The 135344-nt window shown below is 43.2% G+C and overlaps 11 protein-coding genes across 21 annotated transcripts in view; 5 read left to right on the top strand and 6 right to left on the bottom strand.

Moving 5' to 3' along the window:
* Positions 1 to 226: 226 nt before the first annotated feature.
* On the bottom strand, positions 227 to 5559 carry vmn2r1 (vomeronasal 2, receptor 1). The gene is made up of 15 exons (XM_076142110.1): positions 5354 to 5559; positions 4573 to 4864; positions 4193 to 4435; positions 3862 to 4053; positions 3607 to 3732; positions 3401 to 3438; positions 3254 to 3346; positions 3022 to 3142; positions 2509 to 2736; positions 2234 to 2357; positions 1927 to 2087; positions 1655 to 1850; positions 1232 to 1476; positions 954 to 1153; positions 227 to 539 (listed from the first exon to the last, which is right to left on the bottom strand). Exons 1-15 carry the CDS (start codon positions 5428 to 5430, stop codon positions 227 to 229), a joined length of 2649 nt encoding a protein of 882 aa, XP_075998225.1. The 5' UTR covers positions 5431 to 5559.
* Positions 5560 to 8162: 2603 nt separating this feature from the next.
* gmps (guanine monophosphate synthase) lies at positions 8163 to 19904 on the bottom strand. The gene is made up of 16 exons (XM_076145460.1): positions 19615 to 19904; positions 17626 to 17798; positions 17345 to 17459; positions 16426 to 16523; positions 15746 to 15849; positions 15388 to 15581; positions 14782 to 14947; positions 14242 to 14393; positions 13898 to 14071; positions 13501 to 13606; positions 13077 to 13192; positions 12335 to 12460; positions 10792 to 10907; positions 10578 to 10708; positions 9834 to 10006; positions 8163 to 9730 (listed from the first exon to the last, which is right to left on the bottom strand). Exons 1-16 carry the CDS (start codon positions 19639 to 19641, stop codon positions 9629 to 9631), a joined length of 2073 nt encoding a protein of 690 aa, XP_076001575.1. The 5' UTR covers positions 19642 to 19904; the 3' UTR covers positions 8163 to 9628.
* Positions 19905 to 24977: 5073 nt separating this feature from the next.
* On the top strand, positions 24978 to 31325 carry slc33a1 (solute carrier family 33 member 1). Of its 2 annotated transcripts, none has more exons than XM_076145427.1 (10): positions 24978 to 25064; positions 26172 to 26629; positions 26754 to 26913; positions 27010 to 27205; positions 27340 to 27536; positions 28074 to 28258; positions 28492 to 28609; positions 29038 to 29253; positions 29344 to 30210; positions 30250 to 31325. In XM_076145427.1, exons 2-9 carry the CDS (start codon positions 26214 to 26216, stop codon positions 29509 to 29511), a joined length of 1656 nt encoding a protein of 551 aa, XP_076001542.1. In that variant the 5' UTR covers positions 24978 to 25064; positions 26172 to 26213; the 3' UTR covers positions 29512 to 30210; positions 30250 to 31325. The 2 variants fall into 2 exon arrangements, with proteins under 2 accessions (XP_076001542.1, XP_076001533.1); XM_076145418.1 differs by having other exon boundaries at positions 25004 to 25231.
* Positions 31326 to 31585: 260 nt separating this feature from the next.
* On the bottom strand, positions 31586 to 40003 carry rps6kb1b (ribosomal protein S6 kinase b, polypeptide 1b). 2 transcript variants are annotated; one of them, XM_076145438.1, is made up of 15 exons: positions 39820 to 40003; positions 38765 to 38808; positions 38548 to 38668; positions 38287 to 38355; positions 37042 to 37189; positions 36068 to 36125; positions 35563 to 35663; positions 35289 to 35379; positions 35113 to 35203; positions 34880 to 34987; positions 34716 to 34778; positions 34392 to 34469; positions 34098 to 34205; positions 33558 to 33670; positions 31586 to 33138 (listed from the first exon to the last, which is right to left on the bottom strand). In XM_076145438.1, the coding sequence occupies exons 1-15, from the start codon at positions 39886 to 39888 to the stop codon at positions 32877 to 32879; spliced, it is 1524 nt and encodes a 507-aa protein (XP_076001553.1). In that variant the 5' UTR covers positions 39889 to 40003; the 3' UTR covers positions 31586 to 32876. The 2 variants fall into 2 exon arrangements, with proteins under 2 accessions (XP_076001553.1, XP_076001563.1); XM_076145448.1 differs by lacking the exons at positions 31586 to 33138; positions 33558 to 33670; positions 34098 to 34205 and adding an exon at positions 34310 to 34339.
* A 2219-nt stretch (positions 40004 to 42222) lies between these two features.
* Positions 42223 to 46063, top strand: tubd1 (tubulin, delta 1). The gene is made up of 8 exons (XM_076145364.1): positions 42223 to 42557; positions 42645 to 42792; positions 43154 to 43370; positions 43470 to 43701; positions 43810 to 43974; positions 44068 to 44208; positions 44820 to 45003; positions 45159 to 46063. Exons 1-8 carry the CDS (start codon positions 42407 to 42409, stop codon positions 45262 to 45264), a joined length of 1344 nt encoding a protein of 447 aa, XP_076001479.1. The 5' UTR covers positions 42223 to 42406; the 3' UTR covers positions 45265 to 46063.
* A 198-nt stretch (positions 46064 to 46261) lies between these two features.
* Positions 46262 to 59415, bottom strand: vmp1 (vacuole membrane protein 1). 4 transcript variants are annotated; one of them, XM_076145377.1, is made up of 12 exons: positions 59232 to 59415; positions 58546 to 58653; positions 58044 to 58176; positions 57664 to 57754; positions 57269 to 57379; positions 54239 to 54406; positions 52736 to 52867; positions 51058 to 51138; positions 50725 to 50841; positions 49404 to 49465; positions 47622 to 47721; positions 46262 to 47283 (listed from the first exon to the last, which is right to left on the bottom strand). In XM_076145377.1, exons 2-12 carry the CDS (start codon positions 58622 to 58624, stop codon positions 47140 to 47142), a joined length of 1218 nt encoding a protein of 405 aa, XP_076001492.1. In that variant the 5' UTR covers positions 58625 to 58653; positions 59232 to 59415; the 3' UTR covers positions 46262 to 47139. The 4 variants fall into 4 exon arrangements, with proteins under 4 accessions (XP_076001492.1, XP_076001500.1, XP_076001509.1 ...); XM_076145385.1 differs by having other exon boundaries at positions 59252 to 59415; XM_076145394.1 differs by lacking the exon at positions 59232 to 59415 and adding an exon at positions 59060 to 59213.
* A 321-nt stretch (positions 59416 to 59736) lies between these two features.
* npat (nuclear protein, ataxia-telangiectasia locus) lies at positions 59737 to 68302 on the bottom strand. 2 transcript variants are annotated; one of them, XM_076145342.1, is made up of 17 exons: positions 68085 to 68302; positions 67752 to 67870; positions 67599 to 67659; positions 67419 to 67491; positions 67228 to 67268; positions 66524 to 66760; positions 66199 to 66274; positions 65979 to 66102; positions 65456 to 65547; positions 65233 to 65314; positions 64917 to 65013; positions 64733 to 64834; positions 62930 to 64282; positions 62741 to 62841; positions 62100 to 62187; positions 60675 to 62002; positions 59737 to 60464 (listed from the first exon to the last, which is right to left on the bottom strand). In XM_076145342.1, exons 1-17 carry the CDS (start codon positions 68119 to 68121, stop codon positions 60384 to 60386), a joined length of 4092 nt encoding a protein of 1363 aa, XP_076001457.1. In that variant the 5' UTR covers positions 68122 to 68302; the 3' UTR covers positions 59737 to 60383. The 2 variants fall into 2 exon arrangements, with proteins under 2 accessions (XP_076001457.1, XP_076001467.1); XM_076145352.1 differs by having other exon boundaries at positions 66000 to 66102.
* A 307-nt stretch (positions 68303 to 68609) lies between these two features.
* atm (ATM serine/threonine kinase) lies at positions 68610 to 90773 on the top strand. Of its 3 annotated transcripts, none has more exons than XM_076145299.1 (63): positions 68610 to 68737; positions 68970 to 69092; positions 69278 to 69399; positions 69705 to 69850; positions 69963 to 70127; positions 70215 to 70380; positions 70493 to 70731; positions 70845 to 71014; positions 71129 to 71307; positions 71481 to 71852; positions 72002 to 72205; positions 72308 to 72409; positions 72644 to 72878; positions 72976 to 73107; positions 73281 to 73406; positions 73549 to 73634; positions 73734 to 73915; positions 74000 to 74193; positions 74306 to 74385; positions 74529 to 74684; positions 74881 to 74956; positions 75331 to 75461; positions 75563 to 75680; positions 75806 to 75976; positions 76151 to 76326; positions 76423 to 76666; positions 76834 to 76949; positions 77307 to 77433; positions 77589 to 77788; positions 77894 to 78068; positions 78179 to 78337; positions 78514 to 78646; positions 78844 to 78939; positions 79197 to 79368; positions 79507 to 79648; positions 79743 to 79919; positions 80051 to 80228; positions 80614 to 80719; positions 80843 to 81001; positions 81188 to 81302; positions 81667 to 81755; positions 81956 to 82058; positions 82317 to 82465; positions 82584 to 82688; positions 82783 to 82902; positions 83011 to 83245; positions 83329 to 83499; positions 84013 to 84132; positions 84932 to 85149; positions 85238 to 85445; positions 85566 to 85691; positions 85871 to 86011; positions 86174 to 86312; positions 86539 to 86621; positions 86695 to 86835; positions 87879 to 87995; positions 88126 to 88275; positions 88356 to 88521; positions 88932 to 89018; positions 89211 to 89325; positions 89447 to 89510; positions 89624 to 89766; positions 90108 to 90773. In XM_076145299.1, exons 2-63 carry the CDS (start codon positions 69021 to 69023, stop codon positions 90286 to 90288), a joined length of 9270 nt encoding a protein of 3089 aa, XP_076001414.1. In that variant the 5' UTR covers positions 68610 to 68737; positions 68970 to 69020; the 3' UTR covers positions 90289 to 90773. The 3 variants fall into 3 exon arrangements, with proteins under 3 accessions (XP_076001414.1, XP_076001407.1, XP_076001422.1); XM_076145292.1 differs by having other exon boundaries at positions 73549 to 73638; positions 73729 to 73915; XM_076145307.1 differs by having other exon boundaries at positions 73549 to 73646; positions 73746 to 73915.
* A 311-nt stretch (positions 90774 to 91084) lies between these two features.
* Positions 91085 to 96113, top strand: LOC142994587 (transmembrane protease serine 2-like). The gene is made up of 12 exons (XM_076145332.1): positions 91085 to 91225; positions 91462 to 91603; positions 91994 to 92086; positions 92223 to 92336; positions 92946 to 93075; positions 93173 to 93283; positions 93402 to 93445; positions 93867 to 94029; positions 94139 to 94311; positions 94423 to 94524; positions 95398 to 95540; positions 95952 to 96113. The coding sequence occupies exons 1-12, from the start codon at positions 91214 to 91216 to the stop codon at positions 96111 to 96113; spliced, it is 1389 nt and encodes a 462-aa protein (XP_076001447.1). The 5' UTR covers positions 91085 to 91213.
* Positions 96114 to 96600: 487 nt separating this feature from the next.
* On the bottom strand, positions 96601 to 106698 carry bace2 (beta-secretase 2). Its single transcript, XM_076145319.1, has 9 exons — positions 106154 to 106698; positions 103123 to 103211; positions 102135 to 102351; positions 101006 to 101137; positions 100354 to 100488; positions 100089 to 100190; positions 99698 to 99847; positions 99366 to 99534; positions 96601 to 98375 (listed from the first exon to the last, which is right to left on the bottom strand). The coding sequence occupies exons 1-9, from the start codon at positions 106442 to 106444 to the stop codon at positions 98134 to 98136; spliced, it is 1527 nt and encodes a 508-aa protein (XP_076001434.1). The 5' UTR covers positions 106445 to 106698; the 3' UTR covers positions 96601 to 98133.
* A 25905-nt stretch (positions 106699 to 132603) lies between these two features.
* dscamb (Down syndrome cell adhesion molecule b) overlaps positions 132604 to 135344 on the top strand; it is an 82470-nt gene continuing 79729 nt past the window's right edge. For all 3 annotated transcript variants that reach the window (XM_076142191.1, XM_076142209.1, XM_076142201.1), the window contains exons 1-2: positions 132604 to 132928; positions 133452 to 133598. In XM_076142191.1, coding sequence (XP_075998306.1) covers positions 133496 to 133598 — 103 coding nt within the window. In that variant the 5' untranslated portion in view covers positions 132604 to 132928; positions 133452 to 133495. The remainder of the gene's footprint in view (positions 132929 to 133451; positions 133599 to 135344) is intronic.

The following is a 135344-nucleotide window of genomic DNA, read 5'->3' as shown; positions in this document are numbered from 1 at the left end:
GAGGAAAGACCCTTGACCATAATTTAATTAATTAATTGATTAATTAATTTAATCAATCAAATGAATATAAGCCTAATTTTGTCTGTTAGTTGTGCAAAATGTGATCGTACTGTAAATGTGAATAACAAAACTACAAAAGACTATTAACCTTTATGAGCTGTAATGTTTCCCAATGCAGCAGCTCGTTTTGATATTCAATATTTTGGCTCAGTTAACTGGTTAGTCCTTAATCATCAATGGAGGTGGATGCATTGACCTCAGTTGCAGTTGTGGCAAGTGATGCTGAGCTGCCAGTTAAGGTGCTGTCAGGACCTTTGGAATGTGGTCTCATAATCTCGTCAGTGTTGCGTTCAGGTTTCACCAAAAGAATATAACACTTTGGCAGGAAGATGCAGGTCAGCAGGCCAAAGCTGGAAGCCAGGATGGCAAAGATCTGGACCGCTACCATGAATTTCCCGCGTGTGCTGAGGTAAGCTGGGACGAAGGAGATCCACACGATGAAGAACACCAGCATGCCGAAGGTCATAGACTTAGCCTCACTAGAACAGGAAAGGAGTGTTCTTTAAGATCCTAATGTTTGTGATCGAAGATGACACACACAACATGCACTTTCTGCAGATTTGGAAGTTGAAGCAAAGCGTTTGCTGTCCTCACTAACACATTAGGTCAGTAAAAGGAGAAGCTCCAGTTCTTTGCTTCCATGTGTAAGCACCAAGATGCAGTGAAGACCAGCTCATCTCACATGAGGAGTGAGATGGTAGCTGAGTATCTTCCCACATACTGACCATGTTATGACAATAAGTCACAATTGTTATCTATAGTAACATACAGCAATCCATGGATATTCAATTACATAATCTTTCTATCGTAAAAGCCAATTTCCAAGTTGCTGAAATGATTTCAGGATGGTTTCCTAACATGTCCTTCATGATGTAACCTTGTTTGATAGCTACCTGCAATGGTCCTCCAGTTTGCGGGCTATGAAGGCAAAGATGAAGGCAATCAGAGCTAGCAGGATGTCATAAGCAAAGATACAACAGATGAAGACGACCGAGCCTTCATCACACTCCAGGATGATCTTCACGTTTTGGGCAGCTGTGTTCTTCACAGGGCGTGGAGGGAGGACTATGAGCCACACTGTACATGCTATTGCCTGGGGTGAAGGGAGATGAGATGAGATTACAGATTACAGATTTCAGATGATACATGTTGACATTTGCTTTTGATTTACCTGTATTAAAGTTGCCGCAACAGCTATCACCCTCTGGTGGACACAGGTGATACTGTCAACGTCAGGGTTAGGACAAGCATTGCTGTCGCTGATGGGAGGCGTAGTGTGGTTGGTTACAATCAAATCAGGACCTTCATTGTTGGCTGCAGCTTCAGCGGCAGCCTTTGCAGCTTTAGCGGCTGCTTTAGCTTTGGCTCGGACTGCTTTCATTGCACGAGCTCTCAGCATCAACACTGCTGCCTTACCTGAAGCATTGAAACATATAAATATGTTCATCACAGGCACTTCTTTAACTTTGCAAAAATGATCAGCATGAAGGCAGTTAAAATTCTAAGAGAAGGTCCATTAATATCTTTTGTATGGGGAATTTCAGGGTACATTGAGACGGAGTTAGAGAGGTGCACCTTTCAAAGTTTTACCCACCCATGATGGAGGAAAGGCAGAGAGCAAAGCCCAGAGCCAGGCCAACCTGACTGGTCATGCAGCTCCAAGGTGCCGGCTCTCCCAGGAAAACGATGGAGCAGAGGAAGGTCACCACAAGGGAGAAGAGTAGAGAGAAACTCAACAGGGCATCGTTGACTTGTACCATTGGGGTTCCAAGGTGCATCACAAACACCACCTGGACACATCAGAACACAAATACAATGAGAAAATGACCAGGACCAGCTTTCAGAACCACTGTGTGTGACTCTCACCGCAACAGCGATGGTGATCAGAGCTCCGAAGGCAGAGATGGCAATGAGGGTGATCCCCAGTGGCTCTCCAAAGGCCAGGAACTCGATGATTTTTGGGATACAGGTGTCACGGGCAGGATTGGACCAGTAGTCCTCAGTGCACTCGATACATTCACGAGCATCTGTATGACACATTCAAATGTGCTGTAAAATCATTTGGGTGAGATTATTTGGAGTCCATTCATCAAGGTTAATTCTCAATCAGCAAGTCGGACTCTTAAGGAAGATATCGTTTAATATTAAATGTTAAGTCTAAACGTTTACTGACTAGTTCGGTTGCTGATCTCTCCATCAGCACAAGGAATACAGTCAAAGCAGCAGACTGGCTCTCCCTGTCGGATCCCCTTCCTGGTCCCCGGCTGACAGTTCTCACTGCACACAGACCGAGGAGGCTGCAACACACACACACACACACACACACACACACACACGCGCACACACACACACATAGATACATATACATCCACAAACATACTGGTCTAAGTAGAATCAGAAATATATGACATATTGTCGGAATCCTACATAAATCAAATTGCCACTGACCTCTAGTTCATCATTATTCCAAAAAATTGATGCATTCTGTATGGTCATCCTGGCCTCTTTGGACTCTGTACCATTATATCTTCCCACACTGACATAGGATATTTCCCCTTCGCTATTGAACTGCCAATTAAGGATTTCATAGAGGCCTTCCACGTCCCCTTTAGTAAAGTACATCTCCTCTCCTGTGTGGGGCACTTCGAAACGCACATTCATCAGGTAGTACATCAGCTGGAAGAGAGACATTCTATATCAGAGCAGACCGCACCAGGAAAGAAGGCTAATGCACAACATGGCAGGATGCGGGCAACAGATGTGGCTTTTGAAATCATTTGTGGTGGATTTAACATCATAGCACACAAACAGCTATAAATATATATATAGTCAAACTATACAGCACACTACATTTTGCAACTACATTTTGCAACAGCTATAGTGTATACAGTATGTGCATGCAACACACATGCCGTCAGAAACATTCTTATGTACGCACATGCTTTGCACACACACGCTTACCTGCCACGGCTCAAATTTGTTGATGTCAGCACAGCTGTTCTTGTTGAATGGTCCCTGTCCAACCACACAGTGCTCCAGGTTGTGCAGGGCATAAGCCACAGCGTATACGGCCTTGTACACACTGTCGGGATAAGCCTTCATCATCATCATCATCATCATCGTAATAATTATTAACACTGCAATAGTCTATATTAGAATTGTTATTGGATGTTTCAGTACAAAGTGAACTGACTTGTAAGTAATTCGTAACTGGGAGACGTCAGAGTAAGTGTTGTTGAGCGGCGCCAGAGACTCTTTCCCTGTACACAGTCCATCAGGAACCCCTCTGGCCGCCTTGGACACAGTGTCGTTATTGGCCTTAGCCCGCAGCTTGGCCTGCCTCAGAGCTTTACCATAGTCCAGTGTGCAATTAAACAGCTGAAACAAAGATACAAGCTAGGATGTAGGATTACTTGCTGGAATTGTTGTAAATATCAGGTTTCCTAGATAGTGCATCTTACATAAAGATAGATGGAGACAAACCCAGTTGGCCATCACTACTAATTCAATTACTGTGTGAGGTCAAATAAGCATCATACAACACACCGTCTCCCAAAACTCCTCAGTCAGGGCGTCATCATAGGGGTCCAAGTCCAGTAGATGGCGCTGAAGACCTGGGATGTCAGCTCTCCTCACCCCAAAGCCCAGGGTGCCACCGAGCACTGAGCTCACCTGGACACACATATACACACATACAACATCAACCTCAGGTCAAATGATGGAGCTGCAGCTTAAACAGGCCAAAAAATCTAGCCTTCCTCAATTCCTCAACTGATGACCTTTGACCTGGTCTGGACTCACCCCAGGCTGGTTGATGAGAGCAGAGGTGACCCAGGCCTCGCTGGCAATCCAGGTGCGGTTGGTAACGTTTTGGTGGATCAGCTCAAGGATGAGCGGACTGAGATCTACATCTGATGAGAAGACAATGATGATCTTGGCTGAGGAGTCAATCACTGTACTGACAATACGCTGGATGTCCTCTGGGGAGCTGAACTGGGTGGGATGAAAGGGGGAGGGGTGATGGGATTGGATTTGGAATTCAACTGCAGGATTTGTTATATGATTTTGATTATGAGCGGTGACATTGTTATGTTGCATTGGCAAAAACAATGCAATTAGATTGATTAAGCACCTTAGGGAGGGTTTCAGAGAAAGATATGCAGACTCCAGCCTCCTCCACCTTCTCCTTGAAGTCCTTGATGCCATACTTGCCATAATCGTCATCAGCAGCTATGGTGCCCACCCAGGTCCAGCCAAAGTGCAGCACCAGGTCTGCCATGGCTGCAGCCTGATGCTTGTCATTGGGAATGGTCCTCAGGAAGGTGGGGAACTGGAACTTACTTTGCAAAGCAGAGCATGATGAAAAATAGCTGACCTAAAGGAAAGGAAAGGAAAGGAAAGGAAAGGAAAGGAAAGGAAAGGAAAGGAAAGGAAAGGAAAGGAAATGATCTTCTTAGCTTCTTAGGATGAACTTCTCGTGGACTTTATCTGGATTGCTCACTTGCGACCAACCTGTGGGAAGTGATACAGCCCCAGTATCCGGGCAGTGGCTATGGACAGATCAGAACCCCCAGAACCCACTAGAGCAGCCAGTGGCGCCCCAGAGCCACAGCGGTAGTTAGGTACAGCCTCATCCTGGCCCGTCAGGTAGGTGAGGGTGCCCTCCACAGCTTTGGAGATGGTGAAGCAGGAGTCATAGATGACGTATCCCAGTTCGGTGTTGGGCAGCAGGTCCGTCCTCTTGTTAATCTCTTTGATGGCGAACAGCATGGTTTGGGTCCAACGGAATGTACGGAAATTAAACCTGCAGGGATGCGTGCAGTGGAATTATTATTGTAATTATGCATCAGTTCCCTATGTTCATAATCATTATCACCTTTGTGTTGCTTTTATGTAACTAGGTTATTGTTTTCTCAAGTAGATGATGGCGTATGATTATTTCTCTTTAGATATTATTGCCTAAATTAGTCACAAGAGGCCATTTCACTTTCACATGATCACTTCATGCACCACAGTAAATACAGAATGTCCTTCTCCATAATATTAAAGGCCACTGTGACTAATTGGTCCCAGTGGTGCAGCTCCACTCCATCTTAATTTTAGTAGTTACAATCAAGAGGTAAATAGTTTTTTGCACAAAATGTATACATTTTCCCTCATGTAGGAGACTTAAATAATAAAACTTTTCTTAAACCTAATGTATGAGATTATTTATGGTTAGCGCAACAAAAATTTGCCAATTTCAGTTAATTTCTATTTAAAGCTGACAAAATCAACACACTTGTGAACTCACCCTTCACACCCTGAGGAGACGGGCACCCTTGAAGTGTTGCGTGGGGTGGAAGCAATACTCATGTGAACAGGAAACATTCCTCCAACGACCACCTTCTTCTTTTCTACATCCTTGTAGCCACTCAAGTTGAACTTTGCCTTCAACTTGCAGGTGGACTCTGCTGCAACAGGCTGGTAAATGTGGTAAAAAACACATAATCCAAGCAAAAAGCGATAGATTTCCATGCTATGCAGATGTGGAAAGGGAGATGTGAGAGCGACTTGCTTGTGGCAGATCGCAAAGAAACAACGGAGTGTGACAGGTGCCTTATCTGGTCCCAGGGGAGATGTGCTGAATGAGGTAGCAAGACAACAGATGGAGAAGTGCAGAGATGAAGACCAGACAGAAGACAAGACTAAATGAATTTAACCTATAGAGGAAAATAAAGAAGTAGGAACACCACAGGGGAAAATACTTGATTCAGGTAAAAGTAACATATTTAATTTTCCACTTACACAGAAGTAAACATGTATTAGTGGGACTTGTTCATCATTGTGAGTAGGCAGATTAGTAATAGTGATATTTTATCTGGAGCTGAATGTTGAATCCTGAAAATGTAGAGAAAAAAGTACAATATGTCCCTCTTCAATGCAAAAAACAACACATCTCTCTCTTTCTCTCTCTCTCTCTCTCTCTCTCTCTCTCTCTCTCTCTCTCTCTCTCTCTCCTTCTCACCAAACATCATTACAGTGTCTGCAGGTAAACTGCCACAGGCCAAAAGTTAATTGGCAGCTGCAGGTAGCAACTTGTACAGCCTTTATGCAACATTACTGCGTGGCTACTGTTCCTAGAGCATTGTGTCGTCTCCTGGGTCTGGCTCTGCTTCGTGTTGATGGGTGACTTAACTTGTCTGCTCATGTTTGCAGTCAGCAGGGACACACACACCTGAACCCCAGATACAGAGAGGGAGCCACTGAAAACAAATATATGCATTGTTAGATCATTTTTCAAAGGGAAGTTTTCATGTCAAACAAAAGCATATAGGGGAGATTCATGTTGGATTTACTGGCTTTATGCTTTTGTGTAATGACTGATGATAATTACCTTCGGCGGAGCTATCGGACAAACAAAAGCATGTGTGTTTGCGTGTGATCATGTAGCCCTTGTGATATGTCTGAAACACGAGAGCCTTCTGACTTGTACAGATGAGATCTGTAAGAAATCAATTATACACACAAATCAGTCAGTAATGAAGAGGAAACTGGAAACGGAGCATTTCCTAATCCAGCATGATCCTATGGTGTGTTGATTCCATTGTTATGAACCATCTAATCTTCATAGAGATTACTACAATTGCTCTCGGCATTAAGTCAAGCACACTCACTGTGCATGATGGGAGTGAGATGGGACTTTTGGTACTGGATATGATAACAGCTGGTTCCATCTGGAGGTGCAGACAAAAATATGCAGTTTGGCAACTATAACACATTCCCAATAATGTGTTATTGCATATGACTAACCAATAATGGAACAAAGACATTATCACAATATTGGCTGAACATTATTGGTCAAGACAGGTTATTATTGTTATTTTGTTAATTTTTATTGTCCACCATATTGGGAATGCAAGTTCAACCCTCCCCTCATATTGCCATCTTCCGCACCCCATCTGACTCACGCCAATTTAACACCTCAGAAAAGGAAATGGTCATGGTCACCTCTCTGCTTGCTAGACGCCTTTACGATCCTTTACCCCTCCCTCTATTCCGCAATGGCTGAAGGATACAATGTATTTTCTTAAACTCAAGAAAATCAAGTACACTATGAGGGGCCACACTGATAAGTTCTATCAGAGATGGCAACCATTTCTCTCTTACTTCACAGATCTACAGATCTACAGGCAGTGACTGATTAACAGAACCCTGAACAGTTCCTTTTTATTTTTTCATATTATTTTACATCCCAGGCGGGCCAGGAGGGGGTTGTGTGGATGCGGGGTGGATGTATGTTAGCGGGGTTGGGTTGGGTTTCTGGGTGGGAAGTCCTCTATTTGTTTTTGTTTTTGTTTCTCTCCTCTCTCCTTCTCTTTACCACAGCCTATGATGCGATTTGTACTAGCATACATTGCTGTTTGACATCATCCTGTAAAAACTGTATTTACCCTATGAGGTCATCGCAATTTCAATCTACTTGCATTCTACCTCAGGGTCTACGTACAAACTTTAACAACAATAATAACAATAATACAACCTTCCTTCTCTCTCTCCATCTCTCTCTCTCCTCTTTTTGTATAAAAAATTATCTCCAAAATATCCTATAATTGTATGCGCAATGTCATGTATAATGTTTGCTTCAATAAAAACAAATAGCAGAAAAAGACAGGTTATTATATTAGTGAGCAGGCTATTACATTATTTAAGTGATTGATATTATCGTATTATCAATATTATAGAAGGAACATCATTGTGTGCTAAAGGGTCTCATCCATCGGATAACGGACACAACCTCCTTGAAGGAAGTAAAGGCTTTTCTTAGAAACTCATAAGAAAAGGAATTTTCAACATGTAGATCTTTATTAAAGCTCAGTTTTTCCATTGTACAAATGTCATGGTTGAAGCTGCATGCAGTGGCTCCCTTTGAGGCACATTACTAAGGAGTGAGCATTGTTGAACACAAATCTTAAAAACCCAAATAAGACACAGAATTGCATAACACTGCAGCTAGAAATGTAAATATCCATTAACATCAAGCTGTTGCTTTCAATGGAGATGAAGCTTAAAAATATGCACATATAAAAAGGCAGAACAGAAAGAGACGCACTATTAACCAGTTAAGACAAGGGACAGTTTAATTTGCATGATAAGTATTTGTACGGAGACACAAAGACAATAAAGTCCAATAGAAAGTCTCTAATCAGAACAATAAACTCTTTAAAACTCAGTTAAACCTGAGCACAGTATCCACTGAGAGGACTAAATGACGCGAGTTGAAAATTTTACTGAGTATTTTAACATGACCTTTGACACCACAGAGAGAAACATTTAAAGGTGAAGATTCCACTGGATATTAGTTTGTTTTTTATAATACGTTGAAAAAGCACAAAGGCTTTACGGGTCAAACAGACAAATGTGCAAAAATGTGCCCCTGCACGACAGAAGAGCAGCCAAATGATGACGTGATGACAGCAATTTACACAAAATCAGTTATAAACTCTACTGTACTTATAGATTTTGTTAATAGTCCTCTTGTCGTGGTATTCTTCGTAAAAAGCATACATATTGCAGCATGAGGAGAAACAGTGTTATATTCTCCTTTCTGAAAACAAGAGAGTCCAGGTCAGGTCACATAGGAAAAGAAAAAAAAAACAACAAAAAGTTAACAGGCACATACAAAGTTCATATTGGCCTACGCAGCTCCACGCCAGTTTAAACTGAAGCCATTGCTGCTGTTTGTGATGCATACAGCAACAGTCAACAAATCGAACGTGGGGTGGATCGTCGGGAGCCCAAAAATCGTACATCACAGCAAATTCTACTTTTGGCAAAACAAAAAAAAAAAGCTTAAAAATAGTTGATTGGTCACATAGGTTTTCTGTTCGGTTTTGCTTTGGAACAGGCAACCTTCTTCTTAGCACAGTATACAGGCAGAAAGAGAAAATTAACAGAGGATAGTCCTAGGCTGACAGAGTTCTGACCTACAACAACAAAAAAAATGAGTGATAAAAACAAGAAAAAGCAATCGCCGAAGGTTTTCAACGCCTCCTTTTGCTCTTCCTCCTTTCACATTTTCCATAATGCAACCTGAGGCACAACATCAGTCCTCCTCAAAACCATCGCAGCATCTGGCCGCTTGCCTTTAATGGTAGACGTCACAAAGGGAAGCAGCAAGTCACTTTATCGTAAAGAAATGTTGTACATGGATCAAAAAAGACAAACTGTTAATATATTATCAATAAACACTAACCAAACCCCAACGCCAAAAATATTAAGACCGAGGAGGAGGAGAGGGTGGTGGAGAGGGGAGCAGAGTAGTCGCGCCTTTGCATGTGCGCTGGTCACAGTTACTGTCTGCCTTCTGTGGGAATGTTCCATGAGAGGGAGGAAGGGTACAGGAGGGAGGGAGGAGGGAGACGAGGAGGAAGGATCAGAAATGCAAGACAAAGGAGAGGAGTCCAGCAGCCCTCTCTGCAATTGGCTGAGTGTGTACATGTGTGTGTGTACATGTGTGTGTGTGTGTGTACATGTGTATGTGTACATGTGTACGTGTGTGTCCCATTCGTTGTGACGACGTGTTGTTTTACTCCCACTCTGTGGTGCCGGGAGGCTTGGAGGTCAGATCATACATGACTCTGGAGATTCCTGGGATCTTCTTAATCTCGTTCACCATCTTCAGCACCACCTGGTGGAACAGACGAGCACATTAATCACTTTATCACAGTCCTCTCCTCAGGCGTGAGGCAGCCGAGCCACTGTGGGGCTGACTAAAAACCAAGAAGTTTTACCTCCTCTGGGATATGGTTTCCAGGCATGGCGGGGATCCCGGTCATGAAGTCACTGGTGATGAAGGTGCGAACGACCACGGAGCGCCGGCAGGATGGCTGCTTCTGTAGCGGGTCCCGGTCAAAGTGCAGAGGGGTCAGGATGACCGGCATCTGGCTGATCTTACCAGAGTACCCTAAAAGAGAATCACAGTAAAAGAGAGGAGGCCATGTGAATAAGCAAGCTTACTCAATAGAGAGAATAGTTCAAGCTCAAATCCAACATGTTTATCTGTTACATAATATTACTGCATCACCCACTGATACTCGGGTGGATTGCTAAACAGAGTTGGATGAAGTTAATCTTGCACACGTTCATAATAGCCCTTCATAACTGGAACACACACTACAGCACTAAATGTTTTTAAATCAGGACCTAGTGTGAAAATAAACTGAAATAAAAAGTGAGAGAAAGATTACGAGCACATTAAGTTTGGTAGGTGGCCAGACAATGACTTGATCTTACAAAGGGCTGATTAGTTCTACAGAAACTGAACTACAACTCATAATTGACTTTATGCTTCCAGTTTAAAAATTTCCTCTCACAATATGAAACTATAACAACACATTTGTATTGTCTTACCCTGGATTTTTTATTAGGTTACAGATTTGGATTTGAAGTTCATATTTATCTAAACAAACTAATTCTCAACAGTGCCATGAATTATTGTATTAGCAAAATCAAATCACTCCACCACACACACTTACCAGACTCTCTAAGGATAGAATGAGCTACAAAGTCAGCCTGTCTGAGCGTGCTCAGAACGCCTGTGGTCAGGAAGGTTGGGGTAATGTCTGTCGGCGGCTCCTTCACGTGGGACCCAAACACATACACAACTCTGAAACGGAGAGAGAGGAATAAGTGTGTTTGCCAGTGAGGACAAAGGCAAATCAAAGTTACAAGTAAACATTTAATCATTACCTATTGATGCTATGGCACATGCGAGGGATGAGTCTGGCCAGGAACATGAGAGACTCCCAGTGTGGAGACTCTTTACTTGTGATACCACACACATAACTGTAGGAGCGGCAGTCACCCTGGATGTCAGAGTGAGAAAAAGGTACAGACATATCATGAGCACATGTACACTTGTGTTTAAAATGAGCAAGAGAAGTTTCTAAAAAAAAAAAAATGGAGTCGTGTCTGTTGCGTAAAAATGTCTCGTCCAATAAATTCCAAGAGCAATAAAAGTTGTGTATGTCTACTTTCTGTCCGCCCCTAAGCTTGAGGTTTCAGACTCATTTAAAACTCTGACTTCAAACAGGAAGCAAGAGAACACACCCAGCACAGTCATTGTTGGCTGCAGAGTGGGGTGTGTGGACGGAGAAAGTGGTCAGGACTCTACTGCTTTCCCTGTAAAAGGTTCATCCGTTGTGACTGCATCGATTCAAAACATACGAAACGGAAATCCCAGCAATTGTCATTAGAGGGGTGGCAGGGTAAAGCTTCAATGTGTGGTGAAGGCTTTTCAGTCATGGTGTGCAGATGGAGCCCGTGGCTACAGAGGGAGGGACAAAGGAGTCACAGTTTGAGGCCTCATCTGGATGGGTGTGGACTGTGGTCTACCACTAACCTAAGATTATAACACAAGAAAAGCAAAAGACGCAGAGTGGAGACCAAGTGTTTACATCTGATCCCTCCGATGGTCCAACAAACTGCACCAAATGTCCGCCCACATAGGTTATTTTAAGAACTTCCTCAGGCTGAGTCACTGATGAAGTTTGGTTATTGCATCATCAGCGCTGGTGCTTTAGTCTACGTTTGCATCATGGGTGTTGGTTTAAAAAAATAGAAAACAAGGCCTTGCTGCTTTTGAGAATTTCGCAGTTTCTGTGTCTCCGTCTTCTGAGCTGGGGACATCTTACTCCAGTTCTTGCAGTAAGATGAGTATTTTTGGGAATGTGTGTGGGACACTAAATAAAGCAATGTGCTCCTTGTGAAATAAGCACAGTGTGGGTCTGTTAAGACGTTCACAGCCACAGTCACCAGGAATCTGTCTATATGCACCCACACTATGAAATTACATTCCTAACAAAATAAATATAAGGTCTGGGCAGTTATATTTAGGGTTTTGTCGTTTGTCCTTTCTAAATTTGGAAAGCACTCTAAGCCATCTTATACAGAAAAATATGCAAGTATTTTTATTTCATTTGTCGTAACCTTGGTAAGCGAAACTATTTGAAATTCGTGTTTGTGCAACAACCCAAATTAGACTAATAGCTGATGCACTTATTTGTTTTCTAATTTGTCCTTTTTTCTCATTCATCTTGTTACCTTACTTATTGCACTTCTACTCTAGCTCTAGTTATGCTCTTAGCTGTTGGTTTTAGAAGGAAATGCACTTACGATTTCTAGTGACCTGAAGTTCTTTTATCTACCTTTGTTGAAGTGATGCATGACCGTAATGTAATGTAATGTAGCGACATACCAGCAACCAAGCAACATTCAATTGAAGTGAATTTACCTGAACACCAACAGTCTTTATGGGCAGCAGGAAGGCATTGAGTGAATGAAGGCTGGTGATCTGCATGAGCTTCTCCTCCTCCTCATCTGATATGCAAGACTTGACTCTCTGCAACAACACATGGGGCTGGAGAAGAGACAGAGACAGAGATAGAGACAGAGTTGAAATAAACCTAGGACTTCATATGGCACTGGAAAACAGATATACACAATATAAAGTCATTGATTTGTCTTGAAATGTGGCCAGTCAGCCAGCAGAGGGTGTGTGTTAATGAGCCATGTCAATGTCTTGGTTGTTGTGTGGGCAAAACGCCTACTTCAAGCCCATGTGTCTGCTTAAGCTGCTTAATAAATACCACACAGGGAATTGCTGATGTGTTGGTCCTAAATGGAGTGTACTTATAGATAGAGGGCCTTTATCCAAAGCGCCATACAATGACCTCACATTCACACACAGACGGCAGGGGCATTACACGCAAGGAGCCAACCTGCACATCAGGAGCAGTTTGGGGTGAGAACAGGTTCAGTCGGAGGAGCCTGGACTCAAACCAGGAACCTTTCAATCCCTTGACCATTGCTCTACATCTAGTTATTGGAATGTAATCAAATACTACTGTAGCATAATTGTGTTGGATTGTAAAGTTGTTTCATGGAAGGAATGCAAGGGAAAATGTAGCATATCTCACCGTTCACTGCTAGTCACTTACAATAACACAGTTTGAACCGATATCTGTACCACTGACCTTTTTGACACTAGCAGAGAAGTCTGTAATGATTTTAAGGATGTTGTTCGTTTCAGCAAAGTCCTTGCAGACGTAGGGCTCCTCTGCGCAAATCACTCTGATGGACAAGCCGGGTCCTACGGGCACAGGAGAGGGCGCATTTTAAACAAACATGGACGTCTCTTGTGAAAGCACTGCATTGGCATAGCAGGGGGGAGGAGGTCATGTTGCAGAGGGGAAGAACGGGTCAAAAGACACAAAGAGTTGGCTCTGGCAAGTTTTTGTTTATGTTCCAGTCCAAGGGAATGAGTTACTGTGCGCAAAAGAGAAAGTGAGCAAAAAGGAAAGCAGATGCAGAAGGTGGAAGCCAGTAGCACTTCAAGCAGATCATAGCTGCCACAACAATAGTGTGTGTGTGTGTGTGTGTGCATGCGTGCGTACTAACCAGGGAAAGGATGTCGAGAAACAATCTCTTCTGGCAAGCCCAGCTCTCTGCCCAGTGCTCTCACCTCATCTTTATGGAAATCCTTCAGTGGTTCGATTACTCGTCCCTGGGGGATCACAAAGGAGTGGGATCAGCATTGGAACAGTGAGGGAGAGGAGGGACGTGCTCAGGTGTTGCAAAGCCGCGCAATAATATGTAAAACAACGCAAGAATGAAAAAAAGTAGATAGGAAGGAAAAGAGTGAATCTTCAGCAGCTTGGAATGTAATTTTTCTAGAGGCAAGGCCAATGTTTAGATACTGGCAGTCACCCAAAAGTACACCCATACTGTGAGGCAGCAGCAGCATGTCATTGTGAAGTTAGTGTATGTGTGTAGGCGTGTGTATGTTTGCCAGTACCTCATCTCGGAGTTTGCGGATCAGCTCGGTGTCGTTGTGGTGCGTTTTGATGAGCTCTGCTTTGCCACTGGCGATGTGAGAGGCGCTCTCGATGAGATCGGGCCTCAGGGTGCCTTGGGCCAGGAAAACATCCTCTGGCCTCAGGTTCATTTCTCCAATCACCTCATTTGCCACCTGGGCACAGCAAGCAACACAAACGACAAAGTCAGATGCCTAATCTTAAGTTCAACATTTAAAACAAAAGGCAAGAGTTGACGAAATGATAAATAGATGGACAACAGATTGTCTAACTGAGGGAGACGGGGTGTGGAGTCTATCTGCTGGACAGCAGGAGACAGACTCGCCTTGACAAACGTATCTCCGATGATTTTCCGTTTCTCCTCGGGGTTGGTGGTCATGTTCAAGGTTTTGCTGATGCGCTTTCGTGGCGTCCTGTCCTCGTCAGAGATGGGCAGGGTTGTCGTCCCATTGTAGAAGGTGTGTGCTGCATTCACCACTGGAGAGAGTGAGACGACTAGGTTAAGTTATGACCACAAAAATCTACCTCAAATGGATCACGTCAAAGGCTGTAATACGAGTAACTGCTCAGAGATGAGGGAATAGAATTAACTGCAGGAAAATGACAAAGCAAAAGGAGAAGTAACGATTAGCTCTGCACTGATACAGCCCATTAACTGAGAGATGAATCAATAAATGACTTTATCAATAAGATGAGGAACAACACATATCACAATACTGGCAGACAATATGGAATAACTGACCATCAGCCTTAATATTAGAGCTGATCAATGATTTGTTGAAAGGAAAGGCTCTCACATTACAGCTATTACATTCCAAACTTTAAAATGGAAGGTCCACGCCGTTTCCTCGCCTGTGCACTTTACCTTTGAGTTTGATTCCGAGCTTGGTGAGGGCCTCCTCCACACTCTGGCTCTCCCTCTTCCTCATGAAGCCGTTGTCAATGTGAACCGCGATCACCTGGTCCTGGTTCAGAGCTTTGTTGAGGAGGGCTGTGCACACCGTCGAGTCCACGCCGCCGCTCAGCAGCACCTGAACATGTCACATACACACTCACTTCAGCGGGGGGGGGCGCAGGCCAGGCGTTGGGTTAATTTCATAATTCAAACACAGGCGGCTTCCATTCCTTGAAGTGTTAATCCTACACTTTCATGCCATTTCCTACACTCGTTTTTTGTTCCCCTTCACATTCCCCTGAGATGAAGCCCAGTTTGCAGGAGCTCGGGGAGTAGAACACCTCTTTTCAGCTAGAACATGGTTTAATTTAAGAGTTTAATTGGCTCTACTTAACTCCTCACCGCTGCACTGAAGAGCTGAAGATAGAATTGTAATTCTGTGATTTTCACACTATGCCTCAGACTTTTAATCACATGATGTGCACATGCATGTTAAGTGTGCCAAATGGAACATATTTCCACATTATTACTATTTGTATTCACTTTCCCGCCCTTCTACACAAGCGATGTACTCACCAGCACTTTAGACTTGTCCACTTTTTCTCTTATGTCATTGATGCAGACCTGTTGGCGGTTCTGTACAGTGAAGTTACTGGTGCATCCTGCAATCTCAAACAGGAAATTGCGCAGCATCTCCATACCTCGCTCTGTCAGATCTACTTCTGGGTGGAACTGTGTGCCGTACATCTTCTTCTGTTCGTTAGCGATCCCTGGTCAGGAAAACACAGGTGTGATGGAGTGGAGAAAAGGCTCTTAATTGAACACACCATCTTCAGTCAGGACCAAGACGTGTGGCTGTTCAGGACTCGAGCATCTATGCTAGTTTAAGCGTCTCTTAATAAGGTTCACAAGGTTTGCTGCCATCTTCACTCACCAGCAATGATGTTCCCTGACTGGGCCACCACTTTGAAGCCGTCGGCCACTTTGTCCACACTGTCTCCATGGGTCAGTAGGACCATCTCCTCCTTCTGGAGACCTCTGATAGAATAAACAATATGTTTATTTTGCCATTTAGTGTCACACAATAGTTATGTTGTGTTTTCTGCGTGCTTGAGTAGAGGGTGAAAGACAGGCAGCAATTACAGACGACACGCTTCTATTCTAGACTCTGCAGAGTGGAAAGTCACGCAGGGGAAAATGTGACTCGTGGAATGCTGGTGCAGTTTATGTAGTGAACGCTGCACCGGGGCAAACCAATGAGCAGCAGTTGTGCTTAACACAGCTATGAAGACTAAGCACATAACGTCCTCTGACTTGTCCACCAGTGATTTATTGACTCTTCATTGGTAGAGTGGTAGCCTACAATCTAGCCTGTGCTGAATTTACTCCCTGTGCGGTGTCAGCCCATTCCTAAAAGTAACGACACCAGTACTCCCTGTACCCTGCGATCTCTCAATGTGTTTCTTGCATTTGTAGTCTTGACAAATACCAATTATAAAGTTAAAACGTACAAGGAGATGCAGCACAGGATGATGATAATAATCTGAACCACTGTATTTCAATACATAAGGGGGGTGGGGGGGTCATTTGTTTAACAGGGGGCAAGCATATTACCTGAAGAGGGAGCAAGTGTTGTCCAATCCAATGCTGAACGCTCCATCTTCCCTTACACTCTTTTTGTGTACTGTGCCACCGAAAACTTTATTCATCATCTGTGAACACACGCACACAGGGCAAAGTTAGCATTTTAGGATGATGTCAGAGATACTGGAGCTGTCTGCAGTTGAGAGAAGTGGGCTAATGTATGGTTGTTGGTTTGAATTGCGAGTCCAACTGGGAGAAGTGAATTAATAATGCTCTCTCTCTCTCCCTCCCTCTGCTATTGTCAAAGTGCCCTTGAAGAACGCAATGAAGACCCATCTGCCCCAGGGGAACTGAACAGCAGCCTGGAGAGAAGTGTGCGTACTGGGCAGCTATTCGGTGCAGAATTTGTCTAATGCTTCTTGAACAAAAGGTCTAGAGCAGCCATGGCCAAACCACGGCCCGCGGACCAACTACGGTGGCCACTATAGTGGCCTGGTATGAATTTCTAAAAGAGAATGGAATATTGCCATTTACATAGGCTACATAACAAGCTGATCCTGTAATATCCTTGATTAACCCCTCCCTTCCTTTTTGAAAGGTGTTTTGCTACATTGTTTTCAATCACATTATTGAACTTATTGACCATGAACAGGTTTGAAATAATATTATCGTATTAAATCTAAGATACAGAGATGCCAACTGCAATATATGAGCACATCAATAAACAACTGTGATGTTAAGAGTTAAGATGTAAGGTTTTCAGTGTAACTGGTTGGGACCCTCTGCAGTTAGTTTTGTTTGGCACATTAATCCTTATTGGTTTTTTTATGTGCCCCACAACCCGAAAAGTTTGCCCACAACTGGTCTAGAGTATGAGAGCTAGTCTCCCTAATGACTATACCAGAGTCTCTACAAAAATGTTATTGTGTGTAGGCTTGTGCGTGTATACCTGCATCCCATAGCAGATTCCTAGGACAGGCTTTCCTATAGTGAATATGGCAGGGTCAAACCAGGGGGCATCTTCTGCATACACAGAGGCAGGGCCTCCTGAAATTATGATTGCCCTACAGAGAAGGAAAGCAAGGCCAAATACTTAGGCAAACACATTGCATACAGAAACACAAAATCCACAACTTCAACAAGATTGTAACCATGCAATAACGTTTTTATAACAACAGACCAATACAGAACACAAACATCCATCCACATAAATCGGATTCTTTTTCTTACCTGTAGCCCTGTTCTCTGAGGGCAAATGCAGGGGTCTCCAAAGGGAGGATTTCAGAGCGCACGCAGAGCTCCCGCACCCGTCTGTCAATCACCTTGCCATACTGGGCTCCGGCATCCAATATCGCCACTGCCCCCTCACATGACCCATTCTGCTCTGCACTGCTGATCTCCAGCTGTTAACATACACACACAAAAATACACATTGGTTCATTGTTATGCTTGCAAGCACATCTGAGGTGTGGTGGGGGAGAGATGAGCGGTATGGTGTGTGGTAAGTGATGGTGTAAAGCAAATGGCTCCCAGCTCAGTTCTGAACCGCGCCATGAAATTGCGATTCAATGGGGCCTAACATAATTATGGACATGTGAGTCCATAATGACACAGTGACTCTAATGAAACGTGCTGTAACCATTCAGGCTATCAGTAGAATCACATGAAACCCACAAGGTAATCAAATGGTATTGGCAAAACCCCTTCACAAGCATATGTCACTAATCAAAAGGTATGATGGTCTATGATCCCCACCCCCTAAGTGCGTACACACTGTGGTGGGCTTACTTCTATAAATCGGTGCATCATTCTGTCCATAGGTGTGAGATAAACACACCTCAGTGCAAAAATGAAAGATAGCTCAGACCTCCGATGTAAGAACCAGAGATGAACTTGATGATAGGTAATCATTTAGTTAAAAACAACTTCATATTGGTACTGATGATTTCATAATTTGGTAATGTATAAGGGTGGACAAAGGGGAAGTCAAAGTTGTAAATTTGTTAGTTTGTGTGGCGTCATTGTTGTGAATTTGTTAGCGTTTGTGACGTCACCGCTCAGTAAGTTTCGGAGTCCAGACACTATTGGAAGCGACATGGTTCTCTTGTCTCATCGTTCATGTAGCAGGACTAGACTTGGCCCCAACAACTGCTACATTAAGGGTGAAGAGGAAACAAACGCTTCTACAACTGGCACGTTATTACCGTCTACAAATAACAAAACATGGTAGATAAGGGCGGTATAGTATAGAAACACTTCCCACGTGGCCTGCGGAAGGCACTGCCTAAAACATTAGGCATGGCACCATCTCATTAATTGCATCTAACACATTAAGTGTAAACCGTGATCCCAGTAGATCAATCGAAAAAGCTGGTGTTGTAGTGTGTCCCCAAGCACAACACTGACCAGTTAACAGCGAACTTGGCAATAACGCCAGTAGTCGGATTGTGGTTGTATTTTGCTTACCAACTTGTCAGACCGGTAAACAGAAAATAGTTACTAGCCTAGTGGCGACGTTAGCCAACTGTCAAGTCCATATTACGTTAGCTAAAAAGTGTGTGACATGCACCGGAAGAGTGTAAGCAGCAATGAAACCGGTGCATTTGCCATACGTTGTTTACCATTTTTCTAGCTTAGAAAGAATCTTAAATGAAGGACCAGGAATTGATACTGACGTCATTACAAATTGAAGCTACCTAGGCTATGGCTAACAGGTTACCTACGTAGCATGCTAGCTCTCCGATTGTACACACACACACGCACACACACACACACACACACACACACTAGTAATTAGCCGTAGCTTGTTAGCCGCACGTCCTGCAAGCAGATGGCTCAGTTAGCGAAGCTATGCTAAGACCCACGAGGTACTCAAAGGGGCTACAGAGGATCCACAATAAGAACAAGGTAAAGAGTGTAACAGCAGGAACGGAACATTAACACGCTTTTATTTACTGCCCGGGCTCGGACCATCCTGCCTGGCTATAAAGCTGCTACGAACAACATGTTAGAAGAACACCGCAACAGGCACACACAGTGTACGCATCCGCCTCAGTGATATTGCTGGTAGCTTCACATGCTCCCAACTTTCCCCCGGGGAGGTAACACACAGGCCGGCGGAGAAGACCGCCAGCACCCCCGGCTCCTAACATCGTGTCATACCCGCCACGCTCACACCACCAGTGCCGTCGCAACAGCTGACATTGCCCGCTTACTGACCTTGCTGTCTCCGTTGCACAGAGCCATGGAGGACCGCCGTGTTGTGGAATGAGCACTCCCCTTCGCCTCGGTGTCCCAGCAGGTCTCACAGACAGACACACAGAGAGACACACAGACAGAAAGCTAGCCGCTAGTTAGCTCGTGGCTCAGCACGCCGACTACTGTTTCAGAAGGAGATCGGGTAGTTGAGTGTGTGGATCGGGCTGTCAGCGCCTGTACTCCTTCGCTCTGGGATGAACTTGCACAGTGGGAGCAGATTGTGCATAAATCTATGGGTTTCATGGGTGGAGCGCAAAGTTAGGCCCACAGGGGATGGGCTTGGTCAGCGGGCTTTACTTTGAGTAAACTTAAAATATTTCATGTGGTGGCTTTACTTTTCATAAATTATGAAAATGTCAATAATAGATGTCTGTCAGTGAGTGTGTACAAGCGGATTCCTGGAACCCCCATTCCCAGCCCTGTCTATGCTTTTACATTTATCTATTCATTCATTTGCAAAATGAATAGAAAAGATAAAAAATATTTTTTTAAAGTAATCCTATTAAGCAAAATGGGTTTCCACACATGAAATGATTTAGTTTAGACATACAGCACATCCTCACATTGCAACAGCATAAGTATGTGGATGTACATCAATATCTCATGCAGGTTGAAATTTCAGAGTTGTGAATTTTGCTCAGAAACAAAAAAATACAATTTACAAATTAAACGTATCGGCCACACAAAAATCTTAGATTTCTGTCGGGCAGATCCATCAAGCATGTGAGGACCTGTTCTGTTCTTTACCATATCTCAGTATGTTCAAAGTGTTTAGTTTCTGAGGAATTTCCAGGTATTTCCACAGGCATATTCATATATAAAAATGTTGGGTGATTGTGATTCATGAGTGATTGTGGAGGGGCTGAAAATAATCTATCTATAAAAAAACATTACTTTAAATACTACTAGTGCTTATAATACTACTACTAAGAATGCTTTATAAAAAAATATTATGTATGAGGACAAAGATAAAACCAGAGGCAGGGGAAATTACAACATGTACATGTTACAGACAGGCAAGCATCATATTATCATGTTCTCATGATTAAATCTATGCATCTGAGTGTCTGAAATCAGATATATGACATGGGACAGGTGTAAAACAAAATGTACCAGGGAGTTACGCAACCTGTGGGGAGTTATAGAGGAATCTCACAGCAAAGACACAAATTCCTGGTCGTCAAATAGATGTCAAATTCCACTTGTGCTAGGGAAGATTGCAGTTCTCAGTTGTCTAATCACTTAACAATTTCCCTACTATAATAAAAAGCATATTCCTAATTATGTATCCAAGCGAGAGAGCATAAAGTTCAGATAGAAACATCAGCAGTAGACACTTAAGGGTCACTAGAATATTTTGTGGGGTGAGCACATGGTTAATGAATTGGCTAAAATAGATATAGGGGGTCACTGATGAAAGATAATTACATGTGATAATATCAGTGCTATCCTGTATGAAATGTAATGAGTGATGCTTTACAGTGTACACTAAAATATGAGACACCGAGGCTCTTGCGGAACAAGCTCCTGTTATCACATGCTGATCTGCCCCAAATTTGTCTGTGCGTGGTCACATGCCATCTGTGAGGATAAGCAGCCTCACATGTCACTCAACAAGCACACAGCTGAGCGCGTCGTTATTCATTACCTCCAACTCAGAAGTGGTGGCGTGGAACTTTCCCAAGCATCCTTTCATTGATGAGGATGTTTCAATGCTGTCCCCCTTAAAGGATGAGTAAAAGTTATGTATGGTGTTAAAATTGTTATTTCCTTCGTCTTTTCTTTCTTTTCTTTTTTAATATATTTTTATTGAAGAAAGCATTTGACATGACAATGAGCGTACAGTGATGGGACATTTTGGTGATCGTTATTTTGACACAGAAAGAGCGGGTAGAAAGAGAGAGAGGCAGACAAAAGAAAGATGTTGACTTATTGACGTCGTCCTTTTTAATGTAGATTACAGATGGGGTGAAATCAAGAAAGACAGCAATAAAGAATTCCCGATTCCAATACCCAAATGTGTCTTTTTAAGTCAAGAACTGTCTCATACACATCATAGGAAACAACCTTGTGGGGTTTGAACCAGCAACCTTTGTATCTTAAATAAATATTCTAATAATTACTGCTAGAACATCACCTTCAGTGAAAACGTCCATGCTGCTGGCTGTCTTTCGCCTAGTGAAGGCTGTTTGGAATTGCCGTGAGCGAAAACAGACAGAGGAAGGTAAATGCCAACCCCGTCATTCTTTTGACTCCTGACCTTTGTTAACAGTTACTCCTAAAGCCAGTAGGAACAAAGACCTTCTGCCTGACAAAAATTAAGGGAAGGTCATCATATCTGTCATGGTGCAAATTGTGAAAATTGTTTTTTAAGGGATGTTCTCCAAAACTGAATATTTTTCCTGACAACTTGCATTAAAACTTATTTACGGCTCCCATTAATGCCGGTGATTGGAGGAATCAGTTTGGATGGTGCTGGGGAGTCACTGGAGTCATTCATGTCATTCATGTCCCTATATGGCTAAACTGTGACATCTCGTTAACAAATGTGACATCATTCATGGAGAGTGCTAGGGCGAATCCATTCACACCTCCCACTGCTATAATTTAGTTATGCAAATCAATAAATATAATTGATGTAATGTAAATTAAATTAAAACCATCCTTTGCAAATGCTGGACCCCTGAACAATGTTTGTAAAAAGTTTAGAGGCGAGTCCTTTTGGAGATGTTTGGAGATGAACTCATTCCAAATGTTTCACAACAACAGTACAGCTCTCTTCCAGTTTCTTTCCGGCAAGTCAAACCTAATATAGAAATGTAAATGACACGAAAAGCACCAGATGCAAATGCACAAGGTGCCAAGTTTGGAGGCGAGTGGAAGAAGGGTGCTTGTTGTAACTCTGAACGAACACATGCGTGCACACACATGCGCTCTCCCATTATGGTACTGGACAAAGATAAGATAAAAGATAAGCTAGAATAAAGAGAAATATTCAAGCATGCGTCAATATAGCCAAATAAGATAACAAGACCTTTTTCAGGATCGATACTTCATTACAGTATATCGGTAAGTCATTTTGATTCATGAGAGTAGAGTGATTCAATCAATTAATGTTTGATAGGGCCTGCTTAGTGCAATTAAATGTAATATTGTTAATGTACCAAACTTCATTAATAAATAAATAAATAAATAAAATTAATTATTTTATTATTCAGCCAAATCAAATTACTGCTGTTAAGCTCACTGCTTTACTCTTATTTGTCAGTTGTGGGACTTCAAACTTGTAAAATGTGTTGTTCATTTGGTGCATTTTGTTTGCTCTCTGATTCAGATGCTCTGTTTACCTCAGCTGTCATATGAAGGTAGCAGAACAAGGCATTTGTTTCAAAACATTTTTAATTTGAACTCTGTGAAGGGAAATAAAACTGATGTAATTATGGGTGTGATATTTCCATTGCCTCTGAGGACACTGTCGCCTAATGATGCCCCACAGGGGCTGTTAGCACTCATTCAAGTTTCAAGTTTATTGTCATTTGCACAGTAAAACACAGGGTCATACTGTACATTGAAATTATTTGTGAGGAGCCATCAACAGCAGCATATAGAAATTGAATTTAGTGCAAATTGTGCAATTTGTGCAAAGTACTAAGCATAAAAGAAAATGGAATAAGAGAGCAGACCAGACTAAATAACAACAGAATAAAATATATATATATACATTACCAATAAATAAATCTAAAATGGCATGAGTGCCAATGATAACGGAGTGCAAAGTCACTGATTAAGGAGCCTGATGGCCTGGGGGAAGAAGCTGTTTTTGCCTCTGCTAGTCCGTGCCCGGATGCTCCGGTAGCGTAAGGTAAACAGTCCATGTGATGGGTGGCTGTGGTCTTTGGTGATTTTCTGTGCATTTCTAAGGCATCTTGTGTGATAGATGCCTTGCACAGGGGGGAGGTTGGAGCCAATGATGCGCTCCGCTGTCTTTACCACCCTCTGGAGGGCCTTGAAGTCCTCAGCAGAGCAGCTGCCATACCAAGCAGTAAGGCAGGTAGAGAGGATGCTCTCGACGGTACATCTGTAAAAGTTGGTAGGAGTTTTAGTAGAAAAGCCAAACTTCTTGAGTCTCCTCAGGAAGTACAGGCGCTTCTGGGCAGTTTTCACTGCCGTGACAGAATGTCTAGACCAGTTGAGGTCGTCGCTGATGTGTACACCGAGGAATTTAAAATGGGAAACTCTCTCCACCTAAGCCCCGTTGATGTGAATGTTTGTTGATGATGTGTTGTTTTCCTGGCACCAGGTTGTCAAGGCACTGGCCTCCTCTCTGTAGTCGGTCTCATCGTTGTTGAAGATGAGACCCAGGATGGTGGTGTCATCAGCAAATTTAATGATGACATTAGAGCTCCTTGTGGCCATACAGTCATGTGTGAATATGGCGGGCTCCAGTGCTCAGGGTCAGTTCGGAGAAGGTGAGGTTACCCATTCTCACCACTTGGGGCCTGCCCGTCAGGAAGTCCAGGACCCAGTTGCAAAGGGAGTTGTTATGACCAAGGATCCTGAGCTTGGGGACAAGCTTGGCGGGCACAATTGTGTTGAATGCTGAGCTGTAGTCTATAAAACAGCATTCTCACGTATGTGTCCACCTTATCCAGGTGGGAGAGGGCGGTGTGTACTGTTAGGGCGATGGCGTCGTCAGTTGAATCAATGTGACTTCCGTGGCTTTATTCTTTTGAAAGCTCTCCTCACGTTGGTCGTGGTTAGGGACAGAGTGCAGTCGTCCTGGTCCTCAGCTAGCCTCACTGCAGGGGTGTAGTTGCTCGCCTCAAACCGTGCATAGAAGGTGTTGAACTCATCTGGCAGAGAGGCGGCGGGCGGGGAATCACTGCTATTCCTCCCCTTGTAGCCTTTGATGGAACGTAGTTCATACCACATGCGTCTATGGTCAGGGCTGTCAGACAGCTTGTCCCTGTAGGATCTTTTGGCATCTCTGATGGCCCTCTGAAGGTCGTATCTGGATCTCCTCAAGGCCTCCAGGTCCCCAGAGTTGTAGGCAGACGACCGTGCCAAGAGCTTAGCACAGACTTCGCCATTTACCCAGTGTTTCTGGTTGGGGAAACACCTGACAGTCACATACATTCATTTCCTTAAAGAGATTTTAGGATTTAGTTTAACCTATTGGCTAGCAGTGGGTTAACAATGACCTTCCTCACTTTTTTTTACAGTCTCCCTCTAATATTCAGAATTATAGTTTTTGTCTTTGCAGCAGTGACTGTATGTCTGCCGTTGCCAAGCGGAACTACATTCAGTTTTGTTTTGACACGTCAGCTGTAGGTGCCGGACACAGTTGCACATTGCACCCGCTACACTTCCTGTGTTGTTGTTCGCCGATGTAACCTGACTTAAGCTATACGGTAGTCTTTCTTGCTTTTCTTGCCTTTATCAAAACACCATAGAATCACCACTGTTAAATCAGAGAATAAACGTGATTACGCTCTGATTGTTTTCTTCATTGATTGATTTGTAATCCACATTCTGGTTGATTTTGGCATGCCGCTCATCTCGCTGTCACCATCCCCAGGTATGCATGCTTTGCCTCATGTCTGTTCGTCTTTTAATATTCACGCATTTCCTTCGTGTTTTCTCACAATTAACCCACTCGAAATTATTGCTGCCATTAATTTTTTGAAAGTTTCGATGTATTTCTTTCATTTTAGGATGATGGTTTGTGAGCAGTGACGCTGACATCACAGCTTATTCGTTTTATTAGTAGTTAAGTTATCTGTTGGTACTCATTGTTGTAGTTACTGTTCTGACATACAGTGATGGTGTCTCAAGGAGAGAACCAGTTAATGTGGTGTAGCTCTATGTACTTTAAGCAGAGGTGTAGACAGAATCCTGCTTCTTGTGTTATGGCTCTTACCTCCTGTGGGCTTTGGCACAGTCACCTCTCATGTTGACTTGTTGTCATGTGTGTTTAGTGCCCATTACCTTACACAGACATTGCACATTGCCCCGCCAATCTTTTCTGTATCAGGACACTGGGTACTCACTCAGGTTCACTCAATTTTAGCATATAGTATACACATACACGTACACATGCACAGACAGACTCTTTTATCATACTATAATAATACTCAAAAATTTGAGAATCTATGTAAATGAAATGAAATCATGCAATTGTAGTAAAGGTGCTTGTTGCAAAAAAAACTGCTCTCTTAATTATAGTAGGATACAATCTATTGTCTAAGTTACTAATGTTTTTCTGGATGCTTCAATGCAATACCATGAAATTCCTGTAAGCCTGGTTGTACCAATGGGGCTGAATGATGTGACTGTGAAAGAGTATAACATGTAGCCACAGCACACCTTTATGCAACATACAGAAGGTTGGGGAAGCTGGGGAAAAGTGAAATGGTTCTTGTTATATTACTGATCTCCTTGGCAACCAACTTGGTGAGTTCAGTTTAGCCTCACCCTGTTTGTGGATGTCTTTCAGCCCATTTTGTCTTTCCCTCCAGATTTCCTGAGGGCGCAGCTCTTTTGATGCCCACTGCTCCACCATGGAGTACCCAGAAGTTATCACACACAAGAACGGACGGCAGAGGAAGGTGGCAGGTGCCAACATCCCAAATGAGAACCTGAGAGACATGGACAGAGGAGAGACAAGTCTCTTTGGCCCAGAAGTAGAAGAGGAAGCAGAGGGACTTATTCAAGGGTCTGACTATGAGGACAGTATGCGTCACAGGGCCCGGCTTGGGATCCGTGGCGAGTTGGGGAACGTGTCGCTTCTTCTGTTCCTCTACGTGCTGCAGGGGATTCCTCTGGGACTGGCTGGCAGCATCCCTCTGATCCTGCAGGGGAAAAGTGTCAGCTACAAAGACCAGGCCTTCTTCAGCTTCGTCTTCTGGCCGTTTAGTCTGAAGCTTCTCTGGGCTCCGCTGGTGGACGCTCTCTACTTCAGCAGGTTTGGAAGAAGGTAAGATGAACACCTGGCTACTGTTGTTTTTGTTCATGTTTGAGTTTGGAAACTGAAGGGAGATGAAAGTGAATCCGATTATTGCTGTCAACTAAACTCAATCTTTCCCACTTTATTTGGACAGAAAGTCATGGCTGGTGCCTACTCAGTACCTGCTGGGTCTCTTCATGCTCTACCTTTCTGCTACTGTCAATTCACTGCTGGAGAGTGATACAGGACGAGGGCCGAGCATAGTAACGCTGACAGCAGTCTTCTTCATGCTGGCTTTTCTGGCAGCCACACAGGTTGGCATACATACTCTGCAAAATACACACACATTCTGGATCGTTTACTCCTCTTCTTTTTCCTCTCTGTGTCTAATCCTGCCGTGTCTCCTCCAGGACATAGCTGTGGATGGCTGGGCCTTGACTATGTTGTCCAGAGAGAATGTTGGCTATGCCTCCACATGCAACTCTGTGGGCCAGACAGCTGGATACTTCCTGGGAAATGTGCTCTTCCTGGCTCTGGAATCTGCCAACTTCTGTAACAAATACCTCAGAGCAGAGCCCAAAGACACTGGCATCGTCACCTTATCAGGTATTTCAGCTTTTCCTTTGACGAAGAATGAATATTGAACAAAGTAACAATATGAATAATTCAAATTCAACTTAATTAGCATATTGGCTGCAAAATTAAATCTTATCTCTAAACAATCTGTTCCGTTGTGGCAGACTTCTTGTTTTTTTGGGGCGTGGTGTTCCTCATTTCCACTACGCTGGTGGCCATCTTGAAAAGCGAGAACGAGCGAAAAGGAAAGAGGAGAGTCCAGGAGGAGACAAAGGGCGTCATGGAAACCTACCAATTGCTGTTCTCCATCATCAAGATGCCCACAGTGTTCACCTTCTGTGCCCTGCTTCTCACTGCAAAAGTACCTGACTGTTGTTTCATTACAATCCCAGTAGATGACCTTCAAAACATAACTTCAACATTGTCGTTAATTTTATAGTTGTTTTTAGGATTTAACCATTACCAAATGATTGATGGATAGATAGATAGATAGATAGATAGATAGATAGATAGATAGATAGATAGATAGATAGATAGATAGATAGATAGATAGATAGATAGATAGATAGATAGATAGATAGATAGATAAATATTTTTTTTGGGAAATTGAAGATTGCTGGAGAAATTCATGAAACTACAAAGTCACTGCCGTTTGTACCATAAATCCTGAATTAAAATTAGATTAGATTAAACTCTATTGTCATTGAGCAGAGTACAGGTTCAAGCCAATGAAATGCTCTGCTTTGCAGTGCATCAGGTTTATATCTTTGCTTCGTTCACACAGTTTTTCTAGCCTCCTCCTAGTTTTACCACCATCAAAATCAATGTGCTGTGGGACATTAACGTCCTTTGTCAACTACAATTTCCCCTCTGATGGTCTTTGTGGATGTGTTTGCAGGTGGGCTTCTCCGCTGCAGACGCAGTGACGGGGCTGAAGCTGGTGGAGGCCGGCGTTCCTAAAGAGCAGCTGGCTCTGCTGGCAGTGCCCATGGTGCCTCTGCAGATCCTCCTACCTCTCATTATCAGCAAGTACACTGCAGGGCCCAGACCTCTGGATATCTTTTACAGGGCCTTCCCTTTTAGGTAATCACACGCACACGCACACGCACATGCACACACGCACGCACGCACGCACGCACGCACGCACGCACGCACGCACGCACGCACGCACGCACGCACGCACGCACGCACGCACGCACGCACGCACGCACGCACGCACGCACGCACGCACACATACACACATTCACATGCACAGACGGACTTACGAATAATTGAATGAAGTGTAGGCTAACAGTAACAGTGTTGTGTGTCTGCAGGTTACTCATAGGGTTGGGATACGCTCTGTTGGTGTGGTGGACCCCCAGTGTAAAACAAGATGGGGGGTTCCCTGTCTACTACTACGCCATAGTGCTGCTCAGCTATGCAGTGCATCAGGTTTATATCTTTGCTTCATTCACACTGTTTGTTTTCTCTCTTCTAGTTTTACCATCATTTCAGCAGTTTGGCCCTGTCAGTCAGTCAGCCAGTCAGCCAGTCAGCCAGTCAGCCAGTCAGCCAGTCAGTCAGTCAGTCAGTCAGTCAGTCAGTCAGTCAGTATGTCCCAGGCGATGGCAAGTGTCTGAAATGAGCTAAATATATAAACAAATATCTATCAATCATTGTTTCATCAGTTTATGATTAGATATAAGTTAAAACGTTTGGGACTATGGATATTTTTTATTTGCTTTTTCTTCTCTAATGTCAATCTGTTTTAGATAAAAAAGGTTGAACATGAAGGAAATCTGTAAAACCTTGTCTTTCAGCTTTTATCTGTTCACTGTTGATACTAGTTGAAATGGCTTTTCCCCTGTTTTTCCCCCTAGGTGGCGCTGTACAGCATGTACGTGGCGTGCATGGCCTTCCACGCCAAGGTCAGTGACCCGCTCATCGGTGGGACCTACATGACCCTCCTGAACACCGTCACAAACCTGGGGGGGAACTGGCCCTCCACCATGGCTCTGTGGATGGTGGATCCACTGACGTCTAAGGAGTGTCAGGGAGCTTTGGCACAAAGCTGCGGCTCTGCAGAGGAGGCGGCGGTGAGCGGTGGATGAGTGTGGCCGCCCGCATGTGTGTAATTTGAGAGACGGCGTTGAGCACTAATTCCTGTTTTTGCTTCTCTTTTCTAGCTGTGCGTCACGGAGGGCGGCTTGTGCGTGACCACGTTGGACGGCTACTATGTGGAGTCGGTGGTGTGCGTTGTGATCGGCTTAGCCTGGTGGGTGTGGTTAGGGAAGAAGATGAGGCAGCTGCAGGAACAGAGCCCGGCTTCCTGGAGATGCAGATTGAACCAGTGACACCCTGTAAAGCACCAACGCCACTGACTCATATTCCACACCAAATGGCTGAATGCTGGACACGTCCATGCATATCTGCCACGCTCATCTCCGCTGTATCTCAGACTTTCTCACTTCTGTCACCTTGAACTACGTAAAAACAAAGACGTACGTCGTTGTCATTTGCTGTGGAGGTAAAATGTCCTTCTCACCATAACTCAATGTCTCTTCAACATCTGTTACAGTGGTAGTATCACATTCTCTGCTGCTAAAAACACATAACCAAACCAGAGCTGGGCCAAGTAGCATTTGGAATTATTCTTATTTACCCTGATATTCTATAAGGATACAAAAGGGAAGAGGCGGCCATACTTCTGCAAAAATATGTTCTAATGCCTTTGAAATCAATCCATTCCCCTATTTAAGATCATTCAACCCGTCATTAAGAATATATTTCATTGCTATTTGACTCAGATAACTTAACTTTGTTTTGTCATTTTTGTGCCTTGTTAGATTGTCACAGTTTCTAGACTTTGATGATTTCTTACTACAGTAATTCAAAGCTGCCCATACCTTAGCTGTAGTGCAAGGAAGATGACTTCTAAAGATGCAAGCGTTGAACCCATGACTCCACCATGTGTAACACGCGAATGTAACGTAGTTCGCGAGATGACTCAAAATGTCACGACTTGAATTAGTTTCACTTCCAACATCCAGACAGTGAAGCCGCCGCGCGAGTTCACATTCCTCACCAAGAAGTGAATGAACACTGTGTTTTTACGCACAATCCCATTATTATCAACAGTTTCAATGTTGACGGAATTTGTATTCTCTCGTGTCCGGAATACAAACTGTTTTTCTGACCATGGTAGTTTCAAAGTCACCTACAAGATGGAAACGTAATGCTTTCCAAAAGATCTTTACTTGTGTTAGTGTTGTTCCTCTTATTTCCAAAATTGAGCCTAAGGACCGGAATTGTCCGTGTGTGTTGTATCGCTGTCAAAATCTGATTGGGTACTTCATTCACAGGGCAATGATTAAAAAAGGAACTATATAATTTGATGCATCATTTTTTGTAATACAATGTTTGATTTACTTGGCATTTAAGGTCCAATGTTTGATTTGCTCAGCGTTTAATTAAAGGGACGGGATGTAATATAATTCCAACATTCTGCTCATCGGTGAAATGGCACAGCAGCCCGTTTCATCGCCCACACTTGCTTTTGCCAGGCCCCAGTGGAGTCTGGGTAATATATTCCAATAATTTACAGGCCTGCTTCTATTTGGCCACTCTATGCCAGTATCAACACATACCGGTACTTATTTATTTGTGCGACAATTAATCGCTAATTCCAATATATTACCAGTTAAAAAGCCTGTCAAAATTTTTTTCCAGATCCTTTGGCAGATCATTAACACCAGCTAAAGTGAGGGGCAGCCAGTTTGCGTGTGTTTAGTTTATCTCCTTGGCAGAGAAGCAGTCATCTTGTGCAGCCTGATAGTCTCACTGGCTGTTAAATAGGTGGTATAGCAAGCAGCCTTGATCCTAAGCCAATCAAATAAATAAGCAAAGACCTGGTATATGTATTGAATATTGTACATATGATTGAATTTTACAGTATTTTACCCTAAAGCCAGCATTGAAACTCCCAACAACTCTGTTAAATTCAACATGGAGGCACACAGTCGGGGGCTGGATCAGGGTCTGAACTGGGTTCTGGCTTCATGCACAAACAATGTCAAACATTGGTGGATCATTTTGATTTTGTTATCTAAGAACTTGGCATTGTTGTGACGTTTAATGGCCTGTTCACGTTCATTTGTGCCTGTACATGTTTGTAATAGGGAAAGGCCTAGATCTGACAGCCGTTCTACAATTAATGGGGCACTTCTTCTGTTGTTTTGATTTGTTTGTAGTTTGTGATGCTGATGGTTAATTTCTGCAACATTTTGGGTATTTTGGTGAATATACATTTATTTTAATCCTGTCTGCTAAACTGGTAAATGCTACATAAATATTCATTCCTCATGTTTATCTCACAGTGACCTCATGACAATGTTCACTTTTTTTCTAGTTAGTGAGTTTTTGTTACCAATGTTTGAATCAAACCCCAAATTGCTTTATAAGGATAGAACAGGGTGACAGTACAGTGAGGAAGTGAAATATATTAGCAGCTATGCTGTATGTTCTGATGGGTTATTGATGACATTTAAAGCAACTCTTTTACTCTGTATATAATAAAATATGCACAAAAGTTTGGATTGATGTCTCTGTTGTGTTATGTGAATAAACAGTATGTAGATTATGCTCTTACACAAAACACACCATGCATTCTATGTATTTTTCAGTTTTATTATAATTTGTCTTGTCTTTCGGGAATTCTAAAAGTTCCCTCCTAAACAAGTGAATGTCGCAGAAGGATGCATATGTTGCCCCAACTCCAGACAGTATTCAGATCAACTTACAACACACCACCACCTCCATGATAACATCACTCCAGAGGTCAGATGGGGGTCACGACGCGTGCCAACCACCACTGTGACGGGGGGCTTCATTTAGCCCAACGTCCAGTAGGAAGCCAGAGGGGGGCACAAAGCAGCACCAACTCAGATCGGTTTGATGGTTTGGGGCGAAAAAGGTGAATCACACTGAACTGAAGGATGGAGCCCACACCAAAAAAAGCCATTCCAGAAGTCATCCACAACACACCAACACTGACAGAATATAAAAGTCAAGATCTGTTATTTAGGATCTCCTCAAGTCATTATTGAGTTATTTAAGCATTTGTTGATGCGTCTGTTTTGTGACACATCAGAAGACTTTGTAAAGTCATATTCAGTACCACAACTACGTCTTATCAGCTGCTCCCAATGATATCTTTGATCTTTGTCAAATAAAGAGATTCATAGCTTAGCATTTTAAACAGAACTCTCAACATCTGTCAGTGGAAGCAATTTCCTTACCGGCATTCATTCATGTAGCGCAAAGTACTTTGGACGTTGTCTTGTACAGTAGACTGACTGCATGTTAGTGTAAATCGCTTGCATACAGTAAACCGATGATACATTATCGCCTTTGCTTTCCTGGGATGAGACCGTCATACAAAGGTAGAAGTCCCCCTAAGGAATTTCCAATCCTACGCGTCCAGTTCAGCGACAGGGGTCAAGAATCAGAGGACAAAGGTGATGAGTAGCACTTAACTGCAGCACACTGGAGTCTGAGACCCATGCACACGCTCAAGGTCAAAGGTCACAGCAAATGTTGCGTGCCGATTTTTCAATTCTTGTTGTCTCTAGCATCTGTATCTTTTTGCCTTCTTTCTTAAAAAAAATATCAACAAAGGAAAAAAGAAAAAGAAAAAAGAGTCAAGAAGTGGCTCGGTGGGTCATAGGTTCATACGCAGATGTTCAGGGCGTTTGGCCATGACCGGGTAGGTTTGCTGCTTCATCTGTGCCAGGTTGACCCCGGTGGGCTGACGGATGGGGAGGGGGGCCGAGGCCTCCGAGTTGGTTGATACGTCCATCTGCTCTGGGGTGGACAGTTCCATGGCCTGGTCCTGAGGAGACTGGAGGACACTTGGTCCCCCTCCGCCAGCCAGAAGAAGGGGGCTCCGGGCCCAACAATCCCCACCTGAGAACTTGACTGGGCTGGAGGAATCAAAAGGAAGGAGGAGGAAGGAGGGATTTTAGAACAACGCTCTTCAAAGAATTCAGCCATTGTGTCCAGAGCTGACACTTCTGGATTCCATCTACTAAGATGTCTGGGATTTGGGATTCATGGATCTCTGCCAGACGGCCACTTTCACCACAGACATCAGTCATAAATATTTCACATCATATTTGCTCTCACTTTCGACGCAAAAATCAAAACATACAACACAATAATACATAATTGATCAAATAAATAAAAGAATGTGCTATTTCATCCATAGTGTGGGAGCTTTCTGTGGAGCAGAGAGGCACAATTCTGTTTACACAATTAACAATTCTTTTAAAACCCAGCAGAGGGCAGTCATCCACGTCACAAGACAAGTTTGTGAGGAGTCCGACGAAGCCGCCTCACATACCTGAGCGGTGTCCTCGGGCTGCCCATAATCCGCCGAGGGGAACGGATTTTTGGCTCGAACGAAAACTTTTCTTTGATGTTTTCCAGGACTGAAGGAGCGACGTATGTGAAACCCTACAGGAAGCACAGGAAAAGGTCCGCACAGTCACGTCAGAGCGATGGAGAACCAAGTATTCCTGATTATGATGAAGCAATGTGATCCCCATTTAACTGTTGCAGCTTTAACTCGCATGTCCAAGTTGTGTTATTATTTTAACACCAAGCAACTGTGAGAGAAGACTTGTCATCATGAAAGTGCCTCGAGATTACTTTTGTTGTGATTATGAAGATATGAATAAAAGTGTGATATGTTTTGGTATATGCCATGATCTGTTTGTCTAACACATCTAATCTAAGTAACATATAAAACAAACTAAATAATGAGTTTCGTAATGTGAAAATCTCCACTTTGTTTTCTTTGGCGATAGAGATACTTCAGAAGTTTCACCAGGTTGTCAGACTCAGACGCAATGCAACACATGAAAGCCACAGGAGACATTACCAGGAAGGCTTGATTGGCGCTCTCACTAAGAGTGGAGTCATCCGGGCTGTCGACTGGTGTCTGACTGGTGAACTTTGAGTCAAACTGACTCACGTCTTCGGCTGATTGCTGCAAAGACGGGAGAGGGAAGACAAACACAGGTGAGGCAACACGAGACGGTGTAGACGTGTCAACTAACGAGACGCCGATCTGAAATGGGAGAAGCCCGTCGGCTCGGTTACTCAAATCTAATCGGCTGATTGAATCGTGGCAAGTGGGTAAAAAAGGAGAAGGCCCTGCTCCTCTGCTACTCACCAGAAAAGGCTTGAACGGCGGCTCCACTTTCCGGGCCAGTAAGTCCTCCCAGTTGATGTGTCGAAAGAAGGGATGAGTCTATGGAACAACAGATTGCCATGAACGACTATATATGTATTTGGGGCTCAAATGTCACTTCTCCACTTCAACTTCTTCCAATATGAGAGTGAAAGCGTCAGCAAAAGAGTGTTTAGTTTTTCAAAGGCATATCACCGCCAGGCCTAAAACGTTTCAGCTTCGGGGAGTTGACCTTTGGCGTCTAACAGAGAGGCAGTATATCATGTGTGGAGTGTTCTGTCTATTCCTCCTCCTACATGTTCTCACCTGCACTTCTGTGGCGTCTCCCGCTCCCGCTCCTAGCCGCGACGAGGCGTTTCTCTTCAGCAGCTGCAGGCAAATGTTAAAAGCACAACTTCAGAACAATTCCACATTCATTTCCAAGCACAAGTGCTGGTTGAACCGGAGCGGCGAAAGCAAACAGCGGATACCCGTTTGAGGAGATCTCTGGCTTCTTGTGTGAGGTAGGGCGGGAGGTTGAGCTTGCACTTCAAGATCTTGTCGATGGTCTTTTTTCGGTTTTCCCCGGTGAACGGAGGCTAGGGTGCAAGAACAGAGAAGAGAAAGCTCATTTCAACCATATATCTAGCTGAGGAGTAAACATTAAAAATGTATTATAGCGTGACAAGATCTGAGTGAGAAGCGGCGGTTACGTTCGACTCACCGCTCCTGTGAGCATGTCGTACATCAGAGCGCCCAAACTCCACCAATCCACTGCTCTGTTGTGTCCACTCCTCATCAGGATCTCTGGGGCCCTGTTACCATGGAGTCCAGTGATGAAAACGAGTCAAGACTGAAGAGAATGTGCTGGAAGGAGTAATACTACTACTGAATACTTGCATGTATTCTATGGTTCCGCAGAAAGTGTGGGTGACTGTGCCGTCATGGATCGACTCCTTGCACAGTCCAAAGTCTGTCAGCTTTACATGACCTGAGAGGGGAAGGAGACACAGGCAGACACGTTTAGAATGCTCACGTCACCTTGTAGTGCAGAAACAGAACAATCATAACGCAGAGACAACTGGTGTTTTGTTGAATGATAGTAGTTTTTGGATACGCGCCCGAGAGGTCACATTGTACATATACGCTGACCACATCCTCCTTCTTCCCGCACCTTGGCTGTTGAGCATGATGTTCTCAGGCTTCAGGTCTCTGTAGATGATGCCCTTCTGGTGCAGGTGGCCCAGAGCCATGGAGATCTCAGCCAGGTAGAAACTACACATGGAAATAAAAGAAATCTATTCACAGCATACATCAAATTCATCCCATAAGTGGATAGAATTGTTTTGCCAATTATTTGAAACATATCCCGTTATTATTAACACACACAAATTTCTTTTGCAACTTTTGGTGAGGATTCCTCAAAACCGGGCATGAAAGAGTCTAAATTTTGTTCATTTTTTGCATTATGTAAGAGTTCTGGCAGTACCACGAGTGAACAAATACGGAGAGTAAAACTGGATCAGGTTTTAGTGCTAATATGAGCCAATATGAATCTAACTCTAACATCTTTCCCCCCCACCTGAGCTGCGAATCTGAACGCATCACATTTCCTCATCACATTCATTTAACCCTTTTATTTCCCCCTACCTGGTGATGTCAAAACAAACATTACTGACCAGGCTGTGTCCTCCATGAAGATCCCCTCCCTCTCCAGCTGCATGAAAAGCTCTCCTCCTGCACAGACGACACACACACACGTTAAGCTGTATGATTATGCAGTTAACACACACACACACACACACACACACACACACACACACACACACACACACACACACACACACACACACACACACACACACACACACACACACACACACACACACACACACACACACACACACACACACACACACACACAACACACACAAAATCACACCCTGCACCCCCTAACGTCTGAGATTAGCCCTGCTGAAGTATCACTGAGGAAGTCACTGGATCCCTACCATCTCCAAATATAGTTGAATGTCTCTGACCGCCGTGAGTGTGAGGTGAGCGCAGTGCCCGATTCAACCACTTTCCCCTGTCAGTCTGTGAGTGTCTGACTGTTTCCTTTCTGTTTCTCACTACGAACAAAGTGTGCACTCCACATGCTGCGTTAACACAAATCTACCACTCAGCTCGTCTATGTTTGGAGTTACAGTGACGCTGAAATCGAAAAGGCAAGGCAGCTTTATTTATACAGCACATTTCATACACGAGGGAGACTCAATGTGCTTCATGTGCTAAAGGGCAGAGTGGAACCTCAGGAGACAGAGGAGTGGTGGAAAGAATGGCTGGCCATTCTGCAAAGTCTGTGGTTTGCCACGAATGTGTGTGTGTGTGTGTGTGTGTGTGTGTGTGTGTGTGTGTGTGTGTGTGTGTGACAGGCAGGAAGAAATATAGATGGGAGTGTGTGAATGAAACAGTAAGACAAGAGAGATACTGCAGGGTTGTTGAGTCTGTGTCCTTAAATCATTCAGTCTCTCTACTGTTTAGACTGTAAATGAGAGGGTCAACTAACACGACTGCAATTGCTACGAACACGTATGTATGTGTATGCATCATCGTGTATGTGTGTGTGCGTGTGTGTCCACTGCCTTCTACTGACCGCTCAGATATTCCAGGATGAGGTAGAGCTTTCCTCCCGTCTGGAAGGCGTAGATGAGATCCACGATGAACGGGTGTTTCACCTCTTCCAGAATGTTCCTCTCTGCCTTGGTATGGGCCGTGTCCTTCGCGTTGCGCACAATCATCGCCTGGCGCCCCCGAAGCAAAGAGACACATCTTTATTTACGGGCAGTGACATGAAACAGGCCTCCAACAACAGACACAAAAAACCTGAGGTCCACACCGATCGTTACATTGGTGTTTTCATTTGTGTTCTATAAAGACTACCTGACATCTTGACCCAGCTGAGATGATGGTATAGAGTTTGAACAGAGGCATCTATATCAAATACTTTGGCTTGGATTGTTTGGCATTGATAATATTGGATTCTGAAAGTCTCCGGTCATCCACACTCTCCTGCTGCTGTTTACCTTAGCTAACCTCTGATGCTGGACACCTAAAGAGCAGCACTGTTGCCTCAACTCTTGAGTGTTTGGTGTGACTACATTACAATATTTACTTTAAGCGTTGGAAAAAGGAACTCATCCGCCTTCACCATACGTGTGAAACATATTGAGAGATGTATAAATGATACTATTCAATTATGGCCCGGTTATGAGTTATATTCACGCAGCTTGTTCAGGTCCTTCTCACTCACCAACTGTGCTTATGCTTCCTCTACTGGGCTGCCAAGAAGGTGAGGGTGAGACATAAGGGGTTCAAAACATATTTGAATCCACTGCCATTTCATTTGATGAGCATTCTTAAATTCTACTGGCTGTTATTCCTGTGTGATTATTCAGCATCTACCCCAAAGCCACAGACTATTACCAAGGCAGTATTTTGCAGAAACGCGTGCCACGTAAGAAGCTTGCCTGGGTTAAACCTGGCAGGTCTGCAATGTGTCACCGGGGTCATTTTAGCCAATGGAGCAGAAGCAGTGTGAATATCAAGCAGAATCTAACGGGCTGAGACGGAGTATTTCAAGTGCCAAGGCTGCAGCAGAGCAGTTCAGATGGCAAAGTCCCAGCTAGTGGTGAAATTTTACCCCGCCACCAAGGACGGCCAATATTTGCAGACGGAAGCAACATAGCGCTTTAAATTTGCAATTACAGGCAAGTTACTATGTTTTCGTAGGTAGGAACTCAAATGGGTGAAACGATGCTTGCGCGTGCCTGGACTAGGACATATATCAAGGACATAACGAAGACATAGGAGGAATGTTGCCTGGGGGAATTTTAAATACCTTTTTTAAAACTTTCATGGCAAAGATTTTTCCAGGGGCAGCTCCCATAACTTTTCGGACTTGAAAAACCTGCAAGAATTGAAATGGATTGATGCAATTAATCAACATCATTTGGAACATTATTATTATTATGTCACATTATAGCAAAACCTCATCAACAAATTACATATTATTAGCACATTTTAAACTCATTTTTGTTCAAACATACAATGAAGAGTCAACCTATATACTGTATGAGGCGTTCATGGGTACCATAAGTACCTTTCCATAACCACCTTTCCCCAGCACCCGCAGCAGCTCAAAGCACTCCGGCTTAATGTTTTCTGTCCCTTGATTGACATTGTCCTCCGATATCTCAATCTTCTCGCAGTCGTCCATGTTGCTGCATTAAAACATTCAAGGCATCACATCTAATATTTGAAACACACATCCATAATGTCAATGCACACAAACTCAAAGGCACTTAGTCGGTACTTACAACTCAAACCCACTGCACTGGTCCATGATCTCATTGATTTGAGCCTGGAGGAAAGAGAAGGACAAATCATCAAGTGCGTTTTGTTTTGGGTGATGATGATGATGATGATGATGTTGTTGTTTCCTCTTCTGTTTATTGACGCTTTAGAACATATTAATTATTTTGTCTCTCCTGTGTTGGGTTGAAAACTTTTTTATCATAACATGCACAGATGCATAACAAGTTACCTGCTGTAAAAGTAGCTGTGAATTAATAAATTATGCTTACACAAACCTAAAAGACATTTAAAGATAATTACAGTCTGAGATGTCATCATATTCCTACTAAACATGATATATTAATATAAATGTCAATGGATATATTCTATTGTGAAACACATTTTTTGATCGTTGTGTGTTTTAATTTAACTGTTTACAACCACGGGCGCTATGATGCAATAGTTACCCAATGCGTGTCACAACATGAGCGTCAACGTGGTGCAAAAATATGAACAACATTTAACAATATTGATTTCTTTATACGTCCAATCATTGTAGTATTTTCATGACAACAGTTTATTATTTTGTTATAGGACATCTGAAGTTTAGTCATGTGTGAAGATGCCGTTACACACATGAAAACAGAGTGTAAATTAGCTTTAATGTTATACTGGTGGATTGTGGACACACACACACACACACACACCGCCTTCAGGTCCACAGTCCCACTCTACGACTGTCCTGCCAAAATAAACTGTTGCACTGAGCCACATTTGTCTCTGCAGCACCTGTGGCCACGAAGTGCGGACAGCCCGGGTCCAACATGACAGCGAGAGTTCCGAACCGTGGACACGTTCAAACAAACGCTCCTCAACGGACAAGCATGGCGTTAATAGGGACATAAACAAAAAAGTGACAGCTCTCTCGCAGCTGTCATGCTAACAGCGTTAGCATTTGCGGCTGCTCGTCTAAACGGGCCTGCCAGCTACGGCTGCAGGCTAACAAGCTAGGTGGCTAGTGAGTGTGTAGCATGGCCAAGTGGAGCAACTCCTGCTCTGTTTCGCGTATTTAAAGTACCTCCTCGATCTCATCGTCGGAGACATTCTCTTCCGGCTGATCCAGATCTATGTCAAACACTCCTGCCATGGCAGCGCTTCGCTCCGATCGCTCCGTGTCACGCCGTAAGAATAGCGGGCGTCCCCCACCTCATGGACAAACACACACCGCCGCCATAACCGGCTACTACACTGAGCATGCGCAGTGCGTCGCTCAGCGAAAGAGGCGGTAACCCGAGCTCTTGTTTTAACAAAGAACACAAATAATAGAGGTTCTTCAATGTTATTTATTTCAGACAGTCTCTTATATGTATTTATTCATTTAGAAATCAATGGAATGTTTCGAAGATGTGATTTAGGATAGTTAAACACATGTAGCTATACCTATAAAATGATAAACAAAGATAAGATTTGTGATCCACACGAATGTAAACAAAAGGGTTCAAGCCATTAAAGAATTAGAAGTCAATCATAAGTCAAACTTTTTAATTTTGCTAGAATCAAATTGATATTTTTTGATTGACCCCTTTCTTTTTTTAAAGTTCCTTTTGCTATATAGTAAGCTATTACTTAGTGAGGGAGTTCTGGTCAAGATTTCAGCAAGAAATGTGAAGAAGATGCTGATGATTGCATAGACTTCTCTGTGTGTTTAATATTAAAATTAGGCCATTACATAACATTAATAAATGACTCACTATTACCCCAGGTTAAGTTTGAACAGGAGACAGACTGACCGTGACTTTCACTATCTCAGTCCTTATTGGTGCTTTCACCGTTCTCTGCCTGCCTCTACCATTTTAACCTGCCACGTGTTTTGTGTGTTTCACCTTTGTTTGTTCAAATGCAGCTGCCTTTTTTATCCTCTCTGTGTCTGTGAGTCATTGTATTTGTCAAAACCTGGCTTTGAAGAGAGAACACCAGGCCCAGGTGCTTCCTACTTGAACCGCACTCCGTTCCCAGGTACCTGCTGCATTATAAAAACAAAAGCCATGGGACCATCACACTCCTCTCCATAAGAACCAGCTCTTGAAGGGAATCCCATCACCAAAATATCATCACTATAACCCACAACAATATCCTACCATGAACCCTAAAACAACAATTGGCTGCACTTTACAAAATGTTTGTTTTGAGCCATACAACACATATTTATATTGTAGAAGTCATAATGTCATTAAACAAATATATGTCAATTAAATAAGGCCTACTAAGGTTTAAACATTCCTACTTTCATTTCCTCTTGCTATGCAAATCTTGCTTTGCTATAGATGATGAAATTTTGCTGTGAGTATGAAAAATAATATCATAGATTATGTGTTTCTTGTTACATATTTTAAAATGTTCTATGAAGAAGTCGTTATATTTTAATGGTTGGTTTCCATCGTGTCATACATTGTTATTAATGGGACAATAAGGAGGTGATAGGTCAAGCTTCAGCTTTATTTGTCTCAAAGGGAAATGTGTCTTTGGCATCCAAGGTTGTTATTGTGTAATACACAATATAAGCACATATAAAATATCACATAACACAGACCTAAAACATACAACAGACAGTGGGAAACACGAAATTACAAAGAGAGATGTGCTTGTACAGTGAGGATAAATTACATCTTTATCAAAAGAAAGAGAGAAAGAGAGAGAGAGAGAGAGCATGTGAGAGAGAAAACAAAAACATCAGGAGAGTCAACACATGTAAATAGAAGTGACACAGAAGTCCTGAGTCCTGACTGAGTAGCAGTCAAGGCCACAGTGATCACAAAGTTATTTAGAGGGGTTATTTAGATGATATACCTGAAACATGAAATAAGATAAGATTAACTCTGAAGCACATGAATAAATGCCCTCAGTCACACATAGACACACGTACACACACGTGCGCGCGCACACACACGGTGCAGGTGCAGTTTTATTGGACAGTTGATAGATGATTTTCTTTTCTTCTTTGCCTCAGAATGGACTTTCTGTATTTGAATGTAGTTCAACTATGATTTAAAAGTCTAGACATGGTGCATAAATGTGTGCACCCACAAACACAAAAGCACACACCATAGAGGAGATAGTACAGCACTGAAACCTTATTTAAAGACTTTTTATGCATAAGTTGTAGTTGTGCATAATACACAAGAATGAGTTCACTATTACAAGCTAAATCTACCCTTGATTACCGATTGATGACGGACAATCATGATAGTGAATACCCTCCATGCCATTCTATTTTTATGTATTCTAAAACTGTACTGTACTGTACTCTGCCAGGTACACATGTTTTTTTTTTTTTTTTTTTAAATTAAATGGAACTATTGTGTTATTATCTATTTTACTTATAGGACATTTTGCAGTTTGTAGTATGATGATGATGCAATCACCAACTATTTCATCGTTCTTAAATAAGAGCTTTATTTTGAAAGTTCTGAGCGGAAGTCAACTTCATACCGGTGCCATGGCGCCAGAGTTGAGACGTCGCTCCCAAACATTGGCAAAAACACCGACATCGAACCTTTGTATACTTATGAGACTTTCTTGTAGATGTGGGAGAGTTAAGACACAGATTTAGACTGTCTGCTTTCACAAACTTACGGAATGTAGCGATTTAATATTAAGATCGTACAATGTCCATAGTGACGGTGCAGCTGGGTCAGTGTGGTAACCAGGTGGGCGAGGAGTTGTTTGATATCATGTGCCGCGATGCTCAGGACGGACAGAGGAGATCTTACAACGCAGCCAGCACCGAGAAGTTCTTCCACCAGAACACACACGGAGGTAAGTAAGGCCGCCGTCCCGTTGCTTTACTGCTCTGACATTTTCATGGGTCACATGTCCCTGTCAATGTGTCTTCTCTCGAACCAGAGCTTGAGGCCAGAGCGGTGCTGATCGATATGGAGCCTAAAGTAATAAACCACAGCATGACTAAGGCTGCAAAGTCCGGCAGGTGGAAGTATGGAGACTCGTCCTACTTCTGCCAGAAGCAGGGCTCTGGAAACAACTGGGCCAATGGGTGAGAGAGAGAGAGAGAGAGAGAGAGAGAGGGAGAGAGAGAGAGAGAGAGAGAGAGAGACTTTAGTAAGTTCTGAGGATCAATGTTGTCCCAGTTTCTTCTTTCTAATATTACGTTTGGCTTTATTGATATTGATTGAAAGATATGTGTGTCACTGCCAGATTTGGAATATTGGAATGACTTGGTATGCCCCTTAAATCACCATGCCAACCATTTGCCCAGGGCATCATCATAGGCTGCTAAGTAACAGCCATGGTAACTGACAATTGTGTGTTTGAGTGGATACAAGGCAGGACTTGGCAGGCTCAGAACTTATCAATCACCCCTGCTAATCTGCTTTCTTTCCCTTCATTCCAAACAGGTATTGTGTCCATGGTTCACGGCACAGAGAGGTAGTGGAGGAGCTGGTGAGGCGAGAGGTGGAGCGCTGCGACAGGCTGGCCGGGCTCATGGCCATGATGAGTGTGGCAGGGGGCACGGGGTCAGGGGTCGGCACCTATGTGACCCAGTGTCTCCGAGACGTCTACCCCAATTCCTTCATCCTCAACCACCTCACCTGGCCGTACGGGACCGGAGAGGTACTGTAGGTCAACCACACTCCACACTCCACTGTGCGCAATCAATGGATGTTGTTACAGATCAACTTCAGTTTGTATCCTCTCCATCTTTCCCTGCAGGTGATTGTCCAGAATTACAACTCTTTGCTGACTCTGGCTCATCTCTACCAGCTGTCGGACGCCATCCTGGTGCACGAGAATGACACGGTGCACAGAATCTGCGGTCAGCTGCTCAACATCAAACACATCTCCTTCAGCGACATCAACAGAGTTATCGCACACCAGCTGGGCAGCGTCCTGCAGCCTGCTCTCACTGCGGACTCTCAAGGAGTTTACAGCCGAAATCCTTTGGGTAAGGGGGGGCCAACACACAGGTGTGGCATGATGGGAAAGTGTGCTCACTCTTTCAAATGCCCTAAACTCACTTAAATGGTATTAACTCTCTACATGTGTGTCTCAGGGGAGCTGGTGGGTGCCCTTGCCTGTCACCCAGAGTACAAGCTGCTCAGTGTGTGTACGATCCCTCAGATGTCCAGCTCCTCCTTGGCCTACAGCACCTTCAGCTGGCCAGCTCTGCTCAAACACCTACGGCAGATGCTCATTTCCAACAGCAAGATGGAGGCAGGTAAGCTCCGTCCAAATCTAAATTTCTTCTGTGATTCAGAATGTAACGAACGAGAGGTTCCAGTGTAATGCCTTGTTCTTTGTATGCTTTCAGGTATAGACTGGCAAGTGAGTCCACCTGCTGGCCATTTCAGTGGCTCTGAGCGGCTCAGAGGCCATAAAGGACCTGGCTTTAACACGTCTCTTGCCAACCTGCTTATACTGAGAGGGAAGGATGTTTACAGTGCAGAGACAGGTCAGAGTGCTGCTGGAATTGTATAGGTTGTGTGGAAAATCATGTTGCATACTGTGTTCTGTAAGGAGCCAGTAGTAATCAGCTTATATATATACCTTATATAATACTGAAGACCCCTTATACCTTGTGTAATACTGAGGGTCAGGCTTGCCACAATCCAAACATAAATCGGACAGAAAGTGTGATGTTTAATCTTGCTGAAGTGCCTTTTAGCAAGGCTTTGTCTTCCTTGCTAGAAGGAAGTGGCTGCTTTCTTAACATTAGCTTAACATTAGCTTTGCCCACGTGGTGATTGGTTCTCACACTGTGCCATGTGGGAAACCAGTGATACTTGAAGTGGTGCACAAGACTATAAGAAATCTATGCTTAACTGTAAGGCTTTTAATTTAGATTTTCCATTTTCCCATGTGTTCACTATTTGGAACGTCACAAATGCAAGCCTGCAGCTTTTCAGTGATTTGCCTCAAAGCTGGTGGCTTGTTGGTACTTGTTGGATGTGATTCAAAGTGTTTGGTGTAGCACATATGCGTGGGTTAGTGCTATAATGGTGTTTTATTCTTCATGATTTCATGCTCTGAGATAAGGGGATGTGAACTGTATACTCTCCCCAGGTGCTTTTCACGAGCCGGCACTCTACACCTCCTGGCTCCCACCAGAGGAGGCTTCTCATGTGTGGAAATCTCCGGTGCCCTTTGACAAGTATGAAAAATCTGCAACTCTGGTCAGCAACAGCCAGGCTCTGCTCAAACCCCTGGATAACATGGTGGGAAAAGCCTGGAATATGTTTGCCTCCAGGTGAGTCTGGCACATTGCTTTGGAAAATAATTTGCAGATTGAAGAACCGAGTGTGAGGTAGTGTTAGAATTAATAGTCAATTTAAGAGGTACAGCTTTAACTGCAACTAAATTACTTTCATGATTGGTTTGAAGAGTTTGTTTCAACTGTTTCAGGGCCTACGTCCATCAGTATGTCAAGTTTGGAATGTCGGAGGAAGATTTCCTGGACAGCTTTACGTCTCTGGAACAAGTCATCTCCAGCTACAGTCAACTCGGCTAAGAATGGAGGGAGGAATGAGCCTTATTACTTTTGACTGCCTGTAACCCTTGGGAGTACCACGAGGTGGGACATCAGCGGGGATGAGAAGCAGGCATTATGTATTTAAGAATTCCTCGGTTTGGTGAAAGCTCAGCACAATCACAGTGGTTTATTATGCAGGGACTGAGGAAAAGTCTGCACAAAATGACTATTCAACAGTTGGCTGGACGGGTGCAGCAGGGAGGAAGGCAGAGGAGGGAGCCGCTCAAATGTGTTGTGATTCCATGCCACAATTTGACAGACTGCTGCTTAATGATTGAATACTTGAATAATTGGATTTGGAATGTTAAATAAAGTGCCTTTCCAGCAATTAATGTCTAATACACATGTTTAGCTCAATCAAAGCAAGCAAAAACATGAGAATTCTATTCCATTTCACCATTTTATTTTTTTACTAATCATACAGAATCACAGAATAAGACAAGTCAGCACAAGCGTCACACCCTGTGGATAGCAACAAAAGTATTGAGAATTATATCAGTTTGAAAATGCTGAAGGTCCACAACTTCAGCCAGCTTACAGACTGTTGTTGCCGTACTAGATTAACAGCCAACACCAGTCTGATAAGCTAGCTGACATGATGGGAAAGTGGGGTGAAGATCTAGAGGGACCTCATCCACAAAAGTAGTCAACTGGAATCCGTTAGTAGCCTCGCGCCAGTTGGTAAAATTTGGGCAGAAGTAAATCCAACATTAGGAGTAGTTGGGAGTCCAAGAATGTGTAAGCAAGCTCCAAGTTGAATTAGAAAAGAACAGAAAAAGAAACGCAGACAGATTTAGCTGCACCTCGGATCTAACATTCACATATAAGTGCTGACCTGTTGACTTACCTTACAAGAAGATCAAATCTACAAGAAAAATCATGCGTAAGCTCTTGTCACAGTGGGTTCACTAGAATGGACACAAAACTTTATTTTTTGCATTACAAAGCAAAAAGAAAAAGACACTCAGACTTGGAATTAAGTGCAATGATTTACACACTTTTATGTACGATCTGATCCAAGGTTGAGCCGATAATGTACAGAATAGAAATGGGACTAGGTAGCTGAGAGTACAATGTCACTTTACAAATGATATTACTTTTTTGTTTTGGTTCAAGTTGAAGTTATGCCCCAGACCAGTAGAATACAAATACATGTGCGCATACTGTCCAAAAGATATTAAGATATTTACACAATGTGCAAACCATCAATACCACTCTGTCCTAAGTTGATATTGCTTTTTTCTTTTTTAACGATTAAACAGTTAAGTCGAACAACACAGGAACTTGGTGAAAATGAAACCCTGAAAACAAAAAGCAAAATCCATCCGCAGCAATCATTTTGGCAGCACACTGTACGACAAAGGTATCCAATTTCATCCATTCGAAAATGTTACAAAATTAAATAAAAATCAAGTTAAGTCATGAGCTGTATTCCAGGGAAAGTCAGACCCTCCCATCTTGCATAAGGCATAGCATATGATGGGCACTGCCCCGTTTACACAGCAGCCACCACCGGGCTACTTCTGAGGTCAATGAAAAGGTTAATTTAACATTATAGTAAACTTGTTAAGATCAGCAGGAGAACCAATCGCACTACACGTGCCTACAGAGTGAGATGACAGAGGAACTACAAAACCTGAAGAGGGACGAAACAGGAAACAGCACATACATCCTCAAAAGCACACATACGACAATAGTGCCTGATTTTTTTTTTGAGCTTTCGGCCTCTTTGAGAATGGATGAGAGGTTTGTTGGTAAAGTTGTGAGTGTCTGGGGCTGAGCGGAGGGAGGGCCTCCCAGCAGCAGCAGCACATACACAGTCTGTTCGATGTTTTGTACTGCTTTGTCCAGTCATCACTTGGTTTTCACCTCGGAGTGTCTCTGCTGCTGCAGCCGCTTGGCGTAGCTCTGGGCCATGGAGTTGATGATGGAAATGACAAAGTAGCAGACCATGACCAGCACCACCTTCTCAAACACCCATGACAGCCAGTTCTCACTCTGGAAACCCAAGGCGGAGGAACTATTAACTACCACCACCACATCAGCATACAGCAATTCCTTCTATTCATAGGCAAAAATCTAGACAAGAGCCTTACTGATGCCGACATTGCAATTATATTACAGAAGTACATATTGGGAAAATTGGCATGAAGTTTAACATTTCGCCCTGACGAGGGCCTGAAACTATTCCAAGGTACAGCTTGGTTTAAAGTCTAGTGTATTTGAACAATTCCCAGTTTGGGATCAGTAAAGTATATCTATCCATTCTGAGAAGTAATAGTAAAGCATCTATTTAGTGGAGGTTTTCAGCTAAAGGTGAAAATGGTCTCTCTTACCGCTGGTTTCCCTGCTCCTGCACTGTGCAGCTTGCCTTTCTGTGCTTCAAGGTACTGACTGAAGGGCTTCTGAAGCGATGGTCCGACTCTCGGCACAGACCTGATGTTGTGTTCCCATATGCCACGTAACAAGGCATCAAAGAAAAAGAGGAGAAAAGAGGAGAGAAAAGAGAGGAAGAAACATTAATTCACTTACCCTTCAAGTGTCCTTCCTCAAGCCAATAAATTAAGCTTTTGAATTTGAATTCAATGTCCCTAGATGAAGCTCAGAGGCTTCCCTTTCCCTGAACACTCTCCACCAGCTAAACAGCATCCCTGTAACAGCTGCTGAAGGCCCCAGCCTGCATTGGCCCCCCAGCCTGGAGTTTCCATCTCCTCCACTAGGTACTGTGAACAGGAGCAGGCAGCAGAGAGGAATGAAGCAGAAACCTCCTTTGGCCCTCCTTTTATACCCCTCCGGTGTCTATAGGAGCCTGTGTCAGCCTCTTCAATCGGGAAGTGAGTCGACATGATGTCATCATCTTTACCACCATGCTGCCTTCTGGATGGAAAGACATCTAATCGGGGTGTGCTCATGTCCTTATAAGGTAGGGTGGATTAGCTCCATGGGGGCCAATTATAATGGATACAGTCCTGAAGAAGGTATTACTAACCATTTTGATCAGGTCTTGTCCCACAGACATACTGGTAGTTTAAGTTTAGCCTTTGGAACCAAACTACATGAAGCCATCAATGACCGTCAACTCAAATTATAGTGGAGGACTTTGGACAGGCAAAGTCTTCAGTTCTATTCTCTCCCTGGCCCTGATATAAACCATTTGTTGAGGCTTGGCTAGACTAAGCAAAAAAGAAGACAATTTACTAAACAAACACAGGAGAGGAAGAGGGTAATTGCTGATTTCATATAAACCCGTCTAGACTGAGTCATTTGTGTTATCTCTATCTCTCTCTCTCTCTCTCTCTCTCTCTCTCTCTCTCTCGTTCTTCATGCAAGCACACAATCACAAAAGCATCCTGACTCAGCATCAGCGCAGCATTTAAGTCACGAGTCACCGAGAGACAAGTCATCCACTCTGATCAGAATTTCATGAGGAAGAACCATGAACTCTATTTTAATAAGAAATTCATGAACAGGACACTCCATATGACCATGAGATGAGTCACCAAGTGGACTGCTCTGTCATATGAATGAACATTCAGCAGCCAACAGCTCGAGAAAGACTGTTGATGAAGAATCTAACTGATGAAATTATTATTATAATTAATTGTGTCAAAGTTCATTCCAACCTCGGAAATTCTGTGACTTCACTTATCATATCACACTCTTAATTTTAATATTTGTGTTCACTTGAAATCTTTCAGATGTGACCTTTAAAAGTAGCCAAATCTGTCATTAGGTGAGCAGTCACAATAAGCTTATTGTGTTGAAATCCTAAGATGGCATTTCCTGCTTCAATGGAGCAATTCTGTCTCTGGGAGCTCAGCTAGGGTGAGTCAGAGCAACATGTTCAGATAGGACCCCACATGCCAGGCTCTGACCACCAATGTTGGAGTGATGGATTGCTTGGAGAAAGAAATACCTTTCTGTGGACAAAAGTGAAGAAAACATTCACACCCACGGGGAAAAACTTTCAGACGCAATCACCAATTCCATCTCAAAATGTTCAAATGATCTACCAACCACAAAGCCAGAGGCACCACTATAACTCCACAAAGTACCTAATTAATACATTCTCTCTCTCTCTCTCACACACACTCTCACACTCCTACACACTTACTTACCCAATGAGGGACACCATTTGCTCCACTATGTGCTTGCTGAAGGTTATGATGACAAATAGTTTCTATGGAAAGACAAAAGAAGAGAGATGAACTGGCTACACATACTTTACTATTTCAAGTGACATAACATACATTTATACATTTATTTACAGAGCTATTTAGTCAAACAATTTTCAAATCACTTTATTGGACTTCCTCAAAGCAAATTAAACAATAAAACCCACATCTCTGAAGTGAATCAGAAAGCCGGCAATTAAAGAATGCTCAAGAGGGAGAAAGTGAGACAGGCTTATTCATAGACACAAACATAAAAACACAGCCAGGCCGATGTGTAAAATTAACCATCTTAGCTTGAATGTTGGAATATGTTGCACGTTTTAAGAGGTTCCCTCTGTGTAGGAGAGTGAATTGTGGGCTGTGAGGAGGCTTTGCGTGGGTTAAAAGGTGCCAATGTGGGGGACTAAACCACAACACTCTGCTCTGGTCCTGAGACAGATCAACTTTAAACAGTGTGACGCATGCTCCCCTGGACTAATTCAGACAGGATATGACACGTGATGTCCAAAAGGATCCGGGGGGTGAGAGGGTGCGGGGGTGCGGGGGAACCACTCTTTTATGGTTTGCTCCATTTTCTTCTCTCATATTGACCTTGTTATGTCGACCCGAAGGCTTCCATAACGCCAACCCTGCTACCCGACAAGCCCCTTTGTCTGGTCTCACAGTGAGATCACAGGCTGGTATGGAGAGATGATAGAGTCGAGTTTCTAAAGACACACCGGGCGACTCATCCTCAGACATAGACTGGGGTCATATTAGTCACTTGTGTGGCAGACTCAACAATAGACTTAGTAATTAAGGAGTGTTTTGATCTGGTAAATTGAAAAATGCCAGCTCTTGTTGTAGACTTCTTAAAACGTCTCTTAGCTTTCATCTAAAGCCTCTTCATATGGTCTGGAAGCGTCCAAGAGCTCAAAGGAAAATTAGGAATCTCCAGTGGAATGTACATTTAGGAGTTTCTCAGCTGACTAACTCATGATGTCAACACAAGGTTTGATCTCAATCATCCCACACAGTTTAGTTTGTTTAAAGTGAAACAGTCAGCACTAAACACTCTTTTCCCTAAAACCGCATTTATGAGATTGTGGAAAGAAAAGGCAGGAATGCTTACAGAAAAGCAGGGAGATACTAACAACAGTGAGTCATTTCCAAAGCCAAGATGTTCTTATACCTGGGGAATCAGCGCACTATCTGTAAATTAATCACCGTGGCATCTTGTTGGTACAATCATTTGTGTGTCTTACTATTTGGTTGAGCTTTCTACCTGTATATGCATCTTGATGATGGCTTTCCCAATCAGAGTGGCCCCAAAGAAGGTCCAGAAGGGGACCAGGAAATGACCACAGGTTATCCCAGCCAGGTCAAACAGAGGGTTGGGGATCTGAAACAAACACATCGGAGGAGTTAAATGACTTTCAAAGTAAGGGAAACATATATATTGACTTAGCTAAAAGGCAACAGTTAATGTCCAACAATCTAAATACAAATTGACAGTAACAAATGCTTGCTGAAGATGAGAGGAATGAAAATCATCACCATAACACTCATCTTTGATCATGCCTGTTGTAAATGTGACTATATGTTTAAATCAACTCACTGAAGCACAAGCCAAGATCCCAAAGAATCCCACTTTCTGTACCATATGCTGCACTCCAAGTTTTGCTCTTGTGACAACATCCTGCAAAAACAATGAAAAAAACATTTCACTTTTACCAGATATCAACAGGTACATTTTGATATGAACATCAGTAACATTTTGAGATGAGCTATTATATGTAATCTGTGAAATTCCTGATTGTTCCATCTAGTGATTAAACTCTAGCATCTTCTTATAAGACAGGTTTTTCAAAATCATGCAATCCCCCTGTCATGATTTGCTGCAACATAACCCAGTTCTTCTAGCAGATTCTGTATGTGGGGTTTAACCAAATAGTAGTGATGAGGAATGGGATCTCTGCTATCACGTCAGCGCAATTTTAAGAATGTTTAAATGAATCTGGTGACATTTACAAGTGAAATGTGTTTGGTATGAAAGTGCTGAGGACTGCTAGAATAGCTGTGGTTACATGGTGAAGATTACAGCTGGAGGCAGAAATAGGCAAACTCCAAAAAGCAGCATGTCATGAGGGTTAAATTTGGAAGCAATTCAGGTTTAATTTTAGTCTGGGAGATCTTGCCTTTATTCTATGAACTGACCTACATACAAAGATGCAGCCTTGATGTCTCAAAGTGCACAGTTTCTATTATTGTTTAATAATATTTGTAGAATTCACTGATAATTTTACTCCTATTCTTTTGCTTTCCTGTTAAGTTGTCAGTTTTCTTGTTAGGATATTTGTAATGACTCCTCTAATTGGTGCTGGGCTCTTTTTCATTCAATGATCCCTGTGTTTTACTTCTGTCTGAGGCTACAGTGACACGATGACGAATCATCCTGAGTACATTCTCATGATCAAAGACATGTGATATCTGCTTCCTTTGTCTACTCAGCTGAGAGCCACTGAAGTGAGAATAGAGGATGAAGACAAGACGACAATGTGTACACATTATCTGATTTCTAGACTGCTGACTCAGCATTGGAGCTCAGCGGTTGCTGGTCATGTGAGATCGGATCCTGCCCGAACTGTCTGTCATTCAAATTAGAGGCCGGTGAAAATAGAGAAGGCGGGTGGGTGTATGGGAGTGAGAGCACAAGGCTGCAGGGATGATTAAAGGGGGAGCTGTGCTCAGGGTGACTCACCCCCCCAGCAGGCAGATTTACTGGAAGTGTAAGAAAGGAGGAACTTCACTGAAGTCACATGGCTCTTTGGGACCAATCGCTGGACAATGACACTATGGTCAGTTTGAAGGTGTAGCCAAATTATGAAATCATAACATACCGAGTGAGTGGGAACTGTGTAAATGACTAAATTTGTAAGACACTAAGTACAGGAATATCACTATAGTAGTTTACAGGTGTAGAGTGAAGAGCACTGGGCTACATTTGTCCACAATTTTACTTATTTTAATATTCACCGGCTTACTTTTCTTTTCTGAATGCAGTTGTGGAAATCTTTCAACTTTCAAGAGTGATAAACCTAATAACATTTAAAAGTGACACCTCAAGGAAAGTAGGTGACTGTAGATCATGGATTTGTCCCTCAACTCTACACAAAATTATTCTGTGCATGTAGGTCTTATATGTACATGACTAATGCAAAGAAAGAAACACATCCACAGGGAACTAGAACAGTGGATGCCCCACTGAGGCCTGTGTGCATGTATGCCGCTCTGACCTGAGCAGTCTTGGCCTGTTCCAGCATCTCCTCAAACTCTTCATAGTCTTCATCATCCGGGTCGGCTCCTGACTGACGTGCTGCCCTGGCCATGAAATAAGGAGGAAGCTCCCCAATGGCTGTGCCTGCACCCTAAATACAGAGAAATGCAGGCAAAAGGCAACAGATGATCGTATATTAGGGATGTTCATCATTCGTTCTTCAGTGATGCAGACATTCGATTACATATTCCCCACATGAACAAATGAGCAGGAAGATTTTTTTTAAATCGGTGTCCTGCTGTACAACAGTGATGGTCTTTTATTATTACTAGTACAAAAATACTCAATATTTATCTCTATGTAAATGATCATGCAATTGTAGTGATAAAGGTGCTTGGTGCAAACGAACCGCTCTCCAATTATAGTAGTAGGATCAAATCTACTGTCTAAGTCAGGGTTAGGCTTCCTTTTTATTACATATTGTAATGGATTCACTGTAAGCCTGGTTTTACAAATGTGGCTGAATGTTGTGACTGTGAAAAGGTACAACATGTAGCCACAGCACACCTGTATGCAACATACAGAGGGTTTAATCAAAGTCTGATTTATACTATTTAAAAAAGAAGAAGCATTGAAAAACCTTGAAACGGTTCTGAAATTGTGGTCCATGGGCAATAACACTGACACTAGATAATATGTACATTGTAATGGCTTTACCATAAAAAAAGTAACTGAGATAATACCACATCATTGATATACAAAAAAACTTCTTATTGTATTCCAAAGTTAGTAATAGTAGTAATAGGATCCATCTCCATTTCAGGCAGGCAGAAAGCTAGAGGAAACGCCACACCTCAAAGCTCTACTTGATGAGCTGCATATACCCAGGCTGGGAGATAGAAAGATGAAGTCGCCAGCTGGCAGTACCCCTATGTTGTGCTAGAGAGGCAAACGTTGCTTTCTTGAGTGTTACCGTATCTTTCTATTTATACACACACACAAAATATACTTTTATTTACTGTATACTGCTAAAATTGGCCAGAGACATTGTTCTGATGTCCAACTATTTCATAGGGTGCTTCTACAGTATTTTCTTCTCATTTTTTTGATTTCCATTAAAATTGTACTCCTGAAAAACCTCCTGAAGTGCTGTTGAGCAAGACACTGAACCCCATCTGCTACCGATGTGCAGGTTGGCCCATGCCCCTGCCGTCAGTGTGTGAACGGGTGAATGTGAGGTCATTGTAAAGCACTTTGAATAAAAGCAGTATATAAGTACAGTCCATTTAGTAGTGGGAGACGGGAGCCATGAATGATGTCACACAAATATCAGGGGGAAGATGATATGGGGGGCAGTAACCATTAACAATGATCAGAGTCAAGAGACTGAGCGAGTCGGCATCTACCTTCCTCAGCCTGTGTTTGCTCACAGCAGCTCTACACAGCCTTCTGCTAGCAGCGTGAACGTTTTCATCGAAGGTGAAGGTCACTGAATTTGTCTCTTTACCAAACTGTTACTCACCCACATACAGGCCTCCAGGCGGACCTTTGACATGATGGACCAGAGGGAGATGCTTTCTTCCATCCCACTACCTGGAGGACAGACAATGTGGTCCGGGTAGGGAGGCTCTGGGAAATCTATGGAGCCACACTCGTACGCCGCCAGGGTTACCGATGCTATGTGAGGGCCCTGGGGGAGAGAGAGGAAGAGGAGAGACAGAGAGGGTGAGGGCAAGAAACCACATGGAGGTGGCTCAGATGTGGGACAAGCAACTGTAAAGACACACACAGAACTGAGTCACAGCCTTTCTGACAGGTTGGTATGTCATCATTTATCAGCATACTGACAGCTGCTTAGGCCGAGCCACCTGGCCTCAGTAGCGCCAGGCCCACCTGAAACTATTACACAGCACTTCCATTGTACCTCCTTAGACTGATACAGGCTACACTGACAGTTGATGGACAGCTCGCAATTGGTCTGTGTTGACTGCAACTCCTCTTCCACATTAACTCACTCACATCCCAGTATGCTGAGACACAGGGGGCTTCTTTAGTTCACACAATAAAGGCTTATTTGGTGCCAAGCAGGCCTTTTAGTAAAGAACTAACCATTTCTTCAAGACGTGATGGGTCGGTACCAACAAGTGAAGACTTGCTTATGGAATGTCAAAGTTACTACTTTACCAAACATCGCCAAGTGGCCCCCTGACTCCAATGTCTCCAATGGTTTATACATTACATATGAAATCATTTAACAGAACACTCGACATACTGAAAATCTAAGAAGGAGAAGAAATGTCAGAGATTCCCAAATTGTTCTGAAACTTCCTCTCTTGAGGTGGGAGGAAGGGGGGCCATGTTGCAGATTTACGTAAAGCGTATATCGATACAATTCAGTGGACATCCACATCAAAGCATGGCTCAGACTTGGCACCCGCTCCTCATTCCCAGTTGCACTCTGCCACTGCTGCCAATGTAGAGAAGGGCCAAGTAGGAATGTGAGGAATGAGGAGAAAAGAATGTGTTCAACAGTTGGAGCTCTCCCAATATTCACACCTACACAGAGTCGCCCAATTGCTGTGGCAAGTGAACTCAACTGGGAAATGTTGGTAGGTTCACCAGTTCAGACACCTTGCAGCAGGGGCCACAACAACTATCTATCAGCAGGTCTTTAGTCTTGGTTGAACCGCAGTGATATAAACTGAACCCAGCACTCAGTTCCACAGAAACCATAATGATTACTCATCAGTGAGTGAATCCACTTTCCCATGAGCTGAATGACCTCATTCTCTCCAGTGGGGTATCTATGGATGCTTTGGGCTTGAGGTGAATTCATAGCGTAACTCTGTAGGTGGGCGGTGTGGTTTCTGTGGTTTCCTTCGTGAGAAATCAACAAAGGGATTTTCCTGCTCATGGCTGACATCAACCCTGAGTAAGGGTGAAGAGAGGGGAACCTTTACACCGAGTACAAGAGTTAAAGATGAACAGAAGAAGCATCATAATGTAAAGAAGTCTTGTTCTTTACTTTGGGATTATGCTTCAAGTTCCTTCAAATTTAATGTGTGCTTTTTATTGTCTCAAATTATTTTCTTTTTTAACAAATGTGTGAAAGAAAATGCAGCTGAGGAACCGGAGACAAATGAACAAATATTATGAAATCTTTGAAAGCTTTTTCTACCCCACTCAAGAAACATGTTTGATGGGATTTAATTTAAATATCTAATAAAACACCATCACTCCTTATGTACTTTGTAGCCCTTATTGTGTGTACTTTGCTATCTTGCATGCATTCTTGCACGATTTTTTTGCTCTAAAGATAATTCTTTAGTTTCATTCTCCACCACTGTACTGTAACTGTTGCACAGTTATTTCCCTCGGGGTAATAAACCTTTATCTTACAACCACAAATGAGGCTATTACTGTGCATTTTGGCTAAGCACAGAAAGAATACTAGACAGATCACAGAAAAACTACAACAAATTCTGTGAAGTCTTAATACAAAGAGGTTGGGATCAGCTTTCAAAAACATGGAAAGATCACAATCCATCTTTTCCCTTTATTTCATTCTACACAACAAAACCAAACGTCATCGCTGTAAAGGAGATTGTGCAGAATTGTTACGGCTTTTTTTCTTTTTGCTTAATGCACATTTTTTTATACCACGGTCAAGGGAAATGTCACATCTGTCTGTGATTCAGCCCTAGTCATGTTTCTGGCTCTTTGTCAGGGACAAATGACTACAACCTTGAACAGATGGGGGACAAATAGAAAAATAGTTCATACAAAACAATGGATAGGGGCGATGCCATCCACTAGAAACTGCGAGAACGGCGATAAGCTGTGAGGCCTGCAGTCTGTGTGCGATTACTACAGTTCAGTTGAGTTTCATTTAATTTGTGTTGGTTTACCTTTATGAAAACTCTACATGTCTCACACTTTGTTTTGTAGATACTCACAGCAGGCAACACTGACATTCTTATCATTTTGCAGGCTGACAGTTGAGATATTTCAAAATGTGGGGCAGCTGATACCTCGACTTCCATTCATATGATAATGTTTTTCCAGGCTTGCATTGCACAGAAACCACATGTATGTATTTATAATGAGCACATATTGGCACCTGAATAAATCTGATAAAGATGTAGTGTACTGATCCCCCCTTTCGTTTATTCGTTTATGTTTTATTAGGTAGCTGAGTACTCATGAAGGATGTGTTGGTTTTCTCCTGGTTAGATTCTCTTTCACTACATTTCTTTCTTTTCATTTGTAAATACATCTGCAGTTGTCCTTAGTTGCCCCCAAGAGTTGGCACACTCCCAATTCAATGTCTTGTGTTGCACTCTGCTGGGACAGCAACACATTCCGAGTGGTACAGCCTGACGGGATCATTACTACATGACTGTGGGGACTTTCTCAGGAAATTAAAAAGGTTAAAATGCCCATTGCTTGTGCATGTATGAGCTATTTCTTATAACTAGAAATATATATGTTGCATCTATTGTCTGCGAGTGTGGTCTGTTCTCCACCAACGCATAGCTGAGTGCTCTCTCACCAGATAGAGAAGGAAGGTGTGTAGACCAGTTCCGAGGCCGACAGATGACAGGATCCCAAGTCCAACCCAGTAAGCACACCAGAAAAACCTCTTCTCCAGGTACTGAACATACTGCAGTGACGAAAGGTAAGAACATCACAAAGAAGGGATCAATTAAAATATAATAAGTTAAATAGAGTATATATAAATAAGTTTGATGAACCTTGAACTGTGACAGAACTGTGTGGAGGATTACTTAACAACAGTATCAACTTCATTATCTACCAATAGCCTTCCTCTGTTGAGGTTGTTTAGGTTGATGAACAGTGACTTATCTTTAACCTTTAAACATCCTCAGTTGGAGGAATGATGTTGATTATTAACACAGCTAAGACAACAAATCACCCAAGCCTTACTTTCTGGTGTGATCCCTCGGTGGAGTAGGCAAGGGAGAAGAATGAACACAACACCAAACCTAAGAACACGATGCCTCGTCTCTGCCAAAGCCTGAGAAGATAAACAGGGAGACAAGAGTTAAAAATCAAGATCCAAAACAACTGACAAGACAACCAATATACAGCAATTAAAATAATGGCCGACAAAGAACCCAAGTGATTGGAACTGATTATATCTCAAGGAAACTGCTTGGGTATAAAGTATTTTTCAAGGTATCATAACTTCCAATCATTCACTAGTAATAAGCGATTTGCAAACTGACAAGATAAGCAGGGGGGAAGGGATAACAACAAAAGTTGACAAACAGAGGATAACCAGAAAAACCTGTTCACAGTCTTACTTGTATGTCCATTCCTGTAGCTTGACGAGGGCCTCCAAGAAGAAGTAATGCAACGTGGTGACAGGCCTCCTCCACAACACCAGAGACAGTCGCTCGTCCTTGTCTTTCTGTCTCCTCTCTCGGATAGACGAATCTGTAGGATGTTCACAAGTGCAACCGTCTTGATTCGCTGTAAAACTTAAAACTACATCATGTATTGAATCTGGTTGCCCTGGAAATGCTAAATACATTTCATTTCCTGATGTTATGGGTCTATAAAGCCCTTTGAGACATTGTATGTATAGAAATAAACTCGACTTGACCTGACTTCATTCTCTTGCTGTGTTGTAAGCCAGTTAATTTGAGTACAAAGGGAAGTGATGTTATCAGCTTGAGCACATTTTATAGCTTGTGCACACGTTATACTGCCACACACATCGTTCTGTCTCACTCAGGGATTAAACAACCTTATTGAAAAACGTTAGCGATAAGTGCTCCTCTCTAAAACTTCACCAAAACTAACCTGCAGAGTTGCCATTGTGTTTGTCTTTCGCCACTGCACGCCTCTGTGGCTGCTCGCAGCTCGCTCCATTGGCTGCCATGTCCTTCAGTGTTTAGCAGGCCAGACAATCTAGGGAGGAAAATGAAAGACAACTTACTGCTATGGTTTCAGAATCCTTTCACTTTTCGAATCGTCCTCTAAGGGGCAGGACAGTTGGACAGACCCTGTGGCAATGAGGCCTGATATGGAATCTCCCTCTGCTGCTCTTACACAATAAAACATCAAACTGTCAATGCGACCAATACGCCACCACACCGGCTAGCTGACACTTACATCACATGACCGGCAACAGAAGATACCAAACAAAGATACCGTACACGACAATGTTTACGACTGAACCCTGAAAAAAAATACACATTTAGACAAAACGATTCCGTCCCAAATTCCAAAATACATCAAAACGTGTGTACATAATCTTACACATGCTAACCGGCTAGCTTAAATGCTAAAGTCGAAGCTAACGAGGTTGACTTGCCTGGGAAAGTACCTAAAGCAAAATAAAGGTTGGAAACGCAGCGAACAGTCGTATTATTTTTAAGATGTTTTTCTAAAAAACAGTTCCCGAACAAGAACTGCTGTACTTCTATGAAAACATGACAAATATAGAAAGTAGAACGATGTTTATTAAAATGAAATGACAGTCGTACCTTTTTCCTGTCTTACTCACCCGGAAACAATTTTTTTTGATGTATTCAAAATAAAGGTTTGTTCCGCTGAAGCTGCAATAAAAGTTATCAAATCGTGTTCTTTGTGAACATATTTTGATCAAAGTACTGTTTGTTGGCTGTTTCGAGACTGGTCGCAAGTCGCTTTTCTATCTCAGTAACTCCCACCTCAAAAACCCGGGCTTTTATTTTGAAATTAATATACAAACGTAATTCCGTAAACCACGCTTTATGGTCCAATCAGAGGTTGCCAGATTTGCCAACAACCGTGACTGTAGAGGCAACCCATATTGTTTCCTCAAGTCACAACTACTCACGACGCGGCTAGGTAATGCTGTCACCTAACATAGCAGTGATGTCATCAAGATACATGAAAACTACAGGTATATTCAAAATATTAAGGGTGATCAAGAATGAACCAGATTTTTAACGGAGCAGTGCTCAATAGTAAGTGAGTGAGTGATGAAATAAAAACGCAAACTGACTGTTTCTTTGTTTTATTACACTGTCAGTACAATGGTAAATTTGCAACAAAGCATGACTGAGCACATGTTAACATCATTCACAGAAGATCCAGTCATTCACATTACTTTTTGATCTTTAAAGCAGCCTTTTTCTGAACATAAAATCAAAGCTACATTAAAGAATTCCTTTCAAAGTAATAAAATGAGTTTATAGATTTTTAAATTCCGACCCGCTCTGCAACTTAAACTCAAATCATCAAACTAGAGTCAAATATTGACCAAGATACTCTTTTGAGTCACTGAGATTTGATCTTCCCAAGGTGCACCTATTACATCAAAGTGCTCAAATCAGTTGTAATTGTTCTTGTATAATACAGAACAATCAGCATTTACAACGAGTATCAGTGAACACGGCAGTAAAAAAAGTGCCAAGGCTGTTCCACTGTCGTATCTGAAAAGAATCTTTTTTAGATCCCGGCTAAAAACAGTTAACATCAGCAAAATAAGTGTCCTTACGCTGACACAAAAACCCACATCATATGGGGTCTCAGTCAGTCATAGACGGGATCCACAGGCACTAGTTTTGCAGATGGCTTCATCTATCCCTGCATAGTAACTTCAACAGGTAGTGATGTTGTCCTTTCGTGCTTCTCGGGTACTGTGGCTGGAATCACTCGTCATAGTGAAGTGAAGAGAGGAACTTATCCACGTCCAAGTCATGAGGAAAACAATCCATCAGCTTCTTCCGATCCTGCAGAATGAGTCAGAATGATATGGTGAATCAATGATCACACTTTTACACGATTCATTATTCAAGAAAGATATCTGTTTGAATCTATTCAGAACCCTTTGTGCACTGAATCGTTTATATGTTGCTATATGACCAGTGGGATAGTGTGATCTGAGGCATTTTTGTATGTGAACATGGGAAAAACAAATGCAGTGTTTCCATTGCACTCACCCTGTCCTTCTTTTTGGGAGATTGTTTGACCTCTTTCTTTGCTGGGGGGCTGCCAGTGGGAGAAGAGTGCTTGCGTTTCTTAGAGAGCTTTGAGGCGGTGGGAGACTTTCCTCCTACCCCCTGCTGACGCAAGCTGTCCTTTAGCGGAGTTCCCGTCCTGGCAATGGCAGCTCGTGACAGAATCATGAGTGTGTGGGCGGCCATGTTAATGCTATTTTCACTGCCAGCCTCACTGGATGGGCTGCAGGTGGGGACATCTGGGGTGGAGGGAGGCATTAGACGTTTGGGAGTTCCATCTCCATCTTTACCCTTCCTCTGTCGGGAAGGTGTCCTGTGGCCCTCGGTCAGCTCCTCCTGATTATGGCCAGGCACGGGGATCCGCGGGAGGGGAGGATCTGAACCACCTATGCCAGGCTTTTTGACTGGGGTGGATGGAGAGTTGAGGCCCTGCATGTCCTGCAGCATCTCAGCTGCTTGCTTGGCCAGCGATGTTGTCTTTGAGGCAGGCTTAGTAGATTTGGACTGGGCGATTTTTATTGGCACTGCAACAGCTGGAGGACTTAAGTCTCTCTGTGCCGATGAGGTGGATGTGGACTGCTGTTGCTGCTCTTGAGCGCTCCCCTTTATTTCATTCTCTTTATTAGCCATCACGCTTGGCGTCTCCTGTGAGGAAGTCTTCTTCTCTGGACGTCCCTCATGGGATTTGGTAGGGGCTTTATCTGCAGGCTCCTTCTCTTTCTCCTTTCTACTCCCCGATTTCCCAAAGCAATCAGAGGACAATGTCCTGGAGCCATGGGATTCCATAGCTTTTGTTTCATTACCATCCTTATCAGTGCTGTGTTTCCTGTCAATAGATTTGGATCTCTTTCTTGACTCAGTCTTTTTCAAAGACTCAGTCTGTGAAGCATGAGCCTTGCTTTGAATGTTGAAATTGTTCTTTTTCATTGCATCATCCTGGTGCTGTTGTGGAGGCAAGGATTCCTCTGTGTCTTCTGCAAACTTTGATCCAAACTGGGTATCTTCAGAGCATCTGACAGTCTCCACCCTCCTTTTGGGCTTGTTGCTACCCGGGATAGGCTTTGTCCGTTGGGCTAACTTGGAATTAACCGCCTTAGGCTGGTTGGAAAGTATTGTCGGATTGTTTACTGCTGGAAGTGTGGCGGTGGTACTTGTTTGATCGGTATGCGGTTGATCTTCTCCTGAAGGTTCGAAACATAAAATTCTCCGATGACCGCGGCCCACTGGCACATTTTTTGGGTCCGTCTGCTCAACGGACAAAGGCTGAGCCACTTTGTTATTCACATTTTCTTCGATGTTTACCGTTACACCTGGAATTCCGAAAAATAAGGCAATTTTATCAAATCATTCAGCATAGCAACACTGATGTTACCCAGAGCACAACTGTTTCAAACTGTTACAACTTACCAGTGGTTACAGGCTGCTTGACGGCCACTGTGGGGGCTTGTGACTTGACAGTTTCTGACTGCTGCACTGGGTTTGGTACAGCAACAAACTACAAATACAAATGTTTGTTCACATTATCATTTAAAAGAAATAGAAGTTTAATGTTGCACAGGCTTGACAGACTGCAGTGTGCATTACTCCACAAACACTTAAGGGCTGGAAAGTAGACAGTGAACAACGGTGAAGTATTTCACTCTTCTTTGAGGCTGACTAGTAGCAGATATTTGTCCAGAGAGTGGAACGAAAGCAAAAGCTGGATAAGCCAATCGCGTCATGAGTTATTCTGTGTACTATTTGACACTTTGGCCTGACAGCTGTGCTACAAGAAGTAGTACGGAGTCATTCTCTAGGGAACAACTTATCCAATAACTTGTTCAATGAACACTGGGACAGGTTCTACAGGTTCTATAAGTGTAGAGACACTGGATAGGATGGAGGGACATTTTGTTAAACCCATCCATTTTTCTGTGGACCTTGTGCACTGAAGGGACATTTTCTTTTCACAGAAGTTAAAAAAAAACAAAGAAATATTGTGGCAAATGGGAATCTCAACTAATTTTTCAGTCCAAGTTAATAACTGCAAAGATAAATACTTCAGTTACCTGATTGGACACCATCTGGAGCTTCCCCAGAGGATTCTGCCCCATCACAGATACAGGAATCACCATGGGCTGAACTGGTGACTGCAAGATAAGGGCTGACCCTGAAAGATATTTTATCACACAAGGTTTATCAATGACGAGGCTCAGTTATTCACTACAAAGGCTATCTAAACGTGCTACCCCTCTTACCAGTAGAGTACACTTGAGGGCGAGGTGATATGGCCACACGCTGATTGCCGGCCAGAGGCGGCCCCTTCGTCATACCAGCAGGTGCCAGTGCCTGTCGGGCCTGAGCGTCTGCAGCTGGGGGTTCGGTCACCAAGATGTAACTGGCAGCAGCCCCTTGAAGAGCAGGATTTGCGGCATCCAAGGGTAATTGAATTATGTAGCTTGGCCCGGTTGTCCCTGCTATTGTAGATGTGACTACTGCTCCCGTTTTAGCCTCCGCTACTGGCTGAAGGGCCTCTGAGCTCTGCAAACCGCTCACTGCCTGTGCAATCTCATCCAGGCTGATCTTCGATGTGCCCGGGCACGCGGGGGACTTGGCTGGAGAGGAGAGATAAATCGTGGGGATCGTTTCTCTACTGATGCTGGAAATCGCCTGATTCAAAGCCAAGTCGTTGGAAGGTTGCTCCTCCTGGTTGTCGCTGATGATGATCTTCAAAGAAACTATATTATCAGGATCGGTGACGCCATTATTTGGGGCGCTGTGGCTGCTGCTTAGAGGATCGGGCGCTGGTGGAACTGGGGCAAGGATAGAGGGAGGTCTTTGTGAGGGAGCGATGGGCGGTGCAGCAGTAGAAGCAGATGTTGATGAGGCTGTGGCTGTGGCAGTGGCGGAGGAGGAGGAGGAGATAGGAGCCAGTAATGAGTGAGTAAACAATGTTTGAAGGTGCCCCCCCGTATTTGGAACTGACAATGTAATATGAGGTAGGTCAGCAGTTTGCGTTTGGCTTTTGTCAGTCCTAACTGCTACAGGTGGGATGAAATCAGCTTTAGCGCTCACAGCTCTGGGTGGGTTGGTAGCAGGCTGCACTTTAGCTCTTGGTACTCGTTTAGCCACCTGTATTTTGTCTACATTAGAAACCAACAAGGTTTCTGGTCCAGCATATACATTTCTTAAAACTGACGATGAAATTGTGGTTGACACACTGGGGGGAGCTGAGGTGGGAGTATTGTCCTTTGTCACAGCCCCTGGTGCTTCCTGACTGGGTATGTTACAAGAGGGAGGAGGAGGGGGAGTATTCAACGGTTCATCAATATCCATGGGTGACACAGATGTGCTGATACTTAATACTGAGTAATTTAGTTTTTTGTCCAGTGTAGCTGGTGAGACACCTCTGGGCTCCGCCTGGCTCACCAACAACTTGGCCGAGCTGTTCTCAATTCTGGATGATTTTCCACTGGGGCCGAGAATCGTCTTTCTTAGTGAGATGGGACCGGCGTGCTTCCTGGTCTTCCTCTCTTGTCCAGCTCTCATTTTTCCAATCACCGGTGTTGCCGATGCATCTGAAGCATTAGCATCTGAAATGTTTGGAGTGCCTGCAACATAATATGTAAAGAAGATCGAGTGATTCATACCTCATGTTCGCGCATCCGACTACCCAGATTACACATTAGAAAACTCTGTCCATCACTGTTGAAGTATTCCAATACTTGTTTGTTACAATGGTATACAAGTACAAAATGACAGCATTTAAAAATGCTATAAAACTCATAATTGTTAAATTGTTAAATTATAAAATGATACTTCTGTTGGAGCTAAAAAAATGATTTGTTTTAGGTGATATATGAGAACGCTACAAAATGCCTCAGGTAAGGCAACAGATAAAAGAAAAACAATCACAGATCTACATAATTATTATATTTTAGTTGAACATATTGTTTTTTTAACAATGACAATGATTAAGACACCTAGATCTGTGTGAGAAAGTAATAAGTAATAGGTGACCCTGGTGTTATGATAGAGCCTGCTTGTAAATGAATGAATACCTGAGTCTTCAATCTGAGCAGGCCTGTCTGTGGGTAAAGTTCCAGCTATGTCACCCTCTTCTGGGCCGTCCCCTGGTTCTCCCTCATTTAATCTTGTTTTATCTGTAAAGGCATTGTGAATAATTTCTCTTAGTAACTATTGTGCCTTCAAACATAAAATAAAAAAGAGACACACTGTGCTTACGGTAATCAAAGAGATCAAAGAGAGCCTGAAAGGCCGGGTCAGACTCTGTCTGTTCCAGTATGTCTTGGATGGCATCATCACTCATATGGATCTCCCCCTGCAAAGGAGGGAAATACTGTTACCACACACACACACACACACACACACACACACACACACACACACACACACACACACACACACACACACACACACACACACACACACACACACACACACACACACACACACACACACACACACACACACACACACACACACACACACACACACACACTACAGAAATCGAGTCAATACATGTCTATAGTTTAACAACCTGTAGTCCAAGGATTTCATCTATTGACTGGTCTGGTTCCACTGTATTTGACAATGCCTTTGATGTTTGGGGTACCGGCTCACTGATCGAGATAAAACAGGAAAAAATTTTGTGGCTGTGTTATAACATGCTGACAATCATGCTGCGACGGTGCATACCGAGGACATAATCAAAAACAATTTTGTATCCAGAAAGCCCAATACTTCAGCAGCTTGGCACTTACTTTGCAAGGATTTTGTTGATATTTTCAGCAAGCTTTTCTTGTAACGACCTGTCACCCAATATCCTGTCACGTGCATTTTGTATCACCAGTTGCTGTGGAGAACAACATGTACTGTGAGGTCACAAAGTTACTATGACTTATAAAATAAAATAAAAGGCTTCTTTAAAAGAGAAAGCATGCCATTTCTGTACCCATGAAGTGCAAAACATCACTTAAAACCCCTGCTTTCCTACAACACACAGTAGAAATAAAGAACGCTAGAACAAGCATTCCAAGCCATATTGCGCTTTATGATATTGGACACAACACTATTCTATTTTATTGCATCGATTATTGTATCCAGCATCTGTCCAATTACGTTCTGCTGGGCGTGCACATGACCCCCTCTACTAGTATAACCAAAACATATCAACCAAAGCTGATGTTTGGAGGTAATACAGTGTGGTTTTAAATGTATGCAGCAAACTGTAATGCTCCTGGGATCATGTGACAGATAATGCGCCTTGGCTTCACATCCACTTACAGGGAAGTTCTCATCAACTACCTCTTCAGGCTGTGATTCTGCAGGGAGGCCACTGACTGCTGCGGTGGCTCTGCTCAGGCCAGTATTCTCACTCGGGGCACTGCTCCTCTTCTTGGGTGTATCCCTGAAAACAACACAAGGAGTTTCAGTAATGTGTCCACTACAGGAATGTATTTTACAGTGATATAAAGATAATAATCGGTAACATCCTCCTCCTTACCATTTCCTTCGCCCGGGAGACATTGGGCCTGGGGTTAACCGATGCTCTGTAATGAGTATCTGTACCGGTGAATCTCCTTCAATAAAACACACAGTTGTACACATTATCTAAAAGCAGCAACTGTTTCAGCATAGCCTTGCTCTGGCATTTACCAGCAATGCAGTGTTAGCACAGTGGGGATAGGCCTAACACTGCTGCAAATGTAAAATAAAGTTACCATTAAAAACTCAAAACACATCAAAAGGTCCTCACATCAAACACTGATTATTTCATCATATTCGAGAATTCAAACGTCAAATGCACAATATATGTTTATGCCACTTACTGCAAGTAGTCAGTAACCGGCCACCTTCCTGGAGGAGTGTGCCGCCGGCTGATGCTGGCCTGTTGTGCGTGGCTGTGAAACTCACAGGTGTGGAGTGGCCCAGCATGCTGTGTGGGGTGAGCACAGGGCTGATGATGGTGCTTGTTCCAGGAATTATGGGGCAGGTCACACTGCCAGCTGGAGTCAGGGATAAGGCACGCTGTCTTCGAATGTTTGCCGCCCCGACACGTGACCGCGCTGACACGAATAAAGAATCATAATTTAACACTGTGCAGATATTAACCCAGAGCAAACAGAAAACTTAGATCAATCGAACAGTGTATTTAAATGTATACTCAAATCCCTGACCGTTTCCAAGAATTATGTTCAATCTTAAAAATCACACCAAATCACCACATTTTGGGAACCAACTGAGAGATAAATTTGCAGTTCGGATCATTTTTCCAGTTCAAACAACTTTGAAAGCCCCATTTCGGTTGACTTATTTGATCAATTCAGTGAGTAAGTTCAGCAATTTGAAATAAATACAGACACTAATCTTTGTGAGTGACAGCATTACTCTATTCAAGTTCAATACAAGGAAAACATTGTTACTGAACACATAATCATGCATCTTAATCTCCACCATTTAGTGCACACAAACACTTTTGTCTGCTAACTCAATGAGGCATTGACATATCAAACAAATGTCTTCAAGCACTTACTTCTTTGATATGCCGATAGAGCAGGGGAGTTCTGCAATGACCTAAGGACAATAACATACATTAATGCATTGATATGTGTGATGGAAATCAAAATCAAGGTTAGTGCTGATTACAAAGTTTTCAAAACGCTTAATTTCGGGTTAGGGTTAGGGGTAAACACGCTGTAATTTTGGTGATGACTGGTGAATTACTTGATTTGGTTGAGTGTAAAATCCAGCTTTTTCCATAATGAGGTCATCATGGCAGGCACCTCATGACAGGTCTCTGTTGAGATAATGACGCAAATGTAAACAATGGAAGGATGACACATAAATTAGAGCATATAATAACAAGTGCATTTAGAAATGTAAGATAAGGGCCGATGGCATCACCTTTAGCTTTGGCAGCAACATACTCATTTAGGATGGTGGCAAGGCCTTTCCCAAACACAGACTGCAACAGAGTGTAAAGGAAAACAACTTCAAACACTGGAGATCTTTACCAATTTAATTGTTTGTAAGAGGGTTCTCAAAAGGGGAACGTACAAATACACACGCCGGGACAGTCCCATCCTCGGTGGTGTGTTCAGCATACTCTTTGAGGTTGGGGCTCTCGAGGATGAAGGCTTGGGTGGTGGCGGACATTCCCTCCTCCTGAAGGTACCCTGGACAAGGACATTAGCCCACACTGGGTTAGCTGGCTACAAATGTTACTACAGCAAAGCCCAACCTGATGGCAAATACTTAAAACTACTCCAAGTTAACATCATTTTGTTGTAATCGCCATTTAAAATCAAGCAAACCTTAAGCGCCGCCGCCCTGTTTACATTGAAGCATAGTTACATTGTTGGCTAACGCTTGTAGCTAAAAAGGACTTACCCAAAACAAGCCGAGCTACGTCTGACGGGAGCAACATGGCCGCGTGGAGTTTAGTAAAGGCTGCGGTTATGAATAGTTTTCTATGTCCATGTTCGGTCAAAGTCTCTTAGAGATTCGCCAGGCAGGGACGAAAACCAAAACGTCAACGGTATTATTGTGTATGCGACGTCCCGAGGAGACAGCTGCTCGCACAAAAGGCGGGGAACTCAAGCACACATGACCCGGAAGCTTCAAATCAGTTGACCGCATGGAATGCTGGGAGGTGTAGTCATATTTGGCAACTAGCTTACTTACTTCCCTTTTATCTATATCTTCTTTCTCGTACATGTGATTGTGACGGATAAAAGAGGCGACGTGACTTGGAATATTTAATCATATACACGTCATAGAACCGAGTAGCGACCTTTACAAAAGATTCGGTTAAAAGTAAACGGACTCACTGGGTGTGTGCGCGACCAGGAAGTGATGTAAGCAAGTTTAGCGTCGCTTTGGGGGCGGGAATTTCCTGCGTGGATTGCGTGTGTGCTCTGCTACGTCAAGATGGCAAAGTTGGCAGGAACACTACCAGTACCGTAAAACCCAAAGTATGCAAACAAACAATTTCACTTTCATTTATATGAGCTCCGGAAACGCAGGCCACACTGACACCAGAGGTTGGTGTACTCACTGGATTGTCTGTTTAAGATTGCAGCTATGATAATATAGAAGTGTTGTGTTGCTAAAGTAGCTCGATTTCTAAGTACAAGCTAGATTTACGATCCACTGTTGTTGGATTCATTGGTAGCTTAATCACGCCACGTGTGTTGTTACGGTTGGCTGAATATCACGTAATACACCTGTTTCTTCTGCCAATACGATACCTTCTTCTCCTTATGGGTACACCAGCCTGCGCACTGTAGATGGAATCTGTGTCCTCTTCATACACTGTGAAGCACCATGAGTCTGGCTCTCCACGACCTGCTGGTCTGCTGCAGGGGGCTTGAGAATGACAAAATTACAGAAAGGAAGGTGATCAGATCTGCTCAAATCAATGGAATTTTCTACATTTGTACACCCTGCTTAGAGTTTAACTACTGAGAGTCATCTTTGCTACAGTCGAGTTGCTCCTGTGTTGATTTGGCAGTCAAATACGCAGGGAATTGCCCTGGATTCACTCCTGTATTTGTATTTTGACACTGTTGATGCTCCTGCAGAAAGAAGCAGAGCGTTTTAGACGGCTCCTCCGGACACCAGAGACTGTGCAAGAGTTGGATCGCACCTCAGGGACTAGGGCTCATAAAGGCTCTAATCAACTCACATGGGATGCTGTTTTCAGGTGATCCTAATCTGTTTATTTGTCTTTGTAAATGTGCAATAAAGTCAGTCAGTCTAATTGAGATTGTGAGCAAATTCCTTACAAAGATGCAAGGCAAGAACCTTTTGACACTTAATCAGGGAAATGAGCCATTCTATCTGTTGTAATATATGTATTTGCTGGATTTTGATTCAGTAGTTTGCCAGGGTTTTCATTCTATGTTATGTAGATAAATGTTGCTTTCTCTAGAGCTTTCAGTATATTGTCTACAAGAGGACATGCCGATAATATCAAGCCCTCGACTGTTTTGCCTTCTCCCACGTCAGGTTTCTGCAGCGTTATGTCCAGAAGGAGACAGAAAGCCTGCAGTCAAGTAAATCCCGTGTCACAGCAGCAACGCTGGCCACACGGAAGAAGAAAGTGGCGGAAATGTGCAGCTTGATCAAATACTTTATTCGGTGTGCAAACAAACGTAAGAAGACTCCCCTACCCCTTTGCAGAATCAGCTGTATGTGAATTGCACATAGCCATGTTGACATACCAGTTATAAAACAGTAATACTTTGTTTCTCTTTCTGTCTGCAGGGGGTCCTCGTCTAAAGTGTAGTGAGCTGCTCAAACACGTGCTGGATGTGCTTCAGGGTTCATACAGCTGTTCAGCCTATGGAGAAGACTATAGCAGCCTCCTTGTGAAAGACATCCTCTCTGTCCGCAAATACTGGTGTGACATCACTTCACAGCAGTGGCACGGTTAGTGGACTATTCATAACATAATATGCATGTCATAGTCAGATTCACGCAGCTATTCACCCAATCCTCTTAATTTCTCTTCTGTAGGTCTTTTGGATTTGTACTGTGATTTCTTTAGTTCTTCATCCAAGTCCATAAACCGTGTGTTGGTGAGCAGAGTCATCCGCACAGTGGTTCAGGGCTGCTGCATGCAGACTGATGGATTTCAACACACACTGTTTGGCTTCTTCTCCAAAGTCCTGCTGAATGCAAGGTGACACTCCTTTAATGTTATGCGGTAATTCTGCCCAGCATTGGTTTGGTCGTACCGTGAACATAACACCAAACTAAATTTGTATTTAAACTTTCCATTATGGTCCTGTCAGGCAAGAGAAACACCTGACTGTTTTGGAGCACCTGGTCTCAGCCCTCAACATATTTTTGAGGTCTGCCGCCATGAACTGTCGGGTGAGGGTGTGTCGACTGGGAGAGGAGCTTCTGCCTTCTATACTGTATGTCTGGGCGGAAATGAGGCCCAGTGCCACTCTCAAAGAGGAGATTGTGGAGTTCTTTCACTTGCAGCTTTGTGTCCACCATCCTAAAGGAGCCAGGACACAGGACACTGGTAGATATTGTGTATTGAGGAACATATAGAATGATGCCTGTGTTTAAAGGAATGAACTGAAGGTAAAACATGCAGCAAAGCACTTACAAAGAAGGTGTTTCCCTTTTTTTAAGGTGCTCACGCTGAAGATTGGACCAAGTGGAGAACTCTGCTGCTCAACCTGTACAACGCCTTGGTCAGTGAAATCAGCCATATAGGCAGCAGAGGGAAGTACGTCACGGGAACGCGTCACATCGCCGTCAAAGACAACCTCATCGAGCTCACAGCTGACATCTGTCACCAGGTAAAGACATTGACTTCATCAGTATCATATCAATATTTATGGAGGTAATTTCTCAGTACAGATGAGCTTGTACAAGATCTTAACAGGTTTTGTTTTCTCAATGTTCTCGCTTAGTTGTTCAGTGAGGACAGTGACACCCAGAGCTTGGAGGTGACGCAGGCCCATGTTAGAGCCACCCAGATGAGCAGTCCCACCCAGGGCTCAGCCAGCAAGAGAAGGCGCATAGAACTGGGCTGGGAGGTCCTACGAGACAATTTACAACCTGACTATAAGGACTTTGATGTCATACCATGGTAAGACATTTAATTCAACTCTCTTCATATTTCAGACAAGTTAGTAGAACTTAAGATTTCAGATTAGTGTTGAGTCATTTAAAGTATTTTGTGGTGAAGAAGAATGCAGTACGTTGTATTTTCTGGATTTGTTTCTCTCACAGTAACAATTAAGGATCGCTTTTGTTTTGTAGGCTGCAAATCACCGCTGTGCTCCTCTCTAAGTACCCATCCATGTTGCCCAGTCAGGAGCTGGTCCAGCTAGTGTCAGTGTTGTACCAGCTCCTAGCAGAGCAGCGCAAAGGAGAGAGGGGGGCGTACGTACTCCGTTGCCTAAGGGAAGTAGCCCAATGCCAGGCTCGCTACCCAGAAAAGGCCCAAGGCCATGGGACAGATTTAGAGAGGCTGTGGGGTCGCGTATGGGCGCTGGCACTTCGTGGGGTCAGCTCACCCCAATCAGAGGCCCTCAGCTTGAGCCTGCTGGCCTCTATTGTCCACGGAGGACTGATCAGTGTGGACAGAGAGTTCTGGAGGCTCTTCTCTGGATGGGCATGCAAGCCATCCCAGTGAGTCTGCACCTTTCATCTTTAAGCAACTTTATATTGTGTTTTGAGGAAGTATAACTAACTAAACTAACTATAACTATAACTAACTAACTACCTACCATAACAGCTTACACAGTTTTTCTCCATGTTTCCTTATACTCCATGTACAGGAGTGCTGCGCTCTGTCTAGCCCAGGCCCTGCTGAAGTGTCCTGTTCCTAAGATTGGAACCCTGACCTCAGGTTTGGACTATGCAGGGGTCACAGAGGGATCTAGCTCCTCAAACCCCAAGGAGGCCCTAATAGCTTGGCTGCTGATGTCTGATCAAAGTGATGAGATGGAGGATAGTTCCAGACCTCATCCCATCATTTGCAGGTAAGCACTGTGTTGATTTTCACCTGATAAGGTTGACTGCAGGTAGTTCATTAATGATAAAAACCTTTATATTAATGTGTGTTTTTCTGTTTTTGTATGCAGAGACTTTTCTTACAGTCTAATAGCAAATGTCCTTGTCTCCTTAACGCTGAAAGACACCAGAGCGGGCCTGATGTTTCTGCTGGGTACGCAAGCATTAGAGAGGTGAGGGAAAAGGATCAAGTGTCCTGATCACATGCAAGTAACACACACTTAATTCGTATTAAATTGAAATAGCTTCTCCATGCTTCATTTTTTGTCTTTCCATCATTATTTCTCGCTCCCTCACTTTCATTTAGTTTGAAATTGATTGTTTTTGGTTAGAATTAGGTCATTTTAGAGACTATGCACAGTTTAAGAGGATAGCGATGTAATTTTTTTTGAAATGTTTTTGAAAAGGGCCGCGTCTCTAGAACAAGCATCATCCCATACCAGAGATGACTTGGATGAGATCGCCAGGCTGTACTTGCAGTTCAGCTTCGATGCGCTGTCCACGGAGCTCCGGGGGAAAGACACGACAGTGAAGTCTGCATCAGCTGACAGCCAATTTGTAGCAGTCCCTGCCCTCAGAAAGAAGTCAGAGCAGTCGCTGCTTTGCGTAGCTGACAACCTGCTTAACTGCTACTCTCCTGATGTGAGTGGAAGGTGGGAAGTGTGTGTTCCTGTGTCCTGTCTGTCTGCGGAGTTGTCCCAACAGTCAAATGAGATGTGTTCTCTTCTACCCTCTGCAGTCTCAGTCGACCCCTCCAGAGTGTCTGGTGCGTTGTTTCAGCCTGCTGACTGGTGTTTTAGCAGCGTACATCTCCACTGGCTTTCTGAGTAAAGAGGACGCCTGCCACTCACAGCTCTTTGTTAAAGCCAAGGTATGCAATCAGACTCTTACTGCGATATTAAGTCACCTAGAGGGGAAAGGATTAGTTCTCCATGTATAGACCTACTGGTTCTCCTTGTGTGTTGTCAGTGTTGTGTATTGACACGTGAGAATAATATTGGAATCTGGTTCTATGTCCTGATGTGTTCTTGCTGTGTGTACCAGGCCCTGGCTCAGGACTTAAGTGAGTTTGTCTCCTATGTCAAATTAAAAATGACAGAGGATGGAACCATGACCACACTGAGGTCCGTCATGCAGCTCTGCACACTGTCGGCCAACAGAAAGACCAAGGTGAAACAGTACTGTATATGTACAATCATGCTACAGTATGAGTCACTCCAATCCGTTGAACCACATCTCCCACACTGGTCTTGTTAGAAACCAAAATGCTGTGTAGCCCCCAACTGTTTACTGTTTTAATTTCTTTCTGCAGGATAGTGTTGGTTCCATCTTTTCCAATCTGTTCATAATGATTCTCCCTGCCAGTCTTCTCACTGATCTGGCAGAGATTTGCAAACTGTTGGTAAGTGAGTCACGTTTATTGTTATACCTACCCATCCATGCAACATACAAAGGTCAATTCTCTGAATTCGATGTATTGGTCATCTCTCAGCTGAGCAGTGTATCCAGAAGGGTCAGTGCCGTGGATGAGGAGGATCACGCTGATGATGACTTGGATATGACCAGAACTCAACAAGGGGATGACATCGACCTGTTTGAAGATGACCAAGAGCCTCACAGCAGCACAGCAGCAACCCAAAGACAGAAGGGAGAGAACCCTGACGCTCCCTGTGGGCCGGGTAAGAGGGATATACCATTGAAGTGTCATCACACAGAGGAAAATTAACTTAATGTGTCATTGTTTCATGCCTGTGTCTCCTCAGGTGCCAAAAGTCTGTTAACAGAGGATCATCTGGCCCACCAGGACCTGGCACTGCTTGCTGTCTTGGAGTTCCTGTGTCAGTGTGGTTCTGTCCAGCCCGACCACGGCCTCCTTTTTAAACCACAAGAGGTGCGGCGCCGACTGCTCCTGCTGGTGGAGCAGATAGACTTCAGCAAAGCACTGGATCTCAACATGGTGGGTATCAGCTGCTGTATTGGGTTGTGATAAAAATGGCTTTAGCAGTAAATGCCATTGTATAAATCATTGCCCCTCAGTTCATGAATAATAAAGCTGTTTTGTCTTCCAGTATCTTGTATTGTTGAAGAAGCTTCCTGCCGAGGACTCCCTCTCTCCTGAAGAGTTTGATTCACTGCTTCGTCCCTTAGCGTAAATCAAACCTTCTTTCCTCCACAAATGCATTTTTTCATTTGTGACATCGCAGTTGTCACCTTGTGGTAACATACATTTCCATCTAATAATGTTTTGGTTTGTACAGTAAGATAGTGGTTAATGTGTTGCTGTGTTTACAGGGACCTGTGCTCTCAGTACCGTCAGGACCAAGAGATCTGTGCCGCTGTACTGCTGGGTTTGTTACCCTCCATCAGGAGTCTGGGAAGAACCCAGCACATGCCTGATGAACTGAGACATGTGCAGGGAACGCTGCTGAAAGTGGTATCCGGGTTTTGGTTGGTGCCATTTTACATTTGAACACTTGAATCTTCTAGCCAGTGGTTTTTAACAGAAGATGATGAATTTGGAAATGTGTTTTGTCATTATTGAATTCATTTTGAATTTCTTTTTAAAGGCATACAAACTTTGTCAGATTTTGAAATGTGTCTTTGATTCTCAATCACTCTGTTTATGTACCTTTCTTTGTTGCAGTATCCTCGGCCAGGCAGGGAAGTGTGTGCCAGCTGTGCGAGCTGCTTTAGTTCAATGTCTGGTTGCCTTGTTGGAGGTAAGTACTCGCAAAGGTTCATTTACAATGTGTGAAAGGCTTTATATATATTACAATAAAAGAATTAAAGCAGCACTATGTCATGCTGGAGTCCCCTGGTGTGTAATATTGTTAATACTATATATCCAGACAACATTTATTTTAGTTTCACCTTTGTTTTAGTCCCAAACACTCTTTTTTCTGCATTCTGTACTAATACTTAATAAAGTTCATTCCTTGATTGAATGGTGGTTGGGTGTGGGGCCAGCTTGGGCTTCATGTAGTAGTATTTGTGTTTCAATATCACTCAAATGTTTGTAGGTTGGACAGATTCCACCTATCAACTGGCCTAATAACCTTTAATAAACTACCCCCCACTTCTACTCCCATGTCAGGCCGACCCCTGTTGTAAGTGGGCAGTCTTAAGCTTGAGAGACGAGGACCTGCCTGTCTCTGTCATCCTTCCATCCCACCTCGCAGACACACACCACCAGGTCCGCATGCTTGTAGCTATGTCAGTGGAGAGGTAAGCTTCAGCCACTTGTCAATGCTAACCAAACAGACAGATGTTACAATTATTAAATCGAAATGTATCTGATCCTTGATGTTACTCTCCTGGATGTCCAGGTTGTTTCTGGAGATGGGACCAGATCATCCAGATAAGAGGAAGATGCTGCCACTTAAACACCAGCAGGAGGCTTTTGAAAATGTCTACCTGAAGGCTCAGGAGGGAATGAAGGTCCCTGTAAGATCATGCAGTGTTAGCACAAATCAGACATACTTAAATGTGTTTCCTCTCTAATTGACTATCATTATATTTCCTCAATATAAAAGTGATGAATGTGTGTGGGTGTGTGTGTTTATGTGCAGAGAAGCACCTCTCCAGAGGACAAGGAAGATGAAACCTTCAACCGCAAGGCGACTCTGTTGAAGAGTTTGTCCGTTGTGTTGTGTTGCAGCCCAGTCTGTGAAAAGCAGTCTCTGTTTGCTCTTTTCCAATCCTACAAGGAAAACGATATTGAGGAGCAGCTCATCAAAAAGGTGATGAGCTTGCAGTTTTTGCTTATGTGCGATTACCTACCAGAGCTCTGGGGTGCTGTACTTTAAATGGGGTTGAAAACATTCAGTCTATATTCTGCTGTATATACTCCAGATCATTAACCTGATAATGGAGCAAGTGTGTGTATTTGAACACTTCCCTTTGTTTCTCCACAGATGCTGTGCAGTGTATCCAGAGCTCTTGGCTACAGGAGTGTGAAACCATTTATCACTTCTCACCTGTATTACTTGGTGGCAGAGTGGCTCGGACAGAGACAGTCAGATGACCGCTACACTCTTGGATCTTTCCCCTACAGCCTCCTAAACAATGACACACTCACAGATTTCTATAAGTGAGGAGAGGAACTGGTCTTTCACATGTTATTTTACGAATACCATCATACATCTTTGAGCGTGATTTCATCCTCGTTCCCTCTGTACTCTCCTAGTTCCTCCTACCATGTGTTGATCCCGCACCTGGTCTTCCTGGACGACTTTGCGCAGGTGGAGTCTATCGGCAGACTTCTGGAGAAGGACTGGCGAGAGCTGCTGGCAGACTGCTTCCCCAAGATCATGGTCAACATCCTGCCATACTTTGCCTTGTCCGGCCAGGATGCACAGGTTGCCCAGCGGAGAGAGAAGGCCCACAAGGTGTATGACCTGCTCAAAGACGACAGTTGTCTGGGCAAACAGGTGAGGATAGCCTACACAAGCCACGATCTAAAGAGGTGCTTATATATCCAGTTTCATGCAGCTTTTGTCCTCCAATCATTTTAGAGTGTAATCAGTGTGGAAAACAGTTACCTGAAGAGGACAACAGTAGTAAATGTCCATGACTTCTCTCCTCAACATATCCATAGCGAATCGACAGCCTGACCCACAGTAACCTGGCTGACATTGTGGTGGAGCTGCTGATGACTCTATATGAAGGAGCCGGAACTGAAGGGGACAGAGGCGACCTGAAACGCTTTATAGGGTAAAGATCATTTAAACAGATATTGCTTCTACTCAAGCCAATATAGAGATACAACACACAGTATACACACCTCTTTGTAGTACATCAGATGCATCTGCAATGCTACGACAAATCAAAGCAAGACATCTGTGAATATACTGATCCAGATACATGTATATTATGTATGAAGCTCTACTCTACTCTTCTAAATGTCGAAATTTCAGTATGTCACACACACATGTATGAGGGTTTCTCTGTGATTTGTCCTTCATTTGTATTGTGATTGAGGTGAAGCTTTTGTTTGTCCAGAGTTGTATTAGTTCATTCATTCAAAAGGCATAATTGATTATCTTCTTTCTGTTTGCTATCTACCTATAGGGAACTGGACCCCGCACCAAACCCGCCTTTTTTTAGCTCCTATGTGATTAAAGCTTCTCTGGACTACCTCAGCAAGTGCCACAGTGCCAATCAAAAGCCCTTGGTAGCCATTCTGTCAAAAACCCCAGTAAGATGTTGTCTTTCTATCTTTGTCTTTCATGCTTAACACTGATCAATCAGCAGTTCCTCATTCTGGAAATAGCTTCTACTGCAATAGTCGACTTAACTCTGTCGGTGCTGTTTATGTCCTTGTCACAGTTATTGTCATTGATTTTACTGCAGATTTCCATCCAAAGGATTCTGCTGGCAGTGTGCGAAAGAGCAGCAGAGACGACCAACGGGTATGAACGTCATCGCATCCTCCTGATGTATCACCTCTTTGTCAGCCTGCTGCTCAGGGAGGTGAAGGACGGTCTGGGGGGAGCCTGGGCTTTCGTCCTGAGAGACATCATCTACACGCTCATTCATTTTATCAACAGCAGGTTGGTACACACAATCTACATGTTCACACCCAGACAGTGAATAAAGTAACACATGCTGCCCAGACACCATTTGGAAAATAAGTATTCTTTGTCTCTCGTCCACAGACCAGAGCAGTGTGATGAGGTTTCTAACCGGAGCCTCTCGCTGTGCTGTGACCTGTTGACTGCAGTGTGTCAAGCAGCCTTGCAGTTCTGCGACGATGCTCTAGACTGCCATCTACAGGTCATCATTGGAACACTCACTAGCCAGGTGACTAGCCGGCCTGCCATCTCACAGCAGGTAAGTGTCAGGTAGTCAGGTTCTGAGTTTGCCACTAGTGTTGATTAAACCTGCATTTTATGGATTGTGGGGAACTTCTTCTCTTTCTCCTTTGCATCTGGGGTCTCCAGGTGCTCAGTCTGTTGAGGTTTCTAGTGATAGAGAACAAGCAGAAGCTGAAAGACTCAATCTGCAAGCTGGAACCATTTCCTGACCGCCCTGAATTCAGAGAGCTGAGATCCGTGCAGAACACACTCAAATACAACACCGGGACTTTTACACTGCGACAGGTAATGTCAACACACTCAAACCCATACACAAGACTTGCACTCACTTGCCCACACACACACACACACACACACACACACACACACACACACACACACCTTCATGTAAGAACTAAAATGTGCACAAGTGTATGTGTGTGTGTACATCACTGCCTCTCTCCCATGTTCCCGTTCTACAGGAGATAGTCCATTTTCTATCTGTGACATCCTGTGACTCCTTACCTCTGACCAGACTGGAGGGGCTGAAGGAGCTGACCAGACAGCTGCATGACAACAAAGGACAGATCAGAGAGCTGCTGAAAGAGTGCCATGGTATAATGCGCAATGTACTATAATGGGTATCACTTTTGGAAGTTATGATGTAACCGTATTTATTAAAAGACTTTAATCTGATTTCACAGCACATAAGGTTTCCTTTTTGAAACTTATTCTCTAAAATAGTTGCTCTACAGGAGCTTGAATGTGTGCTGAGCTTCTTCTCACTGCGCTTCTGTCTGTCTTTGTTGCAGCTGACCCCACCCACAGTGTGCTGGTGAAGCTGGTTCTCAGCCTGCTGCAGCTATGTAAGATGGCAGCCAACCACCCTGGAGGAGCAGAAATTCTTGGTAAAATTCCAAGAGCTTTGCACAATGTGTTGGCCAATACCAAAAGAACACATTTGAAAGAATTAAGTGTTTGCAACAAAAAGATATGTGGTCTAGTTCTCTAGCGAGTTGGAGTTCTCTAAAAACTTTGCAACATGAATGGAAATCTAATCTCTGTAAGCTGGTTCTCCATCTAGATTCTATTTTTCATTTCTTTTCATAATAACACTCCTGCATTATGATCTTAAGAGTGATAAAAGCTGTGTGTTTTCCTCCAGAGGCAGCAGGGAGCTGTCTGGGTGAACTGGGCCCTGTAGATTTCTCAACCATCGCCCTGCTCCATGGCAGAGACCTCCTCTACGAGAAGGCTGCGACTCTCTTCACCTCCATCGAGTCACAGTGTCTTTACATCGTCCTCAACTGCATGGACAATTCACTCACTCAATGTCGGTACGATGAATCCTAATAATCAATAGTAGTGACAAGGTTCTGTGTGCATTTGTCTCCAGAGGTTTGCAGATTAAGGCGCTGGAGCTCAAAAACGTAGTGATAGGTGAACTTGTCATATTTGTGGTGTTGCTTTTGCAGAATTGAGGTGAGGCAAGCAGCAGCTCAGTGTGTAAAGAGCATCCTCGCCACTCAGTCTGGAATCGACTTCTGGGAGCAGCACAAGGAGAATCAAGACCCCATGCTGGCCTATCTCAACCCCTTCAGAACGGCTAAGAAGAAGGTAGGTCAAGGATGTGTTTGACTCACAGTCAGACGAAAAACCTCATGAGATCTGAATTCATATGTGTGCATATTCATCTTTTGTCTCTATTTAGGTGCCTGTTGTGAGGGCTCAGGAGAGCTCAGAGGCCAGGGAGAAGCTGGAGAGCCAGGACTTTTGGATTCCCAAAACAGGCGGACACAAGGCCTGGCTGAAGGCCCTGTGCACCGCCCTGCTGGACAGTGGAGGGACGAGGAGTGAGGCTCTGTTGCTGTCACGACCTCTGTGTCTGGTAGGCACCAAGATGTCACCTCACCTTATCCTGCTTTCTGTACCTGCTTATTTCATTCACTCACACTTATTTATTCTGTCCTCATGTTTCCAAGAGGTTTTACTCTGCCTGACTTCCTGTTTCTACTCCAGGTGAGTGCAGACTCGTGTCAGAGATTTCTGCCCCTCATCATCCACTCCATTTTGCTGGAGGACTCAGACGACTCTTGGAGGGAGCTTCTCTCTTCACACATCCAGGACTTCTTCACATTTTGCTCCAGAAGTGCTCAGTCCTCCAGCCGCTCTGCCACACCACTCGACGTTTACTCCGGTAAACTCTAGATAGGACATTTTTTAACAGATTTATTATCCTCTTTACATGTTTGCTCTCCTCCCTTTCATTGGGGCATGGGGCACATCCCTAATATAAACTCGTTTTAAATGTATGTTAAAAGCTGTCATTAATACACAGAGAATAAAAATGTATTTTAATTTTTTTTATCCCCACAACATATTCATGTTCTAGTCATAATCCAAGTCAGATCCATTGAATTATCAAAGCAATGTAGATTATTTTCATGCCAATACTTTTGAATTGTGCCTTTTGATTCCTAAGTTCATTATTTAATCATTTTGATTTGGACATAAAGCGCTCATTACAATCAGAAGTCTGTTGTTGGCTGCGCTTTGTGATTAGCTCCCATTATTCTTTACAGAGTCTGACTCTGCCAACCAGGGCTTGTTCGACAAGGCCTCCCTGCGCACCATGCTGGCAGTGATTGACTACCTAAGACACCAACAGAGACCACTGCAGGCTAACAGGTTTGTAATGTCGTCTTGCTTCATACTTTATTACACAAAACTGTATTTTTTAAACATTTAGTTTTAGATGAACTGCAGGAAATATTTATAACGTATGTCTCTCTGTCTGTTTCTGTGTGACAGCAACATTTGTGGTACTGTGTGTCACTCGAACTTCTGGCTGGACCTGAATTACCTAGAGGTGGCAAAGGCCGCTCAGTCTTGCTCAGCTCACTTCACTGCTCTGCTCTACTCTGAGATCTATGTAGATAAGATCAAAGCCAACACGGAGGAAAGTCGCAGGTATGCAAAGGTTAACTCAGTTTGTTCCAAACTTTTTCTGCAGGGCCCCCCTTTTGTAGATAAAATTATCTTCGCTCCAGTGCTAACACTCAACCATCACAAGAGGCCTCATTAAGTTGAACTCTGGTTGTATGTTCGAAGAGAATACATGATTTTTATTGATCCGTTTCTCTGTCTGTTCTGCAGAGCCAAGGGCCGAGTGTCTCGCAAGATCAATTTTGAAGAGAACAGCCAGAACTTCACCCTCACCATCTCCAGCCTGATTGAAAAGAGTGTGGAGGACACCGGCATCAGCTTGCAGGTCAATATTTAGTGTTTACGTATAAGTATGTTTCTCCATATGCCCGTAGTTATATATAATTCATATAATAAGGTGGTGTAGATGATTTCCCTTTTACCTTTGAACTTGCGTTGCCAGAGCTGGGAAATCTACTGATATTCATTATCTTTAGTCTTTCAATCACTGTGAGATTGGGAGATTTCAATCTTAACTAAAGGAATATTACAGAGCAATTACTCAGGTTCCCCCTTAAATGATCAATGAAATATTTGAGATTGCATCTAAAATGAATGCCTTTATTACCTATGATCCCCAAAAATGTCAGAAAATATTTGTAAAATATACGATCCAGTGTAACTTCTATAAAACTTGTTTACGTGTTCAGGAGCTGCTGATTGAGGTGTATCGCAGCATTGGAGAGCCCGATAGTCTGTATGGCTGTGGAGGTGAGACGATGACCAGTCCACTGACCAGGTAATCAATAGTATCAGACCAGTAACTGCTATCTACGTTACATTGACACCACCACATACAAGTTCAGATTTTTGTGCTCACCTGTTGTACAGATATTAGATATGTATAAGGAAGTATACATACAAGTATACACACATTTCACACATGCATGAATTGTTTTTATGCAAGTCCTTACTTTGGTTTGTCAAATGAATTCATAGGATTCGAACTTACGAACATGAAGCCATGTGGGGGAAGGCTCTGACCTCATACGACCTTCACTCTACCCTGCCTGAAGTTACACGTCAAGTGGGCATTGTGGAGGTAAGGCAGTGAAACCGGCACGGGGTTATATTTTGTACATTATATTAGCACACAGCAGTCAGTAATGGTGATACAGGTGCACTAATAAATGTGATGGAATACCTATAAGTTCCCATCATCTCTGTAAACAAGATACTGGAAAAGTGCTCAAATTAAAGTCTCAGGAATCCGCTTCACCTCCAGAAAATGTCAGATTCAAGAGAGAAAAATGTAAGCGTGTGTAATGTTCCAGTTATCCTTCTGTGTGTCGGCCCACAGGGTTTGCAAAACTTTGGTCTGAGTAGCATCCTCACCACCTACATGAGAGGTCTGGAGAGTGCGGGTGTGGAGTGGGGTGCCGAGCTGAGAGAGCTCCGCTTTCAGGCTGCCTGGAGGAATACGCAGTGGGACTGTGACCTGCTGGAGAGGTGACGAGGCGTAATCAAACCATAGTGATAACTCATGAATATGTGTTACTGAAAAACCTTTACTCCTAACATCTTGTGTTGATTTGTGTTTTTCTTCAAATTTATTTTGCTCAAGCAGGAGTGAGAACTCTAGACTTGGCTACCATGAATCAGTGTTTTGTGCTCTGCAAGCCTTGAGGGACAATGAATTCTACATATTTGATGAAACGTTGAGGCAGGCCAGGTACAGCAGCTCTTCTTGACATGCAGTACAAATCATTTGCTTCATAAAACAAATGCAGTTTGTTGGAATCGAGGGCTTGCGTGTGTTTCCCTAGGGGTGCAGAGGTGGAGGAGCTATGCAGAGGCAGTCTAGAGGCTGTGTCATCGCTCTACCCAGCCCTGAGGAACCTGCAGATCATCAGAGAACTGGAGAGGGTGAAGCAGCTTTTCTCCAGGTGGTAATGTCAATCGAACATACTCATCACAGAGCAGAGGATGCTATAGTCCAGTTCAATGAGCAACATCAGTCCTAACACATGTACATTTCTCACCCTACCTGTCAGACCTTTCCTAGACGCAACTCTTGCAGAGGTGTGCCGACAGTGGCAGCAGCATTCCCAGCTCTTAGCCGACAGTGACTTTGCTTTGGTGGAGCCCATCCTTGCTGTGCGCTCCGTGGTCCAGAATACCCTGATATCCAGCTCTAAAGACCCAGACAGGACAAGTTACCTCAGCTCTGTGCTCACGGACCACCTCATGGAGCTCTGCCGGCTGGCTCGCAAAGCTGGGAACACACAGGTAAGAATCTGCATGTGTGTGTGGTCAGATTTCAGCTGAATGTAATCATAAACAAACTTTGACTTTGGCCACTTTGTGTCCAGCTGGCAGAGCGGGCCGTGTTCCAGATGAAGCAGCACGGTGGCGGAGGTGCGCAGACATCATCCACCGTGTCGTCATGGCAGCTGGAGGAGGCACAGGTGTTTTGGGCCAAGGGAGAGCAAGGTCTGGCCCTGGGCCTGCTGAGACAGATGATACACAAGCTAGAAGAGCAGGTCAGACACATGAACACACAAATCTGTACACCACCTGGGCTCTGTGCTTTAGCAACACTGGCTGCTTCTTCAGCTACCAGCACTGGACTGATTGTTACTCTTTCCTTTCTCAACTCCTCTTCCACTAATCACCCCAGGGTAGGATCAGTAAACACGCAAATTTGATTTAATGAAGTAACCCTTTTTCTTAAAACATATACAGTATATCTCACTTTCTATTTATTTTACTTAGGGTTGTACATTAAGTGACCTATTGCTGCTAGGCTGTTCCACAATGGCATTTTAGATGTGAGGAATTTCTCTAATTTTCTCATTTATTTGTGGACTTAACAGTTTGTATCTACATGTTTATGAGCATTAATGCTTTTGCATCTCTTCTCACAACTCATTTGTATGAATGGCGAAGACCATCATGATGCCCACCCGGGTTCATCGGATCAGTGGCAAAACTCAAAATTCAAAATGTGTTGTTACTTCCTTTAACTTTGTTTTGTTTTCGTCTGTGTTGGCAAGGTGGACTTCAATCCTTCCCTCGCCCCCGTCTATACTGAGGGCCTCAGGCTGTGTGGTAGCTGGCTGGCTGAAACTTGCCTGGAAAGCCCCAGAGTTATCCTGGAGAAATACCTGGAAAGGGTGAGAACCTCCTGAAATCAAGCCAGACCCAGACTTGCATTAAGCTCAGTCCTGGAATATAACTTAGTGGATACATGCATCTCCATTGAACATTTCTTTTGACTTAGACTGGGCTGAATTCCTCTTCCCAGTGTTTTTGTAATGACAGAATCTGCCTCAGGTTTCTGCCTCTGTACCTCGAGCTGTATACTGATAATGTCACACCAGTCTCCGTGCCAGATCTGGTCTTAAAAAGTTTCATATGTCAGACAATGGAACTAATTATTTAGGTTATCACCCAATGTTCTGGCACCTGCACTCACATGTGACTGCAAAACAGGAACTACACATACACACACACACACACACAAGCACACAAGCACACACACACACACACACACACACACACACACACACACACACGCACACACACACACACACACACACACACACACACACATGCACGCACACACACCCCAAAACATACATTAAGAATTTATTTATACCCAGATAAATTAGCACTTGGCCCAAGAACATAAATATTCAACCTGTGCAATTTTATAGTTTGTCCTTGGACTACTGCAAATCAATGTGGACTAAAATCAGTTATTTATGTGTGTATATGTTTGTGTGTGTGTGTGTCTTCACATAACCACCCAGGTGCCTTGATGAGGTCACTCTTTTGTAAATACTGTTAACTGTGTGTTTATTTAACCTGGTATGTGTGTATAAATCGATAATTTCCAGTCATTATGTCAGAAGGCTGCTGTGTATTTTTATATTTTTCATGGAATGATACAGTCTTCTGTTGTCGTCCCAGGCAGTGGAAGTGATTGAAGGTGAATCAGTAGTGCAGGACGCCAGGCTGCAGAGTCGGCGGACCGAGGCCTTCCTGTCTCTGGCCCGTTTCTCTGATGCCCAGTACCAGAGCATCGACAAATACATGAAGTCGTCAGAGTTTGAGAACAAGCAGGCCCTGCTGGAGAAGGCCAAAGAAGAAATGGGCTTAATTAAGGAACGTCAAGTGACCGCCAATAGGTGAGCACGGATTTAGTCTGCTAATGATCTTATGATTTTACAGAACACTTTCAGGAGGATCTTGTGCCTGTAAATGTCTCTCTCGCAGGTATACACTAAAGGTGAAGAAAGAGCTGGAGATGGATGAGCAAGCCCTCTCCAACCTGCAGAAAGACAGGCTGCGCTTCCTGTGTAAGGCTGTGGAGAATTACATTCAGTGTCTGGAGGAGGGAGAAGAGCACGACACGTGGGTGTTCCGCCTAGCGTCACTTTGGCTGAAGAATGCTGATGTTAAGGATGTAAATGATATTATGAAGGTTAGTAGGACACAATTTTGTCTTCATTTGCGTTTAGCGGTTACAAGCATTCATAATATAACTTATAATTTCTTTGAGTTTGAGATGAAAACTGCTTGATAATGTGTTAATGTCTTTCAGAAAGGGGTGAAGCGGATCCCTTCCTACAAGTTCCTCCCTCTCATGTACCAGCTCGCTGCTCGCATGGGAAACAAGATGGCATCAAGCATTTCTGAAGACGCAGGTTTCCATGACGTCCTCAACGATGTAATGCAGCACCGTTTATACACCTTTACAGCAGCAGCTAATACAGAATATTCTTCTTGCATGTACAAAAACCGAAAGTACGCCAAGGTTCCTTTCCTTGAAAGGTTGATGGATTACAAAGCTGCAGTGCAGTGGTAAAGTCTTCTTTTCTGCATCTTTTTTTTCCACTGTCTTCACAGGTGATCCTCCGATCGTGCCTTGAGCACCCCCACCACACCCTCTTCATCATCTTTGCCCTGGTGAATGCAAACAAAGATGAGGATTTTTGCAAGACCCAACTGTCTAAGGGCGCCCAGCAGCAGACATCACAGGTAGACCAGGTGAGATTGACTTTAAATAATGTTTTAAACTATTAAGATCAAGCACTTGATTTATCAAAGTTCCCTATCTATTTGTTTTATCATGATCTAATTGTAGTAACATCCAAACCAGTTTCTCCAGTCCTTCAGTTAATTTTTGCATGTGTAATTGTCTTGTTGCAGGAGCGTTCAGAAGTGGCCCAGAAGATCATTAACGTGATCAGACAGAAGAGATGTGAGATGATCCATGGGATCGAGCGTCTGTGTGACGCCTACATCACTCTGGCTTACATGGACGCCAGCAGGCACAAGACTGAGAAGAGTAAGAAGTCACAGCACTAAATATGCCACTGTACATGTAAATAGCTTGAATAGCTTGAATCTTCAATTGGACATTGCTTGTTTTTCAGTGAACTAAATATTATAAGTTACTACGATATTTAGAGTAATTTATCTTTGATTCCCTTATTGTAGGTGGATCTTTGTCCTTTCTAAATCTCAAACACTCCGCTGATAATTTACTAAGAATTTGTTACTTTCCATTACAGGGGCTCTTCCCATTCCTGCCGATCAGCCCATTATGCAAATCAAAAACCTCGATGAAGTCGTCATTCCCACAATGGAGATCAAGGTAAAGAATATTGGAAATGTGTTTGTAACTCTTGAAATTGTTGAGAAAACATGTCGTTTAAATGTGTTATCAGGTGGATCCATCTGGTCGCTATGACAACCTGGTGACTGTCAGGTCCTTCGTGCCCCAGTATCGCCTGGTCGGAGGAGTCAACCTGCCAAAGATCATCGATTGTGTCGGCTCGGATGGCCAGAGCAGGAGACAGCTGGTCAAGGTGTGTGTGTGTGTGTGTGTGTGTGTGTGTGTGTGTGTGTGTGTGTGTGTGTGTGTGTGTGTGTGTGTGTGTGTGTGTGTGTGTGTGTGTGTGTGTGTGTGTGTGTGTGTGTGTGTGTGTGTGTGTGTGTGTGTGTGTGTGTGTGTGTGTGTGTGTGTATCTTGTGCTTGCATGTGTTACACCCCCTAAAGTATGCCTTTGATGCTCCAGGTAAGAGTGTTTGAGTGTGCGTTACAATCCGTAAAGGTATTTTTTTCTTTGTGTGTGTGTTGACGGTCTAAACACTCAAGCTCAGTTTGAAGTGAACGCTGCTCTCATGTGACCTCGGCTCTTTCTGCGTGGCGGCTTGGCTGTCGGTAATAAGTAATCCTGTGTTTTTGTACTCGGACAAATACAAAGTTTGCTTTAATCTTTGCAAATGAGATTGTTATTCAGAGGACAGAGGACAGTGGGCGTGTGCGTGTTTGTGTGTGTGCACATGTGTGTTTGCGGGAATGCTTACTGCCACTCAAAAGCTAATAATTGACCGTTAGACTATTGAGAGAGTCATAGTGAAATAGCACTTTTTCTGACCTTTAATTATAATCCACTCAACCTACCTGGTCTTTTTTGGTCTCCTTGCTATTGTTATGATAAATGCTCACAGAACTCACAACTACCCAGGTATAAATGCTCATTGTCCAGCTCGCCGACATTAATAACGTTATTTTGATTCAGGAGTTGTGACTCTGTGAATACCTCAACAAACAAAGCAAGAAAAGTGTCTGTTACTTTTAAAAATGAATGAATCTTATTCATGTATCAAAGATGCGCTTACTGAGATCAGATCACAATCTAAACAGAAAAGAGCTGACAAAAATGTTTTTAATGTAAAGATGTAAATGAATCTCCTGACATTAGATGGTATTAGATGCTTCATCCATGTGTCTGGATGCACAGGCGACATTGTAATGCTCTTTCAAAGTGGGCAGTCACGGGTCTTTGGGGTGCTACATGTTGTCATAGTTACCTTCTAGTGACCTGTCCCCCTTTACTGTTCACAGGGTCAGGATGACCTGCGGCAGGATACGGTGATGCAGCAGGTCTTCAGCATGTGCTCCATGCTGCTGCAGCGCAACACCGACACCCGCAAGAGGAAACTCAACATCAGACGATATAAGGTTTCTCACGTTTACATGAGAAGTCAATCGCAGCTGTGTTGTTTTGTTAGGACGTTATTATAAGAAGCTTCAAACAGGACTTACCCTATTTGTCTCGCACTCTGTCTCATGTCCCCCTGCTGTCTGTCAGGTGGTGCCTTTCTCCCAGCGCAGCGGTGTGTTGGAGTGGTGCTCCGGCACGGTGCCCATCGGGGAGTTTCTGGCAGAGGGCAACAAAGGAGCCCACAAACGCTTCCGACCCCAAGATTGGACCAGCCTAGCCTGTCGCAAGAAGATGATGGTCAGTGTTACCTACTGCCTCGTCAGGTTTACCGCACTTCAGGACAGAGCGATTACAGCACATCGCTTTGTCATTTGCAGGAGGCGCAGAAGCTCGGTTTCGACGGGAAGCTGCAGGCCTACAGTGTGGTCTGCAAGAACTTCCAACCCGTCTTCAGGTATTTCTGCATGGAGCGATTCCTGGACCCGGCGGTGTGGATGGAGAAGCGGCTGGCTTACACTCACAGCGTAGCCACCTCATCTATAGGTACACACGTATTACAATGTGGAAAAATCATCTCACCAGGTGTTGCACATGCAAACGGTACAGGTATGCTTTGATACCTGTGGGTCGAAACAAACATTGCACATTTCCCTCTCCTTCCTGCTCCCTTCTTCCTGCTCCCCTGTTGAGACAAAGAAGTGTTCACTTGATAAAGACTCTTGATTCGCTAAACACAGCTGACTCAGGACCACCAGGGTTGAGAACAACTGATCTACACAAAAAAATGGTGAAGTGAAGGAAGGGAAGGAGAGGAAGAACATTTTGTGATGTGTCTAGTATGAGACATAAAAGACAATAATATATTTAATATATACATGTTTTGCTGTGTATTTCATCTGTTCTGTATATATGCAGATATTTCCTCTCAAGTTTCTGCTTTGTTCCCCCCACAGTTGGCTATATCGTGGGTCTGGGCGACAGGCACATCCAGAACATTCTGATCGATGAGCAGACGGCTGAACTGGTGCACATCGATTTAGGTAAACGCCTTTGTGTTTTCTGTAAAAATAGAAAACCAAATAGTCTTCATTGAATCAAAGGTGAGGCCGTGTAAACAGTGACTGAAGAAGGTGAGCAGGCTTAATAATCAACACGGATACTACTCTGGTAACTTTCCAAAGGACCCCAGATTGAATCCAAAAAGAAGTGATCACAATGCATTTGTTCTTTAGGTGTGGCCTTTGAGCAGGGGAAGGTCCTCCCCACCCCAGAGACCGTCCCCTTCAGACTGTCCAGAGACATAGTGGACGGGATGGGAATCACCGGGGTGGAGGGGGTGTTCAGGAGGTGAGGAGGAGATCACACACTCACACTGCTCATAATAACCCTAAAACTATCCTTTTATTTTTATATTTGAGTTGTATAAAATGTGTAAATGAGCTGAGCTGGAATTGTTTTCATTGCTCAGATGCTGTGAAAAGACCATGGAGGTGATGAGAAGCTCTCAGGAAGCTCTGCTCACTATTGTGGAGGTACGGAGTGTACAGAGAACCTTTCTGTCCTCCTGTCATAGCTCTCTCCTCACCTTTAAGCACGACGCCATCGTCCTGCGTTTGTGTCATGAGCCGTTTTGTGTGTTTTGTAGGTTCTGCTGTATGATCCTTTGTTTGACTGGACCATGAACCCTCTGAAGGCCTTCTACCTACAGCGTGATGAGCAGCAGGAGCTAAACGCAACCATCTCCTCCACCCTGGGAGGAGTCGAAATAGATAACCATCGTAAATTTAGGTGCGACAGAGGAGTGTGTGTGTGTGTGTGTGTGTGTGTGTGTGTGTGTGTCCGTTTTTTAAAGTGTTAAACAATCTGGAAAAACAATGGAGGACTTATTCATGCTTAAAATCAAATTATTATCACAGAAGTCCAAAAAGAAACTGGGTTTAAAAGTCAAAACCACTTAAAATAGAGGATTAAAGACATGACATCTCAGGTTTGAGGTTACTGTGGAAACCCAGGAGTAGTCGGATAACGTCACTCTGTGTTGTAAAAAAGGTAAAACACTGAACCACTGCCTTCTACATGATCTCTTCCCTTTTAAAGCTTGTTTTCCTTTTCTCATCTTCCTCCCGCAGTGACAGTCAGAGCTTCAACAAAGTGGCAGAGCGCGTGCTGCTGCGGCTGCAGGAGAAGCTGAAGGGGGTGGAGGAGGGCACGGTGCTCAATGTGGGGGGGCAGGTTAATCTCCTCATCCAGCAGGCCATGGACCCCAACAACCTGAGCAGACTCTTCCATGGCTGGCAGGCGTGGGTGTAGAAACTGCAGGAAGATGGTTCATGTCAAAAAAGTAGAAGAATTGGTGCAGAATTGATCATTATCCTAGCTTTGACCAGTGTCGATACCTTTAACATCCTAAAAGTTCCAATTCTAAGATGATCAAGGAATCACCTCCTGCACTGATTAGCGTGCTATCCACTTTTTGACACAATGATTTCTTTCCACTATTTCACTTTAAATTCACAAATTTCTTTTTTAACATTCTTAAAACTGTGACATCAACCAAAACCTGCAGTAATCTGCAAATTGCAATCAATGTTCCATTTCATCTGCACATAAACTTCCGTTTGTGTGGAGGATTCCTTTTCCCCCTCATGTGAATGTTCTGATCACCACAGCCCTGTTGTGTGTGAGCTGATCAGTTATTGTCGATGGAAAGCTTCCTGCCATGGATATGCCTTATGAATGTACAATGCTTATTAGCATTTAATGTTTTTTACTCTTAATTTTCTGACTGTAAAATATGTTTTTCTATACGACCTGTAAAGCATTGCAGCGAAATCAATGCTTTTTTATTTTTATTTGCCAGTTATTTGCTGCTCTTGTACCTTAATTTTGTATCATTAAATGAATAGAATAAAAATGTGCTTCTTTATTTTAATTACATTTTTCAGTGAAGTCACCAATTGACCTACGTTTCCATTGTGTGTAACACCTCCTTGGGATGTTTAGACAAAGTGATTGTCTTTACTGATGCCACAGGTGAGGTGTGGTCACCTGGATGGCCAATCACACACACAAACTGCTTTGTTCACTGGTGGTGGTGGTGCTGAGAGAGCAGAAAGCTGGGATTTACTCCTCTGGTTGCTTCATACCTACACATCTGCTGGAGCTGCTAAATATTCTACCTGCAAGATCGACATTTCTGATTTATTTTCAGAGGATTGTGATCAAACAAGCAAACATGAACAATCCGGTAAGTATCCAATTTGTATCATAATGTAACAGTATCTGTCATATTGTTATCAATAATCAAGGAAGTGACAGATCCTGATTTGATATTTGCGTCACAATTCCAGTAAATATTTTCAGTTCCACTTCTATATTTGAAGAGTCTGATGTTATCAAGCAAAACATGATGCAAGCGATTCAGTATTATTCTTAAGTCACCAGTTTCTTATGTTCTAATGATTTATGTTTTTCTACCAACAGTATTTGGACTCTCAAGATGGTAAGTGGAAACCTCATCCACTGAGTCCATCTGAGACTCAGCCCCAATATGTTCATCATCTGGTTCCAAAGCCGGACCCCCTGCCCCCACCGGAGATCAGCCACTCCATCCCCAACCACAAGAGTAAGTCAGTCTTTTCATTAGTTTAAAATAAAGTTGAATTAATTAAGTGTTATGCAAAACCTTTGTATAGATTTTGAGTTTGATTGTATAATTAAAAAATTTACATACAGTAAATATATACAGTATTTTTTTCTGTCAATGCGAAAAGAAAATCCAGCTGCAAACTACCCAAACTATCCACGAAAAGGTGTATATGAATATACTGAAAGCTGCTATATATGTAAAACAAAAAATAAATAAATACAATTTAATTTGCAAAATCTTAATGATGCCATTTCAATATTACCTCCTGAAATATTTAGATCCCTAAAAATTAAATGAGCTTTAAAGATGAGTTAATTAGTGGACAAGCTGAGTTGCAATGTGTTTCTAATGTGTGTTGTCCTGCAGCTGTGAAGCAGAGGTGTGTGAAGTTCACTGTGGCTGCTGTGATCAGCCTGCTGCTCCTCCTGCTGGTGGCTGGAGTCCTGCTGGGTTATTACTGTAAGAAAGACACCTCAAGGTTTAATCAGTCCCCTCATCAGTCTTCAGAGTAGTATTATTATTATTATTATTATTGTTATTGTTATTGTTATTGTTATTATCATTGAAACTGAATGAACCTGCATCTGTGTCCCAGTATCGTCTCCCTGCGCTCGTGGGCTGCTGTGTGGCGACGGGAGTTGTGTGTGGGAGTCCCAGTGGTGTGACGGGGTGAAGGACTGTCCTGCAGGCCAGGATGAATCTAACTGTGGTAAGACTTCTCGGTGCTTGTAAGCTCCCCATACAGACTCTTCATCCACCTTTCATTTAAGCATTAATATTTATACACAGTTTACAGCTACATGGGACACACTGATATAAACAGACCTTCTTATTCTCCCACCTTTTCAGAATTGAGTCCAAGGGAACTGGAACCTATCCAGAGTATCTGTCACAGGGCTGAGACATTGAGAAAAACAAACTGATGCCAGTTGTTCTATATCTGCCATTATATTTCTACTTATTATATAAATCATTTGTATAGTTTTTTTTCTTATTTATGATAGTTCCCTTATTTGGATTTGCTTTGTTCATGATCTTTCCCTTAAATAGCCTCCTCTGTATTGATTGAAGTCCTTCTTCACATGATGTCATTCTTTTTAATGGGTCATCCACCTGTTTGCTGGTCACACATTACAGCTGGATGTAAACATTGCTATTTTGAGTATTATGTGCGACAAAAATTAGAATATGTTACACTCAAAATTGCATCGGTTGTATTGTCAGACGCAGCACTGTACAGTTGTCAGTTATTGTCAGTCTGAAATTAAATTGTGGCTCCTCTCACCACATCTGCTCTGTGTTTGCTGTTTGTGTTCAGTGCGCCTGCATGGCTCCAGTTTCCTCCTCCAGATCTACTCCTCACACTCTAAATCCTGGAAGGCTGTTTGCTCTAAAGGATGGACAGACCAGCAGGGGACGGCAAGCTGCCACCTCTTTGGATACAGCAAGTAAGAGGCCCCGGTGTGTATATCCAAACACAGAAGATATGCTCTGTTTGAGTGTAAGTAAAAGTTATATCTCTCATTTTGCTGCTGTGATTGACAGGAGCACATATGTTAAATCAGGCCAACAGACGGTAGAGTCCGGTGGTGGATTCCTAATAGTGAAGTCTGATGCCAAACCTGGAGCACCCATAATGAAACAGCTTGTTGACAGGTCAGTCAGCTGCTTATTAAGCAGCAAACACAAATGGCGAGAATTCATCTTTTTAATCTTAACTATCATAAACCAACATAAACCATCTCTCATGCTAAATATTTGTTTCAATCTGCAGCAATACCTGTCCTAACAACAATGTGGTGACACTGCACTGCATCGGTATGTCAACCTTTAGAAATGTATTATTTCTGAATCATCTTTGCTGATTGTTGTATTAATACACTCAGACTGTAATGTACCATCTTTGGTGCACCACAATATCTTCCCAGCAACAAAACAAAACATAACATAACATAACATAACATAACATAACATAACATAACATAACATAACATAACATAACATAACATAACATAACATTAAACACATCAAATTTGTCACCCTGGACAAAATATTTCCCATATAGACAAAAATGGTCATAGAGAGCTATGTTTTAAGACTCTCATTGTTTATACCTTTTTTAACTTGTAGCGTGTAAGCCAATAGTATGCCTTTACACCTTGTGTGGACAGAACTGTGAGCACCTCTATACCTGCCTGTATTAGTCTTGCATCCTCTCTGATTCTGCTATTTTCCTCAGTCTGTGGGAGTGGGCTGAACTCCAGCAGGGCCCCTGGGAGCCAACTGGCCACCCTAGGGTCTTGGCCCTGGCACGTCAGCCTCCAGGTCAAGGGCTCACACCGCTGTGGAGGGGCCATCATTACCCCCTACTGGATCGTCACTGCAGCACACTGTGTGGTTGGGTAAGTATATATGTATATCTCCCTCTCTGTTTCATTTGGCGTCACAAAGCTGTGGTTTTAGTGTGTTGAGCGCTGATTCTCCTCTTGATTGACCCTCTCATCCCTTCAGGCACTCGGACCCTAAGCAGTGGGCTGTGTACGCTGGAATAGTGGACCCACTGGGCCCTCTGTTCAACCCCGCTCACTCACTGAGCCAAATAGTGGCCCATGAAGGCTACAACACTCTCACTCAGAGGAACGACATTGCTCTGTTGAAGCTCTCCACACCTTTGGACTTCACAGGTTTGTAGTGATGAAAATCATACAGGACTGCTGAGAAAAGTCTAAACCTTTACCATAACAAAAGTATGAAATCCATAAAACCTCCTTACACCAGTGCTATGGTTTGTGTAGCCTCCAGAAATATCGCCCCTGTGTGCCTCCCAAATGTTGGTCTCAACATGACAATTCCCCAGAAATGCTGGATAACACGATTCAGTAGCTCTATAAATGGAGGTAAGACGATTATGGTTACATGCAGCAACATTGAGCAGAAATGTAATCATTTATTTTGGAAAAGCCTATTACAACATAGTCAAACTTTTCAAAACATTTTTCTTTGTTGGATCAGAAGATTAAAATCATCTGTAAAATGTGTTTCATAAGTTGTTATGCTTCAATATTGTAATTTGTACCTTGAAGAATTGAATGTGTGTCTATCCTAAGTTTACAACCCAGCACAGCTGTAACTTATAGCATTGATGATGGCTCTGTTCCATTTAGGTGTGTCAGCGAGCCAGCAAGCACAATAGTAGAATTCTGGCAGAAGCACAGCTAAATGGAATGCAGCCATTGTTAATGTTATTAGTTACAGTTGCGTTTAAAGATTTAAAATGTACAGTGAGAAGGTCTATAATCAGACTGTGAATACCAGACCTGGTACTGCTTCTGCCTCAGTCAATCACTTTGATCAACAGTAAAAATAAACACGTAAGCACAATTAAATTATTTTATTGATTATCTACATTCAATACATACAATTTGAATTCAATTCACAGAAAATCTGAGGTGATTCCTTCTGTTAGAGTTCCTTAAGGCTGATAACCAACTTCTGTGTTTCAAATACAACAGACTGAAGGCTGAAGAAGGGACCTTACTCTCAGTTTGTAGGAATTAGACAAAGACTGTTGGACCCAAATGAAAACAGGTGGAACAGTTTTGCACAAGATATGAAAAGACATAACTTGTAATGAGCTCCACAGCCTCATGGGGCCGCTAGTGTAGAACCCCGAATAGATTGAGAAAAGTAATGGTGGCGTCACTTGAAAGAGATATCAGACTAGAGACACAAGGGTGTGACGGTTCCCCCCTCTCTCTCTCTCTCTCTAGACTCTGGCTCTCCTTACCTGACAGAGGCTCAGGTGTCCCTCGTCGATAGTGCAAACTGCAACAGCTCCCTCGTCTACAATGGCAGGATATCGCAGGACATGCTGTGTGCCAGAGAAATAAAGGCAGGAGTACATACGTGCCATGTAAGATCCACCGCTGACATGCACATGGTCACAGCTTTCCCTCAATGCCTCTGAAATGGGATGCAAACACTGAAACCACCACAAATTTGATTATTTTTAGGTTAATGTATGATCGCTGCAGTCTTAGGATCACATCAAGGATATGAATCCAAAGCCATGTCAGTGTAACGACACACTCTTTTGTCTCTGTTGGAACATATTTTATGTAACATTTCATCATCAAAACTATTTCCGCTCTTAAAGAAGCTGTTATATAATGTAAACCAAGCCTCTACTGTAAACTGTGAGGCAGCAGAGTCCAATAGTCTCATGTTATAACTTATGGACTGTACTGATATATTCAATGGTTTTGGAAAATGTTTGCTGTTTTACATTTTGCCCAAAGAGTCTTATTAAGTGCTTTATTGTCAGGCTGACAGCGGCGGGCCTCTGGTGTCCCAGAAGGACGGCGTCTGGTGGCTCATAGGGGACACTGTTTGGGGAGACGACTGCACTGAACACAACAAGCCAGGTGTCTATGGTGACGTCACCCATTTCCTGAGCTGGATCTATCATCAGATGAGGGTAAGATAACTCTTAACCAAGATCCATCTGACTTATAGTGTACAAACTATGGTTCTATGTTCTATTTACAGATACACCAAGACGACTGATGCTCGGACCACAAATGGAACATTTCTGATGATTTATTTTACAATTTTTTTGTAATTGGAATTCTAACAACAACTGTATCACTGACATCATTTGTTTACATTATTGCTTAACCGCCATCATCATTTATTTGCTAACTAACCTGCTGTGCTCTTTATTCATTTTCTTTTACTTGAGATAAAATGCTTGAAGTAACACTTTATTTCAAATATTTGGATTTATGTATTGTTGTTCCTTTACTTAAGGACTCACTTCTGTGTATTATCTGAAAGTATTTATAAATAAGTGGAGACCTGGTTTTACTGACGTGGTACCATGTGCCAACACAAGATGTCACTCACAAGCCATATCAAACTTGTCCCAACGCAAACTTGCAGAACAATTATTAAGCAAAATCCCAATTTATAACTGATTTGATCACTTCGGTTTTATTTACAACACAAGTACAATTTGGCACAGAAATCATACACCTTTAAAATAACTGAACACTCCAGTACTTTGAAGAAGACTCATCTGTTTTTACAAATGTAGGTTTTAGCAGACAAAACCATTTTTTTCTTGCATATATCAGTGATTTTGACAGTGACAGTAAAGGGAATTAACCTTTTACTCCAAATAGTCTTGAGGAGAAGCTAGTCAACTTTGCAGGTAAGCAACCATACACTCTGATTTCCCATGTCTGTTTCCATCAATTTCAAAAATCCTTTACATTCTAATTTGGTGTTTATTTTGTGTAAATGTGCATTATAAATATTCGCCCCCACAAATCTCATAACTCTGTCTTAACAGCAAATATTTTGGAATTATAGTACAATCACAGTCTAGTGTTAGTCAAATTACAACACAACAAATTGCATACCTATAATTTACTCCCACAGATTGAGAAACATTGCTCTTCAGCTTTATATTACACTTTTGACCGACTTTTTAAAAGCAAAGTGCAATTCAGCAGAATAAGTCTCTAACCACAGATTCGTCCATATATGTATATATACGTATATACTGTGTGTATATGAGAGATGAGACTTTAAGACACTACAGGTACTGTAAAATTGTGCAACCTCTACCAGTGATTTCAGAGGCCTTTTCTCTAACCTTAAACACACGCCGGCATTGCCTCTAACTTCATGGCAGACTGGAATGAGGCACTGGAAACATTCCTTAATTCAATACTCATCACATGACTTAAGCACTTCAGCAAACACATCATCGGTCTGACAGTAACATGGAATCTGTTGTATTCTCTCGTGTTTTTTCCTTTAATGGAGATCTGACATCAGGACATCTTTATCATACAGCACTGTGATTGTTTTTCAGAAAGAACCACACAAACACACACACACTCATGCTGTTGTACAATATTGCTTGTTTTCTTTCAACTGTGTGTACCAGCAATACTTTAGGGAGTAATGTTCTACATTGTCCGGAAAACCCTTTTGAAAGCCCCACAGTGACTGTTCTCAAACTTGATTAGACTGATCACTCCACCTATATTTGATTTCAATAGATATTGATAAAGAGGGCAAAATAAAAGGTCACCAAAACAACACCTTGTAGTGTTCTAGCTGCGTTGCATCAAGGCCTTTGAGGTTACAGTCAGTGGAGAAATCGCACCTCTACTTGTTCAGCTGGTCTCTTCCCAATTGTTACATTCTCTACAACTGGCCAGCTGTCAGAGAGAATGAGAAAGACGCCAACAAACGTCAAATTGAGACTGGACATGTATGCTGCAGAAGTAGTAGTTTTTTTTTTTTTAAATAGTATAGAAATGATTTGAGGGTGGAGAGGCAGAACTGAGAGGCCGGTCTGTCCACACCCGCACCCATGGGTCTGATGAGTCCAGAGTCCTGAGCTGAGCATCTGTGATCGGTGAAGGTTTCTCTCCGCTGCTGTTGCTGGTCTCTGCACGTAGTCCCTTGCCCTCTCGCCCACTCCCCGTTAGTCACTTGATACGGTGGCGCACCAGCGAGGACTCGTCGGTGATCTCCCCGGAGTAGTCTTGCCGCCTGCAGGGCAGGACGAGTAAGAGCAGCAGGATGAGGAGGACCAGGGCGCAGACGGCCATGAGGGCGTAGGAGACAACCCAGAGGACGGGCTCCTTTACAGTCCCGCTGGAGCAGTCCGCTGCCACGTCTGCGGCCGAGAAGGGTCCAGCTATCTCTGAGACCGCCACGCCGCCGTTCACTGCAGCAAAACACGAGAAGAAAGAGTCGCAGGTGTCAGCTCCCATTGGCTGATTGGATATATATTTTTAAAAACCCATTTGTGACCAATACATTTACAACTTACAGATGATTACAAACACTTTGCTTCATTAGGACTAAAGGTGGAATAAGCTATGCAGGTGCTCATACGGGTTGAGAAAGTGACAGAAAATAATAGAGAAAAGCAGGTTTCATCAGGTTAAATCAATTTGCAGTTATTTCAGAGAGGAAGTTCATCTTTTCACGATACGATGAGATTAACACAGTCACACAGAACAGTGAACATCTGTCTGATAGTGAATTGCGGCTATTACTGATGAATCCCCGGAGGCCCGGATATTCATACATATATCGCCTCTGCTTCTCTCCATTTTGTCCCTTTATTAGGTGGAGCTAATGGGGATCACATCTTCCACAGATGGATTAACATGATGTTTAATGGAACAATCACAGATCACTAAGGAGAGTTGTTAGCCATCTGTAAATGTTAGCGCTGTGGCAGGACGGGGGTTAAACACAGTATTAGACGCATGGAGACCACATGGCAAATATGTGTCTGCTTGTCCCTCGGCTCTCGGTCTGGTGTTGCATTCCTGTAACAAAGCCCCTGCCAGAATCAGAGACCTTCTTCATATCGGAGTGTAATCGTCCACGTTTGCTGACTCGTTACAGGAAAACAGGGCCGGTTTATTATCAGGTGTAAACTCAAACTGGTAGCTCCTGAGCTGTATCACTGGAACAATGGGAGGTACAGTGCCTGTCACAAGCCTCTATGTGTCACCTTCAGGGTCCAAGACTGATTACTTAATATGGAACAAAGATGATCTTTGTGCTTTAACATGTAAGTAGGAAGCCCTTTTTCCTGAAGTACTTCATCTATAAGGGCAAAGTTCACAAGATATCAATTAATCATTGTTAGATAAAAAAAGGTTGTGATGTATCCAGAGTGTGTACTTGAATGTACCCTCACCTGCGCAGTTGCTGGGTGCAAAGCCCAGTCTGTGCTGGGCGCGGTCAAATACCACATAGAATCCTTCCATGACAGTAGCACCCATCACCAGACCATTAGCCGACGATGACACCCCGAAACGGAAGCAATCCAGTGTGTCGTCCACGTCCATGATTGGCTGGATGTATAGCTGGAGGAAGACAGGAGTCGACAAAGTGACGAGTGTGTGAGTGAGAAAGGAAGACAAACAGTGTCTCTTAAGGTGTGGCAGTTGAATCAGGGCCTTTAGGCTAATGGGGAACATAGTTGCGTGCACAGACTGCTCATTTGCGTGTGGATGTTTGTCCACGTACCTGGGGGAGGATGGTGATGCGGAAGGACTGGCTGGTGTTTGTGGCCCTTAGGTAGATGGAGAGCTTGGGAAAAAACCTCCATGGACTCTCTCCCTTCATCCAGCACGCGAGCTTGGTCCCGGCCCAAAACCCTGAGGAGAAATCCTGGATCTGGATCAAGGAGACGGCGGGCCAAGACGCAAACACACAGACAAAGTGTGGGTTTAGTATGTACATTCATTCAAAATGCCGCTTCCATATTCAAATCAACCTCTGGTTCTGTTTCAAGTGCAGTGCATAGGTGAAAAACTACAACAGACAAGAACAAAGAACACAAATCCCTCTGTTTCTTGCTATTCTCCCCTGCGTTTCTCTCCTCTGACTATACGTTTCATCATCATGTGCAGCGTACCAGTGAGGAGCGAGTGATGGCTTCAACCACGGCGTTGAAGACGTTGGCAGGAAGACGCAGCAGTGTCGTCCCGCTGTCAACTATGGCTTTATCCATGTTATACTGAAAGAGACGGAACGGGGATTAAGCATTGCGCCGATTCTCTCCTACAACGTGAGGAAATTCCCACTAAAGCAGACAAACTGGATGATATGCTTGATGCTCCAGCGCCGTCTCTGTTACAGTGTCGGTTCCGTGTTGGTATTTAGACGGTTTAGCCATTTACCTCTTTGCAATCCAGGTTGAGATTCTGGTCACCAACTTCCAGCTTCAAAACCTCCAATTGGTAATACCACTCCTCTTTTATGGGGGTGTACCACAGGGACCCCCGATACAGAGTGGGCTCCACCCCTCCCATGATCTACAAAGAAAGGGGGGGAGGAGATTGGGTTTAACTGTAAACACAACAGCACTGTGAAAATCAAATCAAGGGTTAATCCATGTATATTTTGGCAGAGCATGGTTAAATAAACACACACACGCACGCACACACATGAGCAAGCACCCTGTCATAGACTCCATCTGTCTCTATCAATGGGTCACATGACGGAGACGCAGCGAGCGAGCCATGAAGACCCTTCATGTAACAGCAACAGACTTGCTCTCAGCGGGGTGCCATCTTAGCTTAATTAGCTCGGCACTAACTCCACTTGGCTTTGGAGCAGCCCCGTCTCATCCGAGGAGCGTGGCGGCGGTGTGTTTAGTTTGTGCGATTGAAATTTGTGAAGTAGGGACACACAGGGATCAGACTAAATATCTGGGAATATTCCAAACCAAAGCCAGAGAGAAGAAAACTGGATTCAAAGACCTCCTCCTCCTATTACTTCCGACCAAACTGAAGGACATTTTTGGGTTTGAGCCGCCTCCAGATTACTCACGAGGCTGCCGCCCACGGGGTCCGCTGTGTTGCTGGCCGCCAGTCCAGCGCCACACATCTGCAGGGAGAAGATGTCAGGGATTCCCATCTCTCGCACGGCGGTGTTGAAGAAGGGCTCCACGGACGAATCAGGCTGATTGGAGGACAGGACATAGATTTGCTAATACACACCACGTCTCATTCTGCTACGTTTCATTTTCCCTTATTAAATATCCAGGAACTAATCAAACAAGGCAATATTTAATCTTCTAAATGATTTATTAGCAAACCCACTGCAACCCATGACATTCTTTACACTGATATAAGAGAAAAAAAAGGAGTAAAAATTGGTTACGACAGACTTTTGTGGCCAAAACTGGCATCATGTTCAACTTTAAAATCGCTCTGCCTGCCTGTGCAGCTGGACAAAGTTACAGTTAAAATATGCAAAGTAACTGCTGACAGGCTGGCGGAAGAGTCACTGAAGCTCTCTCACAGTAATCCAGCACAATGAATTCAGAAAACGTAACAATTGATGAATCACTAGTAACTAATTGTAGTCGCTGTGTATTGTCTGTGTGTGTTTGTGTTGGTAGAAAGGAGTTATAGTCCTCCTTGACTAAATGCTCCTGTTTTCCTGTGACAAACAGCCCTGAAGGGAGTTTGAACGTGAACACAGGCAGCACAAAGTGATCAGTGTGAGTGTATCTGCTCTTGCATTAGAGCCATTTTGAATTGAAAGGTGCCTGTAGTCAGTAGGGACAGAGTGAAGGCATTGAGCCGCTTTAAGCTGAAGTCACACTGTCGTCGCCAAAAGTCATGTTTTCAGAGGAAGATGACTTGGATTTGTACCGACGACTAGACAAAGCAAAACAGATCAGTTTGAAAAAGGATTCATCATTGAAAAAGAAAGATTATTTTTGAGATTTAACAAATGGAGAAAATTTACGATGCTACTTTTTTATCCCCTGACACCGATGCTCTGTGATGATCAATAAACCTTATAAAAGAGGGAATGTGCTGAAATCATACACTGAACTGAGTAATTGCATTTGCTGGTTGTATCCAATTTCTCTCCTTTTGCTTCTTACTTAACTGTTACTTTTGGTTACAGAGGAAGTTGGTGAGAGAGACTTCAGCGTGCGTCTTACCCGGGCCAGTGAGGGATAGGCCAGTCCCAGGATGCCCTGCCAGTTGACCCCGGGAAGGAAGAAGCCCTCGGAGGACATGATGGACGCGATGTTAATGTTGAAGGTCCCGTTGGGGCCCATGGGCATGGAGACGCGGTCGGTGCCCAGCTCACCTTCCCAATTGCCCTGCGTGTACCTGACGCTCACCTTCTGGCCGAATGTCATGTAAGTACTGGAGCTAAACGGAAAGATAGAAACTCACTAGAGACCTGCTTTATGTTTCACGCTCAGTCAGTTTACATGTCATGCACACTATAGGGTTGTTAGTACGTCTGCGTGTAAGCCCCATACATGGAAGGATTGTGTCATCGGCTGAATATACATGACTTGTTTAATCTGGAAGGGTGTAACGCAATCCAGTGTTAACATGCTTGATTAGTTTGATTTTCAATCACACTCTCTAGAGTTTGTTACAGCAGCGGCAATTTCTGCTGATTTCAAACTAATGATGATGGTTTACCTGTCATTAAAAAAGGATTTAATGAAGTTTAAAATGCATGTAAATGACTGACTGTGAAGTATAATCACTTATCAAAGGCTTACAGCATAGTGCAGCTAAATGAGTGTTACTTAGAACGAGTAGTGAGTTATTGGGATAGTATAAATGTCAAACAAGGGGACTTTAAATGACATTACACGCAGGTAAATCAATTCTTACTACAATACAGTCTAAGCCACTGGTTCCCAAACTTTTTATTTTGCGCCCCCCTTACAGAGATCAGAAGTGTTTGGCGCATCCCCCATACACACTCTCCCATCTCTAATACACTCATCAATCAATTCCGTCACGATGGTCAGTGGGTAATGGGGAGGAGAAAACTTAAACAAAGAGACGTCTAAACCCTAACACACACGCAGGCGAAATGAGTCATGGGTGTGAAACTCAATATTAGCACAGCATTTACAAGGGTTTGTCTATCGGATTACATAAAGTGCACGAGCTGCTCACAGATCAGTGTTGAAGTAGTGTGTAATAAAAGGGTGTGGAGCCGCCGCCACGGCAAAGGTACTGCTGCCTGTGTCCACCAGGATGTTCAGCTGAAAAACAAAAGGGCAAAGTATACATTAACGGGCGTATAAAATTAAAATCTGTCTCAAGCCAACCTCACTCCAAATGTCACCGACAGAGGAGTGACATAGTGAGAAACCATAGAGAAGAGGAAGAATGAGGAAGAACATGTAAGATGCAAAAAGATAGATAGCACAGACAAAACCACATTATCGTGTTATCGCTGGTGCCGAACATCCTTTCACAGTTTCAACACTTAGGTGTGTTTTGCAAGTACGCTTTAAAAAGTCTAAAGTTTTGATGCACTTAATTCCTCAGTTCAGAGCCATTCAATTGTGACACATACTGTATGTTCCCTATTTTGGGCCTATAATGTGCATCAGCTGAGTATTACAGCATCAGTATAGTTGTTTGTAGCCCAGTTGTGCCTTATTTTTTACATTCTAATGTCACATGGCTCATTACAGAGTGAGCTCAGTCTACTGCAATGACTCCCAACCTCTGTGTTCCATAAGTCACAAATGATAACCAGTGGCTATTTGACATGACTCATGAATGTTTCCCTGTGTAACCCTTCCTGGTGTGTGTGTGTGTCATGTGCGCAGCGAGCCCCAAGAGAGCTAGCGTGATAGCGGTAGTTGAGATAATGTTGTCTCCAGACATCAAATCAACGAGCAGGAACTAATTAGCCAACAGACTTGTGTAACCTAGACGACTGACCAGTGGCCACGTTAACACCCTGTGGCAGACATTCCTCACCGTTATGTCGGTCGTGAACCTGATGGTCCACAAGCGCACCCATACCTCAACGTTTACACACACAGTGGCTCCCTTACTTTGGAGGGACCTCGTTGCAAATGGCTGAATGACGTTCTATTAAATGGAGTTGATTCAGCAACGAGTACAAACAGTAAAAACTGCGCCAAACCGACAATCCTCTGAAAGACCTGATGGACAGGAAGTACGTTACGTGAAAGACAAACAAACCAAACTAGTTTTTTCCTACCAAATGTTGATTGTTGTTGTTCATGTTGTGTTTGTCTTAGTCCTTCCATGTGACACAGCTAAAGCAGGTTTAATTAGGACTTTATACTCTTTATATCATTGTCTTGTTGTAGCTGCTGAGAAATCAAAGATGTTAAAAAGGCTTCTTTCTAGCCAACGTCCTGTTTGGCACACTAAGGTGGGCATGAAGTCATTGTAGAACAATCTGTCCAGTATCAGCCGTGTGCTACAGTCAGACCTGGGAAGCCCCAGCAGACCTGTCTGTGGAAATCAGGCTTATCACTCCCCCGCCCCCCCTCACTGGACTGGATCTCGTCCCGCCGCTGTGACTGTGCCATCTAAAACCCCGCTGCTGCCTCGGAGATGGCATCAGTCCACTCACATGAGTCCTAAACCGGCCAAACAGGCCAGGCTGGAAAATACTGGAGCCTAATGGTGACGGTGGGGGGGCAGGGGGATTTCCTTATCCACACACCCTCTATCTTTTCTAGTCACACTATCCTCCCATGGCTTGGCTGCTGAGCCTCAGGCAAATCTCTCCCCCTGCTGCTGAGGCAGCCTGCAGTTGAGCTTTCACTGTCTAATTGGCAGTGGCTCCATGGCGGCACTGTGCATCTGCTACCTGTTTGTACCAATTAGCAGATGTGTGCCTCTCCAGCCGACACCGCATCCTAGCTGTGCCACATGCTAACAGATGCGGCAATTAGTGGCTCATTTGAATAGTGCCTCATTTAACACTGAGGCCCTGTAATCACATCATCATTTAGTTATAACAATATTGAGCGTATAACTCAATAGTATTGATTTACAGGGTGCTTTGACAGCGTCTTAGCAATCTGAACAAAAGTGAAGTGAACTCTGTTGTCATGTGTACTGAAAATAAACAGTTTTTACAGTAAATATTCCAAGTGTTAATGGGTGTGTAAATGTGATAATGACCTCCAGCCTGCTACAGTAGGTGTAATGCTGAATCACATCTCTCTGTTTATCACATTCACGTGACTCTAATATCACCCTCTATAATGTAAATTCATATGGAGACTGGACAGGAAGGTGAGCGGTGACACGACAGACAGGCTTTAAAAACTCTGATCTTTTTCAACTTCAAAGGCCGAAAAACAGGAGTTCACACCAGTAATGAGTTAATTCACCAGCGGCTTAAGCTTCCTTTTAAACATGCAACATCTTACAAACACAATGGCACAGTCTCGCTTTAAACTTACAATGCCCTACAGCTTCATGTATTTTTAATAGTGGAGGAAAAAAATCCCCTTTCCAACTCCTCCGGGACCACTTAGTCCATTTTAATCATTAATACAATCTGGTTAAGCATTTTACATAACGATCAGCGTAAAATGGTGAAATTAAACGACACAGGCCTCATTCTGTGCATCCGTAAGTAGTTAAGGATCAAACGTGATGTGAACTAGACCTTGTTTTGTACAACTCTGAGACATCACTTTCAGAACCTCGTAATCCTTGTCAGCTGCCTCCTAAGAAACAGTGGAGCTCCCAGGCAGCATCATGTGAGTGCATGTGAGCACCTTCAGACCCTCAGGCTTAGAGACTTGACTCGCTGCTACACACTCTACAGACATTCTATCCCAAACTAACAATCCAAAATCTTGGCATAACCAGAATAGTATTTGACATCAACCATTCCTGAGGTCATGTAAAGCAAACAGATATTTTCTTCCCCCATTTAAATATCGTCATTTTCACATTTCTTGTATTTATCTGGTGCCTGGGGCTAAGGTGTAACAAACACAACCTGCTCACTTTGTGTGTTTCCCATAGATCCCATGCAGATGAACCACCCCATCCTCACACAGGAGGCTTAGATGATACACACACACATGCAACTGTCTGAATCAGAGACCCTTACTGACACTTATTACTTTCACAGGAATATAACAGTGATTGTAAAACTAACTAACGCACAGAGACATTGTATATGATACTGCACCTTTTGACCAGGAGTGCCAACGGACATTTCTATGTAGTATCCTCTTCCAGAGTCCCCCTGTAAGTTATTAATCATGTCCAAAAAGTTGACAATCCCGCTGGGGTCAGAAGCCAAAGAGAGCCCATCAGATGCCTGCACCGACCGCAGAGGAGTCAAACCCACATCCGAGGAGACGTTGTACTTCCCTTGGTATATTTTCAGTGGAAAAATGAAAAAACAGTTGGCCACTCCGAAACATAAACTAAAAACAAGTGGCAGTAACTTTACCGGGACTGGATCCGTGTTTGCCATGGTGGCGTTAGCTCGTATTTTTAAAGTCAGAGCTGCGAGGAAAAAGTTTGCTCCTTAAGTTTTCAGCTCTGCCATCATGGACGCGCCTGTACTGTTCACAAACTTGGTTGAAACTCTTGTGGTCCTTTCGTCAAAAACAAAACAACATTCTGACATGTTAGACGTCCGTGACACACGCAGAAAGCGCCGCTTGTCTGCAGTCAGCAACCCATAACGCAACTTCTGCAGCAATCTACCGCCCCACCAAGTGGCCTATTGTGTTATTTTCTCCCCACCCGTGATGCGACAAAAAGAGAATGTGATTGGTCAATCGGCGTCAGGTGATGTGTACTTCTTTCTCGGGTTTGTGCAAATGTGGTCGTATAGTTTAAAGTTCGGTCTCCATAATCTTTATCGCACCCCTAAACATAACATAACCCCCAAAATGCACAAACTAAGAATATTCATGAGATGTCTTTGCTTCCCTGATGTCGGTGCGTGTTCTTCCGTATTGGCTACAGACTTCCAGACTGCCCGCCTGCTTGTCGGAACACGGGTGATAGTCACTGAGTACAACTTCCTGTTATTAACTTAAAAATAGAACACACGCGGAATCAATATTTTAAAACCACGAAATACTAACAAAAGTTAAAGGCTTAGATAGAACATTGATACATGAATAAAAATAGTGACATATGAAATTAAGAATGATTAAAGAGCTAGGGATGAACTGAAAATATGTCTACTAATACTCCAAACACCCCAAAACTTGCCAGAAACATTTGGTGCTTTTCAATTCATCTATTGTATTTCAATTGTATTTTTTTAATTTGCATTACCAATTTATAGTAGTGAGAGGAATGCTACTACTTCCTGTAGGATCACTCAAAGGTATTTTAGTTGTGCTTTTAGTTTTTATTAACAGATACTGAATAGTGATCCTCCATACCCTGAGCTCTAACTTCTGATCAATTTAACGATTCAGTTGTACTGGAGACAACAATGTGGAGGGGAATAAAAGCTATTGAATAAATTGTGCGAAGACTTCGTGCATTTCGTGCAAGATATATCCAAACTTTGTGAAGATTTTCTTCTTCATGTGTTTCTTGTGCTTTCAAGCAGGAAGGTCTCTGGGGTAGAGGGGAGATCAATGTCACAGGCCTTATCCATGCTGCTCAGTTCACACAGAGACAACCACTGTCTTTCTACGAATCCCTCATGAGTTCCATGACAACATTCAGAGTTAGTGTCACATGTTCACCCCTCCTCTCCCTCCCTGTCTCCTTCTCCCATTGAAGTTAATCATTATAGTTACAATAACCCCAATAATGTTGAAAAAAAAGACCGTGACCACAAAAATGCATCTTTGAAGCACATGGTGTGTCATGCACTGGGTCTTGTGAATGAACCCTTTAAGCACAATTCTGGTTTGTCTTCCGTGTGACTGAGGATGAAAAAAAGCAGGTGGAAACAGGAATGCATTATTTAAGCAGTATTGCCTATGAAACACTTTGAATCCAGTAGCTGATCATAAGGCCTGAAGTGAATCTTTTCTCTGCACTGCATTTACTTCATTAAATCTTACTGTGGTCATGCAGCTTCTTCTGTAATTCCACTGCTGGCCACCATGTGGCGCTCTACACCATTACTGTAAAAGACAGAGGGGGGGGGGGGGGGGGAGAGAGAGAGAGAGAGAGAGATAGAGAGAGAGAGAGAGAGAGAGAGAGAGAGAGAGACTCCCACATGTCCACATAATCACAGATGCAACCTCCAAATGATTAAGCTGAATTGGTGTCAGTCACTATGATATTTGTGGATTAGACCTAATGACATAATGAGAGCTGATATAATTCAGCACCAGCAGTGTGAGCTTAATTTGAAGGTGACAAATGAGTTCTCAGTGTTTCTACCACCCAATCCAATATCTGTCATCGCTGCAATACAGTGTATAGACATTATAAAGGAAAAGAGGTTTCCATCTTGTTTTTTTCTCGGTTTCCATCCTTAAAAATGATCTGCAATTATCTGTGCTGCCATTTAGCTGCTGAGACTGAAGTGAGTCAACAGAAAATAGAAAATTGCAATGAGTCACAATCCTCTTTGGACCTTTTCTGCTGCATCTCCAGCGTGCACATCCTGGGGAAATCTGTCTTTTACTTGTAAAAAAATGAGATTTTTTAATTCAAACAAACAGTCAGTGCTGTAGCAATGAAGTCTTGGATGGGGGGCATTATTATAGCCTGGGCTCTGGGGTCTGGCATCACGCAGAGCTGTGATAAGCAGCCCCACAGACAACACAATCACTGCATGTCTGTAATGCTTATCTAAGATTTGTTGAATCTGTTAGCATTTCCCTGTGATATTAGGTGCGGCGTAATTACAGCGCAGGCATAACAGAGCTGGATGAGCAGCAAATGAGGTCATTATGATTAGGGTCCCACATGTTTCAGAGGCAAATCTCATTTTGATATCCAGTCTAGCATTTTATGTTATTAGCACAGTGGTCAAGGTCAATTAGCTTTTGTTGAGTGCATTCAAATATTTACAGTGAAATGATGGAGTATTCTTTATTCATTTATTTCAATTGAGATATATTAAAGAAAATCTCTTGCTTATTTTGTACTTTTGTTTCATTTCGTTCTCGAGCCTCACGCAGCATCGAGTGACATATTGTTATTCTGTTCTTTGTAACAAGCTACTTCTGTGTGTCTCCCTCTGCCAGAACTGTCAACTCCCTAACAAGATGTACATATTCACAGCTGCTGCTGCAGGAGAGCAGCCCAAATGAGGAGAGCCTGCATGAGATAAGAGGGCCCAGCCAGACAACAGGTGTGTGCAGGGCGACTGGAACATCAGCAGTCATACAATGGTAACTCACCGTATGTATCCAGCCATATAAAAGACAGCTTTTTTTAGATCAATTACTTGGAACTGTACATCTTTCACTTCTTAGAAAGGCGGGAGTATGACTAAGGATGGCTCATGCTAGTCTCACAAGGCTATTCACACTTATACTCCCCCCTCGTGGTGGTAGTGTTGCCTCTCAGCAGTGTATCTGTATCTGTTTGTTCATTCGTAGTAAAAGCATTTGTGACACGTAGATTAGTCATAGAGGCGAGCGTCTAAACAGGCCGCAGTGGGTGTCAGGAACTCTGCCACCCTCCTGTTTCTCGCCTCAAGACTCACCAGTTGCCAAAGTTAAAACTACACACACACACATATACTGTATGCAAACATAAACACACACACACACCATCTGTGTTTGCTCAGATGCCACTGATCCCACCTGATGTGTTGAGTGCCACCGAGCAGATGTTGGTGTAGCAGTGGGCACGAGAGCAAAGGCTGATTGTGGCTATCCTCGTCTCTGAGATGGTGCTCGTCTGCACTGCTCAGGTATTGTTCTGTAGAAGGATCGACTCAATACAGTGTTTCTTTTACTTATGCACTCTACATGCCCATGACAACAAAATCCATCTGAACTCATCCACTGGCTCTTGTACCTGTGATACAACATATTATTGTTTATTTGTGTAGTAAATAGAAATTGAACTCCTTATCTAATAGATGATACAGATTTGTTTTTGCACCGATTGTACTGGCTGTGAGTCTGAATGAGTCAAAAGGGAAGCAAGTTGGAGATTCTAGCTTTTTAGCTTTGGTTTCATAGGGATAAACCTGACATATTATGGGCTGATGATGTTAATTGTTGAGATGGCAGATGGAGTGTAGATGTGTGTGTGTGTGTGTGTGTGTGTGTGTGTATACTGTTGGCTGTCCCACTCCCCCTGATTCCCAAAGGGCATATCAGGTGCAACACCTGGAGGTTGTTTCCTCATTAAGATGGGCATCTCCAAGGTGCCAATTAGAACAGCTGAACTTGGCTGTTAGGGATCATGGGTGGATTGTCAACTTGTCAACTTTCATGCTTCAAATATACAGCATATTGGTGCACATCAGTGCAAATGTTAAGCTACTGTATTTCTGTTGTTGTCTTAAATAAACAGCACATCTTCTCACACTCAGGCAGAGCAGAAATTTCACTCTGATGTAATATTCTCAGGGATGCTGCTGTACCGACTCACCTTGCAGTGTGGTATTGAGTCTCCTTTGCGCTTGACTGTGTCCCTCTGTGCTTACAGCTATCTATCAGTTTCATAGCGTGCAATCTGCATCCTTCCAACCACTACCCGCCCACCAGTGCTGTATCTGTTGTGTTCGTGTGCACCATTGTGCACATAAAATGTGCATAAGTGCACTGTGTTTTTTTGCAAAAGGCTGAAGTGTGAATGTATTTTCTGACCCCCTCCATAATAAAAGAGAGGGGAGCTCCCGGGCAGATAACACCCACCACAGAGCTTAGGGGTAGCAGAGTGTGTGGGGGTGCTCGCCCTCTGGCTGGATGCTAGTCAGAGAGGGGGAGATAAGGAGTGTGAGGGTGGGAGTGTGTTTGTAGGAAGGACTGAGGCAGGAGGGGAAGAGGTTCGAAGGAGGGGGGGGCTTCTTCATACATTTTTATGACCACATAGATAAGGTCAGTAGTGTGCCATCGTTACTAGGCAACACTGCGACCCTGAGTTGGATTGAGTTGTGAAGCTGAGAAGTCAGATATTCTTATTACAACAGCACTGCTTCAGTTCTGCTGTGTGCATTTGTTAACAAGCAGCCTGTCTCCATGTGCTGTTCCGAGTCAAGGCTGAAAGACGACTTTAACTGGGCGATTAACTGAGCCTCTACAATAATTACAAGGCCGATGATTGGGATATTACATTGTTACAGCCGTGTTGGTGCTATACCAATACTCACGCCCGGGCCAGATATGTGATGATGGTAACAGTGATGAAAAATGAGGGTGTGGTGTTTGATTATATATTTTTAATGATCCAGTTCATGTGGGGATACACCACACTGTGGGTGTATTGATTTTTCCAGTTTTCAAGCAGAGAATAGAGATGGAGACCAGGCACATATGCAGCCAGCGTACAAATCACCAAAATGCACCCCGTTCTCTCCCTCCTCTTACATACACTCCGCCACCTTTCGTTCCCATCCCTCTCCATGTCTTCTTTTTGTATCCCCCTTTTCTATCAACACTCCATCCTCCATCCTTACTTCCTTATTTTTGCCACTCCCCCAGCACTCCTTTGCTCCGGCTTGCTCCCCTTCCTTTTCTCTCTCTCCTCCCATTTCTGTCCCCTTCAGCGTCCTAGTTTAGCACGTCAAGGTTGGCTACAGATATGCTCCTCTGTGCCTTGGGGCTAACCAATGGGAAACTGGCTGGGGTTGCTGTAGCAGGCTGGGTTGTTGGTTGGAATCGTGAAATGAGAGAGAAAGAAATGGGAAAAAAGGTTATTATGGTGCATGTTCCGCAGTCCATTCTGGCAGAGTGAGGATTTGGAGTCTTAAAGGTTAAATCAAATATCCTGGAAATCTGAATAATTACAGGAACATTTTGAACATCTTTTAAATCCTCCTATTATTTGTTTAACCATTGTCAATTGCATGAGGCTGTGACTACAAAGTGGCATTATTTTTGGATTTATAGAAGAAGATCAGACATCTTAAATCCAAAATGAAGGCAGGATATTCCTTTAATATAAAAAAATCTGAGTCGAAGAACTAATAAGATAATTTCCAACAATACAGCAATGACGAAATTCAAATCATATACCATACTAACATGTTTTCATCCATCTCATCCTATGCTACCATGGGTGGCCCTCCAGTGATACTCAGACCAATCACCCTGTCCATATATGTCCTTAACACTCCTCACTGACACACACAGATGCACATATCCTGCCCTCTACAGTATTTCATCCTTAGCCCTCTCAAACTCATACATATAGCATACATGTGTCTTAATGCTGACTGACCCAAGAGTGTTTGAGCCCCTGTGGGAGCAGTAGTAGGTATAGAGTACCCTGACCATCACATCACTCTTGTCCTGGCACACTGTAACCTTATACACTCTTCTATCAGGAGCCACGGGTGCCGCTTGTCTCTTATCAACGTCATTGTCTTAGCAAACAAAGGGGATCATTATACCGGTGCTGAGAATGTTTCTATTCTGAGTTAATGGGTCACATAGTGTAAGGTAACCTGATCCTCCTTTGGGTGAGTAAGGAGCAGGCCAAGGGCTGACATTTTGCTGATGATAGGCCAGTCTGTGTTTTGTTGTAAGAGACACTAGGCTTCACAGGACTTGTCAAAACAGGAGGCCCCATCCCAAGGGATTACCGGGCCTGACTGCACACACACGCCAGGGACAGGGTCAGCCAGAGGGATCCAGAGGGTGGTGGGGGACGTGTGTGTATGGACATTTGTGCGATGTGTGTGCTAGCAGAGGCGAAGGTGTTGGATAGACGAAGAGACACAATTGAAGGACCAAAGCGCCTTTTTTTGGTTTTCTTTTGGAAGACAATAGTTATTAGCAAGAATGAAGTATTGTGATATGGTATCAATTAATCACACATGTAGTTTATGCTGTTATTGGCATGGCAACTGGAAAACTCTTTATCATATCCCCTTTAAATCAACATTTGGTCTAAGTGGTACTTTTATGTCTTTTATTATGTAAACCAGTGCAGTCAAACATTTAATAACGTACAATGTTTATGTAGAGTGTGCATGTGCGGTGTGTGTGTGTGTAAGAGAGAGACACAGAGCCTAGAGGCTGATGCTTGAGGAAGAGGCACAGCGTCACCAGAATGTCCTGAAGGTCAGATGAAAACTTTCAGTTTAATCAACTGAGTGGGCTTATCACACTGAAACAGGTCTAAAATTCATTTGTGATTATCTGACATGCAAACGTAAAGATGCAATTTTAACACCTATTTCAAGGCGAACAAGGCTGTTTCCAGCTGTATATGAATCAAGGAGCATGACTGAGAAGCGTTTGCCCTTACAGAACAGATATATCTGCTGCTGTGTTTTATGAATGACCCCCAACTTTAACCTGAATCCCTGTGGGAAATAAGGTTGTTCTTATTATTCTGAATATTCAATTACAGATATTGTCAGCCTTTCATATAGAATGATTTGACACTGCAGACAACATTCAATATTCAGTGCATAGCATCTCTGTATAGGATCAATAAAATATTACTACTACGAGGACTGTGAATATCCTTTATCATCAGTGATAACGCCGGGAGAAAATAAAGCATAATAAGCACAGATCCCATGTCAATATGAGTATTACACTTTGGAAAGTGATGACCTTGGATGTGCAATGCTCGTGATATGCACTCTCCCAATGTCCGTTGTAACCACACACAAGCACGGAAGCGAACACACACACCCACACACACACACCCACACATGCACGTGCACTCACGCGTACACAAACACAAACACACTCTTGCACACATGCATTGCCACACAGCAAGGACCAAGACTGTCTGCAGTGGCCCAGGGGCCTCATTGTCACATTCACTTAGCACTGTTTAGGCATCATGCTGGGGGGTGAAAATGAACTATCCCCCATGCCCCACCCCCACACTTAACTCCATCCCCCCCACCAAAAATCCACTCTGGTCAGATTCAAAACACTAATGAAGAAAAAGTGACTGACTTTGTTGATATAGTTTGATATGCATTATTCATATTTAATAAGGGACACAGTGAAACCAATCAACACAGCGTTAGTGTTGCACCACACGTCACTAGATGGATGAAATGATAAAAGTACACTTTAGTTTCAGCTTTAAGTTCAATAGGTGCGTAAAAATAATGTAATCTATCAACTATCTGCATACTACTAGCAGTTTTGGGGATTTAGAAAACAGACATGCCTGTACCACATCATCATACTGGCTGTATATTAGGGGTTACTGTTGTGTGCCTCACTTCACTGGTCACAAGGTCAAAGAGCAATTCAACATATTGTCTTTCACATCACAAGTAAGCCTGTCCAATTGTTGTTCAGCTGTCTGCCTGGTGGGAGTGAGTGAAAAACACCAGCACCTGTTCTCCATACGGACGGAAATGCCTGCTCAAAGCCACAGGAACATCTGATCCGTACGCATCACCCTGCTCAGCTACATTTGATCTTTGTTTCAACCAAATTACTTCTAAACCTTTTCTACTATTTCCTGCTGTAGTCTTGATGTTTGCCTCCCTCACAGACTGAGATATTTCTGAATACACAGGTGAAGGCGGCAGTAATTTCCCTAATTATGATGAAAAGTGAAAATACATTTGAACCCCCTCTGACGGAACATTAGAAACTATATAAGGCTCAAACATGAGTCATACATGCAGCTCATCATTCAGGTTATGTATTGATTCTTCCTCCTCTATAACATCACAACCTTGCTTAGCTGGATATTATAGATTTTTATCTGACAAACCTGCAGGTGATGTGGTCAGTGTTGATGTTAACCTGTGTTTGTTTGCTATCAGACATTGTGAAACTGTGCTTTGCTGGGCGAGGTGTGTTTACAGTGGGATGTGTACTGCATACACACTGTATACACAGTGTGAAGCCTCCTGCTAATGGCATCCTGGGTGCTGCCACTGTCGTCTGACTTTTTTTTCTATTTAACTCTGGGTGAACTTGTGGTGCAAGCAAGTTTCTTCTCTTTTTTGCTCCGTGCAGTTTGGTGATATTTTCCATTAGCATAACAAATCTAACAGTTTTTCATTTGCTTTTATATTCTGTTCCATTTATCTTTTTAAAGTCAGGTTCTCATATAACTCTTTACAGAGCTTGAATATACCAGTGGTGTATTTATTCTTGCTAAATGTCAGATTGCATGTTCTAATTCCAGTGATGGCTTCTTCCAGGCCCTTGGATCCAAAGAGGGAGATGTTTTTCTGTCCTGTCCTGAACTGTTTCAGCTTCAGTAACAATACATTATCTTCTACCATTTAATGTGGCTGAAGGATAAACTAAGGCAAATTATTATAGTGAGGATAACCTACAGGGCATGGATTAGGCTTTGGCTTCTTTGTCATCACACACACACACACACACACACACACACACACACACACACACACACACACACACACACACACACACACACACACACACACACACAAACTGGAAAAACAGGATCGATACTTTCATCGTCAGACTTAAATGGTCATAGCTGTTTACTGCTGCTAATGAACTTCCTAGACAACCAAAATGCACCCTGGATCTAAGCATTGCAGAGACCTTCTCATATTGTCTCATGGCTCGGGCGAAAAAACAGTTAATTATTAAATATTAATATCTGTTTCAAAACTACGATTTTATTTATGTTTATCTACACAGTTCAAAAAGAAACAACCACGTAATGTTTTAATGCAGACTATTTTAACGCAGTCTGACACTAAGAATGCATTCTGGTACTGAGTTCAGCAATGCAGTGCAGTGTTCCTGTTTGCTTCATTGCAGGAAGGGAAGCAGGCAGGCAGTAAGACAGGTGGACACATGCGGTAGACAAACACACAGGATGACTGGACAGCAGGAACATGGGCAGACTGTCGGAGGAACCAAATGCAAACACACCGAGCCCGCACTGATCCAGGAACAAGATCAAGTCCTGCTACAGAAACACAGAAACACAGATATAGTCAGAATGAGAATTAATATGACTATGAATATGAATATGACTAATAATTTAGGGGCATAGCTGATGTGATCACAGTGCCCTGTCAGTATCCTATAGCCAAACACTTCCCTGCATATTACAGATTTAGTCAATTAAATACTTTGTTATGAGATCAGAAATGAGTGTGTTGTGGTACACAATCAGTATATTCCAGTTGAATGTGTCATGCTGGATACAGACAGAGATGCAGGCTGTGCTGTGGACAGGCCCACAGGCTCCCACAGCACCACTGCTACACCCTTGACTTCAAGGCAGACATTAAAATGGAGGGGTGCTTGGTGTTGGTGGGTGGATTGTGGGGTTGAGGGAGCCTGTATGGAATGTGTGTGTGTGGAGTGTGTGTGTGTGTGTGTGTGTGTGTGTGTGTGTGTGTGTGAGCGCCTTTGGGTGGGGGATGCTTTAGTTTAACCCTCTAGTCACTGTAGCCACTGACATTTTCTTTTTAATTTGACACAATTATAGAGTCACTTCAGTCAGCTTAGCAGCGTCATGACATCAAACGCTGCAAGACAAAATAACAACAACAACTACATGTTTTACTTTGAAGTAGTCAAATGAAGACGTCATTGGATGCCCTTGTAGATCTCATCCACTGCTCTCCCTATGTCCCTATGTGTGTGTGTGTGTGTGTGTGAAATGTCCCCTCGGACACATTCGTAGCGAGTCTTGCATAATATACCGTATGCTGAGGGTACCTGCACGCACACCGGAGATGAGGAAGCTAACCGTGCTTTCGGTCTGAGCCTCTATCACCGTGCGTAAAATCATCTCCATAGGGCGCCTCGGTGCGTCAGGTGCAGCTCATTTCCTTAATGCAAATGCTGAGCCCTCGTAGCTCTGCGTTTCACCTTCCAGCGGCACGTTGCCCTCAGGACCGACCGGTAACCGCCTCTGCTCCTTTAAGGCAATGAGGAATTAGAGCGTCTGCAGGGGCAGGGGAGAGGGGTTATTCTGTGTAATGCTCACACAGGCAGTGTGGCGCGATTACACAGCGGCAGCGGGGGAAGATGCGCTTGCTCGCCTCTTGCTGGACGCACAGAGGCGATGAAGATGATCTGACTTTGGAGTCTCTGAAACAAATTCTCTTTTCGTTCTTCTTCTACCATCTTCTTCCCCTGATTTGCCTCTTTGCTACTTTCAATCTTTTAATTTTCTAAAACTGCAATCTTCCCACCAGGATGATCCGGCAGACAGTTTTGTTTTTAGGATATCGGGGTTTCTTTTTTGTTTAGTTTATCCAGTTTCGGGCATTGGCTTTTTTTTCTAAATATATTTCAGGGATCTGCTAACACTCGACTCTGACTCAGCATCACACACACCTGGGCTTCACCCCTTCAGCATCCTTGTGAATAACAGGGAGAAGCAGCAAAGGCGCGGAGCAGAGGAGGAGAGTGTGTGTGTGAGCACAGCGCTCCCCCAAGACAATCACACACACACACATACACACATACACACACACACACACACACACACACACACTTACACACAGGCTCATTTATGTTCCAAGCGCAGAGACAGAGCGCAGAGGAAGAGGCAAAGTCTCCGAACAACTAAGGAAGGTGATATTAAAAGTATAGATCCTTTGACTGGTTTGCTTCAAGACTGTGGCAAATGTTTGACATTAGTACCCAAAGCGCACAGCAGAGAAACCCAGGGAGGAGGCACCGGTCGCCGGGAGAAGAGGAAGCATAGCTAGGGGGGATTGAACGGAGCAGGGCATGTGGATATTGGCTTTTATCTTTTTCCAGTGCATCTTAAATGGTAAGTTTCACCTACTCATCTTCTTTTCTCTCTCTCCCCCCTAACCCCCCTACCCTCACCCCCCACCCGTGCTCATTACCTATTACTGAAGACAAATCACTGATAAGACAGCTAAGTGACTGGAGAGGGAGGACGGAGGTCACCTGTGTCCCACATGAAATGGATTTTATATGGTTGTCAAAAGGCTTTGACACCCTTGATAGAGGGACAGACACAGGGCGAGGCATGAATTGCGTTTTAAATCCTTCAGGCTCTCCTGCTGCCATTAAAAGACACATCCCTGGCCTTAAACACACACCCACTCACAGCCAAATCAAACAAAGATGATCCATTCTGTTTGAGTGGGCCTCTTTAATCAATTGCTTTGGATTATTTGTATTTTACATATTAACGTTTATATTCAAGTTCTATTTGCATTTCTGTTTTTATTGAATCCCTATTGATACTTATTCTGTTACAACCTTGTTTCCAATGTGGCCCTTAGTAATAAGTGACGTATTTGATTTAATGGACATTTGGTTTAACCCCTTCCCCCCTCCCCCACAAGGAGCCTATTCTTCAAGTTCAAAGTAGCCTAAATGAATCTAATGCATAAAATAGTCAAATGATATGAACATTCAAGTGTCAGGTTTCATTGACACCTATTTGAAGTAAAATCCTCAATTATATTCACGGCTCTGAATGTTTGCAACATCTCTACAGCCAATGGGATGAATGATGCGATGTCGGCTATGTGTTGATGCTGATGTTGAAATGTCGATCGCAGAGAGAAAAGACTTTATATCCGTCAGTCGTTTTTAAAAAAGTGCAATGTTGACGCGACAGATTCCACAGAGGTCATGTGTTTTAGAAATGCCCTTATAGAGAGCAAAGGTGGTTCACAAATGCCTGGGAAAAAATGTGAAACGCATTTCCATTCATTTCCATTCTCCATTCAAATACTGTATTCAAACGCACAGATTTGGTTGTGCTGCATGTGGTACTGCGTGTGTGTCCGTGCACAGTTGACGCTCAAAGTGGGTGCATGGGTATTTCCGTGCTCATATATATCTATAATCAATAGCAGAAAATTGATACAGTTTATTACTTTCACTTATTGGCCAGAGTCCCTTGTACAGGGAGGGATTAGAGCTGACTGGGTGTGCAGGAAGAGAGGGACAGGAGAAGAAAAAAAGGGAAGCCGAAGAATAAGGCGAAGAATAAGGCGAAGAATAAGGAAAGAAAATGGTAACATGTACATGGGGATGACAAGATGGGGTTTGGTTTAAACACAAAATCAGCACAGAAAAAACAAAATCAAACCTGTGATCGGTCACGTTTGTGATGACGGGCCAAAGCAATATGAAATCACAATGCAAAAATTGTGGAAGTGAGGATTTAGAGGTATGAATGCGTTTTAGCACATGGAGGGGTATAGTGATTTGATACGGTGCACCCACAATGCTGATATGGTTTGTCCACAAAATGGATTTTTCCCTTCTGGCCCAGATGATAAAATAAGGCTTCGAAATGGATTTTTGTTTCTGTGTCGTCTCTTTTTTCGATGCCGAGGCAACCCTCGGTCGGCACAGTTTATTGACATTCAACCCCGTATAAAATGGTATCTCCTTCAGCCCGGCTCCTGCTGAAACTCATAAAGGAACAATAAGGAATCCTCATTAATCATAATCATCTGACTCTGACATTAGATCAACTGACATGCAAGATTGTGTCCGTTTATTGCACAAGGGATTATTGAGGAGGCCTGTGGCAAGCTGCTGATAGGGATTAAGCAATAGGCAGTGTTGATTGCAGACGTTATAGTGTTTTGTTCCTCATTTGCACCGCAATTGCATTTTTTTTCCGAAGGGGTTTTTTATAACGTCGTATTAGCATTGTCATCTTATTCGATCTGCCCGTCGTGGTACGGGAGCTAACTGTTCAATTTTGTCCTCTGTGGTTGAATGTTTTGTTGATTATCATGAAAATGAGGTGTTCATCGGCTGAGCAGGCGTTGTCAGAATGAATGAATGACCTTGTAGATAGAAGCAAGCACAGCGATTGGATTCCAGACAGTTCTTGCTGTTTCAGGGTTAGGCCTATCACATGCTTACTGGCCTGTCTCTATGGTAACCTCCTTAATGGGTGTCGGCGGCTGGGTCCAAAATCGTTCACTCACTCATTATATAGGGAATTCTGTGTCTACAACTATATGGTGTGTTATTGTCTGCCTGTCAAAAATATCACACAATGTTCACTTCATGCACAATGCATGATGGTAGCTGTCATTTGGTAAGTGACCATTGCTTATGGTGCAATATGCGATTTCCTGTTCACCGTATAGGGGGGTAATAAGTCCCACTGGAGAATTTGGACAACACTACAAAATGGCAGACACACACTATAAATAGTGAGGCATGTAGACAACAGTGGATGATTTTGGGCAGGAAAAGTGAGAGTTTTTGTGATCTGGATGTGCTTGATGAGGGTCTTGACTTCAACCTGACACCTTAATGAGCCCATAGGTGCTAAAATGGTAATCGAGTGACTGACAGAACAATGCAGTGAGCCTCCACTCACTTAGCTGTGCCATTCCCTGCACTCATATCAGCTTTATGAACTGGTCTCAGTCAGTAACGAAATATCTGCACTTATGAATATCTCATAAAATTGTCTTCATTATGGAGATTGTAGCAATTTGTCAATGGTCCATGGGTATTAAGCAGAGAGGCAGCTGCAGCCTACTACTGATTCTGTTCAATCATATTTCAGTCAAAAAAATCTGACACTTTAAATGTTGGCCAAAAGGCACATTTATTTCATGCATTTGATTTTAGAGCTCATGCTTTTGCTATTTCCTGTGTCTATCAGAGTGGAATCACCACTAGATAGGGAACATATTAAATATCTCTCCCTGAAAGCTGCCTCTAGGCAAAACCACAGCAAGCTCAAACTGACCTATTCAAATTCTCATTGCAAAGATATAATGAGACAAGCCTCCTCGCACAGTCCTCATAAACACTGCAGCGATTTGTCGACATGCAGGTTAACCTGATGCCCATGTCTTAAAGAGACTTATCTCACATGTGTTCAATAAATGAATGTTAACGCAGAGGTCAGGAGATCATGCAATCAAATTTTGATCTCAATTAGCAGCGACCTTTCTCAGGGCAGAGACCTCTTCCAGAGAATCTCGCCCAGTGTGTCTTAGAGTACAGTACTACATAGCTGCCAACATCAGTTAGCCTGCCAATTTTACATGACCCCACATTATAAGCAACCTGGAAAGCTGGATGAAAATGCAACAGGGACTTTGTGTGGATAGAAAGATTGGCCTGGACTTGGCTGCGAGTCGAAGGTGGGAAATCGGCGTTTGTATGGCAATAAATCTAAATGGGGGCAATGAAGGCAGCGCACTGATGAGAGCCTAATTTGCTGGAGATGTGAGATGTTCCTCTCAGCATGCGCACAGATCTATCTGTGTCTGGTTAAAGATGTCCAACGACGAGTGTCCCCCCGGTGGCTGCGCACAGAGGCTCTGGAGCGATGGAGTGAGCACTTGAAACCTGATCAGGCTTACAGAGCCTTTTACAGCTGTTAGTCTGTTTACTAATGACCAATTAGGGTTTGGTTGCAGAAGTGGTGCGGCGGCTAGTGAGATTAAATTACACCGTGAAAACACGTAGCATATAGTCAAGTGAAAGATCATTTCATGCAGCCTTACTCTGATATGAATATCTAATGGACTAAATTCGGCTTACAAACCCACTTAACTCTTTGCTCAGCGTTGCTCCGCGTGTCCTGTGAGACAGTTTGTTAAGTTGTAGTCTGAATTCTGCGTCGAAAACGCTGCTAATGTTTGGTAATGGAGGCCCTGATGTGTGATCATAGATATCCCCGAGTTCATACATACTAGCTGCATAATGAGGGTTACTCTACTGTACCCTACCTCCTCGAGCCTGTCTAGCTCTCTAATTAGGAGCTAGCTTCGGCGACTGCATGCATATGTGTGTGCGTGTGTGTGTTGGTGTGTGTGTGTGTGTGTGCGTGTGTGTGTGTACGCTGTTTCACCCAATGTAAAATCTAATTACCGATCACACAGTGTCTGTCTGGATTCCACTGAATCAGAGGTGTAATTGCACAAGCCCGCGTGTAAATGTCTCTTGCATTAAAATGTTAACGATATCATTTAGCATCTGCAGGGAAGAGGAGAAAAGCCCTCAGCACCCAGATGTAGGTGTTTGATCATGCGTGCAAAGTGAGGTTGTAGTACATCTGGCGGGGGTTTCCCTCTTAGACAAGGTTCTCAGTAGAAAGGATGTTTTTAATTCACTCAGCACCTGTCAAAGTGACATGTTATATTACCGTGCTGCACTGCATGGGTACTGTAGTGCAGGAACTGGTATAAAAGCTTTATTTGACAGTTTAAAACAGACTAAATCAAGATAGCAGCACTGTAACACCCCAGCGCAGGAGTGCTTTTACCTTGATTTAGCTTCAAAAAACACACATTTACCAGGGAGAATTTAGAATTTAACAAATCCCTCCTGCAGATCCAAGAGATCTTAATTCACAAATTACAAATAATCTGCAATACAGTCACCGAAATCTCTGAGCTCCGCTTTATCCAAACGGCAGACTAAATTTGAGTCAAATGCACTCAAACCTTCGTATTTGGTACAATACACAGTTGTAGAGCCGTAAAATATGCGCAGCATGATTTGGTCATATCTTTAACGCACCTGCCACAGAGTCTGATGATGAGGTCTAATTAGCCTTTAAGTGAAAACACCTGTATGCATGAGCCACAGGCCAATTTTTTATGTAGTTTCAAAACACATGGTAGCAACCAAGAGTATCAGCAATATTTGTGTATAGTTTTCTACATGAAATATGACACATTCAGCTTTTTGCAATTTTTGTCGAACACAAGGTTCATGCCTGCAGAGGTGCATCCAGTCAGACCAACTAAAGGTGTTTCCATTAGTGGTTTAGTTCTGCAACGTCGTCACGTCAACAGCCACTGGTTCGCATTAGAGCAGAGTAGACACAATACCAGGTCTGTTTTCACTCCGTGTGCACAAGCGGTGCAGCAGCAGGTAGCGAATCAGTCAATCAGACCTTTTTTTCACATTGCAAATGTTTTGACATAGACCTTAAAGAAAGCATTTAGAACAAAATTTGTGCAATATGCCCTATACATGCCATCTGCATTAGTATTCAATCATAATGGAGACATTTTGTAGTGTGTCTGTCAATGTTCCTTTAGTAAGTATGTTTTTAATAGTAATTTTTCTATGTCCCTAAAACTATTGAGACAATTCTGCACATGTATATTTTAATCGACAAATATTTGCGTATTTGTCCGGGAGCATAAGCATCTTTTGTCCATGCAGTGTCCCGTCATTGTATATAGCTTTAGTTCACAGCGGGGGACAGGTGGTGGAGGTGCGTTGACTTTTGCAATCAATCACCCAACAAGACAAACATTCACTCCGGGCCTCATAAATACTGCTTCTTAATCCAGTCCTCCACATACCATACTTTGGACTCCACACAGACGAAGGCCCAGGGCTGAATTGATCCCCGCCTCTCCGGCCCGCGCGTGACGCTCGCGCCTGATGTATTGTGGATCACTAACGCCTCTCTGCCTCTCATCAGAGCTCAGCACGCTCTCGTTTTCATGGACGCTCAGCCTAATTGCGGGCTTCTCTCATTACGACCCTGTTTCTCAGTGAGATCATTCATGAGTGCATTGTCGGGAGCTATTTCGCCACATAGATGCTTCATAGTCCAAATATTAAAGTAGGCTAAGGGATAACAGAGAAAGCAGGGGTGGATAGACAGAGTGACAGAAAGACAAATGGGTCCAGCTTGGTTTCTCGACACTGCTCTTTATTTTTAAACCTGGCACAGATGCTAAGATTTAAGACCAAGTTAGTGGCGGCTATTTTTAGCCGGCCATTTTTAAAGCGCTGTCATCTTGTTGGAGTTGAGGTAAGGTGTGAGAAAGCGCATCATTGTGTGTGTGTGTGTGTGTTTAGATGCACACGTAAGGACAAATATGTGTTAGGTATGTAAATTTCAGAGGGTGTGTTCTTCTGTGAATGTGTGGACGCAGGGTTATAAGGCTGTGTGTGTTTAATTGGTGAGCTGGGTGGGAGTGTGCTAGGTTGTGACATGGAATGGAGCCACAGGAGTCTGATTTATGTCCTTCCAGCCACTCATCGATCCCCTGGCCTGGTGTGAGACTGAGTGCATTGTCAATAATCCTAGCACTTTGTGGTATTCCTAGAATTCCCCCGACCTCCTCTGCTCAGACTAAGGTGTGATGCTGCAGTAAGCCATCTTGTCCAAGAGCAAATAAGAGGGCGCAGAGTCTGGCACGCACCACTTTGAATGTGGGATCGTCCACCAGCGAATAGATAATTTTTCCAGACACAGTGCTGTTATTGCTGTTATTGTTTCTAAAAAAAGGCCAGCAATTTGGATAGAGGCCTGCACGAGTCCCTGGAAGCATGTAGCTGTTTTCATGTTGCTAATTGTCCACACAGACGGTTGCCAGGATGAGGTCTATTACTGTATGTTCTGCTCACTCTGTCTCTCTCGCTAGCCCATCCGTACCCACAAGTGATTATGCTAATTAGTGTTTGATCAGATGATTAAATTAAAACTCGATTCATCCAAAGTACTAAATGCTTAGAATACATTTGTGTGTCTGCGCGTCTGCCCGGCTTCACACATCCTCTTTTGCCTCCGCCACTGGAGAGAAGGATGACCTGATGGGGAGAGGAGAGGAGAGGAGAGTGGAGGAGAGAATAACGTACCAAAATACCTCTCCTTTTTATTCAGGCAGTGGCACGTAGAGAGAGGAGGGTTGCAATGAAGCAAGACAGCGGGCGGAGGGAGAAAGGAGGAGAGAGGAGAAGAAACGGAGAAAATGAGGGTGCGGTGGGGCTGGAGGGGCACCAGTGGAAGGAGCCAAGCTGTGGTCCCATAAGTGTTGAATAAACATGCTTGCTTTAGGGAAATGGCTGCGATAAATGTTTAATATGATAAGTCCATAAAGACGGTCAAATGAGTTTGGAGTATTAAAATGAGCATGGCACGCAGCAGCAGTAGCAGCAGCTGTAAAGAGGGGGGGGGGGAGGCTAACAGGATGAGAGCAGCCAGCTGCTGTGACATCAACATTAACACACTCCACCAGCTGCTGGTCACAGACGAGCACAGTGACGGTGGTGTGACTTCAAAGCGTCGCCTCAGACAGATAAGTACATTATTACCTGTCCGGTGTTTGTAATAATGCAGCATGTTTTCCAGTGACAGGATGTGTTGTCAAAATCAAGACAGAAGACAGATGTATCAGGAATCTGAGAGGAATTGCAGCGATGGCATGATTAGTGCCAATGGTTCAATAAGAAAAGGGCATTTGTTATAAGAAAAGGGCAATTGTTATAACAAACGCTTTAGCCGACCAAAGCCCAACGCCACTGGATAAAATGTGTCATATATCAATATAAAGAAACAAATCTAAAAAATAAAGAAAAATCTGTTTCTATAAGTCTGCCAAAACAGTCTGCACGCTATTCAATGAGCATCTTTCAGCTGCACATGACCCTTCACTGTCCAAGCATAGAGATTTAGTTTACCAGATTGAGACCCAGAGCTAATTGTACCCAATGATAGTGGGATGAATATACCTGATGCTTTTATTTGAGATTGTTGTATAATATTTTTTGAAGAAATGTTTAAAAAAATCCTAGATACACCCTGAATCTGGCAAAAATGTATTCATAAGCTTTTAAATAAACTTGCTAAAACCAATGAAAAAATTAAGGTGAAAAAATGATTATTCTTGACAAAAGTAATAGTTGTGAATTGGTATATTGCTGTACAACATACCATTAATAAACAGAAATATACAGTTAGTAGCAGCACTGTAAGTATTAAAATGCTTACAGCTTCATTGAAAAGTACACACAAGTAAATATGGAGTGTGGTGTTCAGGGTCATCATCTGCACCACTCAGAGTCACTACCTAACAAGTCAAAATATAAAAGCTGTGATGTAGTGTGGCGATATAGTGCACACTGTGATCTCCATGGACATTGTGTTAACTTAGCTGGCATGCAGGTGGACATTGATCATGTTAAGACACCATTAAAAGCAAATTTGTTAGAAGGCCGTCAGCCTTAATGTTTGGCGACATAATAAGGTTGTTGGTCCAGTGCTGTGTCTCTTTGTCTCACCAACGTATGCATCAACATCGTTGCACGGTAACGTCTCTGCCAACAGGCATTCGTACAACGAGAAAGCTGCAGCTTAATCTTGTTATCAAGAGAGACGGTGTATGCTGACCATTAGATTTTCTTGGGAGAAATTTGATTAAATCCACTCAAGTCTCAATCAGACATTAAGTATAATAGTAGGACACAAAGATAATTGTGAAGGATAAGAGTTTTCTGATGTTTACAGCTGTTTATCAGAGTATTTGCCAGTTAACTGGAAAAGCTACCATGCATAATAATGTTTTGAATAATGTGTGTCTGTCAGGTTAATGGAGTGACTCATCATCATGCTGCAGATATACAGTATGTGCTGAAATGTGTGTTTACTGTTAGGGAATCATTTTGTCCATCTCTATCTGCTCTGCTCGTCAGGAGTTTGAGTCTCCCAAATCTTGATTGATCACGACTGAATTTGCTCATCAGGTGTGAGTAGAGCAGGAGGACAAAAAGACAACATGCTTGACTTGAAAAGCAGAAATGAAACTGATATATGATTGTATGAGGTAGTACAAGATGATCCATATCAGAATACATTTTTAAAAAGGGCTGTTTCTCATGTTACATAAAGCAATCAATTCCTTTTATCAGTCTAGGATCAAGTTTGTTGTATTATATATACTGAATTTTATATTTGTATAAAGAATATACCGAATTTACGTAATCCTGATGATTGAGATTATTAAGATATCACCGCCATACACAGCACAGTAAGGTTCCACGGTGCCACTGTGCCTCATCATCTAAATCCACCTTTGTTTTTTTGTGAAATTAGGAAATGATTTGTGCAGGTGAACTCTCTAATTGTGTTTTGTATCTTAGATCAGCAGTATTGTCTCTGTTCACATGGCGAGACACAGCTCATAGTAAACATTCAGTGAACCTATCCATCAATTTTATCCCTTTTATTACAGAGTTGGTAGCAGCCTTGTTACATCACACAGCGATATTAGATTTGCAGTGGAAGTTTTATTCATCATCAGCAGCAGCAGAGGGAGCTGCTTTAGCTTGCTACAGTGCGATCCCCTCATCAGATCCCCTCTCTCTCCACTCATCAGGAGTAGCAGCATAATTTAGACATCAATGTCTTTATCACTCAGTTTTGAAACAGGCCAGGGTCTCTGCCTTCCCTTAATGAGACAGACAGCCACTCTGGCCCATTTAAGACGTGAAAATGGACCGGGGAGGAGACTCGTCTGCTGCGGGGGTCTCGTTTTAGCTTTGGCCCGCCTCTCCTAGACATCAGAGGACAGATCTGTCGGCGTGAATCAGCAGCTTGCGTGCAGCCAGCCTTTTCTACTGTCACAGCACTGCTTAATATTCATGAGAGCAAATTGGAAGACAGTCATTTAACTTCCGTGCATGGTGTATTGCCTCCGGGCAGATCAGAACGGTGGGAATGCTTACACAGACTGTCTGGCCCCAAATGGCTGTTGTGTGCTTGTCTCTGGACTTCCCACTACTGTACATTGTTAACAGGTGCATAAAGTTTGATTTAGTATCAGTGAAAATGAATAAGTAACTGAAATTTAGATCATGCACAGACACCTTTTGTTACCCTGCTGTTTGTATTTAGCCAATGAATGCAGCTTATTCTCTATGATTCCATGTTGGGGGCAGTAGAGAGACCCTGAGGACCACTAATCTCAAATCATTTCTAAATTGGGACACAGTTTAGTCAATCGCATACCAATACTGATCCATAAACCCAGACTATAGGAGCAGGAATTTGTTAAGGTGGAAAATCTTTCCTTGGCTACCGTGTGTCTGGAATGTGTGGGAGCCAGGTATGATCTGCAGGTCCCAGGCAGACTTGCCCTGCGGGCGCAGAGCACAGCGCTGCTTTAATTACCCAGGGTTCCTGCTGTCACATTGTCACTGTGAAGCACCCGGTGCCACGCCGCTGTGCGCTGCAGTCCCCCTGCCAGCAGTGGCGATGACAACTCAGACAATGGCTCCCGCTCGCTCAACAGATGCAACACGAGTACCCTCTGAAATACGGGAAGCTGAATCAATCCCACTGTCTCTCTGATTCTCGCGTTGCCTCTCTTCATGTTTGCTCTCCGCCGTTCTCTCTTCTTCCTCTGTCAGGAAAGTGTTGTCATGAAAAAAAGCGAGCCGCTTGAAAGACAGAACAGATACCCACAACTACAGAATGGGATTTAATGGGTTGTCACCAGTTTCCCCAGTGCAGGTACATGAGAGGGTGGAAATCACACCAGCTCTGTGTGACTTTTGCACACTTTGATCGGGTGTCAGACTAGCAATTTCCCTGCTAACAGATGAACTGTGAATTCTTCAGTTAAGAAGCGATCTGGTGATCTCTGCGGTTACCTTTTGTCTCTCAGGATGTGGCAAAGATGCAGTTAAATTCATCTTTACCTGCTGTTTGCTCCGATTGGCATTGATTGCACGTTTACTTAAATGAAGCGCCCCAGTGGCTCTGAAAGCACACTGTCATGGTTGGTTACACCCTGTCAACTGATCAACTCTATTGTGTGAAGGATCACAGCCAGCACCACAGGTGCTCTTGGCCTAATTGTACTGTAACTCTGTGAGAACCTCACGTGGGCTGCTTTCTCAATTCACATTTTAAATAATAGCTCAGGAATTCATAATTACTACCTGAAATATTGTTTTTCATGTGGCTGCCGTAAATTACAATTTTTTCATTTTAATTTTCATTCCATATTCTCCCATATTCTCCTTTTCTGAATAAATCAATGTTAATATTACAATATTAAGCATATTATAAGTGTTGCCAGTATTTACAGTATTGGAGTTATGTGATCCATTTGATGCAGCACCTAATCCAGATTACATAAACATGATGGTGGGTTGTCTTAAAGACTTATTGCATCTACAAAATCAAAATATATGAACTGGTCCTAAGATTAATAATATATATATAACATAAAGTGCAGCTCCTCTACTAGACCCGAACCATCAAGATTTATATGAAACAGCTTTTCTCTTTCTTCCTTTCTGCTCTGCTCTCTGAAGAAATCCCGTCAGAGGAAAAATCATAGTCAATTATAGATGCATATAATGCATTATTGAACAGTGTCATTTATTTCACCTTTACGCTTGAGCTCATGAAAAATTATGCCAATTACTGATTTCCTCTCTGGCGAAGTATTAAGTGGTTGAGCCTCGAGGCCATTTGTTGGGGCATGACATGGTGCACTTTGTGAGGTCTGGGGGGGCCATGTACCTGCGTCACACAACCATTTGTGCTCCGGCTCCACTGCTCAGTCAATTAGGGAAACGAGCAGCGCGGTGATATGCTCCACTCCACCAGAGTCCATTCCTTTTTTTAATTAAATCAATCTTGCTATCACTCAGCGTGTTTAAATTCAGTTGCTCTCACATACTTTTATATGAGAAATAGACGAGTATCAAAACAGCCATGACATAAATCCTAATCCAATTTCTCCAATCCCCCCTCACAGAATACAAGCTTTCCAGGCGGCCGCACGCTCCTTTGATCTGATCCTCTCCAGCCGTTTGCTTTGTAGCCCCATAACTTTCAAAATATTAATTAACTAGGTACGCAAATTATATTTGCTGAAAACTTTGATGTGTATGTGAGTGTGATCTTCTTTTTTAAGGACTGGCAAATATAATTCTCTGTCCAATGCTTAAAATGGCAGAGAGATTTTCTCTTAAATTAACCCCCCCATGCCAGCACGATCTCAGACAGTATTTGTCTGATGTGACACACTAATCGTCTCTATTGCAATCAACACATTTCCTCTTCTTTCATATTGCTGTTGAATGCACCATCAATAAAGACAGTGTGTTTTAAAATCCAGACATGAGTGATTTTAAAGTGTGTTCTCCTTCTCACTAACCTTGAGCACCGTCCATGAACAGGTGGGTTTTGATCTCCCCCCTCACGGCTCCAGTCTGTAGTATCAACAGAGCTCTGAGAAGATTGATACTCCCTGTGCCAGCTGGGAAAAGAGAATGAATCAGAATTTAATATGACTTTGATGTATTATTTTCATCTTGGCTGTTGCCACAGACCCACAGAGAACCAGCACACTATCCAAGTGCATTTTAAAAGATTCAAATCGCAGAAAACTTTTTGATGTAAGGTTCTGCACCGGATTGTTTACAAAAGCTTCTCTCTGGGGCCATAAATTCTTCCAGAAATATTAAATTAGAAATATTTTTTAAATCAAATAAGGTAAGGCACCTGGGCTTTCAGCGCTTTTCCTATACAGAATACAATATTGAATTCATGCTGTCTACATGGTATATGAGTATATTTTGGACTATTGCCAATTCACGCAATGATTTGAGCCAATACAGCCAATTCTTGAGGATTTATTTACCATCAAACAACAAAAAAAGACATGTATCTGAATAGATGTATTTTAGATTTAGAATATTTGTTGATGAAATTATATGTCATGAATCACAAAGTAGAATTTTACACATTTTGACTGATTGGTAGGAAGATAACCAACTTCAGAATTATTTGAAGATCCACTCATGATTATAAAGTGTACTCCATGATTACTTATCAATAATTCATCCACATAAGGACAAGTGCCTCTGCAAACACAAACAAACACAACATTTCCATCATAGCAAATTAGATCCTGAGTGGTGTTCTTTGTATTGGAACTTGAGATATTAAATGTGTAATAAGAAGCAGAAAGACAGTGGAAACAGGAAGGGTGTACATCTGCGTTCTCTTAGGAGCCTCTTAGTGTGTGTTTGTGTGTGTGTGTGTGTGTGTGTGTGTGTGTGTACAGGTGTGTGTGTACAATTTAGGACATGTGTGTTGGCATGAGTCACCACTGTGGCCTGTCCTTAGTAAGTGAGCACGACTGGTTGGATGGATGGATGGATGGATGGATGGATGTTTCTTGCCATTGGTATTACAGACTAAAGGTGTCACGTATGTGCAGAACCAGCAGCTGGTAGCATGCACAGACAGATACGATGAGTGACACATAAGCAAATAGATGGATTTATTCATCTCAGATTCTCCCCTGTCCTGTTACATTTGCCATTGCCGCTAGAACCTGATTATATTCCGAAAATGCTAAATTCTCTTGTCATAAAAATCTAATATATGGTCTTTGCAGACAATTATTTTGTTCACTCCATTAAAGTAATGTGCATATCACTCATTTAATGTGGTGTGGGTGCCAACTTCTCCCAGCTCCTCCTTCTAGAGAGGATTTTCATGATGGAGATCTGAGTTGGTTAACTGTCCTCTTTTTTTTCCGACTTGCACAAAAACATGTCTGTAAATTATGAAGCTAAATACTTAGACAGTGTGACAGTGTTGCTGTCTTTGACCCCGTTGACCTTAATTGTGCTTATATTAGATAGTTAAATGAAGTTATCATTTCTCATCGATTATTTAAGTAGAAAGATTGCAATATCTGGATCCTAGATCTGGAAACATCATGTCTCGATCAGGAGTTATTGTATGTGGGAAGGAGAGACGACACGCAGTGCTTTGGTACTTCTGCTGTCAATGACCTGTTGGCTATGAAATAGGCTGGACAGGTGAATTCAGGTAAAAACTGTGACCCCTTCACTTTGCTGATTAAATCCATCTGATTCATGAGGGGGAATGGATAGAATGGAGGTTAAATGCATTAACATATGTTATATATGTACATATGTATATAACCTATGCAACATGGTTATAGTAACATATAGAAAATATATAAATGAGTACAAGGAATTAAAAAAATATATACACCATAATATATACAAAAAATATGAATCTGTTGCAAAGAAAATAAGGCTTGTGTTCATGTGCGTGTGTACATGTGCAGGTCATTGGTGTGTCTCATCGCTGGGTTAGATGCACTGGAGCAGAGAAAAGGATGGAAATGTCTGCAATTTGAGACCTTGTTAGGAATTTATGAAGTGCTAAAATGTTTTCTCCCCTGGGAGGGTCCAAGCCAGCTGCCAGTGTCACCGTAAGCCATTTAGTGCAGAGCCTGTGGGCCCGTCACGAGGCCGGATGCTCACACACACACACACACACACACACACACACACACACACACACACACACACACACATTACACGAAACAAAACATACGCTCCCTTTCTCTGTCTTACCACATACAGAAATGCACGCACACACGCAAGATGCACGCAATGCAGACATCTTACCTGCGTATACAGACAGATGACTGCTAGCTGCACCACTCAGACATCAAACCACTTCAGATTACGGTGCTAATTGGTTCAACATCATCATTTATTACCTGTCCTCCCTCTGGTCACTGTTGCACAACCTACACTGAAAACCGTTGTTGTTACTGTGATGTGATGACTTGAATCAAAGATAGAAGATCATCAAGGTGACTGACCTTATTTCTAAATCAAGAGTAGTTTATGTATTTAACGTCTTTGAGATACAATGATATATATTAATAGCTGTACTGTTTGTACTATAGTGCTACAAGTGACAAGGCTCTGAACTTGAAAGAGAAACTTGAAAATAGTGCTATAAAGCAGGTAAGCAGTGATGTAATGCTCCATCATAACAACAAACATTGTTTCTTCTCTTGCAGTTTTCAGTGAGGACCTACATTCCAGCCTATACTTTGTCAATGCATCTTTGCAAGAGGTAGTATTTGCCAGCACCACAGGGACCTCCGTGCCCTGTCCCGCCGCGGGTGCACAGCCGGCCTCGCTGCGCTGGTATCTGGCAACCGGCGAGGAGATCTACGATGTCCCGGGCATCCGCCACGTCCACCCCAATGGCACCCTACAGATCTTTAACTTCCTGCCATCCAGCTTCAGCAAGCTGATTCACGACAACACCTACTACTGCACTGCCGAGAACCCTTCTGGCAAGATTAGGAGTCAGGATGTTCACATCAAAGCTGGTGAGTCCACAGAGGAAGGATTAGTATAGCAGGAGTGCAGGAGTGACGGTGGAGATGAGAGAAATAGTAGTAGTGAGAGAGAGAGAGAGAGAGAGAGAGACGAGAAGAGGGGGGAAGTAGTATGAGTGGCACAGAGATGAAAGATACTATAGTTTGAGATATAGTTAATGATTATAGTAAATTATCAATGGGGGCTCAACCACAAAGAGATACTTTCAGCTTCCTGCATCATCATTGTGTCACAAGAATGGAGAAAGATGCAGAATCTAATTTGGACATGGATTAAGCAAAAATATTAAATATGTGCTTTCTATTGCTAGAATGATCATTTGATTGACATTATTGTTCTATTTTTACAGTAAACATTAAAATAGTTGTACACTGAAAACCAGATATAAAGGTTAGGAGTTATAAAGGGTGGAAGTTTATCCTCCTGTTCTTGCAAAAACAGCATTTCTCTATGAATGAAGTAGAAAGTCTGAGGTCTGGTGTGAATGCAGCTTCTGGTGTCCTCCTTTCTTAGTGTCACGAGAACCCTACACAGTCCGAGTGGCTGACCAGAAGGCCATGAGAGGCAGTGTAGCGGTCTTCAAGTGCATTATCCCTGCTTCTGTCGAGGCCTACGTCACTGTTGTATCATGGGAGAAAGACACAGTCTCACTCAGCTCAGGTAAGTCAAATTTATATACCCAAATACTTCAATGCAGAGATTTTACTGCTTTGGTAAATCCTGGAGCACAGCTTATTAAAAACCAGGCCTCACGTCTGTAATATGTGAGGCTCAACCGCCAGTGTTCATATTAAAACCTCCGGCTGCTTCCAAAGCTTTGAATGCAGCGTTTAGAAAGGAGGGAGCACAAAATGGATCCTCTCCATGCTCGGTCCCGCGCTCTTTTGGACACCCAGTTCCTCTCTCGCTGTGGCTCATCTCACCTGTTTAACATCATGGTCGGCCATTACTGCGGCGCTACACGGTCCCCCTGCTTTTCTTCTCGCCAGAGGATGTTGATAACTGTCACGCCGCATCACCGTGATGACGCTGCACGTCTCCCGCCTCCCAACTCCATTTTGAGTCCAGCACGGGCTAAAGTGGAACAGTTTGCGTGGATTCATTGACCTAGTTACCCTGCTTGTTTGACTCCAGTAACTCAGCGTGATAACACGAGACATCAGAATGCTCTCCGGGCCGGGGTTTTTTTTTTCTCCTGAAGTTAAATAGGATGCTTATCTCTTTGATTGCTCCATGTGCTGCCCGCTGGCTGATTTTGCCTCATTCTGGGGCGTTCAGGGACCTGTAAGTGGGCACTTGATGTCATTTGACTGAGGGCAGAATCTGGGACAGTGTTTTGGTGGCATTTTAAATGCGCCTGTTCAAGCATGAAGATGCGTCTCCTGATCCATGCCAGTGACTTATTTACTCGAGGTTGCTGGAGTTACTCGTTGCCAGCTGCCGGCTGAAGATATTACCTAATGTCATGGCGAGCAGGAGAATATGCAGCATGCAGATATGATTAGGTCCTCTAAATGAAATGAATCATGTAGACAAGACTCAGATGATGCTTATCTCAACCGTGCTTAAAGAAAAATGCCCATTATGAGGAGACAATGTAATATATTACCTCCATCTGTGTATCATTCATCAGCCTAAATTCAGGCCGTAGAGTAAAACACAAAGATGTGATATTTGTATGTTAAAATCATCTCTCCATGTATGGGATGTGAATTTAATATTGCTTCTGTGCGATTTCTCTCCTCAGAAAACCATTACTTGTAATTTTTTTAAATCAGCTTTTATTGCGTCGCCTACGGTAACAGGTTTCCACTCTTTTCTGACAGCCTATAGAATATGCGGTGAAGTTTTGATGGATTATCTCGTATGCGTCGTGTTCTTTGGAGTTCTTTCGCAGGCATTCAAAAGAACAAGGCTATTGGATTGTCCGTGTTTACTCCAATAAGTATTGCGGCAGGCGAGCGCTGTCAAAAGCATGAGCACACGGTCAAAATCACTGCTTCTCCGCGATAAATATTTGATGGTGGATTCTGATGCATGAGCGGATTCACCTCGCACTGTTATGGAGATGGTGTGTTTACTCTAGCAGCCAGGGTTAGGAGGATGTGCGTGCTGGTGCGTGTGAGCATTTGTGCGTCCTTTGCTTTGTGAAGGAAAGGAGAGAGGGACCAGAAGGATACCAACAGGACTCCAACAATGGCAAGCGGGTACAGTTTGACCCAGCCTAGTTTTTGAGCCCCTTCTGCTTTTTTTTCAATATTTGATAAAGGAAGATTTAGTCTCGGCGGACACAAAATAAAGCTATCCCACAGCCGCGCTGAATTATTAATCTCAGGTTTTGTTTGGAACGGCAACATCAAACACGCTCTCCTACCTTTCTATGGCGCATGAGAATATGAGGCAGAA

Source organism: Genypterus blacodes, unplaced genomic scaffold (genome assembly GCF_046128005.1).
Source record: "Genypterus blacodes isolate CSIRO-AG114 ecotype Tasmania unplaced genomic scaffold, CSIRO-AGI_Gbla_v1 ptg000003l_1, whole genome shotgun sequence".
In the NCBI taxonomy this organism is placed as follows: domain Eukaryota; kingdom Metazoa; phylum Chordata; class Actinopteri; order Ophidiiformes; family Ophidiidae; genus Genypterus; species Genypterus blacodes.
The sequence above is the reverse complement of the archived record's forward strand: the minus strand, read 5'-3'. Positions and strand labels throughout refer to the sequence as shown.

Coding starts and splice junctions, on each gene's coding strand:
- vmn2r1 (XM_076142110.1), bottom strand. CDS start 5,430: ATGTTTCCTGTTCACATGAGTATTGCTTCCACCCCACGCAACACTTCA. Junction 4,436..4,572: donor GGCTGTATCACTTCCCACAG/GTTGGTCGCAAG, acceptor CCTTTCCTTTAG/GTCAGCTATTTTTCATCATG. Junction 3,143..3,253: donor CAGTTACGAATTACTTACAA/GTCAGTTCACTT, acceptor TTATCCCGACAG/TGTGTACAAGGCCGTATACG.
- gmps (XM_076145460.1), bottom strand. CDS start 19,641: ATGGCTCTGTGCAACGGAGACAGCAAG. Junction 17,799..19,614: donor TGTGCAACGGAGACAGCAAG/GTCAGTAAGCGG, acceptor GTATGTTAACAG/CTGGAGATCAGCAGTGCAGA. Junction 12,461..13,076: donor TCTCTGCTAGTGTCAAAAAG/GTCAGTGGTACA, acceptor TCTCTTCTCCAG/CCCCATGTGTTGTTGCAGAG.
- slc33a1 (XM_076145427.1), top strand. CDS start 26,214: ATGGAGTACCCAGAAGTTATCACACACAAGAACGGACGGCAGAGGAAG. Junction 28,259..28,491: donor TACAGGGCCTTCCCTTTTAG/GTAATCACACGC, acceptor GTGTGTCTGCAG/GTTACTCATAGGGTTGGGAT. Junction 29,254..29,343: donor GCTCTGCAGAGGAGGCGGCG/GTGAGCGGTGGA, acceptor TCTCTTTTCTAG/CTGTGCGTCACGGAGGGCGG.
- rps6kb1b (XM_076145438.1), bottom strand. CDS start 39,888: ATGGCAGGAGTGTTTGACATAGATCTGGATCAGCCGGAAGAGAATGTC. Junction 35,664..36,067: donor TTCATGGAGGACACAGCCTG/GTCAGTAATGTT, acceptor TTCCATGTGTAG/TTTCTACCTGGCTGAGATCT. Junction 34,470..34,715: donor GAGACGCCACAGAAGTGCAG/GTGAGAACATGT, acceptor GTTGTTCCATAG/ACTCATCCCTTCTTTCGACA.
- tubd1 (XM_076145364.1), top strand. CDS start 42,407: ATGTCCATAGTGACGGTGCAGCTGGGTCAGTGTGGTAACCAGGTGGGC. Junction 42,558..42,644: donor CCACCAGAACACACACGGAG/GTAAGTAAGGCC, acceptor CTCTCGAACCAG/AGCTTGAGGCCAGAGCGGTG. Junction 45,004..45,158: donor TGGAATATGTTTGCCTCCAG/GTGAGTCTGGCA, acceptor CAACTGTTTCAG/GGCCTACGTCCATCAGTATG.
- vmp1 (XM_076145377.1), bottom strand. CDS start 58,624: ATGGCAGCCAATGGAGCGAGCTGCGAGCAGCCACAGAGGCGTGCAGTG. Junction 58,177..58,545: donor ACACAATGGCAACTCTGCAG/GTTAGTTTTGGT, acceptor AACATCCTACAG/ATTCGTCTATCCGAGAGAGG. Junction 47,284..47,621: donor CAGGAGCAGGGAAACCAGCG/GTAAGAGAGACC, acceptor TTGGGTTTCCAG/AGTGAGAACTGGCTGTCATG.
- npat (XM_076145342.1), bottom strand. CDS start 68,121: ATGTTGCTCCCGTCAGACGTAGCTCGGCTTGTTTTGG. Junction 67,269..67,418: donor TTTACACTCAACCAAATCAA/GTAATTCACCAG, acceptor TATTGTCCTTAG/GTCATTGCAGAACTCCCCTG. Junction 66,761..67,227: donor TCTATCGGCATATCAAAGAA/GTAAGTGCTTGA, acceptor TATTCGTGTCAG/CGCGGTCACGTGTCGGGGCG.
- atm (XM_076145292.1), top strand. CDS start 69,021: ATGAGTCTGGCTCTCCACGACCTGCTGGTCTGCTGCAGGGGGCTTGAG. Junction 88,276..88,355: donor CCTGTCGCAAGAAGATGATG/GTCAGTGTTACC, acceptor TGTCATTTGCAG/GAGGCGCAGAAGCTCGGTTT. Junction 89,326..89,446: donor GTGGAGGGGGTGTTCAGGAG/GTGAGGAGGAGA, acceptor TTCATTGCTCAG/ATGCTGTGAAAAGACCATGG.
- LOC142994587 (XM_076145332.1), top strand. Junction 93,284..93,401: donor ATGAAACAGCTTGTTGACAG/GTCAGTCAGCTG, acceptor TTCAATCTGCAG/CAATACCTGTCCTAACAACA. Junction 94,525..95,397: donor CAGTAGCTCTATAAATGGAG/GTAAGACGATTA, acceptor CTCTCTCTCTAG/ACTCTGGCTCTCCTTACCTG.
- bace2 (XM_076145319.1), bottom strand. CDS start 106,444: ATGGCAAACACGGATCCAGTCCCGGTAAAGTTACTGCCACTTGTTTTT. Junction 103,212..106,153: donor TTGGCACTCCTGGTCAAAAG/GTGCAGTATCAT, acceptor TTTGTTTTTCAG/CTGAACATCCTGGTGGACAC. Junction 102,352..103,122: donor CACTACTTCAACACTGATCT/GTGAGCAGCTCG, acceptor CTTTCCGTTTAG/CTCCAGTACTTACATGACAT.